Source organism: Planococcus citri, chromosome 4 (assembly GCF_950023065.1).
Source record: "Planococcus citri chromosome 4, ihPlaCitr1.1, whole genome shotgun sequence".
Taxonomy (NCBI): domain Eukaryota; kingdom Metazoa; phylum Arthropoda; class Insecta; order Hemiptera; family Pseudococcidae; genus Planococcus; species Planococcus citri.
In genome coordinates, this window is record NC_088680.1 from 45927705 (window position 1) to 46037852 (window position 110148).

A 110148-nucleotide genomic window follows, 5' to 3' on the forward strand; every position below is an offset into this window, starting at 1 on the left:
TTAAGCTATTAAATTTTTAGAATAAAATATAAATTTACACTAGAAAATAATGTTGAACTAGAATATAAGCATTTATGAATAATTAATTTAGAAGTGATAATTATGATCTAAAATTATTACTTACATGTATAAGATTATGTCTATTCTAATTCATTCGTACAAGTGGGTCCTCCTTGACAGAAAGGGTTGTCACATGGATCATCGCTCAAGTCTAGTAAGGAGCCATAGCCCCCTCCCTGGTTGGTCAAACCACTCCTATCGAAAAAGTGCAGTTCGAGATTCTGAATCTCTCTCAAAAGTTTGATCTGATTTGGTTCGGTCAGATCTGATTAAATCCAAGAATATCTGAATCTGATCAGGTCTGAACAGATCTAATTGAATCCAGGGAATGTCCGGATTGTGTTAGCTCTAAATTTGGTCAGATAAGTACAATAGGGTCTCTTTTATTGGATCTGATCAGGTTCGGATAGCTCTAATTGGGTTCTTGAAATGTCTGGATCTGGTCAGATCCCATCAGGTTTCCTCTATTGAATTTAATTAGGTCCATACAGATCTAATCTGATCAAAATTCTGATCTGATTACATCTGATCTGGTCAGGTCTAGATCTCCTTTATTGGATTTGTTTCGGTCTGAACAATCTAATTCAATTGAGGGCTTCCATGGAAAAGAGGCCTTAGTCAATTTTTTTCTGATTTTTACAATCCTGAATATATTTAAAATTATTATTATTTTTTTTTTTATTAATTCCACCAATTCAGTGATACCTACCTATTGAGGTGTTCTTCCATTAAACAAAAAATGAATTGGAAAATGTTTGCTTAGATGTAGGTACCTAGGTACATATGTAGAAAAATATTTCAAATCCATTTGAACTTGTGAAAATCAGTTTTAAAAAATTGACCAAAGCCCCTTTTCCATGAAACCCCTCAATTGAAACTTTGATCTGACCATGTTTTACCTGATGTAAGTCAGGTCGAATTGGATTCATGGGCTGTTCAGATCTGATCAGGCCATAATTTCTGCTGGAATTTTTTTATAGGTAGGTACTCTCGATCAAATTCACTATTTGTGACCCAGGGGCACGCTGGTGCCCCACCCTGCCCTCCCCCGAGACAAATGCAAAAAAAATAGTTGGATTTTTTCAAATATCTAAGTACTAAAAGAACCATTGAGTAAAATCGAAAAAAAACAGTTTTTATTAGACTATAAAACATTTCAACCTGAAAATTGCAATTCTCAAATTCTGTTCAAAACTTTCTGGAAAATCTCCCTCTCAAAGTGAACTTGCTTTCCTCTTCTCTATTCCTCCTCTCTGTACCATATAATTTTATCTTTGGTACTGTGAATTATGGACCTTCCTTTCACCTGAGCTCAGTTATTGAGAACTTTTAACATGGGTATTTAATTAAAAATACACTACGTTTAATCATAAGCTCAATTAATCGTATCTAGCTGTGTTTTAACTACCTATTCTATGTACAACGTCTTATTCAACGCAAGTTTTTTTCCAAGCTTATAGAACCATCTTCAGTCAGTTTGAATTCACATGAAATATACATAGCCTTGATATGGCAGCACGGTACGAATCTTTCATCGAGTAAATCCCGATCGAGCGCGGTATGGGTAAACCTACCATAGAGCGAGCGGTGTTTTAACAATCGTTACTACAATATACGTGATTTCCGCAAGACGACGTACATAAAGTCAAATTCAAATAGACTTATCGGCGTAAAAAAAAGATTACTGTGTTTAAATCAAATCCGTCGGACATGGCTTTATGGAAAATTACTCGATGCTGTACGAGTCTTATCTGGGTAATGTCTTCGCTACCTACATGGTTGATGAGAGGTTCGAGTTGGCCATCATTAGCCAATATGTATTTTAGGCTACTTTTCGATCTGTAATGATCGATCTCGTGAACAATTTAAAATCCAAAGATTGCACTCTCAGTGGCAAGAATGAAAAAAGAACTCACCTATCTAGGCGTTTAAAAGCAATAACTGTCGTATAAGTATTGTAATAGGACGATGGACGCGGTAAATAGCATAGTCAACGGCGTGCGAAATATTCGAAAAATGCCACATCGAGATTCGAAAAGGCTGCTTCAGCTAGTCGTATATTTTGCTCGCGAGAGTGCGGGTACATGCACCGGCATCGTCGGTATAGCGTCATCGGCACCGAGTCTGGTATTCGCGCCTTCGTCCCCGTAAACTAAAAGGCCGAACGTCGTAAATCATATTCCAATAATGGCTGACCACACCGCGATGTGTACCCTATAAAGTGGAGCCTGGAATAAGGGATGCGTGTGTATAGCCTTTTGTTCCGCAGCTGTCGTTAAGGGGATGAGAGGGGTCGAGTTTCCAAATAGGCTGACGATGGCTGGCGCATACCCGACCCAACCCCTCACCTCGACATTTTTTTTTTCTTGGTCGAAACCGATGGAAAGGCAAAAACCGCCGAAAATTCTCAAATATAGATATTAGAATTCTCATTGTTAAGGGGTTCGTAGGGGCATGCGGGGCAATATTCTTCGATTATAGTTTCGGTGTTGGTTTTTTCTTCTTTTACTTATCTATAGATATAACTTATGTCGCCGACGTCATCGAGTTTTTGACAGCAGAAGCTGAAGGAAAAAAAGTAGACTGCGAATAAATCTCGATTGTTTTTATTGGGTATTTTTTTTTAGAATGTTTATAAATTTATGGGGGTGGGTCTCGCGGGGGGTCACCATATGCATCCTATAGAGGTTCAGGCGCGTGTTCGTCTGTATGGATATACTAAGGAGTTCAGGCGTGCCACCCATTCGAGAAAACCCATTGTCTTGGCTGATTCGACGAAGGCGTCGACCAAGTGATAGAATTCATAAAACTTGTTCCACGATTACCATATCGATTATTTTACAAGTTATTATATAGAAAGAAGAGCAGCACAGGGGAAGGGTTACGATCAGCTTCTGTATCCCGAATCGTTCAACTGACATATTTCCACTCGTGTACCTACCTGGCGTGCATATGTTTGTAATTAAACGTCGTCGTCGAATGAATTTCTTTGCTATGTTGTTGTTGTTGTGGCTGTTGTACATATACAACGTGGTATAGGAAAAAATATTCTGTGTACCTTCGAGTAGGTCTAGGTATCGATACACACGCACATCGACGACACACCATAATTCAATTAGCATATTTTTCGTAGGAGTAATAATTGCTCTGCGTGTACCATATAATAAGTAGATCGAGTATGAAATTCAGATCGATGAGGCTTGTTTATTGTACGAATACGTACAATTTCAGCCATGAAGGGTGGGTCTTGAAACGTGTGTTTTTTTTCTTGGAAAGTTAGTTGGGGATATTGAAAAAAATGTGCTTAATGACGTAAAAAATTGGCTACTGAAAAAATTGAGTTCCAGATTTTCCCCAAAATTCCACTTTTCCTCAACAAAAAGCGAAAAAGTTGAATTTTTAAACATTTTTGAGGATAAAAAGCCTCCACTAGTAAACTTTTGACACCTCGAGGCTTGAATTAATATTGTAATTCAACAGATGAATTTCCAAAAATTTTATAAGAGAGCGTAAACTATCAAAGCATGAATTGAGGTTACAGCAAAAGAACGGTCTTTTTTAGGGTAGTTTTGTACCTAAGCCTTACTTCTGTACAAAAGTAGGTCATTTTTCACTTTTTTTATGAGCCTACCAAAAAATCATAGCCGAGTGACCTTGTCAAAAAAATGTTGAAAAAATTGCAATTTTTTCAAGTTTCAAATATTATTTTTTTGAAATGTTTCAAAGTTCATTTTTCACATATTATATATTTTTTTATGGGAGGAGGGGAAGAGCTGGAGTGGAAGTAAAATTGTCTCTCTTGATATCTCCAGTAGGTACTGCAATGTCATTACATTGCATAAAACCATTACAAAAGCTCAAATTTAATTTTTTCAATTTCAAGAGTTCTCAAAATAATGGTCCAAAGTACGCCAAGACAAAAAAATCCAAAAACTAAAAAAAACGCGAAAATCGACGAAAATACGCGAAAAAAATAGAATTTTTAAAAATACACTCTAAAATTAAACTAAGTAAGTATCTATTAGTACTTTTAAAGATAAAGGATTTCTGTGAATTAAATTATGCACTACAAATTAAAATACGCCGAGACAAAAAAATTTAAAAACGAAAAAATACGCGAAAATTGACGAAAAACGCGAAAAAATAGAATTTTTGAAAATACACACTAAAATTAAACTATCTATTAGTACTTTTAAAGATAAAGAATTTCTGTGAATTAAATTATGTGCTACAAATTAAAATACGCTAGACAAAAAAAATTAAAGTACCTAGGCCAAGACAAAAAAAAACTTGAAAAACGAAAAAATACGCGAAAATAGACAAAAATACGTGAAAAAAATAGAATAAAAACAAAAACAGAAAAAAAATACATTTTCACTTGAAAATTTTAGCTTGTAAATGAAAGAAGTCTATTACGGTACCTAACGAATTTCATACTCAATTGTCATGAGTTTTAAGCCAGGAACAAAAAAAAAGTACCTGCTAGGAAAAGAAATCCTCACGTCCTGGCAAGAGGACTCATCCAGGACCAATTTGAATAAAAGCTCTAACCTAACATTCATTTGGCTAGTTTCCTTCACGCCTCTCCTCTTCACGTTCCAAAAGTAACTCCTCATAAAACGACAAGAATTACATTAAATATAAAATAAAATTTTTAAAAATATATCACCGGGTTCCTCCACAATAACAAATTTAAATAATAAAATTAAAAAATAGTCCACAATAAAAAACAATTAAAATTAAACTTAATAATAAAATTACCCAACTTGAACTTAAAATAAGTGACGACGCACCCTGTCACTAACCTGTTTAAAATGGTTCATTCGGACCCTTAAAAAACTTATACTATACCTATACCTAAACCTAAATACCTACTTATTTAATACTGTCAACAGGGATACAGGTGAGTTGATTCCCACTTGATTTTTTTAAAGATAGAAGTGTACGAATTGATTCCCACCTCAAAATTCCAAGTGTACGAATTGATTCCTACCTCAAATTTCCAAATGTACGTACACTTGAAAATTTGAGGTAGGAATCAATTCGTATACTTGAAATTTTGAGGTGGGAATCACACTTGAAATTTCGAGGTGGGAATCAATTCGACCACCTTTTTTATACGGTTTGGGTATCAACTCACCAGCTCCCATCAACAAAAGCCCTCCCTCCACCTTCAGAAAATCCTTATCTACCTAATAAAATTTCAATAAAATAAATTTAGCAGTTTTGATTAAATCTACCTAATTTAAAATCAAAGGTAGAGTTGGCGGATGGGCTTCAATTTCTGCAAATTTTGAATTATGCTATAAAAAATAAAGAAACGAGATTAAAGTTTGATTTTAATGTTGTGTAAAATTTGCAAGCCATATAAATAATTAAAGTATAGATATATGTAAATGTAAGATATATCATAGATAATTGAATGATTTTCGAAAAATTGTTCAAAATTATTACGTACCTTTGCAGATTTTTCCTTCTGTCTCCACAACTGTATATTTCTTAGAATTTTTCAGACCTCTTTGAGAGATTGAGCTGAATTTTCAAAATCGTTGCATAAGCACTGCTTCTGGATAGTGAACTATCGACTAAACACAAGAAAAAAAGGAAACAAAGCGGTAAAATTTCAATAAAAATGCAAAAACCCATAATAAAATAAAATAAAACAAAAACGAACTAGTCGAAGTTTTTTTCTTTAATAAAATTTGTACTCAGAATTGTTTAAAAAAATAGTGAATTTTGCGATCTATCTCCCATAGAGAGCTATAAAATTGAATTGAATTTCAAAATCAAATTGTTCGTGGTATTTTATAAACTACAATTTCTCCCTTAGGTGGGGGGGGGGGGGTGAGCGAAGAGCGACAGCACTTCAAAGGTCACAAACCTGAAAGTGGAGAAAAATAAGACATTTTTTTCACAAATGACCCTATTTTGAGAACTCCTTGCTCGGTTTCGCTGTATGGCTATTACACTCAAATTTTTTCTGCATACTTAGTCTTCCATTCAATGTAAACTTTTCCACCAATTTCTTTCCAGATCCAGAATATACATTTTTTCGGTCTACCTAAATGTAGGCATCTATATGATTTAGAGTGAGACTTATGTAGCTAAGAACCTGTATCCTGTCATATACCTATTAAAATTGGCATACATTTGGAATAAGCATATACACGCACCACGAGCTGTTAGTTATAGTGGCGTCGTTAATTCATATTTTGGAAAAGTCTACCAAATTTATTTTCAACCAAGTGCAATATACAAATCAACTCGAGCCTGGAAAGGAAATTTTATATGCACAATTTCTCATTTGCATACCAAAGAACCCCGATCACAACATTCTGAGGTATAATCTCGTTATAACCTATTGAGCTCATTTGGTCACTGGTGAAAAGTTCTGTCAGCATTTCACAATCATCACGAACGAAACACGTATACGTATATTTATAAAAATAGCAGCACGAAAAAGGAAACAAAACCGGCGGCAGCTCATTTCGTATTCACTAATTACCAAAATGGAAGCGTTTAACGCTAGGCTAGCCTAAAAATGGCCGAATATTCGTAATCTGTCAAAAACATCTTGCGCGTTACCGCAAAATTATACCCACGTATAGTTCGTACTGTATTCGAATATATGAAATGAACGAATATGATCGCGTGTAATATAGGATTGGAAAAACAGAAACTCCACAGCCTATGGTTTACCTATAATAGGCATAAATAGAGAGGTTCGTAACGTAGACGAATTAGCAATAAATATACCTTACGTATGCATGTAAAATTTACACCATGCTTTTATGTATTTCTGCCTTCAAAGCAAGAGCATGAAGCAAAATGTATAGAAAAAGAAGTGAGTAAATTAAATACCTACACTCGTCCATTAGGTGTAGTGTGTAGTATAGACACCAGTGTGTGAGGTTAATTATAAAAGATACGCGAGATCACAGTTGAGCATTTCTGCATGAAAAATTATCACCTATTAGAGATCGACTGTAACCGATTTGGAAATTTCTACGATATTTATTTGATTAATATTGGTCGAGTCTAGAGCCTGCGAAGAGGAAAATACCAGTAGCTCGATCGCCATAAGAGACTTTGGCGGCGGCGCACACAGCAGTGAAAGGTTGTGAGAAATTTCGGATTATTCCGCACGCAGAAGAGAACCTATGGTAGTCAATTAGTAGTTTTCTGATGTGTATTTTGCCTACATTCAACAGGTATAACCGGTTCAAAGTTTTCGCTGTTAACAAGTGATAACCTGTTAATATATATGGTGAATTTGGTAAAAAAAAAAAAAAAAAAAACTGCGGCACCGTTATCGCTATAGTATCTATAGGTACATAAAATGCTGTTTATGTGAATAGGAAATTCATTCGAATAAAATGCCCGATTAACCTTATCGTTGCATCGAATTTTTCTTTCCCCTTTGGTGTAGTAATTTTTCTCTATTTACTATTAAATAGCCAACATATACCATTTGTTATAGAATGTTTTATCTGTAAGCTTCGGCGTGCGCTCTGCGCCCTGCAGATACAGCTGTGGTCATATTAGTTTGAAAAATTAATGCCATCTAGTAAGATTAATCTGAATGAGTTGTGTGGTCTTTCTTTTTTCAAATAGGTATTCTTTTTCTTTTTTGTCACTGTGATGATTTTTTGTTTCATCGAAGGATTGTACTATACGTAACACAAGGTACCTAATACCTATGCATAGTTGCATACTGTGTGGTGTATTTAGTATAGTATATGGTAGCGAATAGTTATGGGGTTTTGCCTTTTCTACCTCTACCAACTCACCTGCCTGCATCTCATGCCTGTCTACTACCTTATCTTGTATTTTTCCTCTGAAAAGTGAAATCGCTATAGGTATTTGTTCGGTGTTAGGTTGATATAGAGATGTTGTAACTTTGGACAAAGCCTTTCGAACGGTATTGTTCGGATTGTACAACAAAGGCCTTTTATTAAGATGTGTTGAGGTTTTATCAGGGGTTCTCATGTGTGTTGGTTTAATTGAGCTTTGAAATGAAAATGAGAGTTGCTCTTTCTGTGTGCCTATTTAATGGTGTTTTAATAATGCTTTATGCAATTTTTACCAAATTTCATCAAACTTCACAGAAAATGAATCATCAGTTTCTGGTGATTCACAGTGATTTTTTTCAAAAATGCCTGTGACAGGTTTCAAAGATGTATTATGCGATTTCTGCTGTATTTTGTCCAATTTGACTGAAATTTCATCAGTAATTTTTCAATGATTTCAATGCTTTATTCATTTTTAAAGTCATTTTAACAGTTTTTTTTTTGACGACGATATCTTATTCAATTTTCCCCAAATTATGCATAAGTGTACTTATTTTACCGAAATTTCTTCAGTTATTGGTGATTTTCATTGATTTTATTGTTTTTTTCATTCGTTTTGTACTTACATTATTTAATTTTATGGAATTTTTACGAAATTTTATTGAAAATTCATCAGCTTTTAGTAGTTTACAGCAACTTTAATGTTTTTTTTCTCATTTTTACTTTATTTTAAAATGTTTCTGAGACTTTTTAATGCAATTCACTCGGAAATTTCACTCAAATTTTGCAATTCAATAGTTTTCTGTGAGTTCAACGTTTTTTCATGTTTTAAGATTAAGTATTTTTTTTCAAAAAAAAATCAACAAATAGGTAGGTAGGTATCTAAATGTTGCAAAAAAAAAAAAATGATAAGAAAATTCGAAAATTCATCAAATTAAGTAGGTATGGAAAAAATATTCTACATGAAACCGTTTGATTTTTCCCCCATCTGTAGGTTGGTAGCAAAATTTTCGTATAATTTTTTTTTTGAAATCTATTTTGATGAATTTTCAATGTTTTATTGTACTTGGAAAGAAGAATTCTTATCAAACATTTTTCAATTCATTGCTTTTATCTTAAAAAAAAAATTCTACATATGTATTAAGAAAGTTTGTGTACTTTTTTATGTTAAAAATTTAAATGAATTCGAGTTTTTGACCACGAAATCGAAGCTGGTCGTCAACTTTTTTCATTTTTTGCCAAATTGATTAAGTAGGAATTTTTTTCACAATATTTTTTGAGGCTTAAAAAAATTGTGTAAATGCTAAATTTCGTTTTGCCTCATATTATGAGATTTTTTGTGAGCTGAAAACCCCAAAAAATTTGCTTGGGACTCCAAAGTAATTCAAAGTCAACATCGAGTCTACTTCAAAGATCTGAATTACAGGGCATAGCCTACTGTAAATTGCAGCTTTCCATTTCAATTTGATAAATTTGGGAATGAACTAAGCATGAAATTTAGAGTTTGAAATTTTGCCTGTTGGCGAATTAGATATTTATGGTCATCTAATCTGAAAAATTTTCTGCTGGTTGAGATGATTTTTTTTTTTTTGTTTTGATAAATTCCTATGATTCGAAATTTGGATATTTTTCTTTAAATGCCAAAAAGTTGATTTTGATTTTCTTTTAACTTTATTTCCTACGAGAATTGTATCTTATCTCACTAGCCAAACTTTTAAATTATGAAGTACATTTTTACATTTCTTATGGATTTTTAAAAATCAAATTTTGTGAGCAATGTGAAAAAAAAAATTTTACCAAATTAATCTAGAAAGCAAAAATTTGGTAGTCACCCTATTTTCGATCTTTTCGAATCGATTTGGAACAATTTCAAACCGTTTTGATCAGTTCTGAAGCCTTTAGCAGGGTTTTTAAAAATCTAGAATTTTCAAACTATATACATATATAGCTGGAGGGTTTGGAACGGCTTGAAATAATCCTTAATCAGTTGAAAAATTCGTGTTTAATTAGTCACACGAGTCACCAACCTATACTGAACGGTTTACAGGTGCTAAAGTTCATTTCGACAGATTTTAATTACAGTTTTTGAGAAATTGGAATTTCTGTAAAAATTTTCTGGAGGCTCAAAACAGTCTGAAACCATCTTTAGTCGACTCACCATGTCGAAAATAGGGCATAAAATGTATTAAAAATTTTTTTGTTGAACGTATGAATTTTTCAAGTTTTTAATTACCTACTATGAAATCGTTGAAAAATTTTGTTTTGCATGTGTTCCAACAAATTTCCTGATTTTGTGATATTTTTACGAAAAAAAAAATCAAAGAAATTTTCCTCGTCCCCCCTCCCCTCGCCGCCAGAAAATGTAAAATATGCCAAATTCCTTCTTCCAGGTAGTTCATAATTAATTCAAACATTTCTATCATTGAAAATAAATGTGGAAATGTCATTCAGAAAACGTTGTGCAAATACATGATCGATTCACATTGAAAAATCACTTGAAAGTCAAACCGATTAGAAAAACTAATTGGTTGAACATGTTCAATTAAACATACCTTCTTTGCCAAAAGGGACGATATTTTCCTCCACATCACATACGGTCGACACAGACTAAATTTTCAATCATACCATACCAAATAACACTTTGCACACTTCGGGTATGGTACCTAGGCTACGCCGCACATATCGAACATGAGCACCGAGTCGCGGAGATTTTTTACACACGCATTAGCATTTTAATTTCGAACAGCGATGAAGGCGAATGGAAATGCGACGAGAATTAATTAAATTTTTATCGCGTTTAGTTCGAGAGTCGGATTCGACGGCGATGCGGTCGTGGCCGGCACGGCGCGCCGCCGGACCCGGGAGCATTGTCATTCGTGCGGCGTATATCAAACTCGTATAAATTTTTTCTATCCTACTATGAAACGTGTCCAAGGGTGTAGAATTTGCTGAATGTACATCGCATATCGTACTCGTACCTACATACATTGTCAACGGCGTATACGAAAAAACAAACCCCTTCTGCAGAGAGTCGATCTACAGCAATCGACGAGTAGAGTATGTGTAGTAGATAATTGAAATTAACACTTTGAGAATCCCTCTTCACTTTTTTTTTTTGCGCGCGCGAGAGTCCGCTTCAAAACCCTCCTCAGGAATATACAGGAACGAAGAGAGAAAAAGAGAGAGAGAGAGAGACTTTACATAACGTACAAAAAGACTGTGGATGTAACCTTGCATATGATATAGGGTTCGAGTGAAAGGGATTCGTGAAGCATAAAGTCAGTATCCTGCTGCTTGCAGCGACCATAATTCATCGCGAGCTACAAAAAGTCTTGATATTTCGTCCTTGGACGTGGAAGGGGAAACACGAGAGAGATTTTTTTTCCGAAGAGGGATCTCCTCTAATAGGTTAAATTGGAGAAGAAAAAAAAGCCAGACCGGAGGAGGGCTTTCTCGTCATCGTTTGTGCGGTTTTAGTGCCGGTTCGAGTCCCTTCTTTTTAGCTCGTCTGGATTGGGGATTACAAGGGTAAGTGCCCGTATTATCGCGCGTATCTGATAATATTCGCTAATTTGGGTCCTTTTTTTTGCGTCTGAAATGATGTCTTTATTTTTGATGATGATTGGATCATCTTTGGGCGCCCGTATGAGTGTAATGAAGCCTTAAACAATTATGTTTTTAATCGGTTGTCGAGTCAATTTTCTCTATTTGGGTGTACGATTTTATCAGCTGGAGAAATCATCATTTTTTTGGGTAGTTTTGAATGAGAAATAGCATGAATGATGATGGCTTTTTAATGCCATGATCGAGTCGAACTTTTATACAATTAACGTCCAACGAGGGAATTTCTTCATCATTGACAAAACGAGTGGAAAATATGAAATCGTGAAAAACATCTCTTGCGTTCTGATCATCATTACTCCTGTGGTGCTGTGGAGGGAAGGAGAGGGGAAGAACATGATTCTAGAGATTGGTGGTTGTTAATTGAGACTTGTGGGAAAAGACAAAAAGTTCTCAGAGGGGAATTTTTTGAACTCCCACTCTTTGATTTGAACAAAACCAAGCTAGATTGGAAGAGCATGTCCTAAAACCTCCATAACCAAAAATTCAGGTTTCAAAGGTCATTTTTAAATTTTTGGCGAATTTTTGAAAATTTCAAAGAAGTTCAAAAAGTTGTTCAATGGTGATTATTAAACTTTTCCATGAAATTTAAATTTTTTTGAGCAAAATGTACCAATGTGGACCATTTTTTCGATTCAACTCCCATGCATCAATAACTACGAGTAGTATTTTTGGACCATTCTGGAGCCTCCAGCGATTTTTTAAATTTTCTCTATAAATTACAAATTGGTCTGGAAGGACCATAAATGGATTTCACACAAGACTACGAGTGTCTATTTGTACCTAAAATGTGAATTTTGTCCACCTGAGACCAGCAGGAATGGTCGAATGCATGTTCTGTTCTTGCAAAGTCTTCGAAAAGTCAACAATTCATCAATTTTCCTCCTTCAAAAGCGAGGATTTGAAAACACCTCGAGTTAGTATAATAGGCGAGAAGTTTACACAATCGGATGTCTTCACATTGCTCAGACGATAGCAGCATATTATCGACATACGCGAGTGGTGAAAATAAAAAAATGGTCTCAAGAAAAAGGGATTTTAAAGGTTGGAAAATGACAGGGTAATTTATACGATTTTTTTTCGCTTTCTCTCTCTGTGTTTTGTTGCGGTGGTGGTCGTGTACACCTTGGAAGAAGCCGAGGGAATTCAAATGAGTATACGCGCGGTGTGTACACACGCTTTAGCGAAAAAAATGTTGAAAAAAAAAAGAAAGTTACAGAGTAAGGACGCGTGCGTCGGCGGATGATTGGCTATGGCAGAAACGAAAAACGCTACGAGTTGCAGGAATTTATTGCCACAAATCACGCAAATATAATAGGGCGCGGAGATGGCGCTGCGAGGGTGGCGAGGGGTCATTTGGGGTTCGGTGGCGCGTTTTTCCTATACACTGTACTGTACTATAAGGGCAATACGGAAAGCTAGCTAACTACAACCCCTTCCTGTCTCGATGAGGCTTCGTTATAAAGTATGGGTTTTGGGAATATAACGTCAGCGTGGTGTCAGCCTGCTCCCTTTTAAAATATCGGCACCCTATATACAAATTATATGTACACTACCTTGCATATAGTTTTCGTTTTGCCCTTGTCTGTAACCCTTATACGGCAATCAATAACGGTATGTTGAAATATTATTAAAACCGCCGCGTCGCCTGTATAGGTAGAAATCCGCCATCGCACCATCGTTTCTACGCATCCTCCCTCCGAAACATCGTGTTCCATCGTCGAAACGTTCAAAAGTCAAATTCCTTTGCTAAATATGAAATTAAAATACCTACTTATTCTGTGATACGTACATGTTACAGCAGGTCTGCATACGTATCTGTCTGCATATGTGGAAGTACCTGTATTGGATGGTTATGCAGATTTGCCCATTTTTTGAATATTTCAGATCCTCATCCCTCTCATAATATCCTTCTCTTCTTGATCCATTTTAATGGGAGATGAAAGAAAAATTAGAATCCTCCAATTAAGTACGTGAATGCTTTTTTGAAAAATCATTGGTATACCATACAAACTTGAAATAATGGGCACACAGCCTTTTCTTTTTACTTTTTCTTAAAACAAAATAAAAATAAATAAGTAATTACTCATAGTTTTAAAAATCTGAACTTTTTCATATCATTTTTTCTTTAAATCAGTTCAATAGCTTTTAGACATCCGAAATTTTTTATGAAAAATTTGAATTTGTGTTATGAAGACTGTAATAGAGTTCAGTTTGATGAACCAATTACAATTTGAAGAAGAGTTAAGAAGGGCAACGTAAAAATTAAGGAAAGACTTCAAATTTGGAGGACCTATTTTGAAGGAGGGGAGGGGAGTAAATCTAAACAATTCTCTCAAATTTCAAAGAGCACTTTTTGAGGGGGGATTAAAACTTGAGAAACACAGTACTCAGGGTCTTGAAAAAAAAGGGTCTGACTTTGAACGAGAAAAAATTCCTCAGAAAGTTTTGACCCCTTTCTCCTCACGCTTATTTGCATTTTTGGCAGTTTTATGGCGTTATTTTTAAAATTTTTTCATTTCAGTAAAAATTTGAATTTTTTTTTTATTTCAACATTGTTTTTATATTTTTATGTCATATAAGTCCTCCTCAGAAAACTAGAAAATGGTTCAAAAGTTCCATGCCTGCCAAATGAGCTATTCTACGACACCATCGACTTCCTACATTGCACCTCTGGTCACGTAGGATCTGCAAAACTTGATATAATATTTCGCAGAATATTCTATCACAACAATTCACTGGCATATGGCTGAAATTTGTTATGTAGGTTCCCATAAGGGTTCTTCACTTATGGTAAAAATTTGAGCAAGATTGACACAAAAGCTTTCACTCAGTGTTCAGACGTACCCCAATTTGGGTTAAGTCAGAACAGGCTCAACTTTGCAGACGTATGGTTTGAAAACAGAGCGTCCTACATAAATTTCTTATTAGCAAAATTGTAGGGAATTCAATTCTCTTTGAGATTACTCTCAACAGATTTTCACTGAGACATAGTGGTTCGCCCAGTATATGCGAAAAACTAAAAGATAAAAAATCTGTATTTGAAAACAAATTCAAAACAACAACAGAATACAATTAAACCAAAAACATGTGAAATGGAACTGAATTCCAAAAAATTTCATGTCATGATGAAGAAGGAGTAGTACTTCGGAACATGCAAACCTCTTGGCACTAGAGCAGGAATTTGGACTTACCTCGGTGCACCTTAATGTGTATTGTCTGTAAGGTCAATAAAAACTACGCAAATCACAAAACCATAGAGTATGCACAAATCGAGGCATACTCACTCGACGACGTGACGTCTTATCAGTTGATTTGTATGGACCTAATACCAGCTATGAAAAATGACCCAAAATATCTTTTTGGTTTTTCCACCATTAGAAATTTTCAAACACATAGAATCCAAGTAATGTCAAGAGGTGCCACTTTTCAAAAATCATTGAAAATCACCTTTCTTGTGTAGAATTTCCGTGCATATTAAATTTTTTAGATTTCATTGTTTTGAGAACCAAAAATTGCAAAAAATTGAGTAAACTCTTCGGCTATGATGAGTAATGATTATTTGGACATCCTCACGAAGGGACTTCTCCGCCATTCAATCACTGATTTTGCTATTTTTTTGAATAAATGCATGAGAATCCGTGATGGAATGGCACCACAAAACATTGTTGTAATCCAAAATGAAAAATTGAGGGTCCTACGGGGTTTAAAATAGCTTCAAAAACTGCATCTGGTCACATTTGAATTTTAATCACAGTTGGAGATCCAATTCTGCCAAAGTGGTCTTCAAAACGTGTTTGTCGATTTCAATTTGAATTTATAAATTTTTCGTGGCTGTTTTTGCGATTTCACAAAGTTGTTTTACGAGATTGATTTTCATTAGGTAAGTTAATCTTCTCCAGCCTTTTTCAGAATAAATATTTTTTTTCGAAAAGTAAGTAAATGATCATAAAAAATCAATTTTAACGAAAATTAGCGTAATTTTTCAAAATGTTTGGTATCTTCTACAGAACTTTTCAAACATGCTGCAGAAAGACTAGGGCTTCCTTTTGAAATCTTCTAAATTATGTTGGGGGGGGGGGGGGTCAGAATTCCATTAGATCAGTTTTGTTTCCATTTTGGTGTTACCTATTCCAGGAAAAATAAACGATTAAAACGAAACCAAACAAAAGAAATATAATGATAAGAAACCCATCAATTATTTGCTCGAAATTTTCAGTAAATTTGGAATAAAAAAAAATCGTTTTTCCAATGAATTTTTTCTCAATTTTTTCGCTCAAACAGTCACTAGAAGTGAAACGTTCGCGAAAACCTCACAATTTGTCTACTTACTGGTATATCTACGTGAGGACTACCTATTTAACAGAAAGACTCGGTTGTAACCTTCAACGATGACAAACCGAACCACTGGAAACGATATCTGCATTTGATTCTGCTCTCATCAACTTGTCTATCAATTCGATTCACAGACCAGATACCATTATCACGTCTATTTCTCGACGTACGTTTACAGTTTACAAGATTTTCATTACAGTAATGATACGTGATCGTCGAGACCTTTATACGCGACTAATACGTATGTACGTAATATTCGATAAACAGGAAACTCAAGGCGCCACACAATTAGAAATTATAAGCTTATTATCTACCTTATATTACAAGAAAACATAGGTATAGGTAAAAGGTACATCAGTATTACAAATGCTCATATAACTATGTAATACATTATATCTGTACACTGTGTACGATATCGAACACCTAAAAAGGTGAAAGGTCGAAATGCAAAATTTACAGAAGCACGAAAAATGTCCGGTCGAGCGATAATCCAATGATAATAAAATACCACTACGAATACCTAATCGTTGAAATTAATTCGAAAATTGTTAATACGGAATTAAAATTTTAATTACATTTGTACTCGACAAACGCTCTCGGTGTGGTTTTATAATACATCATCGTAATTTGTATACATATAGAGATATCCTCGCCTCGCATTCTGTTCGTACTATAATGCTTATAAAGCGAATAAATTACACAATTAGACGGGACGGGTACAGGGCGGTCAACAATTCATGCTGCGCGTCGAGTCCTCCTATCATCGTGTTGTTAAAATTACACAAAAATAAAACCCACCAAAAAGGGGGATAAAAATAATGCCATAAATGTCAAAAGTATGAATACAACGATGACGAAATGAAAAAATAATCATCGTTTACCCACACCATGGAACGTTGACTCGTGTGGCGAGTGCTCCTGCAATTATTATTAGATAGATTTTCTTCGCAAGATAAAGGCTATTGTTGTGCGAAATATGATCTTGAACTATGGGAACTGGAGGAAAGAAAGGGAACGAAAAATTCATTTCATGATACTGCAGAAGTATTTTTCAGTCATCTCCTTGAACTCGAAAGTGAGCTCAAAATTTGATCGTAAATCCTCCATTCGAAAGCTCCGAGACAAATTCTTTTTCCCATTCCACCCCAAGAATCGAATCAGCTAACTTATACATTCGTATCCATGTGCTAAAAATAAAGCTATGATATACCAAGTAAGTAAGCCATGCAGACGTAAGGGGAAGTAAATAAAAATGCACGAATTCCGAATTCCACAAACGTTACAAACAAAAATGCCAAAAAAGGTAATTCCATATAAATTTACATAAGTTAAGGTTACCTATGTTCGTCTGTACGGTTTCTACAATACGAAGCTAGCATAACATCGTTGATTGACGGATTGATTACCCGAAGCCCGAAGCCACCGGAATTGTTTTACATTTCTATATATTTCCAAGTGCACATAGAATTTACATAAATAGACCGAAAGATGGACGGGGCCAGACACGAGGAATACTCAACGGACCAATGAAACGACTGAGGGGGTTAGGCAGGGAACCCATGAACAGGAAATTTTCAACAATGAGCCAACATTTGTGTACGTTTTTTATTTCGGTAATCGAACCCAAGCGTCTAGGAAATGGCTAATTTGTATAGTAGAAAAATAAACCGTGGCAGTGAATCGCGTTCTTGGATCAGTGGCACTGCTGAGAAAGATAGAAAGAGATGGACTACATGTAACTATAAGACAAACCGTATCAGTCAGCAATCTGACTGCTTAGACGAAAAACAATAAAGATTACACGGTCATGAAATGGTAATATATTAGATTTTTTATTTCAAGGGAGCGACGACGAAGTATAAGTTGATGAGTGAGGGGGACCGGGGGGTTTATATTGTACAGAAGCATTGTCAATGTTCACTGTGCAGAGTATATGTGTGGTGTGTGGTGGACACCGCGCCGTGCCTCATCGCCACTCGAGTAGACTCTCCCGCACGTATAACTATATAGAAAGCCTGATATAGGAAAAAAATCACATAGACGAATTTTCATTCTTCGCTACAGTGCGCAATAACAATAATATCATTTGAAAAATGAAAAAAAACTACCGACCGGCTAAACGATGACGTCATAAAATGGCAACTGTATAGATAACCGCCCCTTTCTTCCGGTACTTAATTACATAGCAGTCGGTTGACTGGCCTTAGAAATCTATACAAATCTATCAGCCATGTAGTATACCTAGGGTAAGACCTCCACCTACAAAATACACGTACCTTCGGTCTGATACCTCGCCATGTGTGTTTTATAATTTGGTCGCATACCCACGCATATTACTGGCCGATTAAGAGAAAAAAAATAATTCGTTGTGTATAAGAATTGTGAATAGGGATGTCAAGTTTCTTGATGGAATATTTTTTCAGAAATTTTGATTCACAATTTTGATTATTTTTCAACCCCCAACTCAATAGTTCAAATATTGAAATTTGTGAACATTTTTTGATAGTGAATATAGAGATTAAAATGGTGATATAAATTTTTGAAAGTTATTGAAAATTTATTCATTTATTCGTGTACTTATTTGTATTTTTTTTTTCTGTTTCAGGTGAGTAATCTATCGACTTTGTATCCATAAAAATTGACTATGAAAATGAGTAAGTCGAATTTATTTTATTTCTTGTTGTGTAGTTGTGTACTCGTAGCCTACTTATAGTTCATAGGAGAATGCTCGAAAGTTTGTTTAAAAGACATATTATAGAAAAGTTAAAATCGCCATGAGATTTTTTGAAATTTGTTGAAAAAAATGAAAAATAGTTTCAGAACAAGTAAAATTATTTCACTGCGCGGGGGGGGGGTTCGTAACAGACCTCGTAAGGAAACCACTCGAGCCTCGAGGTGTTTGCCAGTGATTTGAACCGGATTGATTTTTGGAAAGAGCATACTTTGTCTAAAACCCCCATACCTAACCAAAATTTAAGCTGCTCAAATTGATTTGTCAATTTTTGGTAAATTTTTAAAAATCCGAAATTGCCCATTTTTGGAGACTTATGCTTTAAAAAATTATTCAATCTGCAGATTTGAACAGGATCGCGATTTTTGGAAAGAGAATATTTTGTCTGAAACCCACAATACCCACATAACCAAAATTTAAGCTGCCCGAATTGATTTGTCAATTTTTGGTAAATTTTTTAAAATTTGAAATTGGTCATTTTCGGGGATCTATGCTTTAAAAAATTATTCCATCAGTAAACATGATTAAAATTAGGTAGTCCTAAAACTAATGCTGATTCCCCTGAAAAGAATTTCATCGTTTTGAGCCATTCTAGAGCTACCAGCGCGATTTTTGATTTCTCCCTATTTTGAATTTTTCCATAAGACTAATAATGAAACTTAATTTGGGCAGCTAAAAATTGAGTTGTGGTTTATTCTCAGCCAGTTTAAAGGGCTTATTGGACATTTGAGCCAATTTCTTCATGGACACCGCGAGTGAACTATTTATGAGAAAAGAACACGCGGGGTCCAACTGGAAATTGGCTCAAATGATGGGTAAATTAGTGGAAAAGGTCTAAAATGAGCCACAACTCGATTTTTAGCTGACCAATTAAAATTTTTTAGGAAATCAGAAATTGTACTGGAGGCTTCAAGATGCCCCCAAAATCGTGAAATTTAGATTTTCAAGGTTGGTTCTACATAAGATACAATCATTTGAAAAAAATTTCTAAATTGTCCTTATGATCCGAAAATTTTAGATTTTATTTATTTTTTTCCCCAATACTTGAGTAGACTCTGGTCAAAAAAACACACTCGAGGTATCCGTCTGGAAATTGGCCCAAATGTGAATAAACTCATTAAAAAGATCTAGAATAACTCAAAACTCAATTTTTAGCCCCCAAATCAATTTCCACGATTTCTGGAGAAATCCAAAAATTCCAGAAAAATCGAAAATCCCCTTGGAGGCTCCCGAAAATGGTCTGAAATGGTGAAATTCCGTTCGATGGGAGTTGATATCCGTTTCAGGACTGATTTTCATTATTTATACTAACAATAAATAGGTGAACATTTTTTTTTTTTTTTTTTTTTTTTTTTTTCAACACGAGAAATACCTGGACGAAAATGGGTAATCGATTTTGGATTTTCAAAAATTCGCCAGAAATTGAAAAATCAGTTTGGACAGCTGAAGTTCTAGTTATGAGGGTTTCAACTATGCTGTTTCCAAAAATCGTTGTCCTGTTCCCCCTTTTAAATCAGAGAAGGACAACTCGAGTGATTTTTTTCTCATTCTCAGGAGATCTTGGAACTAGGAATGTAGATTAATTGAAATGGTTCATCTGTTAATTTTTGAAACTGCACTTGAGAATAAATTCATTCCGTATTTTAATATATTATGTACTTTGAAAATCTCAAAATTATGAACGAAAAACTTGCAGGTAATTTTTTTTACCAAGCTAATAGGGCTGAAATAAATGACCCGGCCAATAACTAATGCTACCTAAACTTTTCAAAATCCTTTAAGATTTCTGAAGAAATCAGTTTTTTTTTCTATTCAATAAATAAAGGGTACCCCCCGATAAGATAGGCAAAATGCCCTTAACCTCAGATTTCGATGAAACTCACAGGGTATGTTTAGTACCCCCAAAAAATAATTTTGGGCCCATAGCCCGCTCCCCACCCCACCCCCCTATGCCAGGGGGGTCAAAAAACGCGTTTTTCAGGGGAAAAATTCTGTATCAGCGCGTAATTAAGATAAATTGATTCTGTAAACGAATATAGTTACAGGATACATGGGCGTACCTCCCTGAATTTTTTCAGAATTTTTCATCACACGGGGAGAGAAGGGGGGACAAAAGAAAACTTTAAATCGACATTACTCCGGAACGAAAAAACATACCAAAACGATTTTTTCGTCAAATATGTATCTTTAGGTCTACTTTCTATAGAAGTCATCACCCGGCCATTTGGAGAGGTGGGTCAAGCTCAAAAGCTCAAAAAACTCTCAAAAAACCACGTTTTTTGCGTTTTTCTCCAAAAATATGGACAAATGGCGGAAATCTAAGAGAACCAAGTTGTTCAGCGTGAAATTTTACCTCAGAATTGTGTAATTGAAAATTCATTTACACCGCATGATCGTAAAACTACATGCGCAGAAGTATTTGTGCTTAAGGAGGGGCTATACTGAATTTAACCGTAAACTTAAACTTAACCCTAGAAGTTGAACAAAGGCAAATTTTAGGTTAACGTACGTTAAATTCAGTATAAACCAAGCTAAAGTATAAGTTAAGGGAATAAGTATCCCCTTAAATTCAGTATAGCCCATCCTTTACATCAAGATAGCTGAAAGGGTATTCCTGGGTAAAATAGGTGAAATGTCCCTGTCCTCGGATTTCTGAAATTTTGATGAAACATAGTTGGGTACCATTAAAAAAAATGTCGGAGGCAAAAATCCCCCCCCACCCCCCTTGCTCATAATAGCGAAAAAAGGGCCTTTTTCGGGGAGAAAAAATCCATGCTTCAACGAGTTTTGACAAAAAAATCTGTATTCACTCAAAATATATGGAGGAGACAGTATAATAAAAGTACCTACATAGGTATTTGAGATTCTGCGCCAATCCATGCTATTGCCATCAAAATCCAAGGCCACTTTTGGGGTTCTACTGAGAAAATTGAAAAGTAAATCTTTTTTTTTTTGGAGAGGGAGTATTAGTAGTTGGTGTTTTGAAAATATTTTCTTCGCAAAAGTTTCGCTATAATGACGAAAAAATATTGAAAGACAATATATTTCTGAAACTGAGGAAATATTTTGGAACGCAGTGATGACAATATTTTAGGTTTCAAAAAATTGATAAAGATTGGCAAAAATTCCTAAATTTTTGTTGATTTTTCAAAATTGACAAAAACAAATTTAAAATAATAGCATAGAATGGACGCAGAATCTAAGATATATTCATTTAGGACTGGGTCGATCGTCATTTTTCTCAAAACAAATTGGGTACAGGGGCTACAGTGAAAAAACCGTGTTTTTTCGAAAATACTCTCACTTTAAGGGCACATGTTTTCCCTTTAGGGGCACTTCTGGAGCCAGAATTTTTCTGTACAACTTTCAACTCAAAATGACAGTTTTTGCTAAAATTGGTAAAAATCCAGTTTTTTTTCTTTTTTTGGTGATTTACCCAATCTACTACATAGTACGTAGGTAGGTAATACCTATGTTTTCAATGTACTTGGTAACTCACATAAAAATTTAATCATCGACACCAAAAAGAAACCTTTCAGATAGTTTTGAGTTAGATACCATGTACTTGAAAAGTAGGCTACTTGTAATTCAAGAAAACCTTGATTAAGAAGTTGCATGGCGTAAATAGCGCTATAATGAAGCATTTTTCACAAAAACTCTAATTTTTGGGCAACCCCTCTCCCCAATGTGGTCGTTGGGAGGGTCCAACTGCAAATCAAACTTCATATTCATGTTCAGCGAGTTCGGTTCATATGATAATGATACCCATATTGTCTGTCTACTTTCGCCCTAAAATTTGGAGAGGGGGTGCCTATGGCCAAAAAATTGGAGTTTGAGGGTATACTCTGCGGAGAGCATTCTAATTTGACAACCGGTCGAAATATGAAACCGATTTGTTCGTTATTTTCATCATTCGTTCGTAAGACTGCATGTAATCGATTGAACGAATTTAGTCGTGCTTATGTCCCGCGACCCGCTCCCATCTAAACTTCAGACGGGGATTTCTCCGTGAATTTTCAAAATTCTTCCAATTTTTTTTCACCAATACTGATTCATCTATGAAATCGAGGGTATGTAGCCATATTTTCTAATTTTGCTTTTACAACAGGGATGTGAACGTCTAAAGTACCTCCATCCAATTCCCTATTATAGCCATCAAATGTCCTGAATCAAAAATATCTCGACATACCCTCGCTTTTGAAAGCAAACCCTAGAAAAATCCGTTCTATAGTTTTTGCACAATCCCCGCCCAAAGTTGACCATTTTTCATCAAAAAATTAGAATAGCCTTAAAGAAGTTAGTTGGTTTTCTTATTGTTTTTGGAGGCCAGCATCCAAAATTATGGATCGCTTTTTTTGGTGGTGCTGTGACAAAAAAACACAATTTTGAGTGTTTTTTGAGTTTTTGAAGATGGCCTACCTGGAGGGAAAATTTGAAAAAAAAATACCAATTATAGTGCTCATGCAGATACATTTTTGAAAAAAAAATTTCATGTACCGTAGTTTGGTGTAATATCGGCCGGGTTTTGGAGGTTTTTTCAATGTGTCTCCACAATGGGGGGACTTGGGGGGTTGAAATTTGAAATGAAGGTACCTTGAACCTTCGGCTATCGATTAATGTGTGCAAAATTGGATTTGGATTATTTGCATTAGATTTATGGCCTCTCAAAAGGTGGCCGATATTAGCCAGCAGTTCGGCTAATACTGGCCACCTCTCAAATTTCCCATAAAAAAGTGGTCTAAAAAATCTCAAATTGTTCATTTAATGTTGGAAACTGAAAAACGATTCATTTTAGACATTTATTGGTCTTTCTCTCCAAAATTGGCCGAGTGCAAGAGATAATATCAGATATTTCAACTGTATCTGCGCTGTCATTGTTCAAAATTTCAAAAATTGCTTATGGTGGGCCCAATTTTGCATTTTTTACATTCAGACTTACTTTTTATGCTAGATTATGTTTCTAAAACATCACAACTCACAATTTTAAATCCATTTCAACGTAATTTTGGTAGAATAGCGTTGATAACGGTGATAATAGCTACTTTTTTGACAGCAAAATCACAGCCTTTTTTCAGTACAATGTGCCCTACTCTCTCACAAATTAATCTTTTGACCATTTTTTTTTCATAACTAGATGCTAAAAAACACAACGAATCCATTTCTGCAATCAGTTTTACTGTATTTCTTTATTTTCATTATGATCGAGAAAGAGTTTTGCAGACAAAAAATTTTCTCTTTTTTTTGCATTTTTGTTTACTGCTACCGGAAACCACCCTAGTTACTTCTACAAGCCTTGTAATTACATGAATCGATAGCCCTGAGTTTTCTCTTTCCAATGATACCAAATGTTAGTACTTTTGATCATCACCAGGAGTGGTAGTGGATTAAATACGAACATAAATGAGAGTGGCCGATATTAACACAGGAGGCCGATATTACACCAAACGACGGTACTTAAATTAGGTTCGGAGATACGGCGGTTTCAAATTTTCTTTTGTCAATATATCTCCCCTGGGGGGCCCACAATTTTTGAAGAAAATTCAAGTTGCTAGAATCATATCTCCTTCAAGTATTTTGAGTGAATACAGATTTTTTTGTCAAAACTCGTTGAAGCATGGATTTTTTCTCCCCGAAAAAGGCCCTTTTTTCGCTATTATGAGCAAGGGGAGGTTGGGGGGGGGGTTTTGCCTCCGACATTTTTTTTAATGGTACCCAACTATGTTTCATCAAAATTTCAGAAATCCGAGGACAGGGACATTTCACCTATTTTACCCAGGAATACCCTTTCAGCTATCTTGATGTAAGCACAAATACTTCTGCGCATGTAGTTTTACGATCATGCTGTGTAAATGAATTTTCAATTACACAATTCTGAGGTAAAATTTCACGCTGAACAACTTGGTTCTCTTAGATTTCCGCCATTTGTCCATATTTTTGGAGAAAAACGCAAAAAACGTGGTTTTTTGAGAGTTTTTTGAGCTTTTGAGCTTGACCCACCTCTCCAAATGGCCGGGTGATGACTTCTATAGAAAGTAGACCTAAAGATACATATTTGACGAAAAAATCGTTTTGGTATGTTTTTTCGTTCCGGAGTAATGTCGATTTAAAGTTTTCTTTTGTCCCCCCTTCTCTCCCCGTGTGATGAAAAATTCTGAAAAAATTCAGGGAGGTACGCCCATGTATCTTCTAACTATATTCGTTTACAGAATCAATTTATCTTAATTACGCGCTGATACAGAATTTTTCCCCTGAAAAACGCGTTTTTTGACCCCCCCTGGCTGAGGGGGGTGGGGTGGGGAGCGGGCTATGGGCCCAAAATTATTTTTTGGGGGTACTAAACATACCCTGTGAGTTTCATCGAAATCTGAGGTTAAGGGCATTTTGCCTATCTTATCGGGGGGTACCCTTTGAAGATTTTCATATTACTCACCTTATTGATTTTCCTCCCGATCCATCAAATCTTTTTTATATATAGGAGGTGTGGAGCCGAGTATAGTGCTGATCAGTTATAGCACTAATTCCAATGCATCATGACAATCCGCTACAAAATCACGTGGTTCGGTACGACCTGAAAGAGTGATTTGTTACGTTATTTTAAGGCACAATAAATCATCTGTATACCAATCTTCTAGCACACAAAGTGAACATGCGAAATTCAGGGTTTGCATTTTTGAAGGATTTGCATCATCCTTATAAATGCTCAAAGGAGAGATAAGCAATGAACGAATCAAGTCCTTGACTATAATTTTGAAAGATTAGCATCCTAAAAATGATGAATCAGTTCAAAAGGGTACCGATTTTATAGGCTGGATGACGTCAAGTTTGGTCTTAATTTGAATCTGTCTTTGGCTATCAACTTCAATCTCTTAGGAAGTTAAATTATTGCAGGAAAAAACCATGCCATTTTTACACAGTGGTTATCAATTGCCCATTCACCATTATTTCCCTGATCACTCTACGTAAAAGTTCACCAATGTGTACCCACCAATTCACTTTTACCTTCATCGACCTCACATCTTAGTACCAGTACATTCAACCTTGCTCATAACGAATTTTCGCATCTGCCCTGCATTTTGGAATGAATCACACACACTGGCACATAACTTTCATTCATACCTCTACGTCAAAGTCCATCAGACCAAGTGAACCGAACCGAAGAGACGCTTTGATTACGTACATCGCTGTTCGTCTGCGTACGTACCAAGCATTCGAAAAATGTTCACGGTCTACAAAATGTGCATGTCGCGGCGATCAAACTGCAGAGTATCTCAGACAATGTCCGATTAACGAGCAGACTGGTTTAATGGTACATGAACTGGTTATTATATGCTACGTCATCGCCAAACTACCAGTACCACAGATCGTCGATCGCCAATAAATTCAGCCAAGGTGTTAATTTCAGACATTAGAGTTGGCCCAGTGGCCAGTAAAACTACTTTTTGGTCTAGGATGAGCGGGGTATTGCCCTGGGAGACCTGCAGAAGTCGATATGGATGCACTACCTGAATATACGCACGAGTTGCTACGTAACTTTGAATTATTACTCGTACACAACGTCGCAGTCATAAACGACGAAATGGAAATTTTCGGATCCTATTGTAGTATGTAGGTACTATACTCACGTGGCGACACATCAGCAACTTTTTGAAGGTATATATGCGGTGTATTAACAGGCCGAAGATAAACAACTGTTTTGTCGCAACCGTCGTCGTCGCCGTGACTCGTGATAAATGTACAGAAGGCGCGAACAGTACAGAACGGCGTGGCGGCGCGATACACACACATATACCAGCAATAGAGAAACAACGGCTTGTCATAAACTACCGTTTAAATTTATAGCCTCGGTAGAAGCTGTTATTAATAAAGTGCTGTTTTGGAAGGCTTTTGTCTGTTTTCGGCAAAGCACAGAAATGTTTTGTATCATACACCTCGTTGTCGTCATCGTCATAGTATGTAGAGTCGGTGTGTATGTGGTACCTACGTAAGTACTGTATCCTGCCATGATGCACACATACTATATACACCTACTACTACAAATAGTACCCTCAACTAGGTATGCTCTATGGTAAAGTACTCGTACAAAGATATGCCAGAAAGCATCACAACAATGTACAATATGCCAGCAGCAGAAGCGACGACGACAGAGGTAATGCTGCGAGATGCGCGTGTTTAATCCCATATTAGACTTCATTCGATGTTTGTAGTAATTTAGTATATAGGTAGTCAAGAAAAAGCCATCAACGATGTTGCCAATACCACAACTCGACACCGGTGTAAGTTTAGAAGGGGTTGTTACAAGGAATTAAAACTATTAAGACATTTTCGGGGGGAGGGGGGAGAAGGAGTTGGACCTGAACGCGAATAGTAGAAATTTTTGTCCTGTATATTGAGCACATAGCTCTGACAATAATTTTAAAACAACAAATCCCTACGTTCACCACCATATAAAAAACACTGGCAAAATTAATTTGAGATTGGTGTCATAGCTGTTGTTGGTATAGACGTGTTCCTCGGAACTTACTGAACACAACGCACAATCTACAAGTCCCCTCCTTTCGTTATAATTTGAAAAAATTACTGTTTATTGATTATTAAAAAAATTTAATGGAATAATTTCACCTTAAGGAGGCGTTTTTCCCTGATCGTACCAATGAAAATCAATACGAAGAAGACACCTTAAGGTGAATGCATGTGTTTTTAATAAATTTAATAGATGGCTACCAGACTTACGTAGAAAAAATACGAAGTTTTGAGCTTGTTCGGAAGTCTTGATTAGATATAGGTACCTATGCATAATTATTTTCGAATACGTAGGTATATCAGCTGATCTCACTTTGTTTAATTATACCCTCACTGGTCAGCCTGAAATGAAAAAGGAAAAATTCGAAATAATTTCAAATAGGAAATTGATTGGATGTGATTTTGATCCTTTACAGACATGTGCTCTAAACGGAGACGTTCGAGATATCGATTCCGGATTCACAATTTGCTCCTCAATTTTTAAGGCTTGTTAATCAGGGTTGAATTTGTTTTACTGGTACTCGGGGGTGTTGATGACCAGTTACCAGTCACATTCGCCTTTTCAGGCTCCTTTTTGCGTTGGTAATCCGGTGTTTGTTTCTATATTGTATCTCACTCTATCCGCCAGTTTATATATGCGATTTTGAGCAAGAATTCTCATCTCCTGTTGGATGATTCTGCAAACCGAGTTGTCAAGTCTATCAAATAGTGAGATATAACCGAGCTCTAGACCCCCATATTTTCAAAGGAGCAAAAGGAGGAATCTTTTTCCTATGGCTCCTTTGAAAAGGTGGTCCCGAGCTCGGTTATACGCTTACCAGGGTTCAAAAACGTAAACCTAAACATTGCGCAGAAGTCTCTCTACCCCCCTCTCTCCCTCAACCATACATTAGCCCAAATTGAAGCTTACTTGACCCCTTTAATTAACTAAAATATTCGTTTTACCCCTACTTTTTTTCAGGATGGGAATATTTGGTCTCTTTCCCCCCAACCCTTCTGACAACCAAACACAAATCCAAATATATAGGTACATATTAAATGGAAAAAGAAATTATAATACTATACTTGTTTATTTAAATTGTACAATGTTCTGGTATATACATAGGGTACAATAAAAATACAATTTATAAAAACAGTTTACGACACACACCGTTATTCAGGAAAGTGCGGCTGTAGGTATATCTCACATGTTTAATAATTCCCAATTTTGGCCTTTTTCACATCTGGAGGAGTGAGAGTACCCAATTGGATCGTTGTCTTGAACTGGAATGGTCTGCTCAATGAGAAAAACTTGAATAATTAGAACTGCATGATTGTAATTGGGTGAGCCAGTTCTATTAATCAGATCTTCCAGAGCCATGAAGTTTGGTAATCAGGGGTTTCATATTCATAATCTTAACCGAAGTGGTCCAAAAAATTAGAACATGAAAAGAAAATTATTTGCTATCATTCGACTCCAAACTCGATACACCAGTATCAACCCTGGTTCAGTTTTAAAGATGCTTGAAGATTTGAGATCTGTGTTTCCAACTCTGCAACTTTTTGCGCTGCAGCAAATTGTTTATCACGCTCTTCTTTTAGTTCCTTATTGGTCTTTTCGAGCTCTCTTCGAAGCTCTCTAATGGTTTGTGATTCCTGTTGAGAGTTGCCTTCAGTTACTAGCTGGAATAATTTACGACTGGGCTTCTGACCTGGAGCTTTGGAAGGAGATGGTACTGTGATTATTGCTTTGAAGGGACTAACTGCTTGGAGCTTTGGTTGATGGTACCAGGGCCGGATTTTCTTGATGTAGTTTGTAAGAAAAATTCCTTCATGAATTCGCCGCTCCATGAATTGTTTTGTGGACTCGGTTTCTTTTCTAATGAAATCGTAGTGGAATGGTAGATCCTGAAAAGTTATACCCATCTCCTTCATACAGGTCAGGTTCTGGAGAATAGATGTAGATAAGCTTTCCCTTATGCCGTTTGGACCCATATATGGATATTTTCTCGTGCTTAGTAGTGATTCCACAGTATACCTAAGTGGTGAGTTGATGCAAGATGGTTCCAGAAGAGTTTTCTCAGGTAACTCTGGACATTCAATGTCTATGTTGACAACCGATGAGTTGGATGTAGCTGCACTTGATGAAGCTGCTAAGGAAATTAGTGAGGCTGCTGTTCTTTCAACTATTTCAGCAGTGATTTCTGGAGTAAATGGACCTTTACAAACATTCAATAGCTGAGCATCTGTCGGAGTACAATTAAGCTCAACCTGGATACTCGGTGAAGTTGTTGATGGTGTTGAGGGTGAATCCATGTTGTTTCCAATGGTTGACAGGTAATGCTGCTCTCCCCAATAACCTGTGTGGTGATATCCCCTAGTTTAGATGACCCTTGTTGAACAAAACTGAGCTCTGAGGCGATCCTGGAACAGAGACACCGCAAAACCAGTTATTACCACAATAAGGCCCTGGTTTATATGAGGTTTTGGGTCACCTCCAACTCACACACTTTGTTGAGGAACGATCCAACTCTTGAACGGGACAGTGAGGGCTGTTGATTACCATTTGAGGGATCAAGACATGAGTTTGTTAGTCTAGACCTTTTGTTGGGCAGTTGGGCAAGATGCTTCAGGGGGAAAAAGTGAAAACCATGCTCTGCTACCATGTTGGGTGAGAAGTATAAAACTACATCTTGAACTTTATGTGTAAATTTTTCAACTGCCTACTCCTTAGTTTTAAGATACAATTTCGTAGAATGAACCAAATCTTAAACCTTTATGAACATTTTTTTTAGTCGTGTGAGCAATAGACAAAAATTATGTCAGAAATTGAGGGTGAATTGGGGTGGTTTGACAATTACCTAATGCTGAATACAATTTCAGAGTCGTTAAATTTTTTTGTTGTTTTTTTTTCATTTTTTTTTTTTTTTTTTTTTTTGCAGTGAAAGGGAGGCAGCTGATCAAAAAGTGATCAGCTCTTCAGCAGCAACTTTTCAATTAACATGTATTCATTTTATTTATAGAGCTATATTTTCTTGATCTTTTGCTCTTATTCAATGGGCAATAAAAGTGTCACAATAAACTGAATATTAACATCTAACAAAAATATTATGTACCCATGAGGGCGGATTTTAATGATAAATAAACTCTAAATCAACCAAAAAAAGCTCTTGTGCGATGTTATGTTCGACGTTAGCCCTAATTTTTCATCACATATAAGATCCTTGCAGTCTGTCATTAGCTATGTACTTGCGCTTACGTTGAATGAGTTGAAACCAGGTAATTAGACTTCGTCGCCAATTAGTGTCAAAATGGTCGTCCAAAAAATAAGAAATACATTCGACTAATTGTAAGGTGGGTACAGTGAGGGGTGACAGTCGAGGCTTCCACGTGTAGTGTAACGGTAGTGCAAAGTGGGATTAAAATTTTTAACAACCACCTCGAGAAGAAATGTCCGCCGATGGCGGTAATTATACCGTGTTGGAAATCTTGCTGCGGGTCGGCGTCTCGTCTCCTATAGGTACTACGTACATCGTTGTAAAAATTATTTAATTATTTAAATAAATACTCGGTAGGTACCTACGTGTTTTATAATTGAAGGTGCAGCAGTAGTACGAGTAGTACGACGACGATTACAAGCGACACGATATTATGAAGTTTGGACGACCTTAATATAACGCTTTCTCAAGTTAATGACATTTTTCTTTTACACACGAAATTTACCTCCGGCATTCCCATGCATGTTAATACATGGTTTAATGAAGGCGTTCGTGTATAAAATTCTCACCTGCATGTGCTCTCGTCTCTCGGTCATATATATTAAAATTTTAAAGGTCGTCGGTGCGTTACTTTTTTTTGGACGGATTTCGGAATTGTCAGGACAGAGGGTGTGGTGATTTACGTCCATTTATGGAGACTTCTGAATATACGCCGTATTGTGATTTTTTTATGAGTCATTTTACGTCTGAAGTGTGTGGAAAAAGTGAACTGGGTCGTGGATTTTCGCTGCGGTAATGACTGTGTTGGTAGAGTGTGATGTCAAAAGATCAGTATGTCGAGAACCATAACTCAGTGGATTTATTTTTGATGAGCAAGAGATATTTTGAGAGATGATATTAGGTACTGGAGCCTCGAATTTGGCTAATTTCAATCCTACCCACCTACTGTATGTATAGATTTTCTAATTTAATTTTCAAAAAATTGAGACTCCTCATTTTCCCAAGAAATTTTCAATCCCAGTTTTGCAATTTCTTGAGACCAAAAATTTCGAAATGTAGTTCATGATTGGAGTCTCCATGCATTAAGGATACGATGGCTCATCTGATTTCATGAGCAACTGGCAACTTATTAAATGGATGACAACATTCCCCATACACTTAATGGTCTAAATCGTACACTTATGAAATTACAATGCGATTTTTATCGGTGTTATTCGATTACATCGATGAACAAGGCGACAGGTTAGTGCTTCTGCTCGATGGTAATTATTCTTATCGATAGATTCTTCAATACACAGAACCGGTTCGTCGAAAAAAAAACACGATGAAGCGAGGGTTCACCTTCCTTTTTGATACAGAAGTAGACCTACATCTTGACAAATATGTAATGATTTTTTTCAGCTTGTAATTCGTTCCTGTTCGTCGGTATTTAATAGTTGAAGTACATACAAGCTATCGTGTGTATAGAACGAACCCTTTTTTATGAAATTCACCCTTTTAATCGGATTCGTCCGAATTGAGATTTTAATACATGGAACGATATACGTATACGTGCGGACGTGAAAATGAAAAGCATCATCGGGGGTAGCAGCAGCAACTCAATGGCGCATTCTCCTAGGTATCTTTCTGTATGCTTTTTAATGATAACCTATGGAATAATCATTCAATTTGTAAAACGTCGGAAGACCGTGCAACCGGCATATTGATATAATTCGACCATGTTGAAAAGGGAGGGATTATTCTTTTGGCTTTCATGAGAAGTCTAGTAGGTTGATCCTGACCTGTTATTATCCTTTGTGAAGCTGTCAAACGGTTTTAATGACGTTGCTAGAAAATAAATGACTCGTCGGAGATTCTTGACTCGACGAGAGAGTATAGCTCCTCGGTCGTCGTGCTGGTCTTACGGTAACATGTCATTAAATTGAATATCTCTGTTATCGTTTTCGTTAAACGATCATATCCGCGCTGGTTGATATGTTACCGCTGATCCCCCTCCTGCTCCGGTCTGCCAGCATCGTCGTGGACGTCTACGATGGTGTGCAGTTTACCTGGTGATGTGCGATGCAACCAACAGATATGTAATTATTACACCGTATCTTTCGTATGTGTTGTGGTCATCGATGAAAAGGTCGAATTTTTTTCTCACCCCGCGATATAAAATGGTGAAAATTTTTTACACGTGATGAGTGAAAATTGTCGGTTCTTGGTGCAATATTGTGTGGTGTTATGAGAATATCCATTGGGAGTTACTTTTAAAGTGCAATAGTACGTGATATTTTGTAAGTATTTGAGATTTACCCCTTTGGTGTTACCTACCATTTCTATGTTATTTTGATGAAGATCGTGAAATGCTGTGTGAAGTTTCGAAAAAATGGTGTCATTTTTCAACTAAAATGGCGGGATCGTTTATTCGACTGATCATCCGAATATTGCTCCATACGTTTCGGATCACGTTGAGCACATTTTTGAGATCTTGAAACGAAGAAAAATTCGAATTTTTCACATTATTAAATATTACACGTGATTTGTATAGCCCTATTCGTCTCCTTCTGCATGGAAAATACTATTACGTCAAAATAATATAATTATTAATAATGTATTATGGCGAACGAGCGCAGAAAGTCAATATCATAATACATAGCATTGAAAAATGTTCGACCCCCGAGTGGCACATTTTTTCAATATTAAATCGCTTTATTGTTTGTTATAGAAAATTTTTGTTGTTTTTTTTTTATTGCAGTTTTAGTAACCGTCGACTTTTATTTATTTATCGGGATCACGAGTGGTTGCTGATTTAACAAGTTAAATATCATAATTTTTTCCGACCGAAAAGTCTCAAAACGGTTGTCGAATTCGCGCCTACGCATGTACTCGTATGTATTCGTGGTTGACGTGAATTCGTGGAAAGTCGTCGTGTTGAAAAGTTAAACAATTTTTAAAAGAGAAAAAAATTCATTTAGTTTTGAATTTGAATTTTTTCGCGAAAGTCGTTTCTTTTTTGATGGTTTGCTGTAAGTATTGTTTGCTTTGAACACTGATGTCATTCGTGTTATTTTATTTTGCATTTCAAGTAGAAAATTTTATTTACCTACTAATTACTTTGGTGGAAAATCTTCCAATTCCAATCTCTTACTTACATTTCATCGTTAATGACTGACTAAGTTTGCGAAAGTAAGATAAGCTCATTTTCAATCTTCCATTGCCCCTTTATGATACCTACCTATACTCGTATTTCTTGTATCTTTTGATTGGTACCGACCTATTTTTAGTCCAAAAATTGGTTCGTTTTACCGAAGTGGTCCCCTCAAATCAATTTTGGCCAATTTCGAGGCTATCTAAAGCTGTCAACAAAAGTATGATCTTCCTTAACTGAATTTGTTCTAAAATTTATTTCTAAGAGAAGTTTGATAATTATTTTGAGTCGATTCATAGAGCAGGCAAATTCTAAATTCGAAAATGATCAGTTAAAAAGTGATTTTTTTAAAGTTAAAAAACCATTGTACATTAGGAAAAAAAAATACTAAACATTAAACATTGCTTTTGCAGAAAATTTCTCAAATCTCCTCTTACCCACTGAAGTCGAACCCCTTCCCCCGTCCATGAATTGTGACCACTTTTGAACCGACTTGGGCCTCAAGTAAGAGCAAAATTAAGACGTTTCGTTAGCATTTTGAACAAAAATCTTCTTATGTTGAGAGCTCCCATTCTACTTGAACGTGGTTTGAGAAGATTTAAGGAAGAGGGAGAGGGGTCACTTTAGAAGCACAAACATTGGTGTATTCGCCTGCTAATGGACACTATTTTGAAAAATTACCAAAAATCGAAAAAATTAAACTTGGTCAGCTTGAAATTTGGCTTTCAAATGTGAGTGATGTGACCTCTTCAATGAACTGAAATTCAACTTGATTGGGGTTGAGGAGAATTGAAAATTTTCTTGCAATAAAATAGATAGATTTAGATTGCATCCAATCCTTCTACACCACACATTTTTTTCAATAACCATATTAAAATCAGTCGTAAACATTTTCTAATCAACCTACACATCCACGATCCACATTTTGATCGCATGCATACGTAGCATATATTAAAGAAGAATTTAAAAAAAAGAACTTGACCTAACCCAACTCGCCTTAGTAATCTGGCTCGAGGACAGGAAAACAAGAAAAATTGCGACCACCGGGCTTCATAATTGTATACACGTTTTGACACACAGCTGGAAATTTCCAGCAGTATAGATAACACAAGGGGCAACATCTGTCTAACGACGAATAAATCGATAATTATACGATAAACAAACATAATTCATTGGTCGCATGCATATATACGTAAGCTTATACCACCGTTTAAAAAAAAGAAAAGAAAAAGAAGAAGCTCGAGTGAAAAGGAATAGAAAATACAAGTGGTATCGTGTAATAAAAAATAGATACATTTGCGGTATTTCGAATGCTGCTACTAGATTATAAATTTAAATACCTAGTTGCTGATATAATACAAGTTGCTTGTAATTTGTATCTACCTGTAACAAATTGTCTGAGATCTTATTCGATGTATCATTTAGCTTATGAAACGAAATCGAATTGGATTTAAATAAGGAGTTTAGGTATCTCGTGGACTGATTGTGTTTGCGAATAATTTATTAATGCGAATGAGATGAAATATGAGATCATACCTATTATTTCGTTGCTCAGTTTTTATCGTTGATAATTCTATATGACGTGATAAATTTAGTAGATAGGTACATCCTAATTAATAAATTGAAAGATGAATTTCCAAAAATTACTCCTGCCTCTAAATTGCTTGATTTTCAAAGAACTGAGTTTTTTTGGATCAAAAGATACTTTATGCCTAAATCTAATTTTTTGCAAAAAAAAAAAAAATTAGATCGATATGGTTAAAAATGTACGTAGGCTTAACTATCCCCATTTATTCAATTACCTATTGAAACAATTAAGCTCTTAAAACACCAAAAACGACTATTTTTCTTTTTAAATCACATTTTTTCACATAATTTCACTACCAACTGCTAATAATGAGAGATGATACATGTTCTTGTTCAGTAATTACAATTTTTTTTCACAAAATTTCACAAATTTATGACCAATAATGGAAAATAATGGTTTATTTTTTGAAATTGGAATAATTCTAAATTTTTATAGCATTTGGAGCAGGAAAGGCATAAAATTTATGTTTTTATTTTGAAATGGGTGGGAGAAGAGAGGCGGAGAAATGGTAACATTTTCATGGTTTTTTCTTTAAATTAGTTTCCCACTTTGTTCAAAACGAAATTCAAGCTTTTAAAAATTGAACGCAGATTTTTGAATTTTTAGGATGAAAATTTGATTAGAGAAAAAAAATTATTCGAGTGGCTAGTTACCATACTTAGCAGTTTTTCTTAATTTTTTATTGCAGAAAATAGTGTTTCCCCTTCTTTTGCTACATTATATTTCTATCGAAGGAGACTGTGGGTACTTCTTAAGGGTATGTAAATCGAAAAATTAAATTTTGACGACGAAACTCACCTAGCAATGTTGAAAAAAAATTGAATTTTGAACCTTTCAGCTTAAAGGGGAGAAATTGAAACATGTGTTTCCAAGACGCACTAAGTCCACATATTTTCAAAGATTTTGAGGTTGCAAGGCCATCTAGCATAAAGTTGGAGCCCAAAATGGCTGATTTTTTGATATGTTGTGCCCAAAGATCTTGGCTACAACATATCAAAAAATCAGCCAATTTGAGCCATTTCTACGTTTCCAAATTGTACTAAGTACCGTGAATTTCTTATCAATATTTTTTTGGACTTGGTGCATTTTGGAAACACATTCTTCAATTGGAGTTTTGAGTGCGCAAAAATAATCATTTTTTAAACAGTTGGGTTTTCACTGGAAGGCTCCAAAGTAGCTTGAATACATACACCTATAATCGACTCAGCATGTTGAAAATATTGAAATTAAGTTATGGAGAGAATTCCAGGTTTTGTAGGACAATTTGGTAAAATTTTGATTTTTTTCCCTCAAATTTTAAACCTGAATTTGATTTTCAAAAATTTACAAAAAATAAAATAAATGCACTTTAAATCCTAAAATTTTGGTAGCGACGATGATGTATTTTTGTATTTTTTTTTTTTTTTTTTTTTTTTTTTTATTTAGCCTTCCAGTGTAAAATTTCTTATGAGAATTTTTGTGGGGAAAAAAGTTAGAGCTAATTAGAAAATGAATCACCTACCCAATTAATTTTTTAGAAAATCAAGTTTTCTGCATAAAATTCTTCGAGTTTGATCGCTTAATTTTTAAATTTTTTACCTCACACATAAATTTTTCAACTGCCCCCCTTCCTACCTACCGACTTATAATTGGCTAATGAAAATACAATTTACACAGTGATCGGTTGTTCTGCCATACTTTTTTAATTTTTTTTGGGGGGGGGGAGCATTTTATAAACTTTTATTCTATTTTTCGAAAAAATAATGGTTTTGGTTCAAACACATTTTCTGAATAATAAAATTAATGATTTTATGTATATTCCAGTAAAATTCAAACAAGGCTAATAAGCGAAAAAGTGAATTCGTAAGAAATCATTCCATGTGTTTTGAGAACTCCTATAGCTCAGAGTCAATCTTCCTTTGAGGCAGACAACCCAAATTTTTGATGGGAATTCTTCAAAGGAAATCGATCAAAATTTGAGGTTCTCATTTTTTTGTCGTTCAGGAAATGAAGTTTAGAAATTTCTCAATTTTGGTAATTTTTAGGGGGTTAAGTTAGGTTGGGTTAGTTTTCCTCTGATGAAAAACCCAATAGTCATACCTTGTACGAGCAGACTTTTATTTCCCAATATTCAAGGATAAATTTTGTTTCCCTGACGAGATGTTCAAAAAGTTGCATTACCTCTTCTCTGCCCTCTCCCTCCCCATCTACCGCAAAAGTGGTAAAGAGAGGTCCAGTTTGCTTTCAGATTGTAAATGAAGAGGATCCCTGACCAAGTGACCACATCGAATAATACTTATTTACGTTTGAATTTCCTCAGCTCAAATATCCTGTCCCTCCCTTCCCCAGCACCCATAAAAATCGACGCAACGGGTTCTAAAATGAGCACTGGCAAAGTACTCCAGCATTTACTGTATAATGCTCTTCTTAAGCATACAATTTAATCATTAAATGAGCAATTAAGTACTAAGTAAACAAAGTCCATTTTAATTAGGCACTCATAGAAGTCTTATACATACACGTTTACATACGAGTATAATTAATTATTTTGGCGTAATTCGCGAGTCTACAAATGTAAGTACACGTATATTCTCCTATCGTCGCTCTTATGCAGTATTTATACGAATAGCATGACGAATAAATAAGACGTAAGAAATATAGCGAAGAGGACGCGAAGGGAAGTACCAGCCCCATAAATTTTTCTCTACTTCGACCACTTGTTAGCAAACGCGAACGCGGCGGTCGAAAGCCCGAACTCGAGGAAAATGTATAGCATCAATTAAAGCACGTGGTTAAGCACGTGGTACAAACGTGTAAGATGGTCTGATACGATACGTACATTGTTGCGGCCAAGCGAAGACGTTAAAAAGATCATAAAAAATGGAAATGCATAAAATAAAAAAGCCAGTCGACCGATATACGTATGTACTTACGACAAAGATACAATAATATGAAGAGCTCAGTGTGTGAGTTATGTTGGCGGCGTTCGCGGTGGCAATAAAATGGTACGCGAGCACGTGGGTGTACTTAGAGATATAGTGGGCAGAAGGGGGGGGTCAGAGACGCGAGGACATAAGGGATACACATGGAGACAGGTTATTATACGAATGTACACACAGACTATGATGAGGTATACCTATGGTATATAAATGGCTATAATGAGAAAGAGAAAGAGAGAGTGAGTGAGTGAGTGTGTGAGGCAAAGCAATTTGTGCGAATACCGTCATAAAAACACACCATTAACTAAGAAAATGGTTGTTTAATAACGAGCGGCGGCGTTTATACGATTTACATTATTATTGCCCATGGTCTCCGCACCAATTCGCCTGCCCATGCAGTCGCGAGTTCTGTTTTTATCTTTACCATCAGAAGCCACACGATAGAGATGGCAATGGAGTTCCTTTTAATAGCTCTCGCTCTCGGGTCTTCGACGCTAACGCGGGCGGCTTCCAGTCTTTTACAAAGAGGGCGCCACGCGACACCTCTAAAATACCCGCATTTTGGAACAGATAGCGCCGCAGAATCATTCCATCAATGCAGACCAGGTACTAAGGGGAGTATAAGACCTCTACGAAGCACTTTTTAATAGACTAGGTGAATGCGCCAATAATACGCCGATTAATTTTTATAGCTTTTTACCTCCCTTTTCGTTCCCTACATCGTAAGCTTAATCGTCCCTCGTATAATTGGTTTACGTACAATTGCCAAAAGAGAGGAAAAAATGCACGAAAAAAATATATATGTTTTTTTAATGCGCATACAACCAAAGGATTTCGTGTCGAAGAGAAATTTGTACTCGATTATGTTTATTTCGTTGTTTTATTTCTTTTTCATTTTTTTTTTTTTTTTATAATCCTATAAATTTTAACAACTCTCTGGAGATCTCTTAAAACACAATATGTCGTATTTCTCGCGCTGCTTTACATACGCATATAGCTGCGTACTTTTCCACATTGTGTGCGAAGTTTTCATTAATTTTTGTTGTTTTTTCGGCTTCTCTTTTCAAACATGCGGTGGTGGGTCGCGACCAGACCGCTTACTCGAATATGTACACTGTCGGTAAGATTAATCGTTTACGCGTCGTTACGTTTAGGAGAAAAAAATTTAATATTGGTGCGATGACGATGATGACGACGACGACACAACGAACGCCGCCGTTACGTAGGATGTGAAAAATTTCCCAGCTTTAAGTGCGGAATTTTCGCGGGTAATAAATTTTTCTCGCAATACCCCCCCACCCCTCCCTTTCTCATGTAGTACTCGCTGCATACGTTATGCGAATACGACGACGACGACGAACACGTATATCTCTAGGTACATACATGAATTAAATACGTTCATCGATATGTACGTAAATGTTCGCAATTTTCCACCTTATCCAAACATATAAATCTATATATTAAAATTATGACCGGATTCTTGTGACAGCGAGATCTCAGGAACGGCTGAACCGATTTTGCTGGGTGATGTCTCAAAAAAAAGCTTTTGACCCGTAGATGTGCAGGTTTTCATTGAAAGTTCGAAAAGTTTCGCCGAAAAGCTCAAAAAAGCTCAATAATTGATTTTAGCCTTTACGTAGCGCATTTGACGTATACATAGTAGTACGTATATTATACCTTGAAAGAGCATCAAAAGAAGTTTAATATCGAAGAAAAAAGTTTACAAAAAAGCTGCGCCTTAAAGCTCAAAAAAGCTCAATAATTCTTTTGACTCTGAGATCTCAGGAACGTATGAACCGATTTTGCTGGGTGATGTCTCAAAAAAAAGCTTTGGACCCGTACATGTGCAGGTTTTCATTGAAAGTTCGAAAAGTTGCGCCGGAAAGCTCAAAAAAGCTCAAAAAAGCTCATTAATTGATTTTAGCCTTTACGTAGCGCATTCGACGTATACATAGTAGTACGTATATTATACCTTGAAAGAGCATCGAAAGAAGTCTAATGTCGAAGAAAAAAGTTTACAAAAAGTTGCGCCTTAAAGCTCAAAAAAGCTCAATAATTGATTTTAGCCTGTATCTAGCGCATTTAATGTATACAGAGAAGTACGTATATACCTTGAAAGAGCATCAAAAGAAGTCCAATGTCAAAGAAATAAGTTTACAAAAAAGTTGTGCCTTAAAGCTCAAAAAAGCTCAATAATTGATTTTAACCATTGATTTTAGCCTATACATACAGCATTCGACATATACAGAGAAGTGCGTCTATTATACCTTGAAAGAGCATTGAAAGAAGTCCAATGTCAAAAAAAAGTTTACAAAAAAGTTATGCCTTAAAGCTCAAAAAAGCTCAATAATCTATATATTAAAATTATGACCGGATTCTTGTGACAGCGAGATCTCAGGAACGGCTGAACCGATTTTGATCGACGAAGTCTCAAAAAAAAGCTTTTGACCCGTAGATGTGCAGGTTTTAATCAAAAGTTCAAAAAGTTGCGCCGTAAAGCTCAAAAAAGCTCAATAATTGATTTTTGTCCATACGTAGCGCATTCGACGTATACACAGTAGTACGTATATTATACCTTGAAAGAGCATCTAAAAAAGTCAAATGTTGAAGAAGAAAGTTCACAAAAAAGTTGTGCCTTAAAGCTCAAAAAAGCTCAATAATTGATTTTTGTCTATACGTAGCCAACTTGAGGTGTACAGAGAAGTACGTATGTTATACCTTGAAAGAGCATCAAAAGAAGTCAAATGTTGAAGAAAAAAGTTCATAAAAAAGTTGCGCCATAAAGCTCAAAAAAGCTCAATAATTGATTTTAGCCTATACGTAGCGCATTCGATGTATACACAGTAGTACATATATTATACCTTGAAAGAGCATTAAAAAAAGTTGAATGTCAAAGAAAAAGCTTACAAAAATTTTTTGTCATAAGCTCAGAAAAGCTCAACAATTGATTCTATATACCTATTATAATTATGACTTTGACTCTGAGATCTCAGCAACGGCTGAACTGATTTTGCTTGATGATGTTTCAAAAAAAAGCATTTGACCCGTAGATGCGCAGGTTTTTATCAAAAGTTAAAAAGTTGCGCCAAAAAGCTCAAAAAAGCTCAATAATTGATTTTAGCCTATATGTAGCACATTTAGTGTATACAGAGAAGTACGTATAGTATACCTTGAAAGACCATCAAAAGATGTCAAATGTCAAAGAAAAAAGTTAACAAAAAAGTTGTGCTGTAAGCTCAAAAAAGCTCAATAATTGATTTTAACCTGTACACAGTGTATTCAACATGTACGGCAAATACGTATATCCTGAAAAAGCATCAAAAGAAGTGTAATGTTGAAGAAGAAAGTGTACAAAAACAGTTGTGCTGTAAAGCTCAAAAAAGCTCAATAATCAATTTTGACATATACACAGCGCATTCCACGTGTACAAAGAAGTACTTATATTATAGGTACGTTGAAAGAGCATCAAAAGAAGTCAAATGTCAAAGAAAACAGATTTACAACAAATTTTTTTCCATAAGCTCAAAAAAGCTCAATAATTGATTCTGTATATTAAAATTATGGCCGGATTCTTTTGACTCTGAGATCTCATCCATGGCTGGTTTTTATCGAAAGTCCGAAAAGTTGCACTGTAACGCTCAAAATAGCTCAATAACCGATTTTAACCTATACACAGCGCATTCCACTTGTACAAAGAAGTATGTATATTATTATACCTTGAAAGAGCATCAAGAGAAGTCAAATGTCGAAGAAAAAAGTTTACAAAAAAAGTTGTGCTATGAGCTCAAAAAAGCTCAATAATTGATCTCAACTCTATACTCAACGCCTTCGACGTATACATATTATAAAGAAGTAAAGAGCATCACAAAAAGACAAAATTGTACCTCAAAATATCTCCACGGAAAAACAAACTTTGACAAAAAAAAGTTAATGATAAAAGCTCAGTGAAAGCTCGATTCTTTGTGATATGCAGTATTTAACCTGAGTCATTCCACGTCAATTCAATCAAGAAGTGGTGGGGGGTTCGGCGATTTTTTTGAAATTTTTCCTGTGGGAAGATTTTTCGAAGGGATGACCAATGGCGCAAATCTCAGCCCACCAGCCCATTTTCAAAGGCAGCCAGGGGGTGTCAAAGTTTTCAGTGAACTTGAAATATCATCCATTTCAGCAGTGGATTACTCGATAACCGCGGTACCTACCAATATGGGACTTTTTCCTATACATAGTTAGTGGTTTTGAAAGGCTTTTTGGTGATATCATAAAAATTAGTGTTGCCACTTTTTTTTCGTACAAAAAATTAGCTCAAAAAGTTTCGAAACTTATTTTTTATATCGTTCCGACTCTCAAAAAAATTCTGAAAAAAATATTCACAAAAAAATCAAAATTCGAAAAGATTCAAAAAATGAACGAATTCTTATTTTTTTGTTGTGAGTGTAATTTTTATCAACTTTTTCAAGAAATACGTCAGAAAGAGGTCAAAATAAAACAATTGAATAAATTTGAACTTTTTATGATGTTTGAAATTGAAAATTGAAAACTTTCAATTTTTAAAATCGACTTTATGAAATAATGCCACCTCAATTTTTTAATATGTTGTTCAGCATGAAAAGTTGCCCATTATACATTTTTTTAGAAATTTTGAAAGTCGGATCGATATGAAAACTACGTTTCGAAACTTTTTGAACTAATTTTTTGCGCAAAAAAAAGTGGCAACACTGATTTTTATGATATCACCAAAAAGCCTTTCAAAACCCCTAATCATGGGAAAAAATTCCATTTTGGTAGGTACCGCGGTATCGAGTAATCCACTGCTGAAATGGATGATGTTTCAAGTTCACTGAAAACTTTGACACCTCCTGGCTGCCTTTAAAAATGGGCTAGAGGGAGCTGCGATTTGCGCCATTGGTCATCCCTTCCAAAGATCTTTCCACAGGAAAAATTTCAAAAAAATCGCCGAACCCCCCTACCACTTCTTGGTCAAATTGACGTGGAATGACCCACCTATAATCATTCCATTTGACATACCTATACAAAGAAGTATGTATAGTGTGCCTTGAGAAGAAAAAAAAGCTTACAAAAGTTTACAGCTAACTTTCAAAAGTTGACAGTAAAAGCTCAGCGATAGCTTAAAATTTGGTGACAATACGGTACATTTATTTAACCTATACTCAGCCACACCCACATTCGATGTATACAAAGAAGTACATACATACAATTACTGTCCCTCGAAAGATCTTCACAAAAAGAAAAATCTCGAAGAAAAAAGCTTACAAGAGTTCGCGGTCAAAGCTAAGTGAAAGCTTGAAAGTTTTGGTCATGTAGTAGTATTTGATCTTATTTGATGTGTAAAGAAAATATACATATTGTACCTTGAATGATCACCGCGAAAAAACCATTCTAGACTAGACTGAAAAAAAATTTAAAAAATTAACGGTAAAAGTTCAGGAAAAGTTTGAAAGTTTATTATAAGTAAGTCAGTTTTTTGTCACAGCAAGGTCTGTGCAACAGCAGAACCGATTTTGATAAACAGCCACTCAATAGAAAGGTTTTAAATAGTAGATATGCAGGTTTATGTTGAAAGTTTAACAATTTTCAGCATGGGCTAAAAAAAGATGAAAAAAACATTTACTCAATTTTAAAATGTGAAACAAAATTATGACAAAAAGTTGATTTTATAAAAAAAAAGCTTTCAGGGTGCATCGTCAACATTACCTCCTGTCACAAAGTTGTAAGCTTTCACAGAGATTTTACGTACCATCAAGTTTTGAGTTTTTTCTGTCAAAAATAGTTTTTTAACTTAGATCATTCAGGTTACAACATAGGAATTTTGTTTATCAATCAAATATGGCTTCATTATTGAGCTTTTTTCAGCTTACTAAACAACTTTCTGAGCTTACAATATAAACTTACACATCTACACTTTAAGGCCTTTCTATCAAGAGTTTGTTATTTCAGGTGAAATACCACATGTCACGAAGTGTTGAGCTTTTGTTTAGCTTTTTTTATAGAAATTTTCAAAAAATGATGGTAAAAGTTAAGCGAAAGCTCAAAATTTTGTGACATGTGATATTTGACCAGATCGAGACATTATATAGAGCCAAGGTTGAAAGTTTTCAACACTTTATGCAGAGAGTGCAGCAGATCGAGTCATTTTAGGCGAGACTTTAACAACCTTAGCAAACAGCAAAATAGGTAATTACCAAGATTTTTGGTATTTTCTGATGTAAATTTAAAAAAATTAAGATTGTTGAGTTGGTAAAAAACAAGAAACATTGTCAATTTTAGCAAAAAGTAGCGACTTTGGTGGTTATTGACAAAAAAAAAATATGTAGTCCACATTTTTTTGCAATTATTTTTGTCGCTTTTATTAGGTGAAAGTATAAGGTAAAAAACAATTCTTTTTTTGGTATTTTTGCTACGAGTTTGCAATGCTGCCAAAAAGTGAACATTTTTTTAAATTTTTTAAGAAATGAAACCAGGACTTTTCTTCAATTGTTGAAAAAGAAAGATACCTATAATACTAATTTAAAAAAATGAATTTCGCAATAAGTAACAATGAAAAAATCGTGATTATTCTATGTAGGTGCCTACTTATTGTGTAGTTACTGAATTTTTAAAGTGTATATTATTACGTTTCGAAGAATCGCGCAGTATGCGCGATTAACGGGTTAGCTAGTTTTTATAAATTTTATAACCTATCTAAGGTATCGTATCTATTCGAAAAAAAAATCAAACATTATATATTCTCACTGAAGTTATATCCTGTCAAAAAAATAAAAAAAATAAAAAATAAAATATTAAAAGTCAATAATCAAAATATGTTCGTGGTTTATTCAACGTGTGCTCGTATAATACATATTCGCATGTGTGTCGCTGTCGCATTCGTACGTATGCTTTAAACCTTGAAAAATTTTACGTATTGTTTGATATTTTGTTTAAAAGTGAATTCTATGCATCGGCGAAACATTCGCACGACGTACAATTAGTGTACTTTCGGCGTCGATTTTTTACTCGACCCGTAATCATTCGCTTATTGAATAATTTTCAAAACGCTGTTTGGTTAATTCGATTAGTAATCTGTGGTTTCAGCTGCAGCATTTCTGTATTTGGGGGGTAGGGGTGGGGCAAGGGGTGTCGTACGATGGCACGAGACTCGTGTTCGGGAAATTGTTATTCACGAATGATGTAACGAATGGTGGATTGGATTCGAAATGAAAATCGATGCAGAACTGAGTAATTCCTAATTCGATTGAAAAAGGTCCATATTTTCATTTGAGTGGTATTTTTTTGGTGAAAGGGGAGGGGGGTAGAAATGAATTATGATGATTACTGCACTTGATCCAGGCTGAGAAAAATTTTTAAGAAATTTGAGCGAGTTAAGAATGCTGGAAGTTGAATGAGAGGGGTTCATAAACATGATCAATTCCCCCTTCCCTCCCTACACCTTCTCTCCTGAAATATTTTATTACAAATCAAAGAAATGAGACCAAGTTTGAAGAATTTTTTTTCGGAAACTGAAAAATATCACATTGAGATATTCATGCTAGGCTTATAGGTAATCAATTTTTCCCTCCCCCTTCATTTAATCATAGTTCCTTTTAACATGAATACGAGGTATATTTCCAAAATTCTTGTGACGATGGCCCGCGTAGAATTGTCTTTGATATTCTGACTTTATATCAGGTTATTGAAACTTTGGAAGAAAATCGATAAATTTTTTTGAAAATTTAGTAAAAAGTTTATTAATTTTTTGACTTTTGAAAACTTGTAAGAAAAAAAATCAGCGGAAACTTTGGAAAAAAATCGACCAATTTTTTCGGAAACTTGAAAAAAAAATACCTGATTTTCTGAAATTTAGATATGTAGAATTTTTTTAAATTTGGAAATAGCAGAAGAGGTGCCTCTGAAATTTTCATGATTCTGGTTTTTAAAACATTGACTTAAAAAATAATAATAATAAAATAAAATAAAAAATAGAGAAGTCGAAGCAAAAAACTTAGGTATCTATGATTCAAAACTTCTCTCATAGAGGAGACTTTACATTCATTTTTAGAAGAATTTTTCAAGATTGGTATTGAGAAACAGAGATGAGCTATGCAAAAATAGATACTTTGTGGACAAATTAATATAGGTACTTGAATAGGCATCAGTGGGGAAGGAGGGAGGGGAAAAGAATAAATTACACCTTCGATAGAAAATCTTAAATTTGGAGCAACATTTTGCAACAAAAAGAATACGTTGCTATTTACAACTTGCACTGTAATTTTTTGAAAAATTTCCCCTCATTTGTTTTTCCCCATAGAAAAATTTAGTCACCTTGGGATTTTTGTTTCATTTTTTCTTCTCATATACCAATTAAAAATATCTATACGTGAAACATCATTCCTAATTTTTAGGCTGATTTTCACGATATTTTTGTCTCCCAAAAAATCGTAAGTATTTGCTGAATTTGTTTATGCTTGGTTCGTCCTGTGAGCCAACTTAGGCAATGATCTGACTTCTATGGTGCGAGCTATGAACGTGGATGGCAACAAAAATCATTAGCTTCTGTTAAATCTCCTTGAAAGTTGCTTAATTTTTCACCTTCGTGTGAAAAAAATCCTCTTTTAATCCATAAAAATTGATCTCATTGAATTTAATAATTTTTTCCTTACATTAAAAGGCTTTTTATCAACTTTTAAGCCAATTAGTTTTATTTTCTCAATTTTTGGTAATTTTGATGGTCAATAATTTTTTTTTAAATAATATTCATTTCTTAGATATCAATTTTCTATTTTTTTTTTTTTTTATATTTTAAATATCAAATCTGTTTTGAGCCCTTCTTTCATTTTGAATGTTTCATATAAAAATTCTGAGTCAGTGAATTTCAAATTCTCCCCTTCCCATCTCTTTCATCTCTCCTGGTACTTCATAAATGATCTGAAAAAACAGGGATGTGATGTAGAAGCCATTTATTATCCATCATTTCGATATATACAAGTCAGAGAAAGTAGCCTAAAGAACAAATTATATGAACCTTTTTACCGCGAAAAATAAAATGAAGTAGCAGACCTTGAATTTCGCACGAAACGAAAACCTACCTACTGCACCGAGTATCTACCAACTAAGTATCTATACTTGCACTTTTTCAAGTTTAATTGCTATTTTGAACTTGATATTAGTAAATTATGCAATTTTGTGCCTTACGGTCGTAACCTTGTTGTCTTTTAAGCGCTATTGGGATTCAAAAAAAATGGAAAATTTAATTCTCAAGATTAATAAGTTTAAATTTTTTCAAGTGTCCTTGTTCGCTTTAAAATATTACCGTATCGAAATGTTGTCCATTTTATGAACCTAATAGATATGAATTTTTTATAAAAACTAATTCGTATGGTATCGGTCAAAAATAATTTATTTCGAATTTTTGGGAGTCCAATATGTTAAACTTTGGTTTCCGAATCGGATTTAAAATCATTTTTATTTTTCAATCAATTTATATCAGTTTTTTGGTAATTTTTGGAAATTAAATCTTTACAATAGAACCCTCAATGTTTCGACTCTACAGGTGAAGCAAAATCAGAGACTGAGGATCAATTTTTCGTGAGCCTCTTCCGAGGTAGGCTGCCTACAAAATGCTCTTATACTTCAATCAAGTATAATCTCACCTTTTTTAGCGAGAAAAAAATATTAAGAAATGAATGAAAACGAACAAATCGACTTCAAAAGACATTGATATCAAAATAGGCCTACTGCACAGAATATTGTTCTGACGTATCCATAAATTTTTCAATTCATAAACCAAATCGAGAGCATCGAAATATGCATTATAGTTGGTGTAAAAATACAGTAGGTAAATTATTAAAGACCAGATTCTCGGTATAATCATTCGGCAGGCAATATTTACATTGAAATTACAACGCCTGGTAATACACATGTAGACAATTCAGCTACTCGTAGCAGTACATAAGCATAATAAGTACATTACAAATGTATAATACTACATCTTCTTCGCATTTATAGATAAAAATCGAAAGCTAAATAGGTACCTACATAATAAACGACAATGACGACGCGCGCGACGGTTGTAGATAAAACACAATTACCTTTAACGATACTCCATTTAGCAGACCATTAAACCACGATTTAACTGAATTTAATGTGTGTTCTGTTGTCTTGTTTACAGGTGAGTCATTTCAAGAAACACATACAATTTATACGATTTAAATCGCACTGACGCGACGCTCTATGTACGTACACCATTTACAACATCGTTCTATATCGAGTAAGTGTGTAATTGAAAAACTTTAAACCGAAATCGCGAGAACACTAAACGCTTTTTTGAAAAAAAAAAAAAAAGGTATACGAGGCACTTGAAAATCTCACTTATTCGCGTAGGTACGTAACCATCCGAGTACAAATAAATACTGAATTAGAACTTGTGGTATTTTTTGTGGTGATGGCTCTATAGTATATTTTCAAATCGCTTTCGAAATGTCTTTTTTTTCTTCTTCTCCTCTTTGAATGGCTAGAGTAATTTATTGCTTTACAATCGTCGTAAATTGTATAGATTGGTGTGTAATAAAACCGTCCGTCAGAGTCAGTCGAGATGCTACATTGTTTATTTGTTTACGTAATAGTGAAAAAATTTTAAAACCTTAGACAATAGATGGCGATTTTAAAGACATTGTATTCAGTGGACAAAAAACATTTACAAGACGATTCCGTTATTCAAGTTCATTGTTGTAAGGGTGTTTTGGTAGACCTATAAAAGAAAGCGAGAGAAAAAAAAATGCCCATCGAAGGAGAAAAATAACAAGAGATAGAGTGAGCATAGATACATATAAAAAGGCTAATAGCAATCTGATTTACAACCTGCGCAGACTATAGATAGGTAACGTAGTGTTTTTATTATTATGTGTTTACAATATACCGAGTGTTTTGTTTCTGCCATAAGTAACTGTCTGTATCTATTGATAATAATATACGAATATATACAGCAGACGCAGACAGTAGACACAGCATCCAGGTAATACGTTAACGTCACATTTACAACTTCCTCAAGTATCATATCATATGTGACATGGTTATAAGTGAGTTGTTGCTGCAAAATAGATAAGAAGGTAAAGACGATGGCGGCGGTGGCGTCGTTCTGCATTAGGAAATTGTCCTGTACAGAAAAGCTTGGCCAAAGATGAAGTCTAGTTCTTCGTGTATCGTTTCCCACGATCTATCTGTATTGGTACATATACGCGAGGATTAATAATACATGATATGGCTTCGTTATAGAGAGGTAAATTATACGCTGGACATTGATGCGATTTTTAGATTGATTTTCGCCATAAGAATGACCATCAAGCTATTACAGTTGGTCAAGCTGTAGGAAAAGGTGTAGAAAGGGAGGATTTACTCGAAATTCATTCGATTATTCGAGAAATTCGCTGACTTTGTTGTTTTTTTTTAGGCATTTTTAATGTTCTCCTTTCTTTTCTCCCTCCCTGCCCCCCCCCCATATAGCTGCAGTTTGATGAAATGATCTGAATTTTAAAAATTTTATAGTATTAAAATTTTCAACAAAAAAGTCAAAAGTTCTAATCAAAAATTTATAATTCTAGAACGTGTTGGAAAAAACTAAATTTCTGGAGAAATCGAAAAGGAGGGGGAACCGGAGTTTCGAATCTTCAGATTTGAAAAACATTTCCTGTCACACTACGCATTTCCAAAATTACGCAAGAAATATGGCTCCCCCCGCCCCCTTAGAAGGAAAATTGTAAAGAAAATTTAAAAACCTATGACCCATCATCTTGCAGAATCTCAGTCGTGGAATTTTGATTTTTCAAATTTTAGCAATTTTTTGGAAATTTAATTTAATAGTTTATTTCTCAAGCCCAGAAAAAATCAAATTTTGATGAAATTGAGGTATGAAGCTAAAAGTTGCTTCTGTATCCCATTTTCGACCTCCTTTGGATTTTCCAGTGTTCCAAAACTTCCATAAATGCCCACATGAGATTCAGCTTCAATATTGTTTTGACCTCTTCCATAAATTCCAAATGATTCTCTTTCACGACAAGGTTAGACCCGACAAAATATACACTTTTTCTCAGTAAATCCCTATAAAAAAATGATAAGCAGGTATTTATGTTTTTGAAAAAAATTAACGTTTGATTCCAAGTATGCATTATCAACATTTCATCTTCACGATAAAAACAAATGAACAAAACACGTGTATTTTTCCACAGGGAAATCCCTCTCAAATCTTAGTCGAGCGGATCCAGTACAATTCATTCACCTATGCTGAAAATTTTAAAGCTACTGTTTTTTATCTGTTCAAAAATCTATCTTTCAACTCATAAATTCAAAAGTCAGTCATTCTGTCTGCTAGATCGTCAGTACTCGCACAACTCACGTCATCAGTGCTGTCAGAAAATCTTAAACGTTTGTAACGCCACTTCTCATGTTAATGATTTTCTTATTTTATCGTGTACCTTGGATGTACGAGGAGTATTTTATTTGCATTTGTGTGCGTAAGTGTATTCGTGATTAGTTTGCTTTTTGCCATTCGTATATAGTACGTACCTGTACCTAAACTACATTATACATAAAAGAACTAAAAAATTGTCGGATATAGTAAAGATAAACATCTCTTATAATACAGTACATGGTGCATGTACTCGTACACTGTACAGTGGTACACTGTTCACCATACGTATAGATACCTAAACCTATGCATGTATACCATGTCTACACACAGAACAAGAAAAATAATGTATAAATATAGGAACAAGGAATTAATTAAAATCGCGTACTGTACGTATCTGATAAAACCTCGAGACAGGTTATCATTGCTCTGACAACTTTATACGAATTAGATTGCATCACGGTTTAGTCAAAGTTTATGTTTTTTTTTCTGACTCTCGTTCTGTCTCGTTCTTTTTCTATTCCTTTCTCTTTTCTTTTTATTCTTTTGAGTGCGAGCACATTGTACACATAATTAGTACACAGTACCTAGAACCAGAATGATAAGATGGATTTTCCCGATCGATTATCACAGTTGGCGCGTCGATGACGGAAGTTTTGATGAAAATATTATGAGATATTTGTGAATTATTGGCTAAATTAGATTAGGTGTTTTTTTAATACATTTCTTATCAAAATGCGATTTTAAAGTGCATATTATGAGGTCAAAATGTCATCATTAAAAAATGAAGTCAGTCTATGGAATAAACGTTTTCAAAATTCATCAAAACTACCAAGAGCATTCTCAAGCACGTCAATGTAGGCATACTGCAGTTTAAAAAAAAATTTAAAGCTTACAAATTCATTTTACATTTTCTGAAGGATTAATAAAAATTAAAAAATTCAATTTTCAATTTAAAACATCAAAAAAAGTTCAAATTTATTCAGTTGTCTTATTTTGACCTCTTTCTGACGTATTTCATGAAAAATTTGATAAAAATTACACTCAAACAAAAAAATAAAAAATTCTTTCATTTTTTGAATTTTTTCGAATTTTGATTTTTTTGTGAGGAGTTCATTTCATCGAGTGAAATGGTTTTTTCAACTTTTTCAACAGATACGTAAAAATAGGGGTCAAATGGGCCAACTTCACCTATCAAAACTTTTTTTCATGTTTTAAATCAAAAAATCACATTTTTTCGCAAACTTTGAATTTTTTAAAATCAATTTTGCAACATGTTACCATCCCAATTTTTTAATATGTTGTTCAGCATGAAAAATTGTCCATAATATATTTTTTTCAGAATTTTTGAGAGTCAGAACAATATGAAAACCACGTTTCGAAACTTTTTGAGCTAATTTTTTGAACAAAAAAAACTGGCAACACTGATTTTTATGATATCACCAAAAAGCCGTTCAAAACCTCTAACTATGGGAAAATGTTCCATTTTGGTAGGTATCGCGGTTATCGAGTAATCCACTGCTGAAATGGATGATATTTTAGGTTCACTGAAAACTTTGACACCCCCTGGCTGCCTTTAAAAATGGGCTAGAGGGCTGCGATTTGCGCCATTGGTCATCTCTTCGGAAGGTCTTTCCATAGGAAAAATTTCAAAAAAATCGCCGAACCCCCCTACCACTTCTTGGTCCAATTGACGTGGAAGGACCCGTAAGACTTTTCCCTTCCAAGGGAGCTAGTCAAAATACGAGGGAGGTCATTTTTCAAGACCTCCTTTGTATCCTCGAGGTAAGGTATATGGCAGGGGCTGATCGTCTTCGACTTTTTTGAGGGAAAATTGAAAAGGGAATTTGATAAAAAGTTGTGGGGAGACCTCAGAAGATTACAGGAAATTTTCGGATCCCTGACTTGAACCATCGATTCTTTACGGGTGTTTCAAATTTCAAAATTTACATAGGGAAATGAAAAAAAAATTGCCGAATTTTTTTTGGTGATAATTGATCACATTATCCTCTTAGAAGTAATGAAAACCGTTTTTAATAAGAATTTGGACATACCTAGGTATTTAAAATTTGTGTAAAATGATCTAAAAAAGTGAAAAAGTTCAAAACCCGTATTCTCACTTCCAAGTTGATAAAAAATGATCAATAATTACCAAAAAATATTTTTTTCAAAAAAACTATAATCTAGGTATCAAAATACATTTTTAAAATTTGAAACCCTGGCAGAAAAGTGATGGTTCAATTTTCCAAGTCAGGGGTCCAAAATTTTTTCTTTGGTCTTCCAAGTTCCCCTTACAAATTTTTATTAAATCTCTCCTGCAAATGTCAAAAAAAAAAAACAAAAAAAACTCATAGATGATCTTCCCTCGTCAACAAAAGGCTGTATGAATGTGTTGCAAAATTCAAAATTTAAAGGGCAAATTACATTTTTTCAAGAATAAAGTAAATTTTGAAATTAATTTTTGACCATGAGGGGTGATCAATACCTATATCAAAAAATGGATAAAATATTTGGCCCGAAATCCAAATTCTAGAAGCTACTGACAGATTTTGCTATAGAAAAAAACCACAATTTTGAAGATGAAAATTTTAAAAGTCGCCAGTTTATGATTTCTTTTTGAAAAAATTATAAACCCTCAAAGTTTAGGTTTGGAATTCGGATGATTTTTCAAATCTCTATCTCAGAGAAAAGCTGTTCTTAATGACAAAATTTGATCACTTTTCAACGTCATATTCATTTATTTATTTAGTATTTTTTTAGGTGGTAATGTTTCCTTTTGAAAATTTGTTTGTAGCCCCTTCAATTTGCAAGCTGGACCAAACTTACTAACCTCTCTCTTGGTAAAAAAATTGATTTTGACTTTTAGTTTTTAAAAATGTTATTTGCCCTTAAAATTTCAAGGGATCGACTATATACCTTGCCTTGAGGATACGACCTGTCAACTTGACGTCGATGCCTCGAGGGGTCGACTTGATACCTTGCCTTGAGGAAACGTCCTGCCAACTTGATGTCAACGCGTTGAGGGGTCGACTTTATACCTTGCCTCGGGGATATGTTCTGTCAACTTGAGGTCAACAATCCACTTTATGCCATAAATGCTGTACCACTAGAATAAATCCTGCCAATTTGTGGTCACAGTTTCACTATACTTAATTAAAATAAAAGAGACACCTTCTCGAATAAATAATTATGCGATAATCCAACAACACTTTGTTGTTTTCGAATCAGCCATTCAGTCTAGTACACAGCACATCATTGTAGCATAAACACAGAGGAATTCGATGGCGAGAGGTAAAATATAGGGGCCGGACGTCGACAACGAATTTGTCACTAGCTTGGCCAACTTTTAAAAGATTCTGTCCGCCTCACTCTTTCTGCCTACCTATCTCTCATACACATCTATAACCATACTCATATAGAAACTCTAATTTGTCGTCGTGTAAGTACACATTCGTGGTGGGTTATACAAAAAAACTTTTCTTCTGTTCTGGCAACAATATTGGATTACTTTTGGTCGTGTATGTGTAAAGAGCAGAAGTAAGTACGTGAAGTGTAAAAAGGCTGGCTTGTTCGAGGTATATTTAAAAAGAAAAAAAAAAGAGAGGAAGAATTATTCGCGAGCTGAACGTTCCATTTAGTCGGTATTTCTCTATTTCTGTATATTAAGTACGTATATATTTGTGCATGTTGTCGACCAAAGAGTCTGACAAGCTGACGTTCCTAAAAATATCGGGGTAGAGAGTCTCATCGTCAGTCTACGTTCTCTGAGCTGTGACAGTATTTCGTCCATGTGCGTATATACTTACTCGTATATGAGAGAGCGTCACCGAGAATTTCGTACGTTTTTTCACTCTTGAGTATGCATATAGGATCCACATCACATATGTGGTATTATGTAGTAGTACATGTTGATACAGGTTATACGCATGGTCATAAATCTTTGGCTTGTACAACTTCTCGATCTAATTAATTTCTTCCAACATTATGATATTTATCATTGCAATGATTGTACTACAGCGTCGAAGTTTTGTCATAGTGGTGGTGATTAAACATGTGTATGAAGATGACAACGACAGCAGGAAACCCCCAATGATGGGTTCACGGTGCAAAGGGATGAGAATTCTTACCGAATGGTAAATTTTTCAAACCGTACGGATGATCATTTTTTCGCATAATATTCGTTATATAGGAAGCTCATCGTGGTGAAAAAAATATGTAAAATAAAGACCACTGAGAAAATTTTTTGGCGGTAGTAATTTTTTTTTTTTTTTAATTCTAAATCGAGTCGTATTCGGTAGCATGATTAATGGCTTGACAGCAATACGTTGGCGGCTTGATTAATATAGTATACTCGGTAGATAGATATATGTTGTAACATCGTGCATTGTTCGCAAGGAGGAGCTTCTATGGCACTAATTTTTGCCTATTTGCTAAAGCACAAACGTCATTAGTACGACTCGAGCGTATAGAAAAACAGAGCAATTTTTTATTTACACGTTGCCAATCCATATACCTACCCACATGTGCGAAAGCTGAAACAAAAAAAAAAAAAGAAATACAAAGAACAAACACCCGCCAACAGCCAGCACGGGGCAACTTGAAAGCTCGGGGGCGCAGGTACATAGAGGAAAACATCCATCGGGGAATTTTACTTAACGCTTCGGTAATCTATCGGTCTCGGTTTTATAAGAGGACATAAAAAGCCCAAGCTCAAGCTGAAGCAGAAACCGAAGACGGTTTACATTAAATGTGCGATACTACGTCAATGGCTGATTCCTTAGGGCTGTTTACGTCGTACTTTTTCGCCGAATGCTGCTGTGCAGACTGTGAAGCTTCGGAGCCCTTTTTACACACCCATTTTTCTTTTGTACGCGTATCCTCTCTACGTATGTATAGCCTACACTTATGCCTTGTGTAGCCTATATCGTTGCAAGAACCACCGATACGGTTAGATTGGTGTTCAACGTCCCTATATATACGTACGTACCGACTTTACGTGTATGTGAGATTGGTAAGTGTGTATATTTTGGTGGTGTGCGATATATACGTACGTAGACGTGTTTTTCTATAAAGCTTATTCTCTCCTCGACTTATTCACTCTCACTCTCTGTTATTCTATGTGTAAAACACACCGCACCATGAGCCGTGTGCCGAGACCTAGTCGTTCTATCTTTGTCACGTTCCTCTAACGCTTGGTTGCGTTCAACGTTGCGTTGGTTTCGCTCTCGGTGCTATTTCCGCTTTTACGTTTCCATTAAAAGGATCGAAAATCTCCCTTGCAAAGCGGTCTCCGTCTTCCTCTTCCTCAGCCTCGTCATCCTTCGATTCCACCGTATATTCGTCGTCTACTGTACATTTAATCGACTTGCATTTGTGCAGATTGAACTTTTAACCGTTCGCTATTTAATTCTATGTGCTTGCGTAAAGTTGCCTTAGGGTGCGAATCTCCTCTCGCGATGGTCTCGGTGGTCTTCTTCGTTGTGTAAATTGTGTGGGTTGTTGATGGTTTCGATGGACTTGTTGGCTGTTTTAGTTCTTCGTGGTGACCAACGCGCTTAGGTATTTCCTTTAATACTTAGCTCCAGTGTGATTATATGGTATGCTGAATAGGTTTAGGTAGCCACTTACCTGTAGTTATCTATGGATTTTTTTCAATGGAAAAAATCAGGTCTACCAACAAGAGGCAGGCTGAATAAATAACCGGAGTAATTGGACTGTTGGTGCTCATTTCAAAATTTTATGATGCGTATTTCGGAGAGTAAAAATCACAATTTTCTCAAATGCAATTTTCAAAATTTTACAATACTTATTATGCTTGAAGTTGTGCACAATTTTTTTTTTATCTGACATGGGAAAACGTTCAAAAAATGTCTGAATAAGTGGAATTTTGTTAATTTTTACCACATTTTCAGAATTCATTTTAATTTTTTTGAAAACTTATCAACGATTTTGATCAGTTTTCAGTTTTTTTTCTGTATTTTTCATTTTTTAATCATCAATTTTCATCGCAGTTTTTGCAAAATTTTTGAACCAATTTTTATAATGTTGAATTTTTATCCTTCGATTGTATCAATCTTTATTAAGAGACTCGCCAGCACTAGCCCCTTCACCCACAAAAACACACGAAAATTCAAAAAATAGCCTCAAAGATGCAACACATTTTAAAGACCCCAAACATGAATATGACCGTATTTTTTTGATTGAATTTCCTCATTTTTCTTCATCATCATCATCTCTCTCATAATAACCAAATTGGTAGGTAGGTAGGTAGGTAGGTAGGTAGGTAGGTATTAATTTGAAATTGTGACTGCTAAAAATTTTATTTCGATCTAGGGTGAAATATTTTCGAGGCCAGAAACTCCAAAAATTTTCTGGAGAACCATCTGAAATCAATTTAAAACATCAAAAATAGACTAAAAAGATCAAATTTTAGCATATTCTCCTCGAATTTGATCAAACAAATGTGAATTTTCGGAAGTTTGTCGGAAAACGAAAGATAAAATTCATTGGGCACCTAAAATTTTAGCTGAGAAATTTTTTGAATGTTTGGAAAGTCCAAAAATTCTTGAGGGATGGGGGGGGGGTAGAAAGATACGAAACCTCTGCGGATCAATTAAAGTTGAAAATGAGGTAAGATGACTAATGGTTTAAATTTTTAAAAATTCACCAAAAATTGGCCAGTAGGACTACATTTTGATTTCTAAAATTTTTTGTAATGGGATTTTTTTGAAAACAGTAGGTAAGTACCTATAGATGAAATTCCAAAATCTGCTAGAGGCTTCGAAGTGGTTTAAAACCATCATCAATCGAATTTTAAAAGGTCAAAAATAAGTATAGGGTGTAATCAAGATTTCAGCCTTGTACCCTAATTTGGTCAAATTAATTAAAATTTTCAATTCTTCAAAAATAAAAAGATAAAATTTAAAAAAAATGTAAAAACAAAATTTTTCTGGAACCTTAAAAATAGTTCAAAACCACTTCCAATCAATTTTTAGCTTTAAACTTAAATTTTCAAAAATTTTCCAAAAATTAACAAATATCTACTTTTTAATTTCTAAAATTTTATGGCATGGGATTTTTTGAAAGCAGTATAGATAAAATTCCAAAATCTGCTAGATGGCTCAAAATGGTTTAAAATTATCATCAATCGAGTTTTAAAAGGTCAAAAATAAGTATAGGGTGTAAACTAAATTTCAGGTTTGTACCCTAATTTGGTCAAATAAATTTAAATTTTCAATTCTTCAAAAATAAAGAGATAAAATTTTTAAAAATGTAAAATCAAAATTTTTCTAGAACCTTAAAAATAGTTCAAAACCACTTCCAATCAATTTTCAGCTTTAAATTTAAATTTCCAAAAATTCACCAAAAATTTTAAAGTGAAATTCAGTATGTAGGTACCTACCTAAAATTTTTCTTGCAGGATTTTTTGAAATCTGAAAAGTTTCCAAGTCTTTCTGGAAGCTTCAGAATGGTTTGAAACTACCACCATTCGATTTTAGGAGGTCAAAAACAGAGGATAGACCAAATTTCTTTCTTCACCAATTTTATAAAATTAATTTCGATTTTCAAAAAATTACCAGAAATTGAAAAATGTAATTCAAGGTGATTGTTGTGACAAAAATTCATAATGATGTTGTTTCTGCAATATGCAACTCAAAGGGGACCCAGATGATTTTCTAACGGCATCACTAATAAAGTCTATTGAACTCTTGAACCCTATAATAGATGAAATTCGCCTAAAATTGGAACATATGTTTTCTCGAGTTCCCATCATATTGTGCTCGCTTAATTAGATATGCGGGAGCAAATAAGGCTTTTTTTAGTAAAGGCCCATCTTTCTTATTTCTTCTCACATATAATAAATCACAAACTGAACACTGTGCGAATTTATTTAAAAGAAGCAAAATTAATAATAAGAAAAAAAAGGGGGAAGGAAGAAACATCTTTTTCTTAGTAGGCCCTCTACTGAGGATGATCATCCCATTCAAAAATACCTACTTCAGCCTACGAACTTCATTATAGGATATGTAGCTCTTAAATCTTCAATGAGCACCATGCTTCCAGACAGTCTAGCTCGTTGTGAATACCTCCAACAACTTAGCCTATCTTTCAATCTTTGGACTTAGCATACATAATAGGGCTACATTCGTATGCATTAAAAAATAAGAAAAAACCTGTATACTCGACCTTCACGTTCGCTGCATTTACCGAATAATTGTGAAAATAGAATCATTGATAAGTGTAACGGGTTCGGGCGCGGGCGTCCTCCTTGTGCTGTATCGCGAATTCGTCCAGCACATCGCGGGGTGGCGTGAAATTATAATTTATCATTTTTTTCGTTGCAGTTTTATCCGATGACAGGTTGGTACGCAGTCATAAATTAACACGACTATGGTTATTTAATTTATGGCTGATACGTCGACGACACTGTTATATCTGTGTATTCGTGTGTAGGTCTAGGTATAGATACACAACTATAAGCTATGTATGTACATGTAGAATGTGTATGTATAGGGTAGGTACGGTAATATACCGCGATTTAACTTCAAAGTCATCCGAACGAGCGTCCGATTTGACCAAATGGAAAAATATCCTCGCGATTTCCGCACCCGAGCTCGTATTAATAATATGATAAAACACCTATTTGTTCCCCTGTCCTTTTTTTTAGAGTCGTGTTTTTTGCCTCATCTCACTCATATCCCCATATACCATATCCGAATCTCATCGACTCACCCAGCATCAGCTGCAGTCTTTGCTTGATCGTTTGGAACACACAATAATTGATGAAACTGATAATTATACGAGCAGTAGGTATTCGATCGCTGCGTCATCGTCAAGAGTGTTTCCTAAAACACGTGGAATGCTATGGTTATAGTGATAGTGATTCTCTTGAGCTAATTGCGGTGAATGACGCATACAATCGAGAGTTATCTGTCAGCTTTGATTAGCTATTTGTATGATTTCGAAATGGAGCAAAACTTCACAAAATCACGAGATATATTTATCAAAAGTTCGTGTCTTCGTGGAAACAAAAGTATACTTTGATGTTAGTAGATAAGTAGGTATACCTAAATGTGTAGCAAATGGCTCTATGATAACCTTGAGTGATAACGATGGAAATTCTGTGTATTGGAATGATAATGAAGTGTACCTAGATATGATGGTTTCATCATGACGAGCCTCGTGTTTGAGAAAAACACCGGAATAATTCAAGTTCTCATTAGATCACTGGGTACAAATAGGAAAATAAAAATTATGCAAAAGCATTCGGGTATCTAATTCCATTAAAATTCAAAAAGAACCTATAAGAGTGGATTTTTTCAGGCGTGTGGATTTCTAAAATCAATTTTATACTCAATAATGAATCAACTCTTGCATCAAAAGTTCTACATTTTTCCTTCCTCAATCTATTGCCACTTCTCTTGCTACTTCATCGGTCATCGTTACGACCAAGAAAACGCCGAAAATAATCGTATACCTATAGTATATTTTGATATATGTACAGGCGTACTTTAAAGGTTGACCTTTGAGCGGCACGTCGGTCTGAGAAACCCTGCTTTATCTGTCCCTTTCCGGTAAGGAGGTTTACGCTTATACGCCGAAAGAGAGTAACTCAAGAGAGAGAGAGCGAGAAAGAGAGAACTTTGAATCATCGAATCCAATCAATTCCGGATGGCAGCAGTCCTTTTACTCCGCTCTTCTTCATAATACATCCCGGCACATTTTCCTTCTATTTCCTCGGTATACGCGCCTTTTCCCAATCAAACTCCAATGTTACGGGTGCTACAGTGTACTACCGTTGCAAAAGCGTCATCTTCCCTTCGCCTCCGGCTCACTGCCTCCCTCCGAAGCGACGTTTGCGGTGCGCGGCAGGGTTTCCATCCAGCATCGAATCCTACTTTCGTGTTTTTCTTCTCTACTGACAGCTACTAAATTAAACTTTACCCTAAGCTTTCACTATTTTCGAACATGCCTCAGTTTATCTACAGTTAACCGAGTTTTAAACCTTATTTTCCAGCGAGAAGTTGCTCTCTTCCCATTTTTATCGTTATACGATTAGTGTTAGACGCGATTGCAATCTTAATCATTTTTTTCGCCGTGTTTTTCATCTCTGCTCTTTTTCTCGTGTCTTTCGTCTCATCGCGAGCCAGCCTCCTATTCCATTTGACCAGCCATGTTGTCTTTGTATAATTTTTCTCTGTACTTGTTTGGTGTGAAAGTAGTTGAGACTCGGAGGTTGGATTCGATCATTGCATCTGCAATAATTTTTGATTTTTCCATTTGAGAATATACTTTTTTTGACAATTTTTTATGCCCCTTCAACTTTAGGATCGGCAATAATTAATTGTGAGCCCTTAAGATTGGTGAATTTTGAAAGAATTATAGGTAGTGATGTTATGAGCATATGCTCGCTGAGCAAATGCGCGCATATGCCCGCATTTGCGCCCAAAAATTTTGAGCAAATGCGCGAAATTTGCGCAATGAAAAAATCATGTGACATATCAAAATACAGACCAGAGGTCGCTATTGATGAATAAACTAATAAAAATGCTATAAACTCAACTCACCTCCCCCAAAGTCAGAAAATGTTATTATTTGAGCCATTTTTTCTGTATTTCATAACAATTTCTCGGTAAAGAGTGATGAATTTTGGTTTTATTTGATTCCCAACTTTTAAAATATTTGAAAAAGTTGTCCTTCAGAAAGTTCTGCTGTTTTCCCCTTTTTTTCATGATGTCCTGCTTGTTTGACACTATGTAGCCTACATCACTTTCACTTCTTCTATTTTTGAATCATGAAACAAAATTTGAGACTCTCCCTTCTGAAAAATATTCAAGTATTTTTGGAAGAAAATGGTAAACCTCAAATGAGGATTCCAGGCGATTTTAATAGGATTCCCCTATTAGTGGAGAAACCCTACAAATTTTTGTACTTCCCATATTTTATTCTTTCTTATTTTATCATTTTTTTTTTTTTTTTTGAAAATATGGATTTCTAAACATTTTCTGTCAAGTGATGATAAATTTGAGGGAAAGAGGAGAACATCTAAACATCTGAAAACTTTGAATTGAAAAAAAAAATCAAAATGCTTTCTGAAGTACCCCCTTTCATTCAAAATATAAAATTTGAGAAATTGTCTTGCTATTGTCTTTTTTACCATTTCTTAACTATGGAACAAAAATTTGAGGGCTCCCCTTTCTGAAAATATTGAGGTAGGTACGAGTATTTTTGGAAGAATTGCTTGTTTTTTCATACTTTGAATCAAAAATTTTTCAATTTCCATTTTATTCTTCCCTTATTTTGGATATTTTAATTTCTAAAAATTTTCACTCAAATGATGATAAATTTGGAAGAAAAGGTCCAAACATTTGAAAATTTCGAATTCAAAAAGAAATCAAAATACTTTCTAAAGCAGTGAAAAAAATCGATTGCAATATTATTGAACCCCTCTCCCTTCCTTTTAAATAAAATATGAGAAATTGTCCTGCTTTTGCCCTATTTTTTCATGCTTTTCCGTTTTTTGGACAACTTTTCTTGTTGAAAATCACAAATAAAAGCAAATAACGTCCATTTGTGGAATTTGCGCGCAAATGCTCACCTTGCGCGCAGGCAAATGAATATGCGCGCATTTTAACATCACTAATTATAGGTTGTCAGTGATCGGAAACTCGTTTGAGATGAAATCAGATGAATTTTATATTATTTTTCAATCGGGATCAGCTGGTTTAAAATCTTGAAAGTTCAATAGCGCCGTCAGAATGAAAGATAGGCAAAATTAATACATAATCAATCCGTTATATCTTGATTTTCTCTATAAAATGAGTTATTATCAACTTTTTATCATCTCTCAAATTGAATGAGGTATAATGAAATAAAAGTTTAAGAACCCCATTACCCCTTCAAAATCAAAATAAGGCAAAAAAAATACACACCACCAAATTTGAAGCCAAATACGAATATTTCACATTCAAAATGTAAAAAAAAAATATGTAAATTTGGCTCATCAGCTGATTCTCACATCAGGGGTTATAAAAATGTACCATTTTTTTCCTCCTTGCAACACCTTGAAAGTGTGTTACGACGCGCCCGCCTTTCTGCTCTGAAATGGAAGCTCGTGACATCTGCGATGAGCAATTCGTACGTCGAAAATAACCCGTCTTTTGATGGTTGCCAACGCTAAACTCCTCCCTTTCCGTCTTCCATACGCGGTTACCAACCGGTCTGCAACAAATGTTACTCGATTCTTGCATCCTTTATTGCATGATGCATAATATTCTGAGTATAGGCTAAGTATACCTTGGTGAGTTTCATTTCACCTGCGGGTATTATACCCCGAAAGCACGTTCGAGACTTCATAATTGAATCGGAAATCGATCGAACCGTTTGGTGATTAACGCGACTGTTTCGATATCCTGATGAAGTTTTGTTTGGACGAAGAAATGATTACCGGATCGAGTTTTTTGTAAATTAGTTTGGTGCAGTTTGCATTTAAAAAAATCAACGTGTTTTTTTTTGAAAGCTTCATTAAGGTGAAAATGAGAAAAATTCGAGAATATCTACAGTTCAATGAACGAATTTAACTTCCTACTTATGTATTTTTTGTTGTGAATATTTTACGTATAATGATATTAAATGTGAATTTGGATGTGTGATTACTCAATTACTGACTAATTATCCCCCCTTCTTCTTCGTACTCCTCATTATTTATCAATGGTAACTTTATAAATGAATTGTCATAGCTGAACACGAATAAGTGATTAGTGATTACTTCGGAGGTCTTGAAATTATCCTATCCTTGGATTTTGAAACGAATCACTGAATCAGTGGAAGTTGTTATTCATGATCCAAAATCCCTCAGATGAAATTTTTGGGTCACTAACGCATCTCTAATTTCTCTAGAAGGAGTAAAATTGCAATTTTAGTTTACTATCTTTGACGGCTTTATAAACTGATATTTTTCAAACTTGCACGAATGTTAGACTCTGCATACCAAGGATTATTTGTGGGAATTTTCGTATTTTTTTCACAATCCTTTCTGCTAAGAAATAGTCGATTTTTATAGTTTTTTTTTTTTTTAAGAAGCAATTTATCAAGATATGCCAAACTAGGTACAACTTCATTATTCGCTATTTGAACCAAATTCGCCATTTTTTATAGCAAGTTGAAGCCCAATTTTGATTGCAACAAAAAAAACTATTTTTTTAAAATCAAAAATGATTTTCTCTTAGTAAGTATAATTTTTTCTGCTCAAAATGAAATTCTCCCTTTTTTTACTCGAGAAAAATTTTTTCAACTTTTTTCAATTCATTAAAAAAAAAAATATTATCAACTTCATCTAATTTAAGAATATTTATGGGCATTTTTCTCACATAAAAATAATTTCTTTGGTTAAATTGTTCACACTCAAAATAAAATTTTAAATGTTTACTTTGGTTTCTCATCACAAATTTTTACTTGAAAAAAAAACGGATTTTTCAAAATTTTTTCAAGTTTAGTACTTACCTATACCTAATAGGTATACTTTTTTGGCATTTCCAACTTGAGCAAAACTTTTTTAATCCTTGCATAAACAAAATTTTTTTCTTTTTTTTTCTCAACGAACACAATTTTTTCTCTTTTTTTCTTCAACAGAAATATTTTTTCCACATAATTTTACAATTTGAGTAGAATTTTCAGTTCTTCCAAAAACATATTTTCATCGACAAAAATGGTTACATCAAAAAATTATCACACTCAGCATGAATTTTCCCCATTTTTTCAAATTGTGAATAAAACTTTTTCGATTTCTTCGAACACAATTTTTTTAGATGGTTCATCAATAATTTTTCCAACTCGACATGAAATATTTTTATTTTTTCCAACTTCGGTAAAACTTTCTCTATTTTTTCAACAAAAATATACCTAGGACTTATTTTCTTTCAATTTTTACAACTCAGAAAAATAAAATGTTGCTTATAATTGTTTCAATCAAAATTTCTCTCAACAGAATTTTTTTTCGATTTCTCCAACTTAGATTAATGAAAATGTTTCTCAACGAAAGTAGAATTTTTCTGCATTCTTCCAACCATTGATTTTTTATAATTTTCCAAACTTTTGACCAGTTTTTTTGCATTTTTTCAAACTCATAAAGAAATTTTTTTTTTTGTTCTCCATTTTTTTTTCAAATCAAAAATGTGATTTTTTTACGTAGTTTTTCAAGTAAGTACCTACAATTTTTTATAATTTTCCCAACTATAAGTAATTATTTTTATACCTACTTATCGGGTTTGTTCAACTGAGAATGAAATATCTAAATTCAAGATTCTCCAATCAACATACCTACCGGTATTTTTTAGTAAAAATTATTTCGTTAAACATTTTTTTTCAATCACCTCATTTTTATCCTCAAATTGGAATGTTCAATCTCTTTCACTGAGGATAACATTTCTTAGAAAAAATTATTTTTCCACATCGTCATAAAATCTCGAAAACAGTTACCCACCGAAGAACTACCTCCAGGGTACTTTCAACTTTGATGAAAAACTGTATCTTCAAAGGTGAACATTTTTCGAAAAAATGATCTAAAATTTTCAACTGGGTCCTGAGGAGCAAATAGACCTCAAAAACGTCCAAATTTGAATTTTTAGATGATCCTCAACTCTGCATGCAGCTAGCCATTCATGCAAGTTTCTTATCCCAGATACATCCTAGCTCAATGTTGAAATATCTCATAGTCATATCTGAATTGAAAATCTCAAAACTCTTTAGGATTTTTGAAACGTATTCTTTCGATTTGATGATAATTTTTTCAACAAAAAAATCCCAACGACGCCTGAATGGCCAACAACGGCGCTTACCAGGCATAGCGTAAACTCGTTTACACATTCGAGCGTCGCCGCCGTCATTTAATTTCCCAAGCTCGATGGTGTGGCCGTGGTTCGAATTTCAAATAGTCGATAAATTTATTAATTAAATTCGCAACGCGAACGAATCTTTGCTCGATGAACCGGTTCTCTAGATGAATACACGAACAGTCGAACACGCGGATAGAAAACTCTGCCTACTTATATCGCGAGAATGAATGAAACTCTTCAGAATTCATCTCAACAATATAATGAAAACCATAAGTAAAGTAAAATAAAAAAAAAACAGGAAAGAAACCCCCTAAACTGAGAAATTCACACAGCATCATCGTCGAAGTAAGAAATAGCGAAAAAACTCTTGGGCGAATATCGTTCACTACCATGCAACGTGAGAGAGGAATGGAACAAAACCGGGGACAGTGAAAAAAAAAATCCGAATTAACAAAAAAATATGAGCTCACGTATTTGATAAATGTGCAGAATGGCGAACTATTGACAATATCGTTTCATTTCCAGCAGAATATCCGTAATTCTAGAAAAGCTCGGATTCTTTCCTTACCAGTGGTTTTTCGGGTTTTCCGCGTTTCGCTTGAATATAACTTATCGGTTACGGTTTTACTGACAGATAATCTCCGGAGAATTCGCAACAAAAGAGAAATGAGTTTTTTCTGCCTTTTTTTGTACCTCTCTTCCTCGCCATCCTGGTATAACATTGCCTGTTCTCTTGACGCTGCTGGCTGCAGTTACTGGTACGAATCGGAAGAGGTGTTTTTTTTTCTCTTGAAAAAAATTCGCGAGATCGTGTAAGGTCTTTGGCAACGGTATGATGATTGATTTCGCATTTTCACGTCGTTTTGTATTTTTGTATCTATACGTAGACTATATAGGTAGGTTTATTGTTATGCGAATTAATTGATGGCACAGGTGAGAGCGCGTATCATGGGGTGGATTTTCAACCTTGTGACTTTCACCTTTGACGTGTCGCTATACTTTCTCTTATCGCGGATTGTTTATTCGCAGGTGAATTTCTAAAAGGCCGCTTAGGGGGTGATTGTGAATCTTACTGTTTGTGTGGTATTTATATCGTCGATTTGCATATATTACATGCTTGTTAAGTTATTTGGATCTGTGCAACAAGAGAAGCGCACCACACGTGGATATCTGTCATATTTTTTTTTACCTATTTGGAGTAGGAATAGGCATGGTAGGTATAGATGCAAAACCAATATCGAAAAACGATGCAAATATTTTGAAAAGCATTCATCGACTTCAAAAATTGCCAAAGTTAATTTAGATGGATTTTATGACACTTCTTGAAAACCCATCTCCTCTCCCCTCAACTCAGCATATTTAAATTGAGGTATAATTTTCAACTTTCCAACTTCATTAGTTGAGTGAAAATTTCAGTTATCAAAAAAACTTGACCTTTACAACTCGATTTAAATCTCACACGACGGGTGTAATAATCAAGTAATTACAAACACCCCCCCCCCAAAAAAGTTGATTTTTTCCTGAAAAAAAAATTGCCAAATGCCTCATTTTTACCCAAAATTACTGAAAAATTGTTGCTTTTTTACGAACTCAACAAAAATTGTGTTGGAGGTTCCAGAACTGCTCAAAACGATTTAAAACCATTTCCAATTAATTTTGAGGCTCTAAATTATAAAATTTTTGATTTTTTTTTGCATCATTGGCACGACCATTTCCAAAATTTGTGGTGCTCATTTTCAGATTTTTTAAAAAAGTGTACCTATTAAGGATAATTTTCAAACTTTTTTGATCTGACTATAAATTTTTTTGAGCAGGGACCTTCAAAAAGATAAGTCAGCGATTGTTTTTGAGTCGGTGATAATTTTATTTTCATTTTTCTGGAATTTACAAATAGGCCAAAAATTCAGTTTTGAACTCACTCTATAGAATTTCGTGCTAACCACCTAGAACCGCCAAGAAGGTGCCCAATAAGCACCGACCAAAGGCACGAGGGGCTCAAATTCATTGTTGACGTTTCTAGAGCAACTTGAAATTCCTGGAGAGAGTTTGAAAATTGCTGGAGGCTTCAGAATGTTCCAAAACAAGTGGTTCTTGGATTGAAGGAACGATTCAAATTGTTCACTGTGCTAAAAAAATTTATATTTTAATGAAAAATTTTAAAATGTCCTTAAAACAGATTTTTTGAATTTTTTAAATTTTCAAAAATTCGTCCAAAAATCCAAAAATGAAATTCACCGTCTAAAATTTTGGTTTCGAGGGTTTTGGGGCATGCTCTTTTGATCTAATTTGGTTTCGTTCAATACGGTGAGTGTGAGTCCAGAATTTTTCCTTTACCTTTGGTAGGTATATCAACTCTTCATTGGGCCTGAAACTAAGTAATACCATACTCTCTAAATTTGAAACAGTCAATTTCACTGCTTAGCAGTCACGACATTTTGCCTTTTTAAAGCAGTAGTTTTTTTTTACTGCAAAACAGTGAAAAATTACTGAATTGGTCAGTCAAAATGATTTTTTACTGACCAATTCAGTAATTTTTCACTGTTTTGCAGTAAAAAAAAACTACTGCTTTAAAAAGGCAAAATGTCGTGACTGCTAAGCAGTGAAATTGACTGTTTCAAATTTAGAGAGTAACGTTAGAAAATGCACCAAATACTAAATCTAAAAACAAACATATTTATTTCATGTGCGCTCTTTATGGTAATTGGCATGGATACAAAGTGCCTCCTGATATGGTTAGGTACCTATTTTTTTTCTTATTTTGACGTCATCAAGTAGGTATACCAATTTTCACGCCTCTATAATATATTCAAAATCGGGCCATATTTTCTGCACGTTGCCATGGCATGTTTATACTAAACGACGATATACAGACGATTGAGCCAGGTATCGAGGTAAAATTTTAAAACGCCCAGAATAATCTTTGGAAGTTAAATATTTAAACAATTGTCGCATATTGTCATAAGTTTGTTGCAACGTGGTATTTGTATTTACCCTCGTGGTGTAGAATAGATATCTACACAGAATATTCGTATTCGTATACACGAGCGAGACACAGAACAGCTTGTACCTACACATGGATTACATCAGGTGCAATGTATACCTGCTCTATACATATACAATTCTATATGTACATTACGATATCTCGTATAGTCTACACCTATACGAGCATACTCTTACTCATTAATGGTTACACAGACATCGCACATTATAAAAATAATAACGTTAATCGTCTCACAACACACACGCGTCACTCAGAAGAATACACACCGTTGAAGAATACAAAAAAAAAGAGCCACTGCCAGAGCAACAATGGCAGCAATCGAATCTGGTTGAGGCCAGAAAGGGGCTCACCCGCACACTTAAGCCTGAAATTTCACGCGGTTTAAAATAACCGAACTCGACGAGGGAATAAAATTTCAGCTTTTGCCAAAATGTAAAACGGGTATACGACGAATACTACTCGCGGTAAGTGGCAAAAGGGATGGAAGAAGGATACATTACATTGTCACTGGTATTACACCCCGCTCGTCGCGTCCCGCCGTCCTCTGTCATCCGACAAGACGGTGACATTTACAGTGATTTATTCGCTAGTCAAACTTATACACGGATGCTCCATATATTTAATTTGCGCTTTACTGACAAACGCCGCTACCGTGGCGCGCTCTCGATAGGGAAGCTGAACGCGGAAACGAGAATTTCCCATTTAAAAGAAGGGTTCTATCTTTTTCGTCGTCGTGTAGCCCTGCACCCTACCCTACCACTTCGCCCCCTTTCCCGACTCGTTCGTTTACTCAAAATAATATCGCGAAGACGTCCGCCTCTTGCCTCTGCCTCCCTCCTGGGGTCTGTCGTCTCATCGTATCGTACCCCCTACGTGTACTACGTACAAAGGAAATACGCTGATAACGCGACAGATTCTTCTTGCACTGCCAACCCTAGGATATTTTTTTTCTTCTTCGGATATCTAAATATTTTCCTCACTCAACGCCCACCCTCCTCTCTGGACTACTTTTTGCCAGAATTGTGCGAAATAAATGCAGAAGACCCGTGTAAGGCTTAGTTATTCTTATTCCTACTTGGAGGGTCAGCTCAGCCTGTTCCATGAAATTTCTGTGAAATTGGCTCAAAACATGCTTCATAATTTGGAAATTGGTATAACCGCGGAAAGCACAGAAATATCCCTCTTGTCCCATAATACAGCTTATATAGGAAGAGTTTTGAGAGATGAAACTTCCGGAAAAAGGATCGTTAGACTATGCAAAATATTCAATTTTGTGATTTTAGCCATTTAACCTTACCTAACCTCACCTGATGTTGTGCTGAATCAGATATTGAAAGGCTCAGCGTAAATTTCTCCAGATGCTAAAGTAAGGGACTGAATCTTAAGTTCATTTCAATCAGGACTGGATCTTATTAGAAAGAGAGGGGGTCAAAGTAAGCTTCCTCTCAGAGTTGAAAAAATTTGACATCATGAAAAAGTCGAGTTCTAGCTGAAATTTTGAACGGTTTCAGAAATTGGGTCTATTTTTGGTGGGGGGGGGGGAGTGCTGGGAAAAAGACCTCATTTGAATTTTCAAAAAAATTGTGGGTTGAAAAATATTAAGTAATTTCGAATTACAAAATCACTTCCAAAAATTGGTAATTTTCATTTTGTGCAAATCCATATGCAGTTTTCTTTTGGCAGCTTCTATCACTTGCGGTCTGTACCTGCGATCTCCATTCGCTACCATGCATGACCCAACATCTCATAATTCTAATTTCATTCATCCTCGCTATATAGCGAGATGACTTGAAAAGAGACATGTATTAACACAAGGTACCCCTTATCCACCTCTATCCTCCACTCGTTAATTTTCTAATCGCATTTGCCGCGCCACACGTCTGCCATGTATTCATTATTTATTAAGCTACACCAACGACGTTTCAACCATGCAAACATTTTGCGAACATTTCCGTCTCTCTTCTCGACGTCGAGTCGACGTGTGCGCTTATACGACTCGAAAACGCGTTGCTAAACATTCTTTCGCAAGTTTCTACGTACCTCTACCTCTACCTATGTTGTACGAGGTAAATGGCAGCTGAAGCTGAAGGGTACGAGGGGGTCAGGGGGGAGGGTATAAAGCAGACGTGAATGTATGGCTTTACCGAGATATGTACAAGTTTACTATATAAATTGGATGTTCGCGAATCGTATCGTATTAGCGTGATGAAATGGTAATTTCCGTCGCAACCCCCTTCGTCCTGGTTCAGTCAATCCTCATTTTATACACGTTAGATTAGTTGTGTGAGCTTTTTGCGCGATACCGTGTAATTTTCACGCGCACATCGAATGAGCATCGTCGTCGTCGTTGTCGTCGGAGAGATGTGTAACAAGTGAATCTATAAAGCTACGTGTCTCTGATGGCTTTTCCAAGAGCTTTTACAACTACAATATGATGTAGTGTTTGAGTGAGCCGATGCTTGCACTTATATGCAGTATAAGTAGGTGCGTGAAAAATGGGATTTGATGATGAGCGATGCGACAATGAGTGGAGTAAGGTTCGTTTGGTGGCGTGTGTTTCTAGGGTTGAACATTTTTTCGTCTACTAGGGCTGATTTATGGTGCTAAAGGTTGACTTTTGAAGTGAAAATGGACCATTTTTTTCACTCTTGTAGTAGGTACAGAAAATAACGTTGAGTGTTGGAAGAAACAAAACAATCCGCATTTTTTTCCCACTAAAGCAGCTCGAGGAAAAAATTGAGGCATTACAAGATTTTTAAATTTTCAAATACCTAACTCAAAAATTGAATAAATTGGTGAAAAAATTGAAGGACAAATTATTATCTCAGTAGCTCACGTTTTTTGTCACATCGAACACATTTTGAGCCCCAATTTTGACCCGAGTGTAGAAAACTGAATTTTTGCAGGCTCAACTTCTTTGAGCAACGTTGTGAATAAATCAGAAAATTTGTGTTTTTTTCTTCACTCATGTAAAACGTCTTGAAAAAGAGATTCCCGTGATTATTTATGTAGTTGCCCAATCGCCTATTTTGAGATTTTTGGGCATTTTTTTCAAAAATTTAAGCAAAAGAAATACTTTTAAAAATTCATTTTGCACATGGCCCCCAAAACGTGCTCTTGGTTATAATTTGGAAGGAAACTTCTTAGATGTGTAGCTGTACAATTTCTCAATTTGGGATTTGAAGGGAATTTTTTGTAAAAATTGTCCCCTCCTCCCGAAAAAAAACAATGATTACTGAGAGGTACCCTCTCACGAGACAAAATTGCGTCTCTAAATGTGATTAGTAATTTTAAATGTAGATAACCAAATATGGTATTGTTATTGATTTTCCTATAAATTTTAGTAGTTCTTGGACAATTTTTGGGGAACTGCTCTTGAATGTCAAAACATGATCAAAATCTGTGATTTTCCATGCGGAAAACGATTGGACCTGATCAAATCTGAGCATCTGATCGCATCCAATAGGAGATGTTTGCTTAGATCTCACTAGAGCTGAATGTATGCGATCAGACTGGATCAGATCTGCTCAGATTCTGACATTTCCTGAATCTGATCAGGTCTGTTCAGATTAAACCTGGTCAAACCATGATCAGATCTGATCAGATGCAATATATGCACATATGTAAGGGGATTAATTGAATCTGAACATACCTGATTGGATCCAGAAATTCCCAGAATCCGATCAAGATCTGACTTGATCTAATCAGATATCTGTTGAGATTGAAGTTTTAATTGTACTAAAAAGAAGAAAAGAGGAAGACCAAGGAAGAAGCCTGAGACAGATTCGCAATGCACTTCAGATGCTTGTTGGAAATCTTTGTTACTTACTATAATTTCGCAAATGGCATCGTCCTGGTCAGGTATCGAATCGATTTCCTCTTCTTCGCTTTCATCTTCTGATTTCCAATTTCAACTTGATTAATTTCTAAATCGGGAGCTTTTACATCGTAAATCTTTTTATTGGACGAGTTCATGTCGTAGACTAAGTCATAGCAATCTACATTTGTTCAGACCTAATCAGATTCAACAAGGGAGGCTTGATTGAATCTGATTAGATCTGAATATATCTTGTTGGACTTGATTGATCAGACCAGACTTGATGAAATTTGAGCGTTCTCCGGACCCAATTGAATCTGATCAGATTTAATCCGATCTGTTCAAATCATCGGATTTCATCTATTCAGACTTGATCACATTCAATTGAAGAGACCTGATTGGATCTGAATCTGATCAACCAGATCAGATTCAGACATTCCCCGGATTTAATTGTATCTGACGAGATTTAATCCGTTAGCTGATTTTTCAGAATTTCCCCACCTAACCTAACCTTACTTAACCCAAATTATTCTACGTTTTCAAGATCTATATACATACATTAAATGTTAACATGAAATTAAATTGATGATCTCATGAATTAATCGACAATTTTTTGTTTTTTTTTTGTTTTAGGTGAGTACCAATTGAATTTTCCTGATCTTACTCGTATGGATTTTATGCCTACATGTAAGTATTAATTCCATTTATAAGGTTTGCAGCCAAAAACTTATGTTTCTTGGTATTCCTACGTTCCATCAAAATGTTCTAAAGCTATAAGAATGAATTCGGTGTAAATTATAGGATGGAAATTGATTAATAGCCAAAATGAAAATCAAATCAAACAAATACTTGAACAAAATTACCTACGTCATGAAAAATCAGTGAAATTTTGTTTCTTGGAACACAACGCTATATGAAACTGAAATCAAAACCAAATCAGTTTTCACAAAAAAAAAAAAAAAAATCATTTAAAAATCCATAAATCAATTTCTTCAACTTTTTTCTTTCATTAAATCAGCTAGTGAAAAAAAATTAATGGCTAATAAATCACTGTAGTTCCTTTTTCTTGATAATTTAAATATGGCACCGAAGAAAAATATTGATTTTCACCCCACACAGAAGATTTACTTTAAGGGTGAAAAGGTTCTCCTCACTTCGACCCCTCTACTGCTCCATGTGAGGTGTATGTGTACACTGCTCGAATTTAATGATCCGTATCAAAGTTCACGGGAGGATTTCAGCCCTGACGCAGTTTTATTTTCTTGCGTATATCTATCAATCCTCGATTATTTTGGGGAGTCGGATTTTTAAGTGTATCGGAAATGGTTCAAAGAACAGGAGTTGAACGTTTGCTGTGAGATATTTATGTGTATTTGGGCACCTCAACAAGAGCGTTGAGTGACGAAATATGTACTTTTGCTTTAGTCGAGGTATCGAATCATATACTTATCTTTTCATTTATTCGCTAATTAATTAAGTATTTTCAACTAGGTGGGTACATGATTTAATTCATACCTTTTTGAAAATCGTTTATTCTTTCAACGTATCGAAAAAACTGTTGCTGCATGAACGAAGACTTTTTCGAATTCTTGGACAACTTTTTCCATAATTTCGCTGAACCAATAGAACGCATCTGCTTCTATTTTCCCTGTACAGTGTATACGTAGTATAGAAATGTACGTAAATACATCAGAGTTTTATGTAATGGGCCACCTGTTCCATCAAGTGTGTAACTTTTGATTTGAACCTCACACAAACACGTACCATCGGCACATTTTTACTGCTCCCAATATTCTTTCATCGAGGAAAAAACAAAAAAAAATGTACAGCCACAATCAAAGTAGAATATGGAACACAGGAACACAGCACATCACGATACATGATTGTATCTGTGTGTTTGGAGTTACTTTTTTTAAAACAATAATATTCTGTGTCAACGAGGCTTTAGTCAATAACCCGCGAGCTTGTAATAATAAATAGTAATTGAAAACGGAAACCTAATCAGTGTGTGGTAAAATAGGCCTCAGTCTTGAAGTGCATTGGAACAGGTTGTGGGAGAAGAGGGAGAGAGTTTGATGAAATTATCCTCGCAGCTTTAATCTGCAATTCTGCATGCTGACTATTTTTTAAAAAAATCACAATTTTTTGCAGTGTTTTTTTTGCAATGTAAACACGCCTTATGGATTATTTTTTGCAATGTAAATGTGCCAAATAGGCTCAAATGATCATGAAGAGTTTCTAAATCACAAAAAAAAAATCATCTAATCTGTTGGGTTGGATCGTATCCAAAATTTTGTAGACTTCATTTTTAAAATGATTGATCATGATTCATGGGACACTCAACAGTATTTTTTTTACACTCATTCATCGCCCAGTTATTGATCCCAAAATTGTAGTTCATTGAATTAAATGTGATTCGAGTGTACCTAGAAGATAGTATTTTGAAAATTCCATGTTCAAGTCATCCAAGAGTACAATGGATCAAGTAGTTCCCAAAATGCCCATGTTGAGTAATTTTGGACGTTTTGGTCTCGCCTGCTCATAGATAATTGAAACAGATTTTCAATTCAATCATTTACAATTTGATTCACCCCCTCTTCGTTGTGATGATAATTATTACATTCCGAAAAATTTCTAGTGTCCAGTCCAGTCATTAACAAAGGGTGAAATCTGAAGGAGATAGCGACATAAAAGAACCAAAACATTTGGCGAATTAGATAGGTATGTACTTGAGAACTCGTGTACTACGCTAGAGGACAAATTTATAATCTGATTAGATGCACCTACTTAATTCCATTAATTGAATACAGTTGTGGAACGAATCCTCGCATATGTACATAAATACATTGTGGCGTAAATATGGTGTTTTTTACCCTTTACACCCTTTTGCCCCCTCACACATTTCGAATTTCTCTCTTTATAAATCACACTCTCATGTACCTAATATATGTGTACATTTTGATGATGGTTGTGTTGGTGTTAGTTTTGTTTTTTTCTCTCCTTTTTCTCTCTTCACTCCACATCGTATAGTTCTCCGTTCATCGTCATCGGCGTGAATTGTATACGCGCCAAACATTGGGGCGCATGTGCGTCGCGACGTTTAAAATAGGGGGGAACGTACCGTCTTCCCTTGAATCATTATACACGCTTGTATACGGCGCTGTTTTTATGGAGGCGTTGAGGGGCCAGAAGAGTAGAAATGACAAAGGCGCCACTTGGTACAGGATGAGTAAGTATTTCAGTATTTGAAAATGTTTTCGATGTAACGGTTCTCGATGAACGGATTATCTGCGGTGTAATTGATTCAGTGTGTGTTTTGGTCGATCTTAACGTAAATTTTCATAAAATTTCAAAATACACAAATTTAAACGCCGTCGAAAAAGTGACGAAAAAAAATGAAGTTGCGTCCGCGAAATTAATCGTTTATGTGATTTTTTTTAGTTGAAAATTTTACGTGTTTGTGTTCATCAATTTTTTTTCCAAATAAATGTGTCGGTTTTTCGAAGACGTCTATTTAGAGCAGGTTTCTCGATTATTTTTCAATTACTGATTAACTTAATATGGCAAAATTCCCGCGCAATTAGGTTTATAGGTCCTAAATAACTCGCTACTGTTCGAGATCAGGTTATCAATGAAACGACGACCGTTTCGAAGCACGTGATGACAACTCTGTTATCGTTCATGTTTGCCCATACACGTTTGGTTATTGTTTCGGTGTGCGTGGAACTGGTTCATAGACTGGTTTTTTGTTTGTTGGTGTTTTCTTTTCCCCCTTCGAATGTTGAATGCATATGTACCCAAATGTCTCGTGTGCTAAATTAGATGATTTTTTTCCACGGGGCTGATGACCAAGGTCAGTTTTCTTGTATGCGATGGTCGAGTCTTCATATTATGGTGTATAAAATAGGTACCTACGCGGAAATAGTCGAGGATTTAATTAATTAGTAGTTTAAGCGGCGTTCTATATGGTTGCTTCGAGTATCCTTTAAACTGTATGACGACAATAGAGGTATCTGATAATTTTGAGTAAAAAAAGAATATAGTTAGATACTTGACCATCTATACAAAGAAATTGTCTGTTTGGCGGCCTTCGAGACTTTGAAACACTGTACGATAGCTCCTCCTTCTCGATTTCGTTCATTTTTCTAAATAAATGAACGTAACGATGACGGAAATTTAAATAAAAAGCTTTATGTAGCGAGAGAGAAGAAAAAAAATTATGAAAAGAACCAACCCAGCAGCACGTCACAATATGGAGATGTTATTAATATCATCGTGGGATACGAATGTTCGCGCTATATCTCTTTTAAACGTGCCTGCGGGCTTTTCCAATGGTTCTCCTTATGTGCTGATACCGGTTCGACTGCAGGTCCCAGATAAACATTGTTCATCCCTCATAATACTTTGTAATACACGTTGATTGCAATAAAGATTCGAGCCCCCTTTTTTTGTGGTACCTTCTCGTGAAGAAAGATGATACCACGTAGATAATGCAGGCAATCAGTGATCACTTTGGTAACCGCTGAACGTTTCCAACATGATTCATAGACATAGAGGTGAACTTGGAAACAAGAAAATAAGCAAGATGGTCGAAGTGGGATATTAAACGAATCAATCAAACTGTATATATGTCAGATGTCTGTTTTAACGTTTTAATTAAGTCTTTCATATATATACGTATACCTTTGTATAGGACGATATATGGATGGAATCAAGTAGAATACCCCTGTGTCTATGCCTCTCGTCTCCGGCACTGCTTCTCTCTATCCTCCTTCGTATTCATTTTCCTATTATGTATTACCGTTCCACAATGCTCACGAGCCGGCTCTCTCATCGGTAATATCAATGGTAAAATTCTATCGACTTTCAAATCTTTAACCAGTTGTGCTTTACGGTGCTGTCTATACGATAAAAAGTTGCCATTTTCGCGTGTGCTGTGGTACTCGTATTCAAGTATGCCTTGTGTGTTGTTTTGAATGAAAATTTTCGTCTTGTGCGCGACTTTTTCGCGGTGGTTGTGCCTTGGCTTTTTTTTATGGCTTCCGGTGTGATAAGATGAGCTTTGGTGCAAGGTGGTTTATGGGAGCAGACAATGGCCACGTGCGAGGTATATAATTTTTCATCATTAACTTGTGTATATCTTTTCGTTTTCAAAATGATGTGTGGATTTCAGTCACGATAATGGAATTTCAAAATGTTGTAATGAGTATTGAACTATTGAGAGATCAGTGTCATCACGTGAGCGATTCGATTTGAGTTTTACTAATCAAAATATGCCTACTCCTTTCCCCACTTACCTATCTAATATAGCATGATGAAGTAAATAAAACTAATCATACCATTAGACACATTACCTACCTACTTTAAAATCGTTTAAAATATTATAATTACATTATTAACATATGAGTTTAAGTAAATAAATGAGTGGAATTTTAACGCCTTGGGTATGTGCAATATTCAATTAATTTTTTAATTGAATAATTACGATATTTAAATTTTTAATCAAGTCGATCGGTTATGTTAGGTACGTATAGGTAGGTCAAGATTCAGACTTGTATGTTGAAAGTTTCGCGTTGTGGAACGCCTACCTATATGTTCAAACCTATTTTTACTGCTAAATTTTCATTTAATTATATCTAAATTTCAGTTGGAAATTATCCAATTTGTGTTGCTGCTTGTTTTTTTTTTTGTTTTTCGAAAGAAAATTTTTTGAGTTGGTAAATTTATAGCGAAATGTCGGGTGGATGTGAGAATAGAAATGGCCGAATCAGTGTTTTTTTTATCAAGTTTTTGATAAAGTTGGGTTGTTTGAAAAGAAATTTTCTTTCAGTTATGGTTCGCCCAATGTTACTGCGTTTATTTACCTAAATTCATCAAATTTTTGGTGATGAATTTTTTTGGAAAATTTTGTAGAAAATTTAGCGGAAAAACTTTTCTTCTGTAGATATTACCTAAATAATTACTTTTTTGCAATTTTAGGCAAAAAAAATGAGCTATAATGGAAAAAAATATTTTTTGAGAAATTTATGCAATCAGTATTTGGAATGATGAGAGCATTTTTGTAAAAATATGAAATGAATTGGATGGCCAAAAAATCAAATTTTAGGCATAAAAATTGAGCAAATGAAAAATAATATTTTTTGAAAAATTTATCCAATCATGTATTTGAATAATGGAAGCATTTTTTAAAATGTAAGATGATGAATTAGATGGCCAAAAAAATCAAAAAATAGTAGTTCCAAACACCTTTAAAAAATTGCTACGATATTACATGCATTTCACTCATTTTTTCAACTCTAAATTGATGAAAATTTCCGAACTGCTGGTTTAAATAATTATTTAAAAACTGTGGAAATCAAACATTTTATTTCATTTTTTATCATCGATGGTTTTGAAAAATTGTTGAAAGGGTCTGTGTAAGCTCATTCGGATTTTAGAAAAATTCACCTAAATCTGCAATTATCTACTTTCTCTTCTAGACTAGCTTTGTATCAACAGGATTTATTTTTTAAGAGAATTTTCTTAATTTGCCATTTTTTCCGAATATTTTGAACAAGATGTCTTGTAATGTTTTCAACATCGCCCTTGAATTTTGTGAAGTGGTGGTCACGTGGCCATACTCATAGAAAGAGAGAAAGAGGGAGAATTTTGAGTAAGTAAAATGTACGAAAGGTGTAAGGTAATTGCACCCAATTTTTTAAAAATTACCCCTTTCATTCGTTCCTTCTTTTACAGAAAAAATTGCTACATGATTATTCTTTTTAAAAAAATAAATTTGAATAAATTTTGCATTAGGTAAATTGGACGAAAAAAATCGAGTAAAAAATTTTAAACGGTGTGCTTTTTTACTTATTGCTACTCGTAATGTCCATCATTAAAATAAATTTAAGTAAGTACATAGCTATTTAAAAAAAACGAAGAATAAAAAGGAAAAAATGATTTAATTAAGTAAATGTTTTGCTTACCTGCTTCTCAATTTACTTATATTGGCACATTTGACTACTGGAATAAATCATTCAATTATCTTCGTCCATCAATAAAAAATAAAAATCCAAAAATAAAAATTGTGGCAAATTTTTAAAATTTTGAATCAATTAACGCACTATTTTAGCATAAAATGGACTATCTAGTTAATTTTCATCACTTGAAATTAATTGTAAGCATAAAAATTCTAGTATGTGTCATGAACAGTCACCGATCTCTGTCGAACTGAAGCATTCTTATTTTAGGATTTTTCTCTCACTAAGACCAGATCTTTAGTCTATACAAAATACCACCCTCTTCATTTCACCCAAATCAGCGTGATAAAATAATACTTTTTAAGAAAAAAATCATTCAGTTGAAATCGCATCGAACAATAAGAAACAGTTACGTATACTCCGTTAGTTTGGTACTTTAAGACAAAAAGAAAACATATGTGCGGAGTAAAAGGGATTTTTTTGGTGCATTTCGTGTTAAAATATCCTTCGTTCGTCGATTCCTGGTAAATACTCGTAGATCTACATTGTTTTCGAAGAATACGAGTTACAAGTCGGTTGGTCTTTTTCTCATCTCTTTTCTCTCTTTTTTTCAGATCTGTCTTCTTGGTTTCAAAGAAACATTTCTGTATTCGTTTTTAATTTTTTACATCATCGGTGGATTTTTATCTGCAGCGTGAAAAAATCGAGGCTATACATATGCATTGTTCTTTTCATCGAGCTAAATTTTTGAATTTACGAGGCTACTGATCGTCCCTTCGAAGCTTTTTGATAAATGATTAATTACGATTGGTTGAATAAATTTAACGAACTTATCATTGAATGTGCATTAAATGTAGATGCAGATATTTGCATAATAATTGACGTTCATCTATATTAATATGTGCAGAGTCTGATGTACATATTTATAATTTATGGTTTCATCTATTTATGTGTGTGTTTTGACATATTGCATTCATCTAGTATATGAAGTCAATTGAATTGAACAAAAGCACGATATTAACATCTATCTGCTCAGTGTTGTAATCATAGGCTATGTTGAAACTCACATATCCATAATGTTATTCAATATCTAATTTTTAAATGACCTTACCCATCAAGAATCAGGAAAAGTTTTAATATGGCAGGTTAGGAAATTCAATGAAAATTTAATTTTTTAGTTTTCCATCCAAGATTATATTTTCATTGATACATTTTCTGTGCTTTTAGAGACAATCTCCTTATAGATGGGAAGGGTAAAATGGGTATTTCCTCACTTTCATGGGGTCCCATTCTCCAGGGAGAGACCCAGAAATGGAGATTTCACTAGAAGAGCTATCCGGAGAAATTGCGTAGAGGGGGAAGGGGGTGTTCTGAGCAAAAAAAAGTAACTCTTAATAATATGTATAAAAATCCATCAAAGAGGAAACGATTGGACTTGATCAGAGCTGAAAAATTAATCTAAATCATATTAAATCTAGCAGATGTAATTGGATCTGAGGAATGTGAGGGTCTGATCAGGTCTGATTAATCAGGTCTCATTAGGAATTCAATCATTTATCGCTGGAAAGCTTCAAAATTTAGGTGCATATTGTGATAAAAATAGCTGAAAAAAATTTGAACAGATCTTTATTAATTTAAAAAAAAAATTGAAAGGAAAATTAGTGAAAATAAAACAAAAATAATTTTAGAGACTACAAAAAACTCGACAAAAGTGAAAAAAAAATCAAAACAATTGAACCTATAATTACATACAGCTCAAAAGCATCGTGAGAAATAGGTAATTTCAAAATTTTATGTAAAAAGAAGGATCATGAAAGTCGTGAATTTTTCTCGAAAAAAAAACTGAAAAACCTACTTGCCTACAAATTAAAAAAATTGCCTCGCAATTTCAAGTTATTTAATTATTTCGGGGGGGGGGGGGGTGAGTATTTTCATGTGGTTAAAATGTGAAAGATGGGTCATGATTTTTTTTCATGGAAGGTTTGTTAGACATCCTGTCATATTTGTCATAAGCAGAACATAAATTTGAGTGATTTTTTTTCTACTTTGGAATGGATGTTGCCCCATTATTAAATTTTCATTTTTTTCAGATTTTGAAATTTTAAGGAGTAAAAAAATTCCAATTTGTTGGACAGGAATAAGAATTTTTGCTGATTTTGATTTCTTTATTCATTTTTTAATATAATTATTCAGTTTTGATTGCAAATTTTTCTAAATACCCTTGTATTTTCTCATATTGGAAGCTTTCCATTCAGTAGTCCTGAAGATTCCATTTCAGCAGATGAATCCGATGTTTCATGAGATACTTCATTACTTCTTGCTTCGTCTATCTGTAACCAATGAACAAACGAGCATTAGAAAAATAATTTTTTTCGCTCAATAATATGCCAATTTCATCCTTTCGGCTTCTAAAAAGTGATAAATTTTGAACATTTCTTGGATCAAAATCTTTCCAGTTTTAAGATCATAATTGGTCATTACCTTCACTGAAACCACAAAAATTTTTCCATTACAAAATCAATTTTCAAACTAGAAGGGAAGGCATCTTCATCATAGTCAGTCTGGATGAAGCCCTTCAAATTTCAATTTTCCTCAATGAATTTAAACACTTTGGCAGAATCAACTCTTACGAATTCCCCTCCTCATTTCACTCTCTATACATTTCGATTCCTTAATCCTCACATTCTACAAAAAAATCACAACCAAAAAAAAACAACATCCTTATTCTATTTTAAACATTGAAAGTGAGAAAAAAACATCTGTTGACAATGCTGGAGGTTTTGTTATAAGATGTATAAGGGTTTCATACACATTCTTCCAATTTCCTCGCATCGTATTCTCAATAACATTCTTTACCAGGGTTGATTTTTTTGGCTAGTTTTTTTTCCTCTGTCCAAATGTTACAGCAGTTGTTTTTTTTTTTTCATAACAACTCGCCCGTGTTCCTGTTGGGATATTGTTCGTGGAAAAAAATGGACGCGTTGCGCTGCACAAATTGACCTTTCCGCTGAGCCAGGTCTTTGATCTTGGTGATTGCCTCCTCGAGATGGTGGTGCTGATGGCTGACAAGCTAATTGACACTTGGTCTGTGCAATTTCTTCGAAGGTTTCAAAATACTATACTCGTATCAGTGTACAATACACACATAATGTGCATGATGTTGTTGTTGTTTGCATTTAACTATCGTGCCAAGTCTACACTACTAATATGAATGTTACAAGTATGGCGACTGCTTATACGCTATATCAGTCGAGCTGTCTAACAATTGACATGCAGAATACAGAGTCCGGCCGATATTAATTTATGGTTTTATTTATTTATTATTATTTTTTTTGACGCATTGCAGTTCAGTCGTCTCTTCTGTTGTTGTGACGTATAATTAAACGAAAATAAACATTTAATTATCTAAATTGCGCGTATTTTGACGAGCTTATTCCTATGACGGGCATTCGATATCATTTTTTTTTAAATAAGAAAAAAAAATGGAGGAAAAGTGTTTCTAGAGGGAAAATTCGGCCCTAAAATTCAACTTAAGAGTCGATAGGACGAACAACAGGTGTACTTCAGAGATTGTAGCTCGAAGTTGGATGATTGTTTGTGTTTTTTTCTCAGCCTGCGTGCGATATTCGATCGGCATTTTGTATAAACATAGGGATGTAACACATTTTGTTGTACTGTATGGAGGATAAATATGCGCACACGTTTATAATAATCGAGGAATGTTGTATATTCTAATTTATACCGCTGTGTGGGACTTTAGTATTTGTAAGATTATTGCAGCGCGGCGGCGGTGGCAGCGGCGGCGGCCATACATAATGACATGTTAATTATGTATTTTCTGTGTGAGATAACTCAGTTACAAGAATTACTTTTTCTCTGATAATAATTTTATTCAAAGGTTCGCGTGTTTTGACGCGTTTCCGTGTCGTACACGAGTTAGATATAACGCGCAGTTTATACCTATACCTCTATACTTGTACACAATCAAACATTATGTATTGTACATGGTACACCTCAGGTCTCAGGTCGTACTGTATGCGAGTACACTGTAAACTGTAAAGGTACCTCTCAACCTATGGTATAGGTTTGTTCTAGTTTTTTTTCTCCTCTTCTTCGGGTTTTCTCTTTTTATCGGCTTTTGTTGTTTCATAAACCGTATAGGTACTTTTTCTATTCCGTTATATTCAACATAGCGTGATAACGTTTAACTTTTTTCTATAGTCTTTGTACCTTTTAGCGAGCAGTCCGCGTGATTGGGATAATCGCCTGCACCCTGCGCCCTCTTGGTACTCTTTACTCAATAAGAAAATGAAAAAATCTAGCGCGATGGCATGCCATGCCATGTGATGTAGCTAGTAACTGGATGCATGTCTTTGCCTTCATGTAAGAGGTTTTTTTTTTTTTCTAGTTTTGCCTTAAATTGAGAAAAAATGTTTCGTGCTTGGGTAATTTTGATCGATTTTTTATTCAAGGATTTTTAGGCTTCGATGTTGAATTTTAGATGCATACGAAATAAGTTACCTAGCCTACCATTTAATGGTAGGTGTGAAGTGTGGATTTGGGCTACATGCCCTGATATTTTTTGAGGTTATTTTCCCAAAGGTGGTAATTTAAATTTGATTTTAATTTTGCTTCTAACATTGAGCGAGATTTTGATCAAAGTTCATGGTTTCGAAGAAAGATCAGGATTGCGATAAAGAGAATAAGCATGGTTAAAATGTGTGAAATGCAGGAATTAGTTGTTTAAAGATTATAATCTACCTACTCATTATTGCAGCCATTGGTGCGATGACCTTTTCAGTATTTAAAGACGTTCTCCTCGCCCCCTCATTTCTCCAGATTTTTTGTGTTGCAAAAGCCACTGGGCAACGATTTTGAACTTTTTTTTTAGTGCTTTGGATTGAAAATGGGCTTAATCGATAGTTTAGACCCTAAAACAAAAAACAGAGTGAGGTTTTTCAAATTCGAGTCGTTTTTGTGGTCAGGAGAGACTATCAATGTTGCAAAATGGCCGTTTTTGCCCTACTTCGAGAGTTCGTAGTGATATCCATATGGTTTTGCGAAAAAAACAAAGGTCATTTTCAAATTCTACGCACTTTTTTAAGTAAACTACTTTCCCCGATTTTTGATTTTCAATGTTTCAAGCGCATAAGACTGATTTTTCTAAATGAGAAAAATTCAATTTTAACTTCGGGGGAACACAGTTCCGCGCCACGATTACGTCGTGGAGTAACGCCAGCGTCGCGCGCTCTGAGTTTTAAAATGCTATACAAATAAAAATCTTCCGTATGCGCTTGAAACTTCAAAAATAAAAAATCGGGAAAAGTAGTTTGCATAAAAAAGTGCGTAGAATCCGAAAATGATCTCGGTTTTATTCTCAAAATAATACTGATGTCGCTACAAACTCTTGAAGTAGGGCAAAAAACGGCCTTTTTGCAACTTTGATCATCTCTCCTGACCACAAAAACAACTCAAATCGAAACCCCCCGTCTGTTTTTTTTTTTTTTTTTTTTTTTTTTAGGGTCTAAGGTATCGATTAGTTGCCTGAAATTGAAGAAGTAAAAAAAATCGGCCAAAATTGGAAAAGATGTACTTACCTATACTTGAATAAAATATTTCGGAAGTCTCATGATTTTTTTGAGTGGAAAATGAGGATCGAACTCGAAAGCTTTAAAAAAAACCAATGGGTCAAACAATTTTTTAAAAATAGGGCTGGGCTTATGTTTTGGGTAAGAGGTACAGTTTTAGGAAGAACTGGTTTTGAGGATCCCTCCCCCTCAAAAATCTATGTAAAGGGTTACTTCTTGGAAATTATTGACCTCACGCGACCTTGGTTTGGTGTCGAATAAAAATTTTGATTTCAAACTGGCCTTCCAAAAATGATTTAGAGCTCATAAAAAAAATTGAAAAATCGTCCCAAAAAGCTTTAATAATAATTAATTCGACTCTTCCGAAATCATTTAATTCCACTATTTCCGATCATGCTGAATACTCCAGCACAAGTTTTGATTTTTCCAGGATTTTTGAATTTCTCCAAAAGACAGAGAAATCAATTTGAGGAGCTAAAAATCGAGTTTTAGCTCATGCTCGACCTCTTTAACGAGTTCATCCGCATTTGGAGTAATCTGTAGGTGGGCATCTCGAGTGCACATATTTTTTTGACCAATTTACAGGGCGAAAAATCCGCTTTCATCAAAAATTATTGCTGCGGTAATTTAAAGTGACTCCCTGAAAATCGTTCCAATTGTGGATAATTTCATTAGACAGGTTGATTGAAAATAGAAGCCAGAACTTAATTTTCAGCAGCTTAAAGTAATTTCAGTGATTTCTGGAGAAATTGAAAATCTCGCTGAAGGCTCCAGTATGACCGAGAATGGTGAAATTTAAATAAGTACGTGGGCTGATTTTACGTGTAAAATACGGTCATTTTCTCAAATTTCTAAAATTCTTTCATGAATTAGGAATTTTTAATTGTTTGATTTTTGGTCTCACAAAATAGGCTGGTCAAAAAAAGGGTACCCACCTGTGGATCGCATCAAACGTGAATAAATTCATTAAGAAAGTCGAGTATAAGTCAGAACACGATGTTTCACTACTCAAGTTGATTTCAACCTGACAATATCAAGCAGATGGAAAACATTCTTAAATACATCAAAGAAATCAACCTTTCAAACCAAATCTAGACTAACCCCTCGAAACTGGGCGTAAAAATCCTGGCAATTATACACGCCCAGTATAAAAAAATGTCAAAAAAAACAACTCATGGAGAAATTGAAAAATTCTGAAAAAATCAAAAATCGCGCTGGAGGCTCCAGTATATTTTTTGACTCAAGGGACTGGTTTTAAGACAGAGACAGTTATTTCCTCAAGTTTTAAAAATTCCTCTTCTAACTGAGAATTTCTGATTTTTCAAATTTTTCGCCTCAGATATTCTGGTAAAAAAAACATTCGAGGTAGAAATCGTGTTTTGGCTGCTCGAATTGATCTCCAATCCTTCTGGAAGGAATTTAAAAATCCTGTGGAAAATCAAAAATTGCGCTAAATGGCTCCTGTTCATGGTGTGGCAATAGATGGTAGAATTCGGTTGGGAATAAGTTGATACTTATTAGCTTCAGAATCGATTTTCATCGGATTTACTTGCTAAAAAGTAAATTCAAAAATTTATTTAGGATAGTGAAATTTTGGTAATAAGGGGTTCAGAACAATCGGTAAAAAAATTGATAGATGATTATTTTGAAAAAAATTGAGAAATTATTATTTTGAAAAAAAAAATTGAGAAAAACTAAAATTTTAAAACAGAAGATACGAGAACCTACATTGAAAAAATCATTTAAAAAATCATAAAAATTGCATAGATATAACTACCGGACAATTTTTTTGAAAATTGAAAAAATTAAAAAACATACCTTACAGAAATGAGTTCTAAAAAAATTTGTGGCGTTTAAAAATTAATTAATGGTGTTATGCAGTCAATCCTACATTTTTTGGGTAGGTACCTAGGTGATTCCATAAACAAATTTTTGCTCGTATTCTAGTCTGAAAGTATTAAATTCAATTATTGGATATAAGTATTGATATCTCAGTTTACTGAAATCTATGTTGAATAATTACTTAAAATGCAGTTTTCGTTACATTAGCCAAAACACGTTTGAAAGTTACATACAATTTGTGTATGTCTACGTAAAAGTATAATTTGAACTCATGCCCAGCAATTTTTTCTTAAAAAAAAAAAAAAAAAAAAAAAATCACAAAGCGTTAAACTCGACGTTAATACTGCTCGTAAATTAAATTATATTCGTTGCGAGACACCCTCCACTCATTTATGATGGTACCTATATCATATCATAGGCTAGATACACACAAAAATGTCTTAATTACCGACCGACATGATGATGAGATTCAACATGGATTAATTACACGAGGAAATAACACGTCCTGCAGCATAGTCATCGCAGTACATTACATACCCGTAATACAATACACGCCTAGCTAGGTATTTATAAGAGTAATATAGCAATTAAATGCGCGGGAATTTTGCACATTTTAGATATGTGAGCGGTTAAATTACAACTGTTGTCTGTTTTGTTTTTCTTTACAGAAGAAATTCGCGCGTCGATAACGATACAACAAAACGAAAAAAAAAAGGAAAAAAAAAGAATCCCCTGTAGTCTGCGGATTGCGTTGTATATATGTTTCTTTAAGAAAATGAAAATATCGTTGAGAATGAGCGTGGCGGCGATGTACACGCACTTAAAAGATTAAATCATATTCAGTTGAGAAAAATTTCTCGTTTTGCTCGACGTTGAACTCGTCGCAACCATAAATTTTACGTACAACTTTTTGCAAACTCTTGAAACTTTTCAAGACTTGGATGTACAACGTCGGTCGTCGGGGCTCTGCTCGCTCTCGGCTGTTTAGACGATAGAAAGAGAGAGAAAAAATTATTTTTCAACGCCGCCATATAGCGCACAACAACACATCGCACCGTCGTCCTGTCCGCGTGATAAATTCGTTAGACGAAAAATTAAAGTAATTTTTGACGTTCGACTTTTTGAATGTATATTTACGTCGAGTTTTATTCGATCCGATTAGACGATGGTGTAATTCGAAAACGAACGCGAAACTCGACCAATTGGCTGTGATATTTTTAACGTCCATTTCTTCTCTTAAGATATTCGAGCAAAGACGGTAAATGGTTTTCTATTTTTTAACGCGCAAGTTTCGAGAAAAAGGCTGATTTTATACATGGCAGTTGACCAATCGTACGAAAAATGTAACTCGAGGTAAGATATTGTTTTCATGTATTTTTTTTTTTGGTAGATTTTTTTGTGTCCTTTAGAAGGAAATTTAGTCCAAGTTTTCATCGAACAAAAAAAACCACTCGTGACTCATGAGGAAGTATTTTCAAAATACGTATGGGTATAATATTCCAATTAATGTTTAAATTATGCCCTGCTTCCCCCTCCCTATATTTTTCCTTTGATAGGTATGCCTAATACGAATTAATAACGAACTCGTTGATTTTTTTTCGCATAATTATTTTATGTACCTACTTATAGGTAGGTACCTAGAGAAATACATATTACCATATTACATTTATAACGTCAGCGAGCAATTTTTCCTTTTTCCGAAACATGAAAATTGTATTTAAGTTATCACGAACACACCTAAAAACTGAAACTTTCACTTTAAAATATATACGTAGGTATATTTTCGGTCGGTTTCTGCGTTAGTTTCATTTCAAGTTCGACTTTAGAAACACCCTCATCGACTCGATCCCTGGTATATCTGTTGCCAACTTAGCACAAACTTGGAAAATTCTTGGTAAAAGGGAAAAAAATCTCTTGTAAACTTATCACCGTCGACGTGGTATTTTGGCAAAATGCTGTGAAGAGTAACACTTTTACTTCTTGCTTTGCTGTGTACTGTGTGTTGTTGGGAAAAGCTCGAAATTTCGAATGCTCTTTTATACGTTTTGGTAGGTACCCGGGTCGCTTCCTTAATAAACGCAATGCCAGCTTTTTAATTTTTGGAAATATTTCAAGTCGTGCTCGGCGTACAATTGCCAGCTTTTAGGAGGAGAATTTTTTCCAAACGAATGAGTATAGGGTTGACTTTGAGGTCTACTTGAAAGCCCATAGTTCTTTGGAGATGGGCGAAAATGTTTCTGAAAATTGTTTGATTATTGCGGTTGTTTTTGGAAAATGCATTGGCAGATATGAGTGTCAACAATAAGGGTGGGTCGTTTTCATTTTTTTTTTAAATTTGATACAGAGCAAAACAAAAAATCAAGGTCGAAGTACCTTAACAATACGTGAGAAAATTTTTAAATTTTCAGATCAATTTTCATGAGCTTTCCAATAGCAGCTCAAAGTTCTAAATTTTTTCAAAATTGCCAAAAAAATTATATAAAGTGGTCCCTTGATATCTTTTGTATTTTTGTATTATCATTTATCAAAATCCTTAAACCACTGGAAAAGCTCAAAGTTCATTTTTGTCAAGTTCAGAAGTTTCAAAATAACAGAGTTCTTGTCTATATAGTCATATGTATTTCGTGATTCTGAACATCAAAAGATCAAGATCACTTGAACCAACAAAGAATACTAAAAAAAAAGATTTTGAATTTTTTGAAAATTTTGAAAATTGTTGAGAGGTTAGGCATTGACAGTGAACTTTAAAATTCTTCTTCATGTCTTGTTGAGTCCAATTAGCCACTTTAGCTAGGCTCGATCGAATTTTTGAAAAAAATTGAAAAACGACCAACCCGAGTATTGAAGCTAAAAAACTTGAGTAAAATTGATTTATGAAGAATTTTTATTTCAATTGAAATATTCGTTTAAATGACAAATTGTGACAGAAAAATCGCCAATTGAGTATTATATCCACTTCATAAAATATCAAAGGAATAAATTATTGGTTTTTCAAAAAAAAAAAAAAAAAAAATGATCATAGGAAAAAATGGAACATGAAAACTGAATAAATTTTGTTTTGGGTGCTTTCTTCGGTGACGAGAACTAACTCACTTTGACGTAAAAAAAAACTATCTAGATCGAAAGAGTATTTCCTGGAATTCCGAAAACCAAAATTAAAGGGGATATTCATTTTTGGATTTATTGGCAAAATTTTGAAAATTCAAGAAAATTCAATCAAGTCCTTCCCCTTCCAACAAATTTGAAAATCTCACTTTAGAGCCATTTTTGAGCCTCCAGAAAATTTTTAATTTTCTTTAGCAGTTTTAAATACGTAACTAGGTACTTATGAAAAGGTGAAAAATGAACTTCAGTCTCTGTAACTTTGATTGGTGCCTTATAAGAGATTCTATTCCATTTGAAAAAATGAAAAAAATTTAATTAGAATGAAATGCTTTCACTTTCTACGTACAACGAAGTACTTTTATATGTACTTAATTGAAAAACCCATCAAAATTTCAAATTTTGCCACAAATTTTATTGAGCATAATTTAATTTTTTATGAGCACTTTTGTTCTTTCTTGAAATTTTACATTTTTCAGCAATATCCAAAATGACGAAGAAAAACTATTCGTTGTCATGTCTTCGTTTGATTAAAATTGTTGTCAGAAAAAGAAATGGGAAATCTAATTATAGGTAATGAATTTTGAAAGAAACGAGTTTCTAATAAGGATTGGTCGCCAAAAAAAAGTCGACGGAATTGAACCAAATCCAGCAGAAACCTTTATTGTGGGTGAAAAGTCATTCAGAAAAAATTTTAGCTTCGAAAGTGCCCCTAGGAGGGGAGAAATAAGCCCTCAAACTTCAAAGAGTAGACGTTTTCGAAAAAATTATGGTTTTTTTGCACCTTGCAAATCGCTTTATTTTTGGATAAATTCGTATTTTAAAAATTTTTTCTTCGCGAATTTTTCGCATTAATTTAGCCAAAATATTGAAAAATACCATTCCTGAAATTGGGGAAACATTCTGGAATCCAGTGCTGCCAATTTTTTAATTTTGAAAAAGTCGAGAAAAATAGACATGCAAAAACTTTTCCAGAATTTTTTAAATGAAAAATAAGACTTCAATTTTATTATAATTTCATCATTAAAATGTTTTATTGGGTCAGTGGCGAGGGGGAAATTTGTATTCCTGTAAAAAAAAGTCACATTCTAGGTAATAATTTTTTTTACGTTTTGAAATTTCAATTTTGGTTGTACCCTTACCTTCCATTTTCCATTTGAAGGCCTCCACTAGAATTTTTCAGAGTTGAGTATTTCTTGCTTGGAAGAGGTTAAATAGAAAAGAAGATCCTGTACTTATTATGTAGCTTCTGAAAAGTGGAAAAAAAGAGAGAGATTATTGCTCTTGAAAAAAAAATATCATTCTGATAAAAATGGCTGCTTTTACCCTATTCTGTGTCACGAATCGGTTCTGCTTATCTGATTCCATCATCATCATTATCATCAATAGTATCCTTTTTGGTGATTTTTCTCCTTTTCCCCTGTTATTTCTACCTACAAGTTAGCAGTCAGATACAAGATTTGATTAGATACATAGAAGTCACTCGTTGGCTTCTGGAAACCTCGCCATTAGCCACCAGGTATAAAAATAGTTCAAAAGGAATGTCAAACGATGATATGAAATGAGAAGGGAACGAGATTACTGAATAATTTTTCGCTTTCGAGTTGGTTCGTCAGAAATGTGAATGAAAAGATCCCACAGAGAGACATTTTATGCTGGCAGAGAGTTTTATATAAGGTGACACGTTGACGTGGTTTTTGTTATACCTACCATTCGTGTTACCTCATAGACGTTAGACGAGCTGAAAGCGAACGTTTATAGGGGAAAAAAATTTAATAAACCACCCTGGATGGATACGTATAGAACACATACCTGAATCGACTTTCTCTTCGATTGTACTCCACAGAAACGTTTTCATGCCAGCTATATTTTTTTTACTCGTATTTTTAAATTTGTATGAAAATGCTCACCTGCGTGGATCGCGTTTGCTCCTCTTTTGTGTACCTATTGCATCATATGGTAGATTAGAAAACGTAGCTATCTGTAGAGTCCGAGTCTATCAAGTTTTCGGTATGCCTAGACCTACCTCTACCCTACCTGCGCAGATCCCGGTGCCAAGGTAATATTGATTAGTTACGCCATCGCTGATTAAGTAATAGAAAGAAAAAAAAATGAAATACGCGAGTGTAAGTGCTTCTTTGCTGACTCTTTCGTGTATTTAGGTATTATTATTGCAAGAGGAAATGCGATCATTGCTGCATAGAATTGAATACTCGAGAGTATAATTACTATATTATGGCGGCGTCGAAGGGCGCTACTATACAGCTCATTACTACGACCATATTTTAACCCGATGAGTACGCGAAATATAAGCGAAAAAAAATCTATAATAAGTACAATAGAGCACGCTTTACCTCCACAATACAGAGCTTTTCATTCAATACGCTAATAATAAACATTAAAAGTCTTCTTATATATCCATACATAGCACATCTCTCCAGAGAGAGAGAGACAAACATCGACTTAGACCAAGTATGGAGCACGAATCAAGCGAGCGTAACAGGCGGTAGAATGAGCGAAACGCCTGCGAAAAGTTTTTCAAAAAAGAAACATCTACTGGAGAGGGATGATTACGCCTGGCGAAACAGTAGGGTGTAAAAAATTCATTAGAGAAGACAGCCATGATGGATGCATCCAATAAATAGGGTTCGATTCATACAGCGTGCTGTTTTTCTCCACTCCTGCGCGTCTCCCTGCGTTCTCCTGTATAACCTTACACCCTATACTCTATCACATCTTATGTAACTTGACGAAAGAGATATATCCGAAGGCAAAATCATGCTTAAATTGCTTCTCTCGCTGTGTGCTATGTGTCGTAAGTGTAAGTATATGTACCAGGAACCAAACTGAACCGAGAAATTCGAAGCGAGGGGTTCGAGGAATCTCTAGGCTTTATGGGATTTTCTCAACCACCTCAAAATTCACAATTTCATTGCCTCAATTTAAACCAGCATGTGAGGAATTGAGGAGGGATGTCTGTTTATACTCTTTTCGTGTCCCATCCTGTGATCGGTTTTACGCTACGAGCTTTCGAGGTCAGCTTTTTTTTCTTTTTCGTGATTGTAATCGTGTTGTGGGTGTGTCGATGTCGTATATTTTTTTGTTCGTTTTTTTTTTTGGCTTTATGGTTATTTGAAATTCACATTTCCGTGATCGATGTTACATGAGGATAAGGGTTAGATACACTGTTTGTACCAAGCTACCCCGGCTCCCCGTGTTCCCCAGTCAACCTGTCGTCGCAGTATTAATTTCCCACAACGGAACAAAATTTTAATCGTTATCAGTTCCGTTGCTCAGTTTGTCATGCGATGGAAAAAAACAGTCGATTAACAGAGTCGTAGGTAGGTATAGGTTTAGTTACCAATGTTTGGAAAATGCCCTAAATATTTTTAAATGAAAAGTGTACCTATTCAAAAGTTTCCCTCTTTTGCTTGAATCAAATTCTTTTTTTTAATTTTTATTTTCAAGCTTGCTGATCTTCTTCATTTTTAAAGATATCAAAAATGTACGAATGACTCTAAAAAAAAATTGATTTTGTAATACTTAGGCCTGTGTAAATGAAATAAAAATAAAATACCAAACCGAAAAAAATTAATTTTCAAATCTATTACATTCTAGGAGAAAATAATCCACAAATTTCTACCATGATTGAGCCTAAATGACTCTACGAGATACTCTACTTATTTCCAGAAACACCTCAGGATCTGTAGATGGCGCTGCGATTGGACTTTTTTCCTCTTTCATAGGTCTTTCTGGCCTTGTTGAAATTCACCAACTCTGAAAACAATTTTTAAAAAAATTTAAAATCGTGTTTACTTACTTCAATTTTTGATTTTTTTTTATTAGACTGGCAATTCTTCTAATTTTTTATATTTCTTTATTTTTCTCTTTGAATGTTCCCCTCGCCCCACGAAAAATGATTTGGTTTATCAAGAAAGATTCAGAGAAAAACGTTGACAATTTCTATCACAAACAATCAATGAATAACTTATACCTGAAAAGGAAAGCCTCCTCAAAAACGTCAAAAAGTCGTAGGGTCCGTAAGGTACCTAACTATTTTTTGGCCCTCAGATTTCCAAAAAACTGCCTCAGAATGATCGAAAAATGCGATTGAGCAGCAACAACAGCTTCGGGATCCGTCATAAGTCGAATTTCCTGAAATTTGGGCGCGATTTTGAGTCTGCGCATCTGAAAAGGCATTTTTTGGGACCAAAATTTTCAAATAATTGCCCGCAAAAATGGTCCAAAAATTCGATTGGGCTACTACAACTTTTGGAATCGTCTGAAATATGACTTATGTGCCGAGAAAATTTGATCCCCAAAGTTTTGACTGCTCAATCCCATTTTTCGACCTATCATTTTTGGACAATCTCCAAATATTTGAAGTCCAAAAAATACTCTTTGACTCTTTGACATTTGGTGTAGGTATCCTGAGAATTATTATTTTACTGCTTTGGGCACATTTTTTCATTTTTGATAATTGGCAAGAATTGGCCAAAAATCGTCATTTTGAGACCTTTGAGTCCCATGTGAGGCGCATTTGTGAATTTTGTGTAGACTACTCTAGAAGTCCTTTTACTTTTGAAAAAAAAATCGGGTCAAATCGGTTACTACACACTCGTGAGGTTCCGTAGGGTAATTGGCTGGAAATTTTATGCTCTACAATTCAATTTCTCTTCATTTTATGTACCTACTTCAATTTTTTTGGAAATTTATTTCTTTTTTTTTGTAATGAAAAATAAAAAATTATTTGACATAACATGTCCACGCAAAAAATTTTTTTTGGAAAACTTTGAGAGTTCTTGGGAAAACATTTTTGGAAAAACAAAATTGTGGGGCGTCCTAGAAAAATTTTTTGAGATATTTTGAGCACAAGTTGGAATGATGCTGAATTTTAATTGATGATTTCTTTTTGAATGAGTCAATTAATTCTTTGAAAAATGGACCTCAAAAACTGGACAAATGTTGAGATTACATATTTTTGCTCAGACTGAAATTTTGAAAGTTATTCGCACCTCAACTTTAAGGGTTCATTTTTTTAAAAATTTTCATCAACTTTGATACCTAGTTGATAATTTTTAAATTTCAGTCCTTGGCAAAACTTTTCATAATTTCTTCAACTTCTGACAAAGTAGGTATCCATTTTTTTGGTCATTTTCCAAAATGTAATATTTTTTTTTCTTCTCAAAATCTGTTCGTAGCCTTTTCAATTTGCAAGTAATATGTACATGGTTCAAGAAGTCATAAAAAGAGATTTTGTTAAATTTTTGAGGTACTCCCTGCGTACACATATCTCAATAATTTTACCCTCAAAGACACGCGACCAACTTGAATATTTAATGAGGAAAAATTACAAAAATTTCTCACTAATCGTGAAAAAAACTTGACGAAATTGAAATACAATAACAATATGAACGTTCAACTAGTTGCCTCTGCTGCAGAGTGCATCGCAGACATACACGAAACGATGAAAAAAAAACACACACACAGTGTAAAAGAAAAAGAAAAAAAAAGCTACAAAGTATAAATCTTGCTGAAATAACTTACCGCACTAAAATCATTAAAAGGGAAAAAATATATAGTGAACTATCGGCTCCCACGAGTCTGAGAAATAAAACGGCTGCGTGGTGCGGTGTCGGTGTGTGCACACCCTTATACACTGTGTAGTGTGTACTATGACTAGGTACACACAAAAAGAGAAACGTCGGTCGAGAGGAAGGGGTAAATACGTGTGACGAGGTGGAGATCGGGGAAACGTCGCGTGTTTTAGTTGTTTGAAATACTTACGGATAAAGAGGTGGGAATAGGAATGAGCAAAAAGGCTATGGTTGGTTTTGTAAGGGTGGTTTGCCATCGATCTTCTGTCTAACGGGTTACAGCACTGTCAGGGCTCATCGCGAGGAGGAACTTAACCCTGCCCAGCCTCCTGCCCCAGACAAACGCTCATTCTGCGTTGCTTTTCATTCCTTCAATTTACTACAATCTTGCGTTAGTTCTGTACAATATTTCTGTTGCCTTTTTTTTCTCCGTGTTTTTGGCATATTTGCGAGCTTTTACTATTACAAAAATGGTGTATTTTAGTGTGTGTGTAAGTTGCTATGGTGCTATGATGTGGTATCGGAACACCGGACGCTAATAAATTTTGTCAATTTGCCTACTGACCCTTAAACCGGATTCCGAAGTTAAAACAACGTTCTCTAATCCGGTTTTGAATAAGTTGCGTTTCTCTAGTATTTTCATTCTTTCTTTAATACCTTGTCTACTGTTGTTGTAGTGGATGCATTTTTTTCTTTTTTACGTTCGAAACCGTTATCAGAGTGAGGTATTTTGATTAATGTGTGGACGATTCCTTTATTTTATTGTACCTACGCAGGAAAGCTCTAATTTGGATGATGAAAGTTTTGAACAGGCCATCATTTGCAGTTTGATTGAACCGAGATAATTTTCATCAATCAGAATTGAAGTTTCACACAGAAAATTCTTTGAAAATCGTGCCTTTTACAGAACAAAAAATGAAAAGAATTTCATACGATTTTTTATCAGGAAATCGCTTTTCAAGATTTTGGAGAATTTTATTTTTTGAATCAAAACGAAAAATTGTGCCTAGTTAATCTTATATTTTTCAGAAGTTCAGAGTTAAGATTGGTTGTGAGTACTGAAGGGTTGAAGTATGATATTCTCAAGAAAATGACTAACGATGTACAGTATAACTTGTCATTGTAATCGAAAAATTTCAATTTGTTTCTTGCTGTTTTGTTTTGTATTTTTCAATTGCCATGAGTATTTATGCAGCTGAAAACGAAAACAACACGAACCAAGCAAAATAGATACGTTCAAAATTAAACCAATGACGATGAAACGGACAGAATTATTTTTAGATAGGTATTTAGCTACTTTTTATGCACATTGCAAAATATGCAGCAAGTTATTTTTGTGAAGGTTTCCTCTTCCATCTTTGTTGAAAAAAAAAAGATTCAAGACATAAGCAGTTGTTAAGTTTTAAAATTCTCAAAATTATTCGCATTTTTTCGTCTACCAAACCCAAAAATTCAAGTAAAATATTTAGAATAATTTTATAGACAAAAGTAATAGCATCCGGTCAAAATGGTACGTAAATTTTCAAAATTGAAAAAAATTACAAAATTGAAAAATTCAAATTTTTAAATCACTTTTTTAGTCAATTTTTTTCTATAGTCTTGCACAACAAGTCTGGTGTAAATTTTGAAGGCAAATAATAAAAGAAAATCTACAACAAAACAGCTCATGGTAATTTGTGGCTCACTGGAAAGTTTGAGCCTGTGGCTCCTCCAATTTTGAAGATGGGCCAGTTAGTTAAAGAACTTTTATTGTTTGTGTTCAAAAATTTCTTCCGAATCTACATTGAAACTTTTACTCCTTCAACTTTTGTTAGCAGGCAAAGTAAGATAGTGTTGACAAAGATCCAAATCGGCAGAAAAATTCTAAGTTCAACCCAAGACCGGATCGAAAAGATGTCAAAGTCCATTTTCTCTAATTTTGGAGAATTTTTGGAAATCAAAGGGTTGAAGTTGCAAAAATTTAAATATCACCAAATTTATCTGCGAAACTGGAATTTGGTATATATGAAATCCATCCTCTTCCAAGTGGATTGGAAACAGTTTCGGGCCATTTTGAGTAGTTATGAAACCTCCAGAAAATTTTTAAACCAATTTTCGTAAAATTTCAAATCAGAGAGCTAAAATTTTACAGGTGGTTTTAAGTGGTTCTGGACCCTCTAGCTACAACTTTCCAGTTCAAATACGCCAAATTTTCTGAGAATTGTATTTTTGATTTTCCAATTTTTTTTTGGGGGGGGGGCTTCAGAACTGCTTGAATCTGCTTCTGATCGATTGAGGGTGGGGATGTGGAAAATTGGCAACATATCAAATTCCAGATTTTCAGCTCAGTTTGGCAAAATTCAAATTTTTCTTTACCTTTGACTCAACTTTCATTTTTTAAAATTCTTCAAATTTTGATAAATGAACTAAAACATCAGAAATTTTGGTTTTGTGGTATATTTTGCGTGCCCTTTCTAACAGGTAGTTGTTTTTTCTTAGATTCGGACTTATCAGATTCCTCTATATGTGAGAAAAGGTGGGAGAGAGGCTGCGAGGTTTCCGTTCATATTTGAAGTAATCGTTTTCAGCTTGAAAAATAATTCATCCCAATTTTTCGCTGAGTCCAGCTCAGGAATTTCTTTTAAAAAACAACGGTTTTTAAAATTCTGTAACTTGAATTTGGCTTCATATCCTTCTATGAAGAATATTTTTTGTCTGAACTAAAAAATCTGGTATCGATTTCTTATTTCTTCAAGCCATTTGATACTTAAATTTTTTGGTCATTAGTGATCCAGTCTTCCTTCCTATTTCTTTTGGGAAAAGTTTTCCCTTGGATAGAAAATGGGTTAACATACAGTCATTTTTTTCAGCTACGAATTAAAAAAAAAACAGACTTAAAAAAGCAAAAATTAAAATACTTATTTTACCAAAAAATAAAAATATTTATCTAGATACCTAGGATCCATTCCATCGAATGCTGGTTACTTTTACTTTCTACGACTCGACACACCAGCAATCCACTTCGCTCACCACAAAATGAATAAAGAAGAAAACATCTACCACTAATCCGACACGAACGCACTTTTGAGTATTTTTTGAATTACTCAGCTGGACCCCTGACCAAAATGACAAACATTCGGATACGCGAAAAGCGAAACGTTTGGCAAAGCCATCCGTCGAAGAATATATAAATACATCGAGTAAAAAAAAATTCCTATTCACATAGAAGCAGACCAAGTCGTGAATATTTGAAAAGCCAACGTAGTAGGTCGATTCGTCTCAGCGGTGTAATATTTTGAATACATCGCTAATCAACTGCGTGATGCTGGTGCGGTTTTAAAAAGTGAAATCTACACAGAGACTATAACAAGAGGATCTACAAGGGGAAGAAACATTGGCGTGTGTGGTGTGTTGTGTCGATATCTCAGAAAGCGAAAATCGACTTAACATAAATACGCCAGATAATACACAGGGTAACTATCTCCGCTGCGAGATAATGAAATTAGAAAAAAAAATGAAACGTTTTAGTATATTGGGCGAAGCATTCCGCCATGCTCCAGTTATTGGCAATGGTACAATTTTCTATTAATGCGATGCATCGTCTTTCATTCAAAGCTCTAGTCTGTGTGTACTTTATACACATACAGAGTTGTTTGAGTTTTCTCGCGCGACCACACCAGAACGTAGGTGGCTATTAATAAATTTTCCAAAAACAAACGATACGCTCGGTTCGCTCAATGTACCTGTTGATTTTATACAGCAACGGCGGCGCGGCGGTCGCGACTCATTTGTTAATCTTGAAAACACCACAAACATCGAGGCAACACACACGCCAAACGACTTAATAATTGAAGAGAAGGTGTCAAAGAAGCGCGAACGCGAACACGACCTTGCAAAATTCCATATCTTCTATTGAACAGTGCGAAATTTTGGCCCATTTGAACTTCAACTTCACACCCTTTGCCAGTAAATCTTACAAGTTTATGTGAAACATGCATTTTTAGATGGCAAACATCGAAGCGGAAAAAAATTCGACAAAATTTTTTCTTGGCAACATTCGATACACCAAAATATACTCGAATGGTTATTCGGTGAAAGATTTGCTACCAATTTCCGCATTCGTATCGTGTTGGGAATTTTTCAAACAGTATAATTGATTTTTGGATCTCGAAGATGTTTGGAAAAATGAACCAACCCGATGAATAACAACTTACGACGTATTCGTATTTCGTATATCGCACCAGAGGAAACCCATAAATGATTGGATTAATTTAAACATAGCACGCGACATTCGGATCATTCATCTCCTGTTCTCATAAAAAAAAGAAAAAGGTTCCAATTGAGGCTCGTTTAGTTGTTCGAATGAATGAGCCATCGACGCGAAGAGAGGTGGTTCTGCTAATTTATCAAATTACCGAGTATCAGAACTCGCCTTCGTTGCTTATGTCTCGGCCACTCGGCGGTATGTGTCGCTTGAAGAAAAATTTAATCGACGTTTTCATGTCTGATTGAAATTTGCATTTTTTACCATTCAAGGTTTTTACACTCGAATAGTTTCAATTGGACGAAAAATACCGTTGGCTTGGTGTAGGTTTGTTCCGTTCACGTGTCTGAAATTTGCCATTTTGTAACCGTATCGAGAGTGAGGAAGCAATGGGCATTGAGTATGAATTCGGTAAGAATTCGGTCCCGTTCAGTGTAGTCATCATCAAAATGTGTTGACTGTTTAAAACGCCAAAATTATGTTTTCAATGAACACTTGAGCCTTTTTTTGAGGGAAAACTGGGGTTTCGAACTTTTTCACAAGTACATACAACTTTGTTTTCATCACAAGACTCCTTAACCGTTGACATCCCCTCCCCTCAATCCTTGAACCTACAGACGCAGGTTATTGAAAAATTACTGGTAATTTTCTGATGAATTACTGGCAATTTTCTGGTAAATTACTGGCAATTTTTTGGATAATAACTGGTAACTATTTTGGAAAATATGGAAACTAATTTTGTTTGGATAATGATTGATAATTTTTTTTGGAAAATTACTGGTCATTTTCTGGTAATTTTCTGGTAATTTATTGGTAATTTTCTGGTAAATTACTGGTGATTTTCTGGTAATTTATTGGCAAATTACTGGTGATTTTCTGGTAAATTACTGGCGATTTTCTGGTAAATTACTGGTAATTTTCTGGTAAATTACTGGTAATTTTCTGGTAAATTACTGGTAATTTTCTGGTAAATTACTGGTAATTTTCTGGTAAATTACTGGTAATTTTCTGGTAAATTACTGGTAATTTTCTGGTAAATTACTGGTAATTTTCTGGTAATTTTCTGGTAAATTACTGGTAATTTTCTGGTAAATTACTGATAAATTACTGGTAATTTTCTGGTAAATTATTGGTAATTTTCTGGTAAATTATTAGTAATTTTCTGGTAAATTATTGGTAATTTTCTGGTAAATTATTGGTAATTTTCTGGTAAATTATTGGTAATTTTCTGGAAAATAACTGGTAATTTTCTGGTAAATTACTGGTAATTTTCTGGTAAATTACTGGTAATTTTCTGGTAAATTTCTGGTAATTTTCTGGTAATTTTCTGGTAAATTTCTGGTAAATAACTGGTAATTCAATGGTAATTCAATGGTAATTTTTTTGGAAAATGACTGGTAATTTTTTTAGAAAATCTGGAAAATGACCGGTAATTTTTGGTAATTTACTGGTAATTTTTTGTGATCTTACGTGCAATGTTTTTTTGTGAAATTAAGGGGGTTGCAGACCGTCTAAATTACTTGATTATTACACCCGTCGTGTGAGATTTAAATCGAGTTGTTAAGGTCAAGTTTTTTAATTAGGTCTAAGAATTTTTTAATTTCAGAAGGGTCGTCTGGTATGAATAGGGATCTTTCATCTATTTGTATTAATTTTCAAATCCAACGTTTAATACCTATCACGTTTTAAAATTTGATATTCCCCTGATTTTAAAAATTAATTCTGTTGCTAATTTCGAGGATGGAGGAAAACTTTTCTGTTGGGAAATTCCCTACTGTTTTATCTTGAACGTTTTTTCTTTCAAATTCCTAAAGCTACACTGGAATTTGTATTAAAAATGTTCATTTTTCAGAATTTCTGATTCATTAGACCTTCAATTCTGATGCTGGAGAAAATTGTTGAAAAAAACAATACTTACAGAGGTCATCCCTTCCTGCACAAATACTGCATAAAATTGCATCTAAGTCGACGACAATCTCTTCTGATCACTCTCTCTTGAACCAAATACTAGTAATATCAAAGCCTCGTAATACCTAAATAACTTCTGTATGAATAATTTGGCTCAAAATTTCAATTTAATCTTCTCTCAAATGCCAAAAATATATTTTTAAAAAATCAGCCATTTGCCAAACCAGGTGAGCTTAGTACCTACCTACCTTGTAACAGACAATATGTAATTTAGAATACAAAGTAATCTCTTCACTGAGAAGGCAAAAAATTGGATAGGCAACTCATCAAACTTCGAAAAACCTTCGATTCAACACCTTAAAGTCACTCATATCAGCTACCTGCGTTATTTATGCAGTATTTAGACTTCGAATAAGTATCAATAAACTTCTCGCCCTTGCTTCGAGAGTTCAATACATACATACCTAGACCCAGATGAAACGCGATCTCCGTTCCAGAGAAGCGTCATTGTGAGGCTATTTCATCCAACGGTCTTCACACAATGGAGTAAATTCACCTAGGAGTTATTTCTTGCATCCAAACATCACGATATAATATTTCCTTTCTGATTATAATTATTAAAAACCATTGACGATAGTATACATATGTTCGTACATAAATCACGTTCGAATAATTTGTAGGTACCTAATTTATACGGTATCGATTCTCACTTCACTACTATTAAATGCAGGGGGATAAAAAACCTTGTAGCGTGGTTGTTGCATACACGCGTGAGGTGAGGCGAAGAGAAACTGTATATAAGAGAGGAGAAAAAAAAAATAGCAAAATAACACGATTACATATACAGAGACGCTAACCTATCTCAATGATAATAATATAGGTAAACGAGTAAACGAGTATGTGCAAGAGATAGTCGGACCGGCCGTATAAATCTTAAAGACCCTTCTTCTTCTCTGGTTCAGCCGAAACACTCAGCTCCTCTTCCGCGTACTATAGTACAGCGCCGTAGTATCTATGTAGTATACTATACACGAGCGCGAGAAAACAAGCTGCTATATTTTATGAGAGTTGTTTTCAAACAGTTGTAAGTTATGGTAGTCGTAATAGTTTCAAAAGATTTTCCTCTCTTTTACACAGCCTCCTGCGCCTCTATGGTTTTTATCGCGCTTATATTTATACCAAGACATCCAATACACAAGTTCACCAACAAGGTGTTAATTACACCGTTGAAAAAAAAATTTTACCAATTTTTTTTCCTCTTGGAAATTGCCACTGTAGAGAATTTATGCGAGATTGTACGACTAAGTGTATAATTATTTCATTATGCTCGTATACGAAGCCGCCTTTTGGGTTTGCTTTTTTTTTTACTCAGCCAAGTTGATATTCGCTCGACAAAAAAAGTAGGGGAGTTCTGAAAGAAAATCGATTACGAGTTGGAGCTTGACTTTCGTGTGAAGGAAGGGCAATTCGTTATTCGACTCGTGCTTCATTCGAATTAAATTTATTATATATATGTTTCGGCGCGTTTTACCACTTTCTTTCTCTGCTCTGCTTTGTTCTGCTCTCTCTCTTTCTATCTGTTCCATAGTATCATCGTATTATGCGCCGTAGAGAAGCGCACCGATGTTTGCGGAATTGAAATAATTAATATCCGAAGAGACAACGCGGTTTTAGAGTACCTGGTTTGGTTTTGGTAATTTTTTTCGTTGGTGTTTTGGTCGGAATTAGCCTGGGGGTTTTGACAAAATGAGGATAGGGATTTTGGTTTTGTGCCTGCCATTTTGAGACTTTGAGTACTATGCTGAAAAGTATTTAAAATGAAGCGTTTTTGGTTCTTATGAAAGTTTCAAGTGTAAAATACGCCCGGTTGAAACTTTCGTTACGTTAAATTCCATAAATATCGATTTTACAGAAAAAAATTGTTCGTATGGAAAATCTTTTTTGCAATTTTAGGCATCAACAAAAATATTCTGATCATTTTTCTCTCAGGAGAATTACATATTAGATTTTTGCTGATATCAAAAATTAATTGATTTAAAAATTGTACCAAAATTCATTTTTTGAAATTTTCATTTTTGAGTGTTTTGAAATTAGTAGCATTTTCAATTTCTGATTTGGCCAATTCAGAACAGTTTCATGAAAGACAAAGTTTTCTGATGTGGGTTAAACACTTTTGAACATTCCACCCTCACAAGGAAATCTTTTGATTTTTCACGAAAGTAAACTAGATCGAAGGAACATGGCCTAAAACCTCTGCAACCAAAATTTCAGGTCATAAAATTCATTTTTGGATTTTTGGTAAATTTTTGAAAATTAAAAAAAGTTTCAAAAAAAGCTGTTTCCGGAGCTTTCAGAAAGTTATAAGTTCTAAAGTTTATTTCATGGCTCCTCCAGAGTGATTTTAAAACACGCCGGAGACTCCAAAATGGGCCCAAACTACCAATTGTTGACTTGTGAGGGTTGAATTGAAAAAATTATTTAAGTACATTGGTTTCACTTTGCTCAAAAAAATTTATATCTCATGAGAAAGTTCAAAATTGCCTTCAAAACAGCTTTTTTGAATTTTTTTTTAATTTTCAAAAAATTTCCAAAAATCCAAAAAAGAGTTGTGGGATTAGAAATTTTGGCTACAAAGGTTTTAGGACTTGCTCTTTCTATTTAGCTTGGTTTCATTTGAATCGGAAAATGCTAGTTCAGAGGTCTCCTTACTAGAGGAGGAAATTACAATAATCTATAAAAATTTAGCTTTTTCCTCTCCACTTTACCCTCTAGTCAAATATTTATAATGATTATTTTTATACTTATCTACCTACTAAATAAATTATTCGTGTACGGTATTTACCTATCAATTTCACCATAATTAATATTTTTTTGTTTTTATTTTGGTTCAGTTTCAGGTAAGCAAAGGAGTTCCTCGTTAATACTCATTAATTCATATTATATACGTGAATCATATAGTAAGCATGGCAAATTCCACATTCGAAATGAATATTGTACGTTTGGGTGGTACCTATTTCGTAAGTGAACGTGAACGAGTATCGGTAAGATTTTTTTTCTTCATTTTTCATTTCTATGGCCTACGCTGAGTTGATGAATATTTCTTCAGGCGTGTTTTTAAATATAGGTCGATAGATAGGCTACATCTACTCCTAATTTCCAAGTTATGCATTGAGTTTAGTTTTTTTTTTTTTGTTTTGGTCAAGATTACGTTTTAAATGATGCAGTGGGCAGTTACGAGACTGATTTTTGAGTCGTGGGAAATTTATCGAAGTTTTTCAGTGTGATTGCTACTTGTGGAGTGATGCTCGTGCTTGTAAAGTAATGTATGGTGGATGATTTAAGATGATTGCAGTATGGCTAATAAGGTGTTGAAAATGTATACCACATGGGCTAAACTAGTTTAGTTATTTTGGAACACTATGAGGACTATACAGTTGACGATTGAAGATGTCGTATTGCACTGCTTGGTGGATTACATATATAGGTACCTTAGGTACCTATTATTCGTGTTGAAATCCTTTATTTTTCTTCATGTTTTGTTCCATTTGTAATTATGAAGCGAAGAAGGTGGGAAAATACCTAATTTGAGGGGGCAAAAACAGTAGAAAATGAGAAAAATATATTTTTTTAAATCCATATTCTGCTGTATTTTTAAATTACTTATTGCATTTCAGAAAAAGAAATGGTGAAAAAGAATCTGGAATTTGTGCAGAGTACTGTAAAAAAATCTCAGATGTTGAAATGGATTTTTTGGATTTTTGGTGAATTTTTAAAAACCAAATTCGAGTCAATCAAAAATATGAAAAAATCAAAATTTCACTAAATTGACTTATAAATCTGAAATTTTAAGAATGTGTGCTCTATATATTGTCGATCCCTCGAGTTGATTGGAAACAGGTTTGAAGCATCTGGAGTAATTCTGGAGCCTCCAGCCGATGTTTTAAAGCTGAAATTTCTAAAAAATTTTGATATATTGAAAAGCTAAAATTTACTTCATACCCTAATTTCAACATGTTGAGTCAATGGAAGGTAGTTTCAAGTCATTTTGGAGCGTCCAGTTTTCCAGAAAACGTTGTATAAAATCTGTTGAAATGAACTAACTTATGGGCAGCTTTTATGACATTTTATGAAAATCTTGAATTTCCAAAATGTATAACTGGAGGCTCCAGAACGTCTTAAAACCACCTTCAATCGACTCAGAATGTTGAAATTAGAGTATGAAGTAAATTTTTCAAGAGTAAAATTTTGTAAAAATTTCAACTTTTGAAAATCTGCTGGAGCCTCCAGAACTGTTCAAAACGGTTCAAAGCCATTTCCAATCGATTTTATGGATACAAAATAGAATGCATACCAAATTTCAGCTTTTTGCATCAGTTTGGTAAAATTTTGATTTTTTCGCATTTTGGACCCAAATTTGATTTTTAAAAATTCCTCAAAAATCTAAAAACGTTTTTTTTTCTGAGAATTTGATTGTAGACGTATTTTTGCAAGCTCTTCTAATTTAGTTTTGTCCAGTTTGAATTTTTTCCCCGATTGGATACCTTTCTTATGACAGAAGAAAAATACACTTCATTTGTAAAAACAATATAAAAATCAAAATTTCATCCACTATTAACTCATTGACGTACACGTGTGGTGAACGTTATAAAACTCCGATTAAATTCAGGTTACCAACCTCATCTCCCACTGTGTTTAAACACTTGAACTGTTTATCTCGCTCATCTATAGCACAATACAAACAAACAACCACCTTTGAAATTGAAAGAGAAAAAAAAACTTTCCCGAACAAAAGACGATTTGTATATACTGTTAAACGGAAAAATCAACAACAACAGTAATAACAGCTGTGGCAGCAGCAATATACATACAAAAAATCAAACGTACGTGTGTGGTATAAATGTTGATTCAAAAGTTAATAAAATTATTCATCGCGTCAAAATTTTGTCTTATAGGGACGAAATGAGGGGGGTCAGAATACGAATTCAAATAGGGTACCGTAGGATCACGAGCATGCAAACTAGTTTATTCGTTCGACTTTGAAATAGGCCAGCAAATTTCAAAATGATATGGTCATACACGCGTGAAAAGAACCCGAGCAATGCGAGGAGATAGAATCAGAAAGACCTCGAAGCCTCCAAAAGGGTTGAAAATTGCGCCGGTGCGAATGTGAATTCACGACGAAAAATACTACAAGATATTATTTGTTTTTCATTAACATAAGAATCCGAACCCTTTGCAAATAGTGTTCGACTTTGATTTATTAAGGCCGCGTACCGCGCCAGCGTCGCCATCGTCGTTACACGCCGATCCGGATTCCGGTATAATGCGAAAAAACCATTGTTGGCGGATGGTTTGCCATCACAAGAAAGGCCAAGAGGGTATTTGCGTTCGCATTGCGTTGAATTGTGAACATTGAAAATCAAAATGGTACCTTTTAAATACCCGATGCGCGCTCGTTCGAGTTTTTTTCTTCCTTCTGATGGCTCTTCTTGCGTATTAAAAAACCTTTAATTCGTCGTTTAGTTGTCAGCGTTATTTTCTGCTATATGCAGGTCGCGAAGAAAATCAAAGGGCGGCGAGGAGGCAGCAGGAAGGGGTAGAAAGTTGTATGCAGCAGGTAATACGACGACAAAATATCCGATTCGAGGTTTAATATACGTAAGACTTTGTGCAATGTGCAGAGATTCGGAGTATATGTACCATCTACAACAACTAACCAGAGAGTTTATAAAACTGTAAGAAATTTTATCGAACGTTACCCTTTTAAATTGTAATGAATTTTCGGCGCCTGTTCTTGAAATGATTTATCGACTAGAGCAAAATTTCGTACCGCCGGGGTAAAGTTTTGCGCACCAAGCCGCGTAATACCGTATTTCGTATATGTTTGTGACATATTTTCTGCTTTACGAGGCGAGTTTTTCAAAACGTTTGAAAAAAAAAGGGATCCTGATATGTTGTATATTTTTTTCAACATTTTAAAATTAACCCCAGCAGCGAGTTTTTCTGGAAAAAAATACGAGGATATATGAAGTAACGAGTTAATTAGGTAAGCTTGTAGATACTGGTGTTAGATTATAAAATGGTATTATGTTCCCTGAGCATTAGATTGTGTCCGAGACAAGGTTTTATAAGAAGCTATACGGTGTAAACTTTGATGACTTTTTTCCACCGGGTTTCTAAAACGCCCATGTTCAGATTGTCGATAGTGAGGTGGCGTGTGTGTCGAAGAACTAAAATGCTGGTTTATTGATAAACAAACTGTACCTACTCCTGAATGCCTATATGAACAGAGGAACGAAGAGAAATCTATGGGTTATTTATACTTATTTTCTGTTTTGTATCTTGTGTATTATACCTGGAGTTACTCACTTGTATGAGAGGTGTGGATTCTAATCAAGGGTCATTTCTACAATACTGGATGAAACTTCGAGTTTTGTCTCCTTTTAGGTACGACGATGTTAGTTCCGTGAACTTTTGACATTTTTCACTGAAAAATTAATTTTTTGAATTACAATTCCAACTTTTTTCATGTGCCTAAAAAATATTTTTGTACAGAAAATGAGAGAAATAAATGAGCTCAAAATTTCAATATCTTCTTTGGAATGCCATACTATTGTTTTCCTAAAGTCAACTCAGCGAATTACATTTTTAGAAAGCTCAGAAAAAATTTGAAAACTAAAAAAAAGGTGCTGAAAAAATTGAAAAATTAGGAAAGTAGTTAAAATATTCTTGAAAATTCACACAGATCATTAGAAAAATTTCAAGTAAATTCAATTTCTCAATAATAGTCTAAATTTTTGAGAAAAAAATTCAAAATGAAGAAGGGCAAAAAGTGCGCAATCGTTTGTTGACATTGCAGTATTTTCAATGGTTCTTGCGATCGTTTTTTTTTTTTTCAAAACTTGACATTTTTCTGACATTTTAGTAACAAAAAACAAACCGAAGTGAATGTGATAAGAAGAGAAAAGGGGGGGAAGGACGCACAAAAAATGTATTTTTTGTAACTAAGCTGAGTAGTTACTGCAGTTTAAATTTCAATCTTTTCCATTTTTTTCCGAAAAAATGTATAACTCAAATTTTTATCATTTTGATAAAGGGGGGAAGAAGGTGAGATATTTTTTGCCCTCGTTACTCAAATATCAAAAAAAAAAATCAAATTATTTTCGGTTTTTCATGAAAGTCTATCTCGAACTGTCCCTCTTATCTCAAAATATGAGCATACCTATTCTTGAAGTCTTGATTTTTGATATAATATGTATTCAATGAAATCCAATTTTTCCAACTTGAATATTTATTTTTCATATTTTTCATATTTTTCAATGGAGGTGAACTTCTTTTGGACCTTTTTCTTAAAATTTCAAACAAATTCCCAAATTCTTTGAAATTTTTAAAAACCTTAGGAATGTTGTCAGATGGTCTTATTTTCAACTACCACCTTATTTCCCCTCATCATAAAAACATATGTGGTTCGGGGGGGGGGTCGGAGGATTTTGATCAAATTCAACAAAGGCCTTTTTAATTCTGAGTTGAAAATCATTCAGAAAATGAGGGTAAAGTGTCCTCTTGGAGGAAAGTTCAAAACCATGGATTATTTTTTTTTGCTCAAATCAGCTCAAAATGCTCAGAATATCAATGAAAAGAAAAGTGGAAAAATATTGGAAAGTCATTTTGTATTTTTTTTTTTTCAAAGTTCCCATAAGCCAACTAAAATATTGCACGATCAGATATCTACCCCCTTTAAATAGTCGCGGTTGATCATTTTTTTCAAAATTTAATAATTTTTTCAAATTGTTGAGAGTCATCTGATATTTTTAATATCAAAATGCCAGACATTGGTCATTTTTTTAAAATTTTGTATCAAGTCTGACATAAAGTCAAGAATTCATTGCAATTTTTCCAAGTTCTTGAAAGTCAGATTTAAAAAAAATTACAAGTAGGTAAATATAAAATAATTCATGGATCATTTTCCAAAGTTTTTGAAAGTCTGTCATTATATGAATAATTCAACAATTTTTTTTTAGTTTTCAAAAGCTTAGTACCGAGAAAATTTTGGAAAGACCCTCGATGCAAAAAAAAATATCCATGTCAAAAAATTTTAGCTCCGGAGGGGTAGGTATCTGGAAAGAATTATAAATCCTCATTCATAAAAGGGGCATATTTTCGTAGGTTTCAAAAAATAGTGCATACATATGTAGGTCATTGCCATCAGAATTTAGGCCCACTTTTGGGGTTCTACAACCTTGTTGGTTGGATATTTGAAAACCAATTATTTTTGAATAAATTCCGGTTTTGGAAATATTTTCCTAGCTCGTGCAAAATGATGCCCAATTTTCGTCATTTTTGTCAATTTCAAAAACTCTAAGTTGGTTATTTTTCTAAATTTTTCTCAATTAACAATTGTAACCAAAAATTTGGGATCTCTATACTTCAAAATATTCCGCTAGTTTCAGAAATACATTTTGTAATACCTTTCGATCATTTTGAGAATAAAATACACATTTTCAAAACACGATTTACCCAAAAATGTGTCATTTGCACCAATATTTGCACGTTTTTCAACCACTCATAGTAGAACCTTATAATACTTAACTAGCTAGCTTGGATTTTAATGGCGACGTCCCAGGTTGACGCAGAATCTCGCATAGTTACTTACTATTGTTTGGAACTCGGCCATTTTCTCCAAAACAGCTGTTGAGTGTAGAGACTGGAGCGAAAAACACTGCCATTTTTTCAAAAATATCTCCTTTTTGAGCTTTTGTACTTTCCTTCCAGGTGTCCTGTGTGGCTTTCATTGTACTTCACTAAATTGAAGGTTTTTTACTAACTTTGGTGAGATTTTTTTTTTCGTGATTCACCCTAATACGACTATTTATGTTTTGTCGTGATTTTTCAAATTCTCCTACTATTCTCCCATAATTTTTCAAACTTGAGGATCAATTTTCCTGTTTCAGATTCAGAGGATGAAGGAGG

The 110148-nt window shown here is 34.6% G+C and overlaps 2 long non-coding RNA genes across 3 annotated transcripts; one reads left to right on the forward strand and one right to left on the reverse strand.

The window, feature by feature from the left end:
• Positions 1–4699: 4699 nt before the first annotated feature.
• Positions 4700–79137, reverse strand: LOC135845917 (uncharacterized). Of its 2 annotated transcripts, none has more exons than XR_010558860.1 (4): positions 78905–79137; positions 24968–25105; positions 5519–5645; positions 4700–5363 (listed from the first exon to the last, which is right to left on the reverse strand). It is a non-coding gene; the product is annotated as an uncharacterized LOC135845917 (long non-coding RNA). The 2 variants fall into 2 exon arrangements; XR_010558859.1 differs by lacking the exon at positions 78905–79137 and adding an exon at positions 47976–48113.
• On the forward strand, positions 72344–89400 carry LOC135845918 (uncharacterized). The gene is made up of 2 exons (XR_010558861.1): positions 72344–75462; positions 86997–89400. It is a non-coding gene; the product is annotated as an uncharacterized LOC135845918 (long non-coding RNA).
• The last annotated feature ends 20748 nt before the right edge of the window (positions 89401–110148 follow it).